The 144,179-nt window shown below is 37.7% G+C and overlaps 9 protein-coding genes, 3 long non-coding RNA genes and 2 other non-coding genes across 19 annotated transcripts; 6 read left to right on the forward strand and 8 right to left on the reverse strand.

Moving 5' to 3' along the window:
- The first annotated feature begins 17,150 nt into the window (after nt 1–17,150).
- On the forward strand, nt 17,151–21,524 carry LOC114821193 (uncharacterized). Its single transcript, XR_003768633.2, has 6 exons — nt 17,151–17,387; nt 18,723–19,011; nt 19,930–20,484; nt 20,605–20,703; nt 20,795–20,875; nt 20,958–21,524. It is a non-coding gene; the product is annotated as an uncharacterized lncRNA (long non-coding RNA).
- A 2,547-nt stretch (nt 21,525–24,071) lies between these two features.
- On the forward strand, nt 24,072–26,348 carry LOC103454745 (probable phospholipid hydroperoxide glutathione peroxidase). 3 transcript variants are annotated; one of them, XM_008394343.4, is made up of 6 exons: nt 24,072–24,224; nt 24,850–24,926; nt 25,017–25,078; nt 25,344–25,462; nt 25,863–26,030; nt 26,147–26,348. In XM_008394343.4, exons 1-6 carry the CDS (start codon nt 24,174–24,176, stop codon nt 26,177–26,179), a joined length of 510 nt encoding a protein of 169 aa, XP_008392565.1. In that variant the 5' UTR covers nt 24,072–24,173; the 3' UTR covers nt 26,180–26,348. The 3 variants fall into 3 exon arrangements, with proteins under 3 accessions (XP_008392565.1, XP_070668627.1, XP_008392566.1); XM_070812526.1 differs by lacking the exon at nt 24,072–24,224 and adding an exon at nt 24,344–24,421; XM_008394344.4 differs by lacking the exon at nt 24,072–24,224 and adding an exon at nt 24,417–24,536.
- Nucleotides 26,349–28,851: 2,503 nt separating this feature from the next.
- On the forward strand, nt 28,852–32,885 carry LOC103454746 (probable phospholipid hydroperoxide glutathione peroxidase). Its single transcript, XM_008394346.3, has 7 exons — nt 28,852–29,141; nt 29,551–29,654; nt 31,274–31,350; nt 31,589–31,650; nt 31,746–31,864; nt 32,152–32,319; nt 32,444–32,885. The coding sequence occupies exons 1-7, from the start codon at nt 29,132–29,134 to the stop codon at nt 32,474–32,476; spliced, it is 573 nt and encodes a 190-aa protein (XP_008392568.2). The 5' UTR covers nt 28,852–29,131; the 3' UTR covers nt 32,477–32,885.
- A 342-nt stretch (nt 32,886–33,227) lies between these two features.
- Nucleotides 33,228–38,189, reverse strand: LOC114821160 (AT-hook motif nuclear-localized protein 5-like). Of its 2 annotated transcripts, XM_070811994.1 has the most exons (6): nt 37,494–37,848; nt 36,756–37,302; nt 36,204–36,271; nt 35,318–35,449; nt 34,037–34,195; nt 33,228–33,824 (listed from the first exon to the last, which is right to left on the reverse strand). In XM_070811994.1, exons 2-6 carry the CDS (start codon nt 37,219–37,221, stop codon nt 33,597–33,599), a joined length of 1,053 nt encoding a protein of 350 aa, XP_070668095.1. In that variant the 5' UTR covers nt 37,222–37,302; nt 37,494–37,848; the 3' UTR covers nt 33,228–33,596. The 2 variants fall into 2 exon arrangements, with proteins under 2 accessions (XP_070668095.1, XP_070668094.1); XM_070811993.1 differs by having other exon boundaries at nt 36,756–38,189.
- Nucleotides 38,190–41,333: 3,144 nt separating this feature from the next.
- Nucleotides 41,334–42,074, forward strand: LOC139191499 (uncharacterized). Its single transcript, XR_011575576.1, has 2 exons — nt 41,334–41,469; nt 41,733–42,074. It is a non-coding gene; the product is annotated as an uncharacterized lncRNA (long non-coding RNA).
- A 5,587-nt stretch (nt 42,075–47,661) lies between these two features.
- GRF1 (uncharacterized LOC103454749) lies at nt 47,662–50,555 on the reverse strand. 2 transcript variants are annotated; one of them, NM_001293855.1, is given in 6 exon segments: nt 47,665–48,078; nt 48,539–48,628; nt 48,921–49,016; nt 49,096–49,164; nt 50,057–50,114; nt 50,198–50,499. In NM_001293855.1, coding segments are annotated over 6 exon segments (513 nt in total). In that variant the 5' UTR covers nt 50,347–50,499; the 3' UTR covers nt 47,665–48,027.
- A 1,806-nt stretch (nt 50,556–52,361) lies between these two features.
- On the reverse strand, nt 52,362–67,612 carry LOC103454748 (lysine-specific demethylase JMJ17). 2 transcript variants are annotated; one of them, XM_070811624.1, is made up of 34 exons: nt 67,543–67,612; nt 66,061–67,443; nt 64,852–64,909; nt 64,396–64,518; nt 63,913–63,970; nt 63,681–63,817; nt 62,665–62,823; nt 62,476–62,562; nt 61,448–61,630; nt 61,085–61,237; nt 60,804–60,995; nt 60,644–60,709; nt 60,298–60,393; nt 60,090–60,176; nt 59,846–59,962; nt 59,557–59,764; nt 59,404–59,468; nt 59,054–59,112; nt 58,826–58,957; nt 58,579–58,735; nt 58,167–58,502; nt 56,480–56,662; nt 56,327–56,388; nt 55,548–55,626; nt 55,087–55,236; nt 54,872–55,005; nt 54,542–54,659; nt 54,384–54,457; nt 54,150–54,294; nt 53,748–53,897; nt 53,232–53,327; nt 53,050–53,145; nt 52,751–52,950; nt 52,362–52,666 (listed from the first exon to the last, which is right to left on the reverse strand). In XM_070811624.1, the coding sequence occupies exons 2-34, from the start codon at nt 67,392–67,394 to the stop codon at nt 52,432–52,434; spliced, it is 5,529 nt and encodes a 1,842-aa protein (XP_070667725.1). In that variant the 5' UTR covers nt 67,395–67,443; nt 67,543–67,612; the 3' UTR covers nt 52,362–52,431. The 2 variants fall into 2 exon arrangements, with proteins under 2 accessions (XP_070667725.1, XP_070667724.1); XM_070811623.1 differs by having other exon boundaries at nt 62,665–62,826.
- A 23,992-nt stretch (nt 67,613–91,604) lies between these two features.
- TRNAC-GCA (transfer RNA cysteine (anticodon GCA)) lies at nt 91,605–91,676 on the reverse strand. The gene has a single exon. It is a non-coding gene; the product is annotated as a tRNA-Cys (tRNA).
- Nucleotides 91,677–93,474: 1,798 nt separating this feature from the next.
- Nucleotides 93,475–96,232, reverse strand: LOC103415092 (tubulin beta-4 chain). The gene is made up of 3 exons (XM_008353448.4): nt 95,435–96,232; nt 94,712–94,981; nt 93,475–94,379 (listed from the first exon to the last, which is right to left on the reverse strand). The coding sequence occupies exons 1-3, from the start codon at nt 95,826–95,828 to the stop codon at nt 93,712–93,714; spliced, it is 1,332 nt and encodes a 443-aa protein (XP_008351670.1). The 5' UTR covers nt 95,829–96,232; the 3' UTR covers nt 93,475–93,711.
- Nucleotides 96,233–97,958: 1,726 nt separating this feature from the next.
- Nucleotides 97,959–99,051, reverse strand: LOC139191466 (uncharacterized). The gene is made up of 2 exons (XR_011575533.1): nt 98,913–99,051; nt 97,959–98,609 (listed from the first exon to the last, which is right to left on the reverse strand). It is a non-coding gene; the product is annotated as an uncharacterized lncRNA (long non-coding RNA).
- Nucleotides 99,052–113,353: 14,302 nt separating this feature from the next.
- On the reverse strand, nt 113,354–115,915 carry LOC139191187 (uncharacterized). Its single transcript, XM_070811757.1, has one exon. The coding sequence runs from the start codon at nt 115,913–115,915 to the stop codon at nt 113,354–113,356; it is 2,562 nt and encodes an 853-aa protein (XP_070667858.1).
- Nucleotides 115,308–115,414, forward strand: LOC114826686 (small nucleolar RNA R71). The gene has a single exon (XR_003775743.2). It is a non-coding gene; the product is annotated as a small nucleolar RNA R71 (small nucleolar RNA).
- A 13,908-nt stretch (nt 115,916–129,823) lies between the features above and the next one.
- LOC103454812 (transcription factor MYC2-like) lies at nt 129,824–130,789 on the reverse strand. Its single transcript, XM_008394407.4, has one exon. The coding sequence runs from the start codon at nt 130,787–130,789 to the stop codon at nt 129,824–129,826; it is 966 nt and encodes a 321-aa protein (XP_008392629.3).
- Nucleotides 130,790–138,493: 7,704 nt separating this feature from the next.
- LOC139191188 (uncharacterized) lies at nt 138,494–139,192 on the forward strand. The gene has a single exon (XM_070811758.1). It carries the CDS (start codon nt 138,494–138,496, stop codon nt 139,190–139,192), a length of 699 nt encoding a protein of 232 aa, XP_070667859.1.
- The last annotated feature ends 4,987 nt before the right edge of the window (nt 139,193–144,179 follow it).

Consider the following 144,179-nt stretch of genomic DNA (forward strand, 5'->3'; position numbering starts at 1 on the left):
ATAAGCAATATTTGTTTGAGAATTATCTTGTGGATATCCTTAAATTAACATTTGGATATCACTTCTATAAACCAACTAACAAATGTTGTTTGTTGGGTAGTTCATTGTAATCCTACACTAGGATTTGCCCAAGATAGAGCAAATGAACGAGGGATAGAACTCAAAGAATGGTTCTTTAAGAAACATGATAGTGATCAACAAATATAACAACCTAGTTCCTATACCACAAGCTCCAAGGTAGTCGAGAAGGATTTATAAACCGTCTCAGTTGAATGGTTTGAACTTTATGACTATATCATAGAGTTACACCTCTTAATTCGAAAGAAATAAGAATGAAAATCCTTATGACTACATTGAGTGTATATACGATATATACTCAAGGAAATGGTAAAGTACCATTTGACCCGAAATAATGAAACCTTAAATAGCTAATTGGTAGCTTAAGGTGACTACAATCAAAGAGAATGGTTGACTTTGAAGAAACCATCTTTGACGTAGTCTTGTTTTCAATTAATTCGAAGATTGCTAGCTACAACTAAATGGTGATTCAATGTTTGGACATAATATAGGTTTCCGAAACCATTATTAAGATAGTCTTGATAATATATGTCTAAAACTATGAATCACAAGACATGTAAGTTGTAGAGATCCAACCATCATGAATCTTAGCAAGCTAGTGGGAGCTGTAAACGTCTTATGAGAGAAAGATCAAAACGTTTGATTTCTCATAAAGATGTAAATGAATCTTTTGTTTACTAGGTTTACAAAAGATTAGTGGGAGTTAATCATGTTCCTAAATTTGAATATATATATATATATATATATATATATATATACAAATATATGATATATTAATTTTGGAAATGAAAAGAATATTTCTTCGTTAAAGTTATGACTTTAAAACATTATATGAAGATAGAATGTATATGGGAGACATAGTCTATATACATGGGATGGAAATCTATATTGATAGATTTTAGGATATAATTGGATTATATCAAGCCCTAAATATAGACAAAAGAAGATAGGAAGTTTCTCATATGATGATGAACTTCAATCAAAAAGGACAACTCTAGTGAGACTAAGAAATTGCTCTTTTCAAAGAGAACGTACTATTTGACTCCCAAAGAAATAATGCATATATAGAATCCTTTATGCATACGCAGAAAGGTGACTTATGTATTTCATATTGTATGAAAAACATTGATATGAGTTGTACCTAGAACGGTACAAGACAATATCAATGCAAGCCCAGGATCAGAACCATGGCAACTGTCAAGTGAGTTCTTAAGTATTTAAGAAATACTAAAGGATAAATTCCTCAAAGATCGAGGAAAAATTAGAGTAACGTAATGGAAGCGTAAATGTATTAGATTATGAATCTAATCCATCATTGGATGTTTCTTCATTATGAATGAAGAGATAAACAGATATCTCTTTATTATGACTAAAGAGATATTTGGATGGAAACATTAAAGTAATGACTTTAGTGTGTTCCATTATGAATGCAAAATATATTGCCATATATAAGTTTACAACAATGTTGTTTGGATGGGAAAGTTCATTTATGAACTCTCTATTCGGTTCCAACCAGAAAGTGTCTCTAGTGTACTGACACTACGACACTAATGAGGCGATAGCTCAAGCCAGGGAATCAAGGTCTCATCAAGATCCGAACTCAAATGAGAGACTGAACCACATGATTGAGAATCATGTATAATGGTGACGTCGTTATTCTCAAGGTTGCTTCTATGGATAACATATAGATATCCATTGTCTAGGCCTACTACTCAGCCATTTATGAAATGACTACAGAAGAGGTATCATCACTAATGACCAAGCTGATTGGCTCTAGTGCAAGTGGGAGATTGTTGGAAATGTGCCCTAAAACCAATCATATGATGATACTTTATGGACATTTCACATGTTAAACTAATCTAGTTTAATATCAAGGGCAAAGATTATTGTTTGAGCCGTCTCATATAAATGTTATACGCTTAAACGATAAGTCCAAGGAATATGTGATTGGGAGAATGCGATCTAAAGAAGTTAGATTCATGAGACCATTCTTTAGTAGACACATCCTAAACGTTCCTGATCATAGGATTGCCAATTGGGCATTGACAGTCCGTTAAGATCAATACATGCTATGTCTTCTCTTAGTGAGAGTGACTAGTCTCGAGTCATTGGTGTGTGACATCAAGACAAGCATGTAGGTGCTCAATAATGAATGAGTCCACTGAACACGATCAACGAGGAGTTCTCATACTCATGTCACATGAGAACTCATGGTTGGGATAATGCAAAGTAGTCCTTTGACCTGAGGCATCATAGTTGTCTTGTGGTTAAGTCCTTGATCTTTGATTATGTCACAGTCACTCCATCAGGAGGGTGTCCACGGCATCGTCGGGGTTAAGCCACTTAGCCATGGAGGCAAGTGAATGCGCAACAAGGGATCTCTAACCTTCAAACCGTTTGGGGGAGAATACTCTATGATATGATTAAGAATCTTTGGCCAGAGTATGAATGAGATTTAAGAAGTCGTTCCAAATCACATTCAAGGCAATCATATAAGCACACGAATCACATTGGATAGTAGACATGAATAAACTATCAAACCAAACAATGTGCTCAAGAGTATTGTATTAGAGAAAGACCGTATTGCATTTGTAATCCTAAACTGAATAGGTTATCCACCTCTTCTGATTAGCTTGGGTAACCATGATATGCTGCTAGGTGTCACTTATGGTTTGTGGAAGCCCTAAACGTGTATAATCACTAAAGGGAGAATTGAAAGTAAACTTCAATTCACAATCGATTTGAAATGGTTTTAATCGCCCACTGCCTCGCTAAAAGGAACCTAATGGATCATACACCGTGTAAGGTGGAGATTGAAGAAACAATGGAGATGAGTAAGAATAATTAAATGGTTTAATTATTTATGGCAAGGATTAATTAATATGTTAATTAATCAAACGAATAAGTTCGTTAAAGACCTCAGGATAGTTTTGGACCTTAAGGCCCAATGGGCTTCGAACGTCAAGCCCATTGACTTAAGTTGTATGACAACTTAATGACAAATAATTCACAAAGGCCTTAAAAGCCTAATGAAACCCTATGGCCGGCCATTTTGTTAAAGGAGTGGGTTTTGGACTTAATTACAAGTTTGCCACTCCAATGAATAAAGGTATAAATATGACTTTATAGCCAAAATTCATTTAGGGTTTCTTTTAGAGAATTGGAGAGAACATATCTCTCTCTTTTCTCTCTAAGAGGCCGGCCCCCTTGGAGGGATTAGCTAGTAATCTTTCTCCTCCAAGGTCACTCATCTCTTCTTCACATCTTACCTTGGTGTGGAGACTTAGAGGTTCTCTATTTTGAGAACTTGGAGAAACATATTCTTCCATCCAAATCCATGGATCTAAGAAGCAAGGAATGAAGGCCCTCTCCTTGGGTGATTAGCCTTTGCTTATGCAAAGAGGAATCTACAAAGGTATAAATTTCTCAACTCACTTTGATTTGAGTTGAGTCTTGGTTCACCCAACTACTAGGCTTTGAATTTCATGGTTAATGTTTTGTTTTTAAGTGCATACAAGCATGATTCCGCCTTTAATTTATTAATTGCATGTTATACATGTTGCTTAAATGAACATGTTTTTCACAAAATTTCCTTCAGCACAGGCATCAATGATCTCAAAGCCATGGTATCCACACATATGTTGTTGATGAAATTTCCAACCCCCTATGGTAATGGTTACATCAGAGGAGATCAACTTAGTGCACGGTCATGTTACAACACTTCGGTCAAGCAACAGCACCTGTCTATGCCCAAGGAAACCTTTTTTATACATGACCAAGTCATAAAGACCAGCCTGAACGAAGCCAACTTGGATCTTCACAATGGCAACAGTCAACCCGACGATCCTCGAGACGACTCTTTCACCCAACAAGCACAACCTGCTAAAGAGTTGGAGAAGGTTTCTATCTCAAAAGATTATCCAGATCGCATGGTGAAGATTGGCACCACCTTGTTCCCGCCCATTCGGTTGGCATTGATCTCTTTTTTGCAAGAGAACACTAAGGTCTTCGCTTGGTCATACGAGGACATGCCAGGCATTTCTCCCGATATCATATGTCATCGCTTAAGTATTGACCCTAAGACCAAGCCAGTGAAACAGAAGCGAAGATTTTATAACGCTGAACGGTACGAGGCAATGAAGGCAGAAGTTGAAAAACTCAAAGGCATAAGCTTTGTCCGCGAAGTCAATTATCCAACGTGGGTAGCAAATGTTGTCCTTGTTAAGAAAAATCCGACTAAAGAAAGTCTCCTACTCCAAAAGGTCTTGTGAATAATATGTGTTGATTACATCGACCTAAACAAAGGATGCCCGAATGATAGCTTTCCTCTTCCTCTTATAGACAGACTTATAGACTCTACGGCAGGGTGTGAACTCTTGAGCTTCATGGATGCTTACTCAGGATACAATCAAATCCTCATGAACCCTCCGGACCAAGAACACACAGCCTTCACTACTGACAGGGGACTATGTTGTCATAAAGTCATGCCCTTCGGCCTAAAGAATAGAGGAGCGACTTATCAGAGACTGGTCAATTCAATGTTCGCCGAACAGATTGGGAAGAGCATGGAAGTTTACGTTGATGATATGCTAGTCAAGAGTAAACATGTTGACCAACACATCACCAACCTATCCGAAACTTTCACCATTCTGAAGAGGTATCGAATGAGGCATTGAGGCTTCGGCGTAGGCTCTGGAAAATTCTTAGGCTTCATGATAAGCCAACTAGGCATTGAGGCTAATCCTGAGAAGATCAAAGTAATCCTCGACATGAAGGAACCGGTAACTTTAAAAGACATTCAAAGCCTTACTGGCAAGGTGGCAGCCTTAACTAGGTTCATCTCTAAGGCCACAGACAGATGTGCTCCTTTCTTCAAAGCACTTAAAGGAAGTAAGAAGTACATTACATGAACCAATAAATGTGTCGAGGCATTCAAGAACCTCAAAGACTACATGAGTAAAGCCCATCTGCTCTCCAAACCTGAGGTTGGTGACACTCTCATTATTTATCTGTCAGTATCGGCTTCAACAGTAAGTTCCGTTCTCATTCGAAATGATGGTAATGTCGAACGACCTGTCTACTACGCTAGCAATGCCTTACAAGATACGAAGACATGATACTTCAACATTGAGAAATTAGCTCTAGCATTGGTCATGTCTACTAAAAAACTGCGCCCTTACTTCCAAGCACACTTCATCATCGTGCTTACCAATCATCATCTTCGACAGATACTCCAAAGTCCTGACACTTCGGGGCGAATGATCAAATGGGCGATAGCATTGGTTAAGTTTCACATCTCCTACCAACCAAAGACAGCTAAGAAGGGCCAAGCAGTGGCAGACTTCATCGCCGACTTCACATATCATGTTGACATTGTTTCTACGCCTAAAAAAGTGGTTTCATTACCCTTAGAAGCTTAGAAAATAGAACCAACAGCCTCAGCATGGTGTCTATATGTTGATGGCTCGTCCAACCAATAGGGTTATGGAGCAGAATTAGTCCTTACGACCCCTGACAAAGTGGTGATGGAGTATGCTCTTCGTTTCAAATTCAAAGCGTTGAACAATAAGGCCGAATATGAAGCCCTCATAGCAGGCTTATGTTTGGCCAAACATCTTGGGGTTAAACGAATTGATATCTTCAGTGACTCTCAATTGGTGGTTAACCAGGTCACCAATAACTTTGACGCTAAGGATAGCTCCATGGCAGCATATCTGGCACAAACACAATTGTTGCTCAAGCACTTCCACTACCAGATCACCCAAATTCCTCAAGCGGCAAACAGTCATGTAGATGCTTTGAAAACCAGCTTGGACAAGGCTAAAGGTTGTTGGCCAGAATTTGTACCCCAAGTTTTTTGGTTATACCGCACTTCATATCAGACATCAACAAGAGAAACCCCATTCTCACTTGCCTTTGGTACAGAGGCAGTTGTCCCAATTGAGCTTGAGCAAGCAACGTTCTGAGTCCAGAACTACGTGCAAAGTGAAAATGACAAACAACTTACCCTCAACTTAGATCGAGTCGAGGAACACAGAAATCAGGCTCACTTGAGGAATGTAGCCTACAAGCAGCGCATCTCCAATTACTATGATTCAAGGGTCAAACCTCGTTCATTTAAAGTAGGGGACTGGGTATTGAAGAAAAGATTACTCTGTGACAGAGTCCCGAATGAAGGAACACTTAATCCAAACTGGGATGGACCATTTGAAGTTGTTAGCATCAGTCGCCCTGGTTCCTACAAGCTTAGAAGCTCTGATGGCAAGACCCTAGGCCATCCATGGAATGTTGATCACTTGAAGTACTATTACAAGTAAACTCACATTGTACAAGTGTTAAATTTCAACCGTTCGACATCCTATGTAACGAAGACTATTTTGCATGAATTCAATAAAGAAGTGATGTAGACAACTCAGTCCTAATCCTCTTACATTTCTAGCAATGAAACACTCGGGGTTCAAAGCTTCAACATGAATGCTTCCAACATGAAATAAAGTCTAAGTATATGTCAACAAGACTATACAAATAAACGAACAGCTTCACAGTATATTTGTTCAATCATACATTCCAACACATTCATACATAAGCCAACTGTGCTTCGAAAGGGTTCAACATACTTTATGTCATTCGATACTTACTATAATGTGCCTCGACACCTTGCCCTTATTCTCACCAACCAGGTGATGAAATGTGAAGAATGAACTCATCTTCATGCCACCAACCAGGTGATGAAATGTACAACCCGTACTCTCCTTTATGCCACCAATCAGGTGATGAAATGTACAACCCGTACTCTAATATCATTTGGCAACTTGCCACTCATGCCACCAACCAGGTGAAAAAAGAACTCATCTTCATGCCACCAACCAGGTGATGAAATGTACAACCCATACTCTCCTTCATGCCACCAACTAGGTGATGAAATGTACAACCCGTACTCTAATATCATTTGGCAACTTGCTATTCATGCCACCAACCAGGTGATGAAATGTACAACCCGTACTCTTCTTCATGCCACCAACCAGGTGATAAAATGTACAACCCGTACTCCAATATCATTTGGCAACTTGCCACTCATGCCACCAACCAGGTGAAGAATGAACTCATCTTCATGCCACCAACCAGGTGATGAAATTTACAACCCGTACTCTCATTCATGCCACCAACCAGGTGATGAAATGTACAACCCGTACTCTAATATCATTTGGCAACTTGCCATTCATGCAACCAACCAGGTGAAGAAGGAACTCATCCTTGTGCCACCAACCAGGTGATGAAATGTGATGAAATGTGATGAAGGAACCCACCTTCATACCACCAACCAAGTGATGAAAGCAACTCCATTCATTCCACCTACCAGAAAACAAGTAGTACAACTTGTACATGTGAACTCCTAGCATTCACAAATAATCAAAAACCCTCAAGCTTGACAACTCAACTAGGGGAGCACTTATGCCCAACAAGAGTTATAGTCACCAACAATGTCTTATTGCAAGCCAACAACAACTTCAGTGCATGGCATACGAAGATCAAGGTATTCAGCCTTCTTGCATTTGCTCCAGACATTTCTCCTCTGTAACTATGCAAACACTACAACTTGTAGAAAGCTTCACACACTCTTGATCAAGACAGTGTGAAGCAAAACCAATTTATGGTGCCAACAACAGCTTCATCAATGGAGGGCAACCACAATTCTCAAAAGCTTCACACACTCTTAATCAAGAAAATGTGAAACAAAACCAATTTATGGTGCCAACAAGAGCTTCATCAAAGGAGTTAAACCACAATTCTCAAAAGCTTCACACACTCTTGATCAAGACAGTATGAAGCGAAACCAATTTATGGTGCCAACAAGAGCTTCATCAATTGAGGGTCACCATAATTCTCAAAAGCTTCACACACTCTTGATCAAGACAGTGTGAAGCAAAATAAATTTATGGTGCCAACAAGAGCTTCATGAATGGAGGGCAACCACAATTCTTAAAAGCTTCACACACTCTTGATCAAGACAGTGTGAAGCAAAACCAATTTATGGTGCCAACAAGAGCTTCATCAATGGAGGGCAACCACAATTCTCAAAAGCTTCACACACTCTTGATCAAGAGAGTGTGAAGCAAAACCAATTTATGTTGCCAACAAAAGCTTCATCAAAGGAGTTCAACCACAATTCTCAAAAGCTTCACATACTCTTGATCAAGACAGTGTGAAGCAAAACCAATTTATGGTGCCAACAAGAGCTTCATCAAAGGAGTTCAACCACAATTCTCAAAAGCTTTACACACTCTTGATCAAGACAGTGTGAAGCAAAACCAATTTATGGTGCCAACAAAAGCTTTATCAAAGGAGTTCAACCACAATTCTCAAAAGTTTCACACACTCTTGATCAAGACAGTGTGAAGCAAAACCAATTTAAGGTGCCAACAAAAGCTTCATCAATGGAGGGCAACCACAATTCTCAAAAGCTTCACACACTCTTGATCAAGAGAGTGTGAAGCAAAACCAATTTATGGTGCCAACAAAAGCTTCATCAATGGAGGGCAACTACAATTCTCAAATCTTCGAAGCAAATTCAAGACTGTTCGAAGCAAATTCAATTTATATGGTTCATCCAAACCTTCGACTACCACAAGGTGTGGCTTGCATCACAATCTCTTGCTCAACGGTGTGGAAGCAAAATTTGTATATGTTGTCTCTCCCACATTTTCAAATTTCTAGTTTTCCAAAAATAAAAAAATTGGGAAATTCAACAAATTTCTAGTTTTCCAAAAAAAAAAAAAATTGGGAAATTCAACAAAGCTTCATCAATTGAGGACAACTACAAATTCTCAAAAACTTCACACTATCTTGATCAAGATAGTGTGAAGCAAAATACTTCACCCACAATAGCTTCACCTACAAAAGCTTCACCCATAAAAGCTTCACCAACAAAAACTTCACCCACAATAGTTTCACCTACAAAAGCTTCACACATAAAAGCTTCACCAACAAAAGCTTCACCCACAAAAGCTTCACCCACCATAAAAGCTTCACCCACAAAACAAAAGATTCACCTACAAAACAAAAGCTTCACCCACCACTTCACCAAAAGCTTCACCCACAAAAGCTTCATCCATAAAAGCTTCACCAACAAAAGCTTCAACCACCACAAAAGCTTCACCCACAAAAAATTCACCCACTAGAAAAGCTTCACCAACAAAAGCTTCACCCATAAAAGGCTTCACTCACAAAAGCTTCACCCACCATAAAAGCTTCACCCATAAAAGCTTCACCCACCACAAAAGCTTCACCTACAAAAGCTTCACCCACAAAAGCTTCACCCATAAAAGCTTCACCAACAAAAGCTTCACCCACCACAAAAGCTTCACCCACAAAAACTTCACCTACAAAGCTTCAACACAAAAGTTTCACCTACAAAAGCTTCACACTATCTTGATCAAGATAGTGTGAAGCAAAATCAATTCATGGTACCCAACAAAGCTTCAACCTCAAAGCTTCACCTACAAAGCTTCAACACCAGAGCTTCACCCATAAAGCTTTAAAAAAAAATTCAAAAATTCAAAAAAAACAATAATTGCCTAGGCCTCATCTTCTTTGGGCCTAACAACTTTCATAACAAATATATATATGAAGGAGGAGTTTTGGGCTACGACTTAGAAAGGAAATGCTTCATTCGTCAACTCCCTTAACCGGAGACTTGGGGGACTCCTACCATATGCTACTGCACCTTGATACTCGGAAGTCTCACGACCACTCAGTGACTTGGATTTTTCAAGTCTCCAACCGAGAAGTTTTCCTCACTCAGGAAATTAAGGGAGCACTACCTCGACATACATGCTTCACTCACAAAGCTTCAACATACAAGCTTCAACAAAAGAAAAAATTCAAAGAACTTAGTGAAGAGGGCCTTGGTGTATTTAACACAATACGTTGAAATGAAGCAAAGCTTGTTTATTGATATCTCCGATAAGTTACAAATATGTACATATACATGAATCAAAATAAACAAACAAGAGGGAGCCTTCACAAAGGTTGCTCAGGAGAAGTCTCAGCAGTCTGCAGAGCCCCAGAAAGAGGAAGCATCGAAGGGTGATTATTCAGAGCCTCAGTACTAGGTAGAGCCCTAGAAGGAAGAGGCACCGAAGGTTGATCATTTGGAGCTTCATTACACGGTACAGCCCCATAAGACAAAGGCAATAAATGCCTTTGGAACAAACCCACAAACCTCTAATGATCAAGTAAAATCTAACCATCAGATTCCTGCAGCTGGTCGAGCTTCATGTTCATGTTTATAGCATAGTCATGTGCGAGCCTGTGCAATTGTTTATTCTCATGCTTGAGCCCTTTGATCTCCTGTTTGAGACTTATCACTTCAGCTGCCAATGATTCAACTTGGCGGGTTCGAGCAAATAAGCATTAGGCCATATTAGACACAAAACTTGCACACTGAACACTGAGAGCCAGAGAATCCTTAATAGCCAACTCATCAGACCGTTTGGAAAGTAGTCTGTTATCTTTGGGAGTGAAAAGGTTCCTGGCCACCACCGCAACTATCATATCATTCTAGAGTCCCCAATGGTAAGATGACCAGTAAGGGATAAGAAGGATAGGTGCCATATGTTGTCTTGAGAAGGCATGGATGCCTCTTCACCAAAGTTCAAGTCAAAACAACAGTTAGATGGGCCAGACATTTTCAGAAATGATGAAGGAGAAATGAGGTCCAATAAATCTCTGAAGTACAAAAATAAGGGGAAAATTCCTACAAACAATAGCTCTCTTAATGTACTTCTTGCACACAATTGGTGCCCTTATAAAAGAAAGGGCAACATGGTCATTCGTTCAAAAATCGAAAAGGCACCACTCTTCGGATTTCGAAGATGCACCACTTTCCACATACAACATCAGCTCCTTGGGTACCACAGATAACTTTGCCAAAGATCTCTGACAAAGTTTAGACACATAAATTTTGAAGGTCCAGCTACCCTACTATTACCCACAAAGGTAAAAGAACAGCACCACTGCTTGATAACTGGAAAGTCCCTATATGTGTCAACCTCCGTGCTCCGTGGCAAGGCAGACTAGTAAAAATGCCCAACCTTTACTCACATTCGAGAAAACACTCCCAACAAGATTATTTGCTCAAAAATCAAAGAGGCACCGCTCTCCGAATCTCGAGAGCCAGACTCCCAACATGATTACTTTCTCAAAAATCGAAGAGACACCACTCTCCAAATCTCAAGAGCCATACTCCCAACAGGATTACTTTCTCAAAAATCAAAGAGACACCACTCTCCGAATCTCAAGAGCCTGACTCCCAACAGGATTGCTTTCTCAAAAATCGAAAAGGCACCGTTCTCTGAATCTCAATAGCCATATCCCCGACAGGATTGCTTGTTCGAAAACCAAAGAGGCACCGCTCTCCGAACTTTGAGAGCCAGATTTCCTTGGATAAAGTTTGTCTGCAATCTTCACACGCAACATCAGCTTTCCAGATACCACAGACAACTTTTTCAAAGTGCTCTAACAAAGTTAAAACACGTGAAGCTTGCAGTTCCCACTACGTTACTATGACCAAGAAGGGTAAAGGAATAGCATTACTACTTGTTGTTAGGGAGAGACTCCTATATATGTCAACCTCCATCCTCCACGGACAGGCATACCTGCAAAAATGCTCAACCCTTCCTCATATCTGAGAGGGCATTCCCAACGAAGCCTCTCGAAATACTCAGCTTTCTTCCCCCCCCCCCCAATAATACCTATGCAAACTAGCCACACCAGAGCAAGAGTATCTCATATCATCAGGGTCAAAAGCAAGAGTATCCCATATCATGTTTTTTCCCTGTCTTTTCCTTTGCCCTTGTTCTTATCTACAAGACAAGGAAAAAGAGAGTAATCAGTCAGCACTTGGAATCAAGCTTCCAGTCAGGAACTGACTGCCTGGAACCCCTTGCCTGATTACTTACCTAGCATTGCTCTCGAGTACTCATCTTCAACATCTTATGCTTCCAGAGAAGATACCACATCTGCCTGAGGAACAGATAGGGCAAGTGAGAAGGATACAAGGAAGCATGTGGAGACAAGCGTAACAGAACACGTGCCGATACATCCACTACTTTGTCAACAACAAAAGTATCACATATCATCAGGGTCGAACATATTCTAGATTTGATGGACTTGTTTTGACCCTCAAATTCTTGAGTCGACCTTATATTCTGGAGGAAACCAGAAAACCCTCCAGCCCAGTTCAAGAATAAGCCTGTGGAAAGTTACTTCTTCAAAAGCAAAAGTATCTCATATCATCTCTTCTCCATTTGCTTCTCCTTATCCTTGTTGCTGTTTAAGACACAAGGAAATGGAGAACAATCAACCAAAAGCCGAAGTCGAACCTCCGATCCAGGTTGCTTGCTTAGAAGTCTGATTTATTACCTTGTCTGTTACCTCCTTCGGCAAATCTCCTAGCTCGACGACTTAGGGGACTCCTACTATGGGGTTTGTATCGCACTTGACCAACCCCAAAACTACAAGTAAGCTTCAAGTAAAATTGATACATTACCTTGTGCATCTTCATCGGTTAAAGATATCACCCCTGGATGGAAGAAAAGTACTTCCAGAGAAGATGCCACATTTACATATGAGACAGATAAGGCAAGTGAAAATGATACCACACTTCGGTACTTAGAAGTTTCGTGATTACTCAATGGCTTGTATCTTGCAAGTCTCCAATCGAGGAGCTTCCCTTACTCGAGAACTTAGGGGAGCATTGTTTGTACCATACTTGACCAATCCTGAAACTACTGAGCACCGGTCAACGTTATACCATCAAGGACACAAAAGAGTTTCCCTCAAACCAAGAGGCCAATCACAGCGCGACACATGTCGACATCAGAAGCCAATCATAGCGCGACACGTGTCAACATCAGAAGCCAATCACAGTACGACACAATATTTCCGAATGTCATTTATACTAAATCATTCACTAGTACTCACTAAAGGAAAGCTTGAACCTATATACTTGTGTAAACCCTTCACAATTAATGAGAACTCCTCTACTCCGTGGACGTAGCCAATCTGGGTGAACCACGTACATCTTGTGTTTGCTTCCCTGTCCCTATCCATTTACATACTTATCCATACTAGTGACCGGAGCAATCTAGTGAAGGTCACAAACTTCACACTTTCTGTTGTACCAAAGTCTTTACTAATTTTGTGCATCAACATAATGCGTTCACAATGCACATGCAATTCACATAAGTGCCTTATGATGCATAAAACGGATGAAATATTTCCATATCACTGCAATCATATTTCACATCATCAAACACGAGAATATATATAAATATATATATTCCCTCTCTTACCAGTGCGAGATTCATAACACATATATATCTCACTTAATGCCACATTAATCATAGAAATTATGAATAATGCAAAATCAATGCAAATCATAATTCACAAAGCATATTGTTCACAAAATTTATGAAATAATAATGCATTCACATTGCATATCATATTTCACAGCAATAAGAATTCAAGAATATAACAAATTAGGAAGTAGGATCATTCGCTCTGATACCAATTTTGTAACGACCCGAAATTTCTAATTCGGAAGCTAATTACTAAGATAGGCCCCAAATTCATTTTCTTAGCAAATTTCACTAAAAGATTAATCTCAAGTATTTTATTATGGCTGCATCTAACTTTCTCGTTAGACTACCTACATACCCTGCTAAGGGATCAAGCCATTCGTAGTTCACATTACGCTTCTAGAACAACACACTAAAATTTCATTTTGATCCAACGGTTGGATCTGTCGACGTTTTAATTTACTAACTTGCAAATCTAATTCGAAAAGATCCGTACTTCCGATTCCCGATCCGTAAGTTCCTAAGGTCCTCAAATATTATGTACTATAATGTATCAAAATTTGGTGGCAATCCAACGGTTGAATGGTCATCAATTACGAAAAATTGTACAGTGGTACAATTATCCGAAATTTTTGAATATTCGAATCATCGCATCAAATTTCAACGAATGGACTTTGGATATGGGCTCAGGACATCAAGAATGTCCTGCTGTCCAAAATCCATGTAAATAGATTCTCCCCCATGCGCCGCCACATGAGCTACCGCGCATGGTGGTTTCCGGTGACCGGAAACCCACTTTTTCTTCTAACTCCAAATTCTACCAAAATTTACAAGAAGATATAGCTCAACAAGAGGAACAAGTTTTATACCTGCAACAAAGTCCAAAAGTGGACGGTAGAGGGTCAATTCCGCTAATAAAACTGGCAGGTGACTAAAGCTTCCCGGTGTCAATTTATCGCCCACGGTGGTCCAACAGGATCAAACCTGGTCGGGATATACTCCTAGGATGATGGGCTAAAAAACCCAAGTGGTGGCATCGGCCATCGCTTTGCCGATTCACCGAAAAAATGAAAAGGATGGCCGGAGCACCATTGGTTTTCATCGATTTTTATGGCTTCACACCGCCACATAGGGTGGCTAATCAAGGTGGTTCTTTGGTTGGATTTTGTAGAGGGGAGTGAGAACTTCAACATGGTGGTGGTGGCGTCGAAAAATTCCACTTGAGTTAGCTGGAATCGACCTCGGAAAATGGGAGGTCAAATGGGGGTTTTTCTGGGTTATTTGGGCCTCATCACTAGGTTTCTTGAAGTGGAAACCTACTAATTTAGGCTAACTAATTATAGACTCCCTACTAACAGTAAGTCCACATGTCTAAAAAGTCTCACTACTTCTGAGGCTCGTAACTTCTCCGTTCTAACTCGGAATTAGGATCCGTTTGCACCTACGCGCTCGTAGGGTTGTCCTCTATTCAAATATATTTATAAATACAATAAATTATATGAGGATAAAATATGTGCTCATCAAAATTACGTTTAGTCAACGAGAGACATTTTCGTCTTTTCACTTTCCGATAAAAAAAATCCATATAATCATATATTTTAAATTTTTCAGGGTATTACATTATCTGCCCCTGAAACCTAGGTTGCAGCGATTGTATATGTCAACGCATACTGCCACGGACATGAGATGGCATAAGAAAAAGTGGGTTGATGACGATGTCCTAAGGCATCCTACAGATGGAGAGGCATGGAAAGAGTTAGATTGAATGTTCCCTGATTTTGTTATTGATTCTCATAACGTTAGATTGGGACTTGCCACTAACAAATTTAATTATTGTCGTATAATTTTCCGTCATGGAAATGTATGAAAAAATAATACATGATGATGACTCTATTGATAACTAAGGATCCTGGTAAGTTAGATTGAATGTTCCCTGATTTTGTTATTGATTCTCATAACGTTAGATTGGGACTTGCCACTAACAAATTTAATTATTGTCGTATAATTTTCCGTCATGGAAATGTATGAAAAAATAATACATGATGATGACTCTATTGATAACTAAGGATCCTGGTAAGTTAATCGATGTATAATTACTGTTGTTGGTGGATGAGCTAAAAGATTTATGGACACATTATCATATCGTTTTCTTTTGGCAGGCTTCTCAGAAACTTGAAGAAAAGTGTACGAAACCCCGAAGGATCCATTATACAAGCTTGGGTGGCATATGAGGCGCTTACATTTTGTGGAATGTATTTAAACGATGTTGAGACAACTTTCAATCATCCTCCTTTCAATTTTTGCCTAAATCGCTCGACCATTCGGAGATCCGATTTGTGGCGAGTCATTTTCCAAGAATGACATGGAGGTAGCACATTGGTTCGTACTCAACAATTGTGACGAGACACTGTCATACCTAGACGAGCATGAAAATATGATGAAGCAGGCACATTCTTCACATATGTATACCAAGAAACACTGTGAATTGTTTCCGCAGTGGTTTGTCGAATATGTAAGGTTGAAGTGTTTTGTATTGGACATATATATTGTACCAATTAAATTTGCTCGAACTAACAAATTTAAATGTTTGTCCAATATTAGGTGAATCAACTGAAAGCATCGAATTCCCCCGTGTACAGTGAAGAGTTATATAACTTGGCATTCGGACTGATTTACGTTGAATTGTACTCAGGTGCACGGGATGACAAGTTGTGTACGCAAAACAACAGTCTTCATGTCCCCAGGGGAGGTGAAAGTACATACATTGAATTCTATGTCAAACTAATAAGTGTCGTGTACCAAGTGATCCTATTTAAGTGTCGATGGTTTGATACAAACCCAAATAGGCATGGATGTGTGAAAATAGATCATAGATTACTATTAGTGAACACTATCAAAACTTGGTATGATGACGACCCTTACATCTTAGCAACCATGGCAAAACAAATTGTGTATCTAGATGACCCTAAAGCCGGGAGGGGTTAGAAAGTTATTCAGAAGATAGATCATAGGAACGTGTATGCTATACCAGAACAAGACCGTACCAACGACAACATCGACAATGTTACTGACCAATGTCTTGAATCTTCAATGGAAAGTGGTGCGGAAACACTCCAAGATACTAATCTTATCCAAGAACCATTTTAGATAGAAGGAGTATCTTCAATCGAAATACCGATTCAGTCGATCACAATTGACCTCGGTAATATTCCACGATACGATGGTCCAGTGTGCACAAACGACGATGGTGATGTACCTATCGATGATGAGGAATGGGACACTGAAAATGATGATAGTGACGAAAGTGAAAGTTATTATAGTTCGGATGAAGATTAAGGCAATTTATTTGTAACTTTTTTTGTAAAACACATAAAATGGTTAATGCATTATATAGAGTGAGGAAAAAAAATGGTATGAATGATTCCCATTTTATATCTGAATTACTTTGTAAAAAAATTTGTTTTATTTGTATTTCATAATAAATTGTAAACAAAACAAAACAAAAAAAAAAACCAATTTAAAACATAATTGGGCGATGCATAAAAAATTTCGGTCAGGCAAGCATTTTAATTTTACACGGGATTATTGAATTTTCAGACACTTGAGTGACGAATACATATGTTTCATCACGCAAAGTATATTTGCGCAATGAAATATATGTATTCGTCGCGCAAGTGTCTGAAAATTCAATTAAGGCGCTTTTTTTTCATGGAAATTTTAAAAAAAAACTTGCACGACGATTGTTTAGCCTTGTGAGACAAAGCCTCCGTCATGCAAGATTCTACATTATTAACCCCATTTGTCTTGTCCCTCCCTCACTTCCCTCTTCTTCCTTTTTTCCCCGCGCAATACGCTATCTTTCCTTCCTCTCTATCTCTACCCGTCTCTCCTTCACTCACCTCGTCTCTCCGTCCCTCTCTTAGGCCGTCGCCGCTTCTTCTCCAAGAGGTAATTTCCTCTTCAGTTTTTAGTTTCAATTTTGTTTATTGAATGGGGGTTAGAATTAGGGTTTTTATTTTTTCAAATTGGGGGCGGTGGGGTTAGATTTAGGGTTCGTAAATTGGAGGTTACATTTAGGTTCTTAAATTAGAGTTTTTAGGGTTCTTAATTGGGGTTAGATTTAGGTCTTAAATTAGGGGAACGATTTTGGGTAGTGAGGTTAGATTAGGTTTTCTTAAATTAGGGGTTAGATTTAGGGTGCTTCATTGGGGGTTAGATTAGAGTTCTTAGATTAGGGGTTTTTTAATTTCAAGTACAGGGTTCGAATTAGGGGTTTTTTTTAGTTTAAGTACAGGGTTCTTAAATTAGGGATTTGTTAATGTTTTCCTGTGTTCTATGCATCCACAACATTGCACTTACACTTTTCGCTGTCCAACAACCCTTTTATTTATTTATCTTTATATTGTATAATTGACCTTTTTATTTCTCTTTTATTACGATTAGAGGAAATATATTTATGTTTGTGGTTTTTATGTTGGAATTTAAGATATTGTAGGATGTGTTCTCTATTGTAGGTTTGAAAGAAAAAAATTGAATTACACTGTACATTTGTGGAATAAGTTTTTAGATATTTGCATTGTTGACTGCCATGATTTCTTGATATATAATGGGGTATTAGCCTTTGTTGTTGCCTTATTAATATGATAGACTCGGTTGTGTTGCTTGTTGAATTCGGCCTCCCAATAGTCATGAATGGATTCTCTCCTGGGTCTGGCTATACTTAATTCACCAAGAAGGACAAAAAATGGGAAATTTATATGTAAAATGTCTTTTCAGCCAAATAGGGCAATGTCATGGTGATTAGGTATAACAAACCAATAGGATCACATTAAATCAAATGAAATCTGTTTGTGAACTCCATTATTATTATTATTATTATTCAAAGATATGGGAACCCACATGATATAAGCAAATCTGTATTTAACTAGTACATAATGATATGCTATCTCTCACATTGTTAGTTTGTTGTGAGGTCTTTATTTAAACATAAGGTAGTAAGGATATCCAAGGCACCTCACATTTGTTTGGTTTTAGGTAGTAAACTTGTAAGGTTGTCCTTTATGCTAGTTTCTTCTTATAAGTTATAATTGTTAGGTCTATATCCTATCTGAATTGATTAGTTTGTGTATAGTATATTAGTTTTAAGTTTTGTTTCTGCCAAACTTGAATTGGGTTTAAAATTTGGGTTTTTAAATTTCGTTTTAAATTTAAGTTGAAATTATTAGCATGTGTATGGTAAGTTAAATCTTTGTGTACGAAACAAATTGATTTTCAATTTTGTAGATGTCACACCTCATTAGAACCCAAAGGGCGATGACTTCTACACCTAGTCTGACAGCTACACCTAGTCCGACGACTACACCTACTATTGCCACCACTGCTCCGGCAGAGATGGACCATAGGCCGGCCAATCCGGTTGACCCAGTTGGTCCTCCAGTCCCACAGGCGCAGGCATCGTCGACTTCTTCAGTGGTGTTGCCTGTTAGCGCTCGATTTACTCACCGGTACCCCCGCACTACGAACCAGACGTCACCATTGGGATCCATAATCGATGCCTCGGGTACACGGCCAAGTATACAATCCTAATTCACTCCCTCATTCCCATGTTAATTGAGTTTTGTTATTTTAGGTTCAATTTGTTAAGTTATGTCATGTATGAATTAAAAAGTTTGCATTGTTTTCTCTTTTTTTGTTCGCAATTTCTTCGCTTTCATAAATGGGTTTTGTCATGAAATAGAAATTGTGTGTATTCCGTAATTCATGTTTGTTAATTTTTATGTTTTTGCAATTTTTTTGTTAATTTATGTGTCATTTCTTAGTTACTGAAATGGGTTTCTCACATAATTGAAAAGGTGGTGCTGTGGAAGAGATTTGATGCTGAGGAAATGGCCAAAATGTTTAACTGGGAAATGAAAACCTTGGTAATTATCATGAAGCTAAGTTTTTACAGTCGTAGAAGTTTCGGTTGTGACTGTTAAAGTCTTAAAAATGTCAACGTGGATGAAGTTATATGGAATTGTTAGAGTCTTAAAAATGTCAATGTCGAGAGCCTGTGTATACAAGCTCAAAAATTGGCCGTCTTAGGTGGCAGTTATCGCCATTTTTAGAAGTTTGTTGTGGTATTTGAAAACGCTCAAATTGGAAATATGTTCTAATTAGGAGAAAGAAAATAGTGGCCTCAAACAAAGAAGTAGCTGTGATGCTCAATAAGTAACTTTCAGGAGAAATAAAGGAAGAAAATGTATACGAATGTTAACTGAGTTTTGTTATTTTAGGTTCAATTTGTTAGTTATGTCATGTAAGGATTAAAAACTTGTCATTGTTCGAACCTTTTATTAAACTGTTGTGATCACTGTGTTGGATATGTATATTGTTTATGTTATTTTCAGGGTTTTGGGAAATGTTTTAATTATAGGTGAGGTTATGCTGAAATTTCAGTAGGATTTGTTATTAGTTTGGGTTAATGATTTTTTTTTTCATCTCTTTGCAGCGAAGAAAAACACCTGGGGACCTTGTCGGCAATTGAAGACGGCAAAGGTCACCTGGGTGACCAACGGTCGTATCCCAATCGAATACGATGAGCGACATCGAGCAACACCAATAGCAGAGCAACATAGTGCATTGGCCCACAACATTGTGCATGTCGTGCGGACCTTTTGCCCTATGCGGTGGAAGTCTTGGAAGGCGATGCCGGAGGAGACGAAGAACACGGTGCGCAACCAATTGTCCATAAGTAGCATCGCCTTTTTAATACTTTTCATGTAAAAGTTATATATTTATATTTATTACTGTCTTTTATTACTAATACTTTCAAAATATTTGTTATATTGCAAACAAACTACAATTTGGAGGACATGGACGAGGACATGTTCGTGTACCTCAATCGACTCTTCTCTGAACGCTACAAGCAATGGAAAAGTGACATGCACCAATGTTTCCATCAGTTTTGATGATCCATAGGTTGCTCTCGATGAGGGTTATCCGAAGGAGTTAGAGGATCGACAACATAGTTAGGTTTGGTTTTGCGGTCATTTTCAAGAGCCGGGTGTGTTTTTAATTACAACTTCTTTCATTTTACTTTTTTGAATTTTTACTAATGTTTATTATTATTATTTTTATTTTCTTTAAGTATTACAACTCATATGTTTAGTTTTTTGTATAACAGAAGAAGACGAAGGCGAACAATATCAATCAGGAGAAGAAGACTTTTCTCCACCATTTGGGTTCAAGGCCTTTCTCCTATAGGATGGAGGCGTGATGGAAGGTATATATTACAACTTTCATTTCTAATTTTAAAATGTCGCTAATAATTTTTTTTTTCTTACTAACATTTTCCTTATCTTTTTCAATTTCAGGAGGGTTCAAAATTTTCAGAGATCGACGTCTTTGCTGACGTTTATGTTCGGCCTGGGGATGAGTTGATCGAGTCCTTTCATGTAATTAATTCCTTATGCATTCAACATTTATACTAATTATTTCAAATTGTTTTCTATTAATAATCCATGTTTTTTTTCACAGGTAACTATGGTGGAGAAAAGTCAGTCGGTGCTTCAGGAGTCCGTCTCCTAGCTTCCCTCAGATCGCCGATCGAGTCTGTGGATCCCCTTGAGGATGCAGGGTTTCACATCGTGACAGAGACCTTGGACCAAACTTTTGGTCAGAGGCCAGAGACTTATTGTCATGGGATGGGAAATACCAGGCAACGAGAGATTAAAGCATCATCATCCTCGCAGTCAAAGGCCCAAGTTACGGCTTTGACGCAGAAAGTCGCTGGCTTGAAGAGTGAGCTGGCATCGTACAAGTCTCAAATGTCGATGCTTGTACAAGCCCTCAGTTCCTCTAGAATACATCTCCCCGGTTTTTCTGCACCATCATAGCCCTTCCACACCAAGCAAGCTCAGCAATCAGGCCCATTGACCTCCAACCCCATCCCCAACCCGCAGCAAGATTACCAAGCACCTTCGAACAACATGCCTATAGATTTTTCCGCTTTTTTTCATAGTTTTGTTCCTGCTTTCTTTTAAAACTTTATATTTGTACGTACATTTTTATTTATATTATAAATAAATAAATAAATTTTATTCATTAATTTGCTTTTTTTTTTTTCATTAGTATAAAATCTTTTTTTTTTTTGTTAATTTTCCTTTTATTCTTTTTTTTTAATAAAAATTACACTTGCGTGACGACGACCAGTCGTCGCACATTACCACTCGCCTCTTACATTTTTCGTCGCACAGACTTTTCGAGACAAACTAGTCACAAAGCGCACTTGTACCCTTTTATAACGTACTACGAAAACCTTCATCCGTATAACTTTAGCGCGACGAGTAGTAAAGCGTCGCGCAATTTTTTTTATGCGCGACAAATTTGAAATTGTTCATCACGCAATGTCATTTTTCACAACCTTTGCGGGACAAAATATGTGCGATGATTTTTTGGTCGCTATAGGTTTTGTGCGACCTAATAATGATTTGCTCAACAAAATCTTCCTCGTCGCGCAAACTGTTTAATTTAGTAGTGGAAGTTAAGAAACATCACAAGGTTGAGAGAAAAAAAAAGTGAGTCAAACCTGTATGCTGATATGCAAATTAATTTAGTGATAGCCAAGAAAGCAAGCACAGTCTGAAAACAAAGTAGCATGAGCTACCAACGGAAGGGAATTATGACATACCAAAGTTGGTGAAGACAAGCCCATCTTAGCAAAATTGTCCGCAACAACATTTCCTTCGCGATATATGTGAGAGACGTAGAAAGTCATATTCCGAATGCGGTCCAAATAAATAGACCATTGCGTACAAAGAGGCCAAGGAGGATCAAAATTAGTCGATTGGAAAGCAGAAATAACAATAGAATAATCACTTTCCAACCAAAGACAATGCCAACCCCGCTAATATACAAACTCTACACCAATCATAATTGCTGATAATTCTGCAAAGAAAGAGTTGCGATGGCCAATCCCTTGGCATAAACCACCAAGAAATTGACCATAGCAATCCCTGAAAACTCCTCCACAAGTAGCAGGACCGGGATTTCCTTTGGACAAAAAATATGTATTAAGTCTAGTCCAAGGAACCAAGAAGAAGACCAAAGCACATGAAGAATTATTGGCGCCTTACGAGGGATAGGCTAGATCCCCAAAGAAGAAATGATACAAGTGTCAAGACTATAGGAATAACCAGGAATAAACTTCCCACCAAGAATGACCCCAAAATTGATAGACATGCAAAGACGACGAAAATAGATTGGGTGACCCTTAAAAATAAACTTCTTTCGAGCTTTCCAAATAGCCTAAATAGTAGAAAAACCCGCAAAAATCCAAAGATTGTCCAACTGTTGGGAAAAGGGCTTACGTACGTAGGCATGCCAAAAACAACCAAAGAAATTGAAAAAGATAAAGAGGTACCGAATTGACATGCCAACCACCTCCAAAGCTGCCTAGATATCCAACAATCGAAGACAAGATGAACAATAGATTCCTCGGATTAAGACATGAACAACAAATGGACGCTAAAGAAATACCACGTCATTGAAGTGCACCTTCGGTAAGAAGTTTATCATGAAGAAGCTGCCAAGCCAAAATAGACGATCGAGGTGGGATAAAATGTCGCCAAATAACCTTAGCCCAAGCACAATCACTATGTTTTCGTAGAATAACATGATAGGCAAAAGAAAAGGAAAATTTCCCAGTAGATGTAGGCTCCCAAATCAATTTGTCATCCTTTAGATTTAAAGGCAAAGGTAGACATAGAATATGCCGCGCTACAGAAGGGAATAAATTTACAAAATAATCTAGTAAAGGCCAACTTTGTGCTTCAATAACTTTTGAAGCCCTAGGAAGAATTGTAGGTGAAATGAACGAAGATAATGAAGGGCCAATAATCAGGTTATCCAACCATTTGTCGAACCAAAAGGAAACTGACTTCCCATCACTAATAACCCAACGACTATTATTATTCAAAATAGGAAAAACAAGCTTCAACCCGTGCCACATAGAAGAATGTAAGTAGATATCTTGTTTTTTAACTCAACGTCCGTTGAAGTGCACTAAACCCTAATGTACATGAACAACCTAGCATTGTTTAGGGGGCTTAGAGTTTTATTGAAAATTTGCAACGTGTTTGTACAAAACGCTTATGAGGAGATGTGTTTTCTATAGAAGTTTTCCCAAACCATTCCGTAATATCGAGTTTTGTGTATGAGAATTAGAACGTTTGGTCCAATAGACCCTCAACACTGTTGTTGAGAAAGTCAACATGCTTAGATTAGAATCCAATCAACGTTGATTTCAGCAAATATGTTGGAATGATTACCTTCTCACTTAGTGTTAATTGTATCATTAGCCAGATATTAATTTCATGCTTTGTATCAATTGTATTATAGTAGGAATCAATTATACATACGGTTTCTTTCTTACCAAAAAAAAAATTATACGGTTTCTTCCTGTAAATATTTGTGCATGGTAACTTTATAAAATATCAATCAAAGAAATTAAACCATAATAAATTTAATTAGTATCTTACAGGATGCAGAATTTGCTATAAGACAACAACCATGACGAATCAATCAATATTGGAGCTACCCAAGTCAAACAAGGCAGACTACTAAATGGTTCACTATATGAGTTTCCTATCTATAGTATACACAGCTCATAGTTGGCCTGGTAGCTGAGAGCTTTAGCTTGACAAATAATTGAGACAGAGAGAAAAAAAAAAAAAAAAAAAAAAAGAGAAAAGAATGGCTAGTCTTAGCCCACCCCCTGGACCATTTTATGACTTCACTGTCAAGGTAAATCCTTTCTATCCTCAATTACTTTATGATTAATTTTCTTAATTTGTTGCAGATTGTTGGTTTATTTCTTTTTGCATAATATGAGCGATATAACTACTCTAGTCTAAATACATTACGGGGGGAGGGGGAGGGTTTGAACGTCGAGACGTAGTTGATTAAAGATGAATGGCCTAATCACCCGGTCAATTCACCCGGTAATGAACCACTTGCAAAGATCAGTAGTTTCTTGAGTAAAGTAATTATGTGGTTTGAACTTCGAGATGCAGTTTATTAAAGATGAACGGCCTAATCACCAGGTCAATCCACCCGGTAATCTACCACTTGCGGAAGATCAGTAGTTTCTTGAATAAAGCGATTATGTTGAATGTGTTGCAATCAAAACAATAAGCATATGGGAATTTGGTATTCATTTTTGGCATGTCTTGAGAATTTTCCTTCGCCTGTTCGGATGACAAGAAAAAAAATCATACCTGAAAGGTTAAAAGTTTAAACAAATATATATTGGGAACAGAAGAAATGTTAATTTGTGTTGAACCTTTGTTGGAGATTCAGCTGAGAAATGTGATTTGTTTGTCTTGATCTTGTACTTCTTTTAATGGGGTTTTAATTTGTGTAAGTGCAGGATGTTAAGGGAAATGATGTCGATCTTAGCCTTTACAAGGGAAAAATTCTGCTGGTCATCAATGTTGCTTCCAAATGGTATATGCACTACCTTGTTTTCGTCCCTAATCATGTTTTTTCATTTTATTCTTTGATTCATTGCTCTTTTTTCAATGATTTTTCCGGCAGTGGACTGACCAACTCAAATTACGATGAGCTGAATGAACTGTATCAAAAGTATAAAGATCAAGGTTTGCATTTTGAACTTGTATGGTTTTCTTACATGTTCTTGAGCTGATATCTATGTAGTTACTTCTCCTACAAGTTGAGTTCTGACTGCCCCTCTGTGATACATGCTAATCTGCTGCTTGCTCGAAAACTTTCGAATTAATATATTGCATATGCAATGATCTAATTTTTGTTAGAAAAACATGAATTCCCTCAAAAATTTTGTTGAAATTCTACCTTTTTCCATTACTTTTCCCCTTTGTATGATAAATTACGAGGTTGATACAGGCTTTGAGATTCTGGCATTTCCGTGCAACCAGTTTGGTGATCAGGAACCTGGAAGTAACAAAGAGATTGAAGATTTTGTCTGCACTCGGTTCAAATCGGAGTTTCCCATTTTTGACAAGGTAGATCCAGAAAAGTAGATTATGTTGTATGATTGTTTCTAATTTTCCATTAGTTCGTAAAACAATGAAGAGCGGATGGTGGTTGAAGATCTTTGTGTTTACAAGTTTAAGTTCCAACTTTCAAGGATTTCAAAATCGATACATTTAGGCTATTGAAACTTTAATAGCTGAAGTTTAAAAATAAAAAAATAAAAATAAAAATAAATAAAAATAAAAAATAAAAAAAACCTATCTAATGAGTAATGAGTGCTCATTTTAATTCTATTTGAACTCTTGCAAATTAGAACTTTCACATGCGTTTTTCCCTACGGATATTTCAACTGCATCTGAGAGCTAGGATAGCAGGTATTGCAATAATGTTAGATCTTTCTTTCTGAATCCGCCCTTGTTCTTGTGTTAGATTGAAGTAAACGGAGATAATACTGCTCCAGTGTACAAGTTCTTGAAGGAAGGCATGTGGGGATTCTTTGGAGACGATATTCAGTGGAACTTTACCAAGTTTCTAGTTGACAAAGAAGGAGAAGCGTCTCACCGCTATTATCCAACCACACCCCCCCTTAGCATCGAGGTCTGTTTCACAAATTTAATCATGTTATGCTGCCTCTGTTGTTTACTGTGATTGATCATCTCGATTCATCTGTAGATTTGTCAATTTTTCTAGCCTTTGACATACATTTTCCACAGCGTGACATCAAGACGCTGTTGGGAATCGCGTAAGTAGCTCAGATGTGAAGATTTCAACATATGCTTGCCTTTTGCGTACACTGGAATAAAAGTTAAAGCTTGCTTTGTGTATGTATATTATATCAGAAGGCTTGTTAAAGATGGAGGCATGGTGCTAATTAATAAAACATTAAGCAGTTGCAATCCCTGCTTGTTTCTTAAACTTGATTAAACCATTTCTGTTCCTGATGGGATGATGGAAAATGTTTTAATTGGCAGTCAGGATTCAATCATCTTTCCTAATCTGGATATGTTTGTTATTTTGATCACAGATTGATATATAGGAGAAAGACTTAGCTGGCTCTTTTTCCACGAGATATATCTTTCATGTTAGCACTCATTGCATGACCTCGCATCATGGTGAGTACTATAAAAACTTTGAGGATATATTTCTCATTGGAGTGAGATTTTAGTTAAGGGATCAGCTAAGTAACCTTATTTGAGGGACAACCTTGTAGAGCCAACTTCCCATTGTACTTAAGGATTCCACTGCATATCTTGTCTCTCTCAAAAACCATCTCTACAAAAATCATCATAACTGGAAACAATATATCTGTTACCCTTGTAGAGCCAAGTTCACATTGTTTTTCAACAATCCAACCATGTATCTTGTCTTCCTCAAAGACCATCTCTACAAAAATATCATCATATTTGGAAACCATATGACTGTTAGATTAAATTATAATCCTTTTAGTGTTTTTTCGAAGCACCACATTCATTTATATTCGTCATTAAAATGGATGATGAGATGTGAAAGCTGAATAATTTCAAGCTTTGTATGATCAGGAGGGGAAATAAGTTCAAGCTTTGCTTTTGTGTACGTTTTACTATATCATTGTGTTGCTTCAGGACTCGTTACTATTGTAATGTGTGGTGCTAATTGCTAAAACATTATGCAATTCCAGTACCAAGCCTGCTGTTTCACAGACTAAATAAAACCATTTCTATAATTACATTTCTACTTGTGTGATGATTTACAATGACCTTATTGGCAGTGAGGATTTATGATCTCCTCTGATCTAGATGTTGGTTATTTTTAGTATGTATTTTGTTCTTATTGTGAGGACTGAAGAATTGTTTGATGTTGAAAAGTCAAGAAATCTTGCAGAGGCTTATAAGGAGTTGGACCATTGTCCAGTTAGATTTGGAGTGACACCTTAAACACCTGTTATTAACAAGATAATACTAATATTAGCATCTTCACACATGTTAACTTCCATGTCAATAAAGCTTTTCTTAAAAATAATTATATCATACTTTTAATAATCTCAATTACTCACATATTCTTTTAATTATCCATGTAGCATCACTTAACTTGTTTTGTGGAACCTACATGGGTATCACGTCAATCCACTAATAAATTTTAAGAAATTTTATTTGAACTCATCTAACATCTTTCTACACTCAACTTACTCTCTACACCCATATTATTTTTAATTAAAGAATTAATATATTTTTAAACCCAATTTTATTACCTAAAGTACCCTACCAAACCCAATTAAAAAGTATATTTATCTTTACACCCATTATAAAATAAAATCTTAAAGAAACTCGAAAGTCAAAAATCTTCTGAGTCCTTTGTCTCCCCTCCCACCTTGAGCTCTTTAGAAACAGAGCTTTTTGTTTTTCAAAATTCTCTCTGCAATTTTTTGCTGCATATTATTTGATTTTTTAATAAAGTTTCAAATTTTTACTGGAGCTGCCTACAACATTATAGCATTTTCCATGGTTGTTTTTTATTTATTTGTGTTTCGGTGTTTGTGTGTGTGTTTTTTGCTGCAATTATTTAATTTTATTTGATGAAAGAAATTCATCTAATCTGCACTCACTAACATGCACTAACCCAAGCAATTTCTCAGAAGGAAAAAAAATGTCAATCTGAACTGCAACAAATTTATAATATGAAGTTGAAGTGAAGGGTTTCGTATAGGAGGATAGGTTAGCACGAAAACAACTTTTGCTTTCTGATATGCCAAAGCCAAACAAATTACTAATACTTCTACTTTCCATAGAAAGGGTCTTATATATCAATACTTTCATTACGACTGTTGTAGAACGTTGACGAAAAAAAAATTGAAACCCAAATACTCATTTTTCTATAGTCTAAGAAAAATTGAAATCAAACGAACACAAATTTTCATAAATCGAGTTATACTTTAGTTGGAGAATTCAAAACTTTAAAATCACCATCCATCGATTTAAAAAAAAATTATTTTTCTCCATAAAAGCTATTAGGGTTTTAGTAAGAATGAACACAGGATAAACAATGAGTGATGATAAGATTTAATTATAGTGTGTGGGTTTATTGATAAATTTTATTTTTATTTTTAATTTCATTTTGTAGTTGATGGTAATTATGCAATAAGGCAAAAAGGATAATTTACATTTAAAATTTAAATTGGGTGTAGAAAGCGGTTGCATGGGTTTAAATAAAATTTCTCATAATTTTTTTATTGACAACGATGGAAAGAAAACATTGACGACCCAAAATAATAGAAGAGGACTAAATTGATGAGTTTGAAACGTAAATGAACAAACTGATGAGATGGCAAAACATGAATGACTATTTGTGATAAAACCTTTTTAAATACTATGAACAAATTTAATATATCGAATATGAAGAGAGGAAAAAACCCTAAAGCAGCATGCAACACTAAACCACGTCCACCGTTGTAAAGAAAAAGAAAGGCGGAACAGCCATCGTTATTTCACCTCCACTGTCAGGAAAAGGGAACCACCACCCCACTCTGAATTTATTTCACCTGCATCATAATTTCAAGCACTAAAGAGCTGATTTCCTAGAAAGCATCAGTTAAATTGGAGTTGTACGCTGGATTGTAGCTGATTCTGTGGCGGAGTTGATTTCCAACAGCCTCTTCTGTTGAGCGTTATTTCTCATTGGCTACATCCTCTAATGGAAACAAGGTTTCTGGCTGCTTTACAACAATGCCTCAAGGCAAGATAAATTAAGCTTATTCTGTTCTTTTCTTCTTTAACCCTAATTTAGTTTTGTACAAAATAAACCCAAAATTGCTTGCTGGATTTTGCAATTTTCGTTCACATTTTTATATTGGCTGAAAAAGTTACATAATAATTTAATCCGGTTTTTTCACTTTTCATCTACCTAATCTGCCAATTTTGCGTTTTCGCTAGGCTTTACGTTTTGTTATTTAAAAAAAAATAAATACATATTCTAAACGAAGGGAAATTTCAAACACACTGCCATCAACCCAAAATAAGAATGCGATTTTCTAAACTACTCTTTAGTTTTTTTCTGAAAAGGTAAAGTGTGTTGCACAATCAACCCAAAATGAGAATGTGAAAAGGCAATGTTCATGTGTTCCTTAATTTTGCTGCTTTTGTAGCTAGCACAGGTACCTGTGGTACTTCAGAGTTGGGACCGGATTGTAAAATGCCAAGCCAACCCGATGAGTACCCAGACGGAACAATTTACGAATACACTGTCAAGGTAAGCAAGTCCTGTCTTCAATTAGTTTTTGCATTTCTCCTCTCTCTATTTAGCTGGTCAATATCACTTTGTTTGGACCCAATATCGCACCATTGACCCCATTCAATCGAGGTTGTTGAATGAATTCACGAGTTAATAGTATTTTAATATTTTTCCTAGATATTACTATTGGATTATCGTAGTAATTATCTTGTAGAAATATTTTATGAGCTTGGAGATAGGATGAAAACGAAAACTGTTGTTCAACAAGAAGATGGACTCAATGATATTCTTGTTAATTTTTTGGAGTCAATACAATGTAGAGATGACCTTCAACTCCACACACAAATCAATGCTCTACGCTAACCCTCACACTTTTGAGAAAGAAAAAAAAACACTAATTGCTTTACTGAAAGTCAGCACAAATACCGTTTGGTTAAACATATTTGGGTTCACAGATGACGGACAATGACAATCTAGTTAGACAGCGTTTCCAGAGGCAACCAGTGAAGGTGACAGTTTGGCTAAACAACACCAAGGTTGCAGAATCAGTTTTATTTTAGGAGTCTTGACGGTGTGGTTAAACAGGAGCTTTTCCTAAGTTAAACTAATTATCTATCCTAAGTCTTTGCTTGTTAAGAGTCTTTGATTCTTTCGCCTAACAAAGTGACTTCATTAGCTTTCTCGGCGAAGTAAAATGTTCCATGATTGGATATTTCCCAATGACATTCAAAGTTCATTCAAACAGTCGAACCACTTTCACCATAAAGACAATCATCTCTTTTGAGTATCTTTGTCCCTAGAGTTTGGTACCGATTCGACGCACTTATATTTTCACAAATATAGTTGAAGTTGCTAAACCTGGTGTAGAAGATTGAATTTCATAGCAAAAAGTATAATTGTGTCTTCAGATTCTAGAATCCAAGGCCGGGAGTGTTCCTTCCGACACCTGATTATGAAGTCAGGAGCATATTCCATCACACTCAAAAGTATTTGCCCGGCCGAGCTCTACAGCAAATTGGCATGCCTGCATCAGCAATCAATCACCAAAAGACGTAGTTAACTCTTAGTCACTCAGCCTGACGCCACATCTATTCTCAAGAGATGGAATGGAAAATTTTGACTCATGTTTTTTGAAATGATGTGTGACGAGTGGTAAATTTGTCACACGAAAAAACAATAATGCATGCTTTTCGAAATGATGGGAAAAGAATTCTCGAGGGAAGCCAAGGGTATGAATTTCAGAGTGTTTACCAAACATTGGTATGATATCTCATACTCATTCCAAGGCTCCAATCTGCAAACCAAACGCCAAATGTTAATCTCCAAATTGTAAAACAATAATTTTGAAGAGATGAGATTATATTGGATATATACTCCCCTTTTGGAATGTTTGATAATATTCCTCAAGTGTGGCTTGGGTGCCAAGACAAAAGCATAATTGAAAGGGAGAGAAAGAAACACTGACACAACATTGGAAAAACACAAAACATATGGCTCGTTTCTTTGTTGGGAATATGAACGAAAAATGTTGATTTGTATTTGATTAAATCCATGCTAGAAATTCAGTTTAGAAGTAGTATTTTTTGTTCTTTGGTTTATAGTTCATCAGATAGTTAATAATTTATATGTTTGTGCAGGACGTTAAGGGAAAGGATGTCGATCTCAGCATGTACAGGGGAAAGGTTGTGATGGTTGTTAATGTTGCTTCCCAATGGTATTCCTCATATTCGGCTCTTCTCGCATTTATTTGTTCTTAATTTAGGGAATTATTATTAGCACTTTAAAAATTTCATTCTACACTCCTCACAAGTGTATTTTTCTTTCTAATTATAGAAAGTTTGGAGTGTAAAATGAGATTTTTGGAGTGCCAATAACAATTCCCTTAATTTATTTCTTTTGTAAAAAGAAAATAAAAACTCTATGATCATTGTTGATTTTCACTGATTTTGCAGTGGATTGACGGAGGAAAATTACACGGAGTTGAATCAACTATATCAAAAGTATAAAGATCAAGGTTTGCATTCTGTACTGTTTTGCAGCTTCAGCATATATTTCTACTTTCCTCTTTTAGTTCTTTTTTTGTATGATGTACCGGGGGTTGCGACACAGGCTTGGAGATTCTGGCATTTCCGTGTAACCAGTTTAATGCTCAGGAACCAGGAAGTAATGATCAGATTCAAGAGTTTGCCTGCACTCGTTTCAAAACAGCATTCCCAATTTTTAACAAGGTAGATTCAGAACTGAAACACTAGATTATGTCACGTCTGCATGCTTTCCAACAGCGTAAACTTACTAGAACATTTAGGCAAGCCAGAAGATTATTCGACTGGATGCCTCATGCATGTATTGTCTTTGTAAAACGGCGAACTGCATTGTAACTATAATTGTTCTATATCAGCGGTTATTTGTAACTCCCTTAGAACTTTTGCAGGTTAAGAATTTTAAATGTGTTCTTGGTCGGTATTGTAATTATTTCAGACATCTGTAAATTTACCATTTGTGTTCTCTGTGTTAGATTAAAGTAAACGGCCTTAATACTGCTCCGTTGTACAAGTTCTTGAAGTTAGGCAAATGGGGATTCTTCGGAGACGATATCCAGTGGAACTTTGCTAAGTTTCTTGTCAACAAGCAAGGAAAACCTGTCGGTCGTTATTACCCAACAACTTCCCCCCTTAGCCTTCAGGTGAAAACTTAGACATCGAATTCACAAATATAATTATGTTATGCTGCTTCTGTTGTTTATTGCAGTGATCACCTGCAGGTTTTGTCAAGTACTCTAGTTGTGTGACATTGTATTATTTTTGCAGCATGACATAAACAGGCTTTTGGAAGCCTCGTGAATTATGAATACTGTGCGATGCAAAGGCGTTAACCCGAGGGTGCATGCTCCCCGCCGGTTTCACTAATTGAACAAAACGATATCTGTTCTTTGTGTGATGATTGACATTGGCCTAGTTGGGAGTCGGGATGTAATCATCTATTCCGAACCATTGTTGACAATGACCTGTGACTCAAAAACTCACTAGCTTTATCTAGTTTACTTTAAATCTTGTAAAACACTGGTATGTTAATTGGTTGTTAGGAGTGTAAAGATGCTAATCTCATGGACATAAACATTTGAAGAAAACTGCCCGTCTGGTGGCATTCACGAAATAAAGGTCCGATGGATATGGTCACGCCACCATCGCCTAACTCACACCTGTTTGAGCCGACGGGGGATGAGCATTCCATGTGGTGTTTTTGATTGCACTGTTGTGCTTTGGATTCGATGCGTTTTACGTTTTTCCAATCAATACAAGCAGTGTTGTCCCTAAAACACTCCCATAAGATCATAGTTTCTTAGGAGTGGTAAACATCGTAATGGTTCCAAATTGTTACACAAGGGACCGCACATCAAGATACCAGACAAATCAATGAGATTAGCGGGATGCTTGCAAGTGATTATCCAAGGGGCTATAATCACTTCTGAGGCCATAATCGCTTTTCCTCAGAACCGATGGCTCTTTTCATAATCACTTCCAAACGAGCCCCGAATGGCTTCAGACAATGCTTCATCACCTAAGTGGCGAAACACAAGTTGCTCCGAAGACAGAAAAAATGAAAGAGAGACTCATTCATCCATGCATATGCAGCATACAATTCTGCAAATTGTCATTTTTGAATCGGTTACAAACTTCAAAAGGACTTTTGATTCAAATGGGAAGTTTCCACCTAAAAGCCAAAAGAACTTCTTGCTACTGATGAGTATTTTAACCTCCACACTACTTGAAACTTCCTCAACGAGTGAATTATGTCACCCAAAACATCCCCCTGAGTTACGGATTTTGTTACAGATTATGTTAGCACAAACTTGTTTACCCACCAGTGGGTGAACAAGGGTCGGAGAGTTGCATCACAGATTCAGTTCATTTACAACAACACATATATACAAAACTGGCATGTGTCTGTTGCAGCTTATCTTCACCCTCGAGTCAAGTCAATACCGGTGTGGGCATTTCTCAAATCAACTTGCCGCGAGCCAGGCCAAATGCCTGCTCCGGAGGGATTATAATTTTGAGTTGGTGGGGCACTGCTTGGTAGACCCAATTTCTCGCTATGCTGTGCCTCGGAATTCTCATCGCTATTGGGATCAGCCAGTTGCTTGTTCTTGGTCTTGGAGCCACCATATACGAAACTGCAAAGCACAACCTGCAACAACACATGAATCAGATCTCTCAATAGGTCTCCACATTCCTTCACTACAATTAGAACTGATAAAAAGTGCTTTTAAGATCGTCCATCGTCCGATGCTAGACAAATATCACGTCACAACATGTGCATGTGCAGACAACCAGCAGGAAATAGGCATTAGCATTGAGCCTAGAAACGTTGAACAAATTATTGAGCAGTAAACAAAATACCTGCACTGGAGTTGCTGCAATCAGCACTGCCACAGCACCACCAATGACATGACCATTAGGATTAGAAAGGGAAACGCTTATTCCCCCTGTTCGATTGCGAGGTCCACCATCCTCTGCAACTAAGTAAGAACCTGACAAGCATAATATCTGGAACCGACCCTGCAGAGCCACATAAACAACCGAGTTATAAAGGGAGGAATAAGCTAATTATTGCAAAAGTAAGTGCATTTTTATGAGCAATGATTCACTGTTTCTGCATTACTATGACAGACAATCTACTTGATAAAATCAAGACACATTTCCGGGAAGAATATATAAACCTTTTGAGCTGCTCCAGAATGGAACAAAAGAAAGAGAAATGTTGCTTCTTGGAGACAGAAGTAGGCATTCAAGCCTACTTAAACCTGGATAGTATCTGAGATTCTGAACTAATTACTATCGAACAGAGTCCGCTAACAGTTAACCCCACTCCTAATGGCACCTGTTCTCCTCTTAGTAATGCATTAACCAGTCCACTTTAATTATGTTAGGTTCGGCCATTGAGAAGGGTTGGCAACTGCCTAACCGATAATCACCATAAGCATCTCTGATTCTAACATTCCAATTATCTGGAGATCTCACTGAGACTTGCCGCTGTTATAGCCACCATCAACCCATAAATCATCAAACAGCCAGTGCGCTGTCACACGGCGACATAACCAATCACAAACTTACACAGAGCGGACAGCTCTTTGCAATTGTAAACATTACAATGCTCAACAACTAAATTACAGTTGCAACTTAAGGTATTTACAAGAAATGATTTAAACAAATAGAAGAAAATTTGCAGCTTCCTACCCTAGTTTTGGAATAGAAATTCTCAGTAAAACTGAGATCTGGTCCAACCCAGAAGGAAAAGGAACTAAAATGGAGTTATTTCTTCTGCTCCATATGTTTTTCCTACGGACATAATTTCTGCACTAATTTCTCATCAGGAACTAAAAATGCTCAAATTATTACAGAAAATGAGATGTGTTATACATATAACCAACCACAAACTTGCACAATGAGCCTGGACAGCTCTTCGCAATCATAAACGTTACAACACATCACTAACTGAACTAATTTGCAACTTTGGTATTGGCAAGAAATGTTTTTATACAATGAAAAAACATGAAGCATATCCCACTCTTGTAATTATCCGTAATTTAGATATAGTCCAACATAAAAGGAAAAGCATCTAAATTGGAATTCTTTCTTAGGCACAATAACGAGCAAAATTAGAGATAAAATTGAGTTAACCTCATATGTGACACTGACACCAGTAGATGCAGGCTCGCGTAGAGTTACTGAAGACACTGCACCATTTCCTGACAAGATGCATAGCGCCCTTGGTCTCTGTTGTGCAAACAACAATAATTTTGCAGCAATGTCCTATAGAAAAACAATAAGGAAAAAATTTTAACAGGGGCAGGAGCTCATGTGCATTTAAGCAATAAATCAACACATAATTATCATCCAAAAGCAAGTTCAACATTGACATTAAGACTTTCACCAAGAACCAGACACTAAAGAAACCAGTAAGGAAACAGTAGACAGACGAGTGTTGCATTCATATAGAGTAGCCTTACTTGCGTGTGTTTTTGCAATTGTATGTACTACATATCTCAACTTTCTGGAATCCTAGTGATACGGCCATTCCATTTAAGCAATAAATGAACACATAATTATCATCCAAAAGCAAGTTCAAGACACTGTACATGTTATAAACTTCTAATAATTCCTACCATGCTTTAACATAATAACAGGTAAAGCATTACGCAAAATTTTAATAGTGTAATTCTTATTCCCCTATAGATTCATGATCCAGAAACAATCACTGCAATATTCGAAAAACTATTTGGTTCTGAAGCTTCTTGTTAGCTATCTGAAGCAAGCATACTACGGGCTGGTAAGAATGATCAGTGCATCCTAGTATTCATCTGTTTTACTTTCCTTATGCATGAACTTAAGAGCTTATGCAGAATTGAAACCATAATTAAATAAAGACAATAAATAATGACAACCTCCTATGTCTTCACAAAGGGACTGTTGAACACAACATATTGGAGCAACTCCATTGTAGATCACAAAATGTTTGTGACATCAATTCTTAGTATCTTACTAATACGAGTGGTGTATGGCATACCTCTCCAGCTCCAATGGTGATAACATGGGGTGCAAAAGCTAATCCAGCTGAAGTGTTCATCCAATCCCCTGTGAAAACAGTTTAAAACGTCCATGACATAGTAAGAATAAGCCACCTTTATAATTCATGTGAGAAATAGAAAAACTTGAACTGGAAAATTACAAACATCTAAGCACTAACTATCATAAAAAATAAGTGTAGCGTACATAAAACAACTATAACATTAGAATCTACGACTGTTACTTCTGCGTGCATCTCTGTTTCTGAACTCCTATACATGTTTAAATGTTTGTGCTAAAAACTTGTTAGTGAGCACCTCAAGGACATTACTCGTAATTTACAAAATGCAGGAAGCTTAGTAACATTAGCAGAATTGGCATGAATTAACCACCATTTATAGAAATCAAATGAATGAAGTTGATAAGAAACTGCTAACAATAATGGGCACTACATGCTAGCCAACTAAATTTAGAAAAGCTGATAAAATTAGAACCATAAGCAAACAAAAGTAAGGCATAAAAAAAGGATATTAGAAATTGCACAGAGATTTACCAAGAGTAGCCAACTGTTGCTTCCTACCACTCCCAGGTGGCCTCCCTCTACTACGTTTCGGGGTCGGACTGGTTGAACCCGGTGTAGGAGTAGGTGTTGCAGACATGGGAGACAAGCCCAGAGAAACCGGCCCATCGGGGCCATACTTCCGGGGCCTCCCTCTTTTCTTCTTTACAGGCTGAGCTGAAGGCACTCCGGGAGCCACATTCATGGTACTGCCACGATGTTGAAAATTGGGTCTTGAAGGCTCTACTGAGAATGTTGATCCCACAGAGCTGACCCTCACATTGGACTGAGGTTGCATGAGTGTGCTTGAGATGGGCCTGAACCCAGGTGGAGCATGATGAAGTCCGCCGCCACCGCCAGTAGCCTGTGATCCAGGCATAGACCCACCAACCCCTCCTCCCCTATGGATGTAGTATGAAGCTGACCCACCAGACAATCCCATTGCTTCCCTCCCATCCATGCATTTACTAAGAGATTTGTCACCAAAAAACTCACTTTTTTGTCACCTAAAGATTGCTTCTACAAACCCTCTTGGTCAATTCTTCAGAAAAAGGAAAATTCGAACAAAATGGGGGAAAAAGTTAAAACATTATTTTCAAAAACCAAAAAAACGAGGGAAATAAATCCCCTTTAACCCTAAATCTTCAAAATACAGAAACAGAGTGAGCTTATAAAAAAAAGGGTTTTGCTTTAAGTTTCGGAAAATCTGAAAAAACCCTAAAAAGTTCTGACCTTTACCCACAGAAACAAGTAACCAAGTGACTGCAGAGCTTGAACAGTACGACCCCTACAGACCCATCACAGAAAATGCCCAGCAAATACCAAAATGTAGAAAATCAGGAGCTCAGGGAGCTACAGAGAAGCAAGAATAACAACCTGGCAGCTCTTGAGCCACTGCCTCAGACACGGCAACAGAACAAAACCCTAGATTTCAAATCTAGGGTTTTGACAGGAAAATGCAGGAGGTGGAAAAGGGGGAAAAAGGAGGGAGGAAAAGACAAAGGGAAGACGGGAAGGGGGGGTTGGGGTGGAAAAAATGAATTGAAAATTTGAGGTTTTGAATTAAAGTTGTGAGTGTGTGTGTGAGAGTGAGAGAGAGAGAAAGTGTGTGTGTGTGTGTGTGTGAACTGTGAACTACTAATTGAGAGAGAGACAGAGAGAGAGAGAGATAGAACTTTTTCCTTTTTCTTTAGTCTGATCTGAGGCCTGAGGGGAGTTGTGGTATGGTGTGGTGTGGTGTAAGCATCTCTGACTATTAGATAGGAAAGGCCTAATGCTATTGGACAGACATTGTGGAGTACCAACCAGGATGTCCTCATCAGATTGCCCTTGCTTGGGGCACAGAGCCCTCCAGGACCCCCAGTCCCCACATTCCTCTCCACTCTCCCTCTCTCACTTCTCTCTCTCGTTTCTCTCTTTAATGACCCCTTTGGTGTTGGCATCTTTTGCTGGGTTAGGTTCAACAGATTGTTTATCTCATGTAAACAGTGCTAGGAGACGAAAGAAAAGTAATACTTTAGTTATTGGAATGGGTTAGAAATTGGTCTTGGGCCGGTCTCAAATGGGAGACAGATTGTTATAGAATGTGAGTTTATTTCTTTTTCCGAGCCATTAATACACGATCATCATGATTTTTTCAAACTACTACTACGAGATCGTATGTTAAGAGTTTAAAATATAGCATTGTCGTAGAGATTTAATGGCATTGTTTAAGTGATTTAAGACGTCACAATGACAATAAATCTATTAAGTATAAATGTAGGAAAAGATGTTTTCCTTCAATGTTATTGGCGTAACAATATCGAGACAAATGGAGCAATAGCAAAGTCATATGGATTATAAACAAATTAATTAGTAATTAGCGTGGTCAATAAAGTGTTTATTGTTAAGTTACTGGTCTAAAACTAAAATATAAGAACATGTTTTCAAACTTGACCATACAAGTGGGAGTAAAAGTCATGACCCACATGACACCCACCTTTGTTTTGGTATTTTGTACCCGAATTTACACTCTCTTGTCTAATTGAATCTAGCAGTCCAAATAAAGGTGAAAATGATATTATGTTAAATTACACCCATGATTTAAGTGATTCGAAACTTTTTTTGGTCCAAATGAAGATGATGGAATGGACCCAATCAAGGCTAGCCAATGTAAACTATCACCAATTAGGAAGATTTCCGTTGATTGATGTGATCACGAGACAAGGTATATGGACTTAACTGAAACTTGTAAATACAAACTTCAAGGAAAAGAAAATGATCCCCAATCAAACACACAAACTTATCATTTTATTCTCCTCAATTCCTCTCTAGGAGCAGCGCAATGTAATCCATAGTCTATCGCTTTTCAATTTCCTTTCAATACAAGTTTTTAATGTACTTTATGTTATTAATTAGTTTATTTTGTGCAAGTTAAATGCAGTTTTCTTTTTAATTTTTAATTTTTTACACACTTTACTTTCCGTCTTGCTTTTGCAATTTTATTTAATTTCAAAGCACTTTTATTTTTACCCACTCACTCTTCATTTAATTTACTTTCTCACAAGTAGATTAATTTTAATTTCATTTATTCTAAATTCTTTTTACTTTTTCGCTCAATCCTTACCTTCACCATTTATCATTATTTTGGTTGTTGCTTCAAAGCCTTGTCTTTGAGGTAAAAAACCGTTCAATCGTTTGATTAGAAGTCAAATCTAAGGTGCAAACGCAATTCACGCTCACATTTTTTCTACATCGGTCAATTTAGTTCACATGGTGACACACACTCACGCATCAAAACAAAGAAAGACTAAATCCTAAAAATAAAAAGGGAAAAAGTTTTGGCATGCCCAGTGGCATACTGTCTATGAGCAACCAATATGGATTGTAATATTCATATCGGTGGATAAACTACGGTGAGTATGGGTTTAGTAGCCAATACATACGAAATGAACAATATGGCTTTAGTGGCCAAAATGACTAAGGCAACCAATATGCCTCTGTTTAGGCCGAAAAATATTGGTTTGGGCCGAGCACTAAGTTGTTCTCGACCCAGAGACCGTACTTAGGAGTCATTGGGGGTCATCCAGTTTATGGGCCACATAGCCAAGGCCGGCCGTGTCCTATTAGGAATCCATGGGTAGTTGAATCCTGATACGAGATGGAGTTTCGATTAGATAAGGATGTTGGAGTTTGGGATTGAATCCGGCTTGATAACAAGTTGAGTTCAAAGTCCTAGTAGGAGTAGGAGTAGAACTGGTTAAGATAAGGGGGGATCGAGGAAAGGAGTCCTACTCCGAGAATGGTTGTGATTCGATTGGAAGCAGGATAGCTACTATAAATAAGAGGAGGAGGACATCATTCAAGCCCCCTCCAATTCAACACACAAACTGCCATGCGCAAACCCTTGCTTTCGCGAAACCTCTCAACAACCTTGAGATTTTTATTTTCTCTTTTCGCCGACACATCTTCAGTTTGGATAAACAGCACTGTGAAGGCAACCGGTGAACATGTTCAGTTTGGATAAACAACACTATTACCGTAGAATCAGCCGACCGCGGAGCACCTTCAGTTTGGATAAACAGCACTAAGTCGAGGCTGACTGGTTATCTATCCAAGTCTCGGTCGAGAAGGATTTTCGAATCCTTATTGGCAGAGGTCATCTCATCAGCCTTCTTGGTGAAGTGAGGTGTTACTGGGGCTCGGCACATTGAACGCCGAGTTGTTTTATGATTGGATACTCACAAGTAGGCTTTAGAGTTTGGCATTCCGACGGTCGAACCACATTTTCCATCAAGACATATATCTGTTTTGAGTATTTGTGCCCCTATACTCTGGTGTTGATTCAGTGTGCTTATTATACTCGTACGAATATAATCACTGTGACCGAATCCGGCGCCAACGATTTGTGAACTTCACAGAACTAGTAGCTTTGTCTTCAGACTCTAGAACCTGAATGCCGAGACGTGTTCCTTCCTTGGCCGCAGTCGCAAGATCAAGAAGTCAGTCGCGTGCTCAATGCAACATCAACATATTTTACTCCTCGGCCGAGCTTGGCCGAAGAGTTGGTAAACCCGCACATAACCGAATGACGTAGTTAGCTCATTAGTTACTCGGTCTACGCGCCACGTAGGCTTGGTAGTTTTTAAGTTCAACAGCCTCTAATGACATTATTGTAACACGATGTTTGGATAAGGCAATTTAAGATTACTAAAGAATTTTACACTGGCATAAATTGAAATGAAGAAATTTTATTTTCTAGAATTTGTGAACTTTCTTATTTGGTTAACCTAAAATAACAACAGAATTTTTTATTTTTAGACTCTCACTCATGGAAATTCAGAAATAACACATATTTACATGAAACTTGAGCTTGTGAATTTTCTTGTTCAGTTGTAATAGTGGTCAATATGACCAAAATAATTCAACCAACATAACTAATGGTTCGGATTATGAATTTGGCCAAACAAATTACTCAAACTAGGGGTGATATTCTAAGGTCCTCTTTTTGAGGACCTGTGAAGGCCTCTTTTATATAGGCATAGGATTTAATTTAAACGGATGAGTTTATATAATCCTATTACACCTAAACAAAATCAAAACACGCTAAAAAAAAAAAAAATGGGTTCATGCTCAAATTTTTTACGGCTGCAGGTTGAAGGAGAGCAGCGCGAATTCCGATTTCACAGTGTCCTCGGAAAATTAAAATTCCCTTTGAAGCTACGAAAATGTATTTCCTTTGTAGTTGTATTGATTTCAATTTCTCCTAATTTTCCCGTCCCCATTTTTGAAAAAAGTAGAATCACGTTGATGTTTATCGTAGAATGGAATTAATTGAGTACCATTCTTCTTTTAATTAGGTCTCATAGTAACCCAGAAATGCTTTCCTAATTGAGCACCATTCTATTTTATATTTCTTTGTGGTGGTGGTTCAACCTCAACCCCATTCTTCTTTTTTTTTTTTTTTTGCTTCACTTTTAATTTTAATTGCAGATGGTTGTATGATGGAGGAACAATCTTACCAGGGACGATCTTGAACCGGTATCAACGATCTTCAAGGGTGGGAGCAGAGCGGTAGAGAGGGAGGGTCGGGACGACGTCCTTGACGAAATATTTCCTTTGAGATCGAACGGGTTACATTTTTGCTCATCTCTCTCGGGAAACAGGAATGAAGGATGAGTTTGAACCCTATTTCTATTTGTTAGCATGTTTTGATTTTATTTAGGTGTAACAGGATTATATAAACTCATCAGTTTTTCTACCATTAGATTAATTTTATGGCTCAGATAAAAGAGTTCCTCACAGGTCCTAGAAAAAGAGGACCTTAAGAGAGCATCTGACTAACAGCCTTGAACAACTCCATCTCCTTCACAAAGGGAAAAGGAAAGGGAGAGAGGTGGCCCGAGAGTAAATTGACATAAAGCATATGGAGGAGGAGTCGGCCTTTGAATTTGTTACTCAAGTCGACAACGTTAATGAAACCCCCACTTCCATTGATTGAGGAAAATGCAAATACCATACAAGATGAAAGTCAACAAATAGCCTAGTTCGACGACCAAAATACTGACGAAATGTCAATTTTTAAAACCACTACCATATATCAAAGTTGGTCGATCAACCAGACTTGGGGGGCATGAAAAAAGGGCCAAAATAATGACCAAAAGTTATATGGGTTTAGGGTTTGGCTGAGAGAAGAGTGAGGCTGAATTATTCGATAGGGAGATGCACCACAGGTGGCCAAAGGATTACAAGCTTTGGTCCGCTTATTGAAGTGGCATGATTCTTTTGCTAATTGATGGTTGATCGCTATCTAATCTGATAATTCAATGCTAAAAAAAAAAAAATTGAAATGTTATATGAATTTATACTCTTTTTTTTCAATTTGTCATATAAAGTAAATTTTAACTCATTCATTATATTAATTTTTTGAAATCATCAATTTGTCATCTCCTAAATCTCTGAAGTTTTTCATTTAAAATAAGTCATGTGCTTCTTGTTTTTATATTTTTATATTTATAGTTATACGAAGATATATTTACACTAGGGTAGGGTATATTGTTTTTGGACTTGTGGGATCCTTTTCATAAGTTCTCTAGTTCTATTCGGTAAGCACAAAAAAAATTTGGCTGGTAAAAAAAAATTAATGAAAATTGTTGGCTATAGTGATAGGAATTTTAGTACATGTGCAAAACAGATTAAAATCACACAAAATACTTGTAAGAGAACATGTAGTTGTAATATAAACGGCTATAATAAAGTCATTCTCCACAAGAATATTTAAAAAATTATATTTAATCTAAATCTTAATTCATTACTTAAAACAAAGTTTTAGAAAATATGTTGATTTTATGACCTAGATTAACAAAACTGATTTTAATTAAAAAGATTAGAAAAATCTGCAATATTAAAGAAAGGGAAAGAAAATAATTTTTGAAAATTAAGTTGTAAAAGCACTAGAGTTCCACCGTCACCTTAACAATCGTATGTAATTTATCAATTATTTATGAATTAGACATGCAACTTTGAAGGTTAGGTTTTCCTAATGTATATTCTACTTTGACCTCCAACCTAGAACGTATATCAAACATGCAATTCAGATCACATTTAAACAAAAAAGACTTATAAAGCTTTATTAAAACTCTTTGAAAAATCATGCAACCATTAAGACGTGGTGTTCGCTTTAAGTGAACTTACAATTATTAACCACAAGAAGTCATAACCAATTTCAAGAAACCTTCCGACAAAATTGCATTAAATTACTTTTCTAAAGATCCTAATGGTAGCTAAGCATTAAGATGATAGTTTAAATATAGTGATTAATAATTCAAAGTACACATGCATAATATCATAAGCAATTAAATAAAAACTACATATTCATGCTAATTTTCATGGCCTCGCTGTCACATCCCCGCCTGGGCACCATTGCATGTCAGGCTCGACTCCGTCATAGCACGATATTGTCCGCTTTGGGCCCCAACTATGCCTTCACGGTTTTGTTTCTGGGAACTCACGAGTAACTTCCTAGTGGGTCACCCATCATGGGAGTGCTCTCGCGCTACTCGCTTAAATTCGGAGTTCCGACGGAACCCGAAGCCAGTGAGCTCCCAAAAGGCCTCGTGCTAGGTAGAATATACATTTAAGGATCACTCTCCTGGGCGATGTGGGATGTTACACTCGCCCTAGCAAAAGAAAGTTAATTATACGTATTCATAATTAAAATCAAAATGAATTTTATTGAAATAGAAAAAGAGTTAAAACACCTTAAAAGTAAAAGTCTCAGAATCTTCAAAAGCTCTAGCCAAATTACTCTCTCCAAAGTTGTACAAAGAAGACGACTAGGGCTAGCCAAAAGGCCTTATTTATGCTACTACAGTTGAAATCATTCCTAGAAAATGTCTTAGAATAAAACTAGGAAATAAAATAAATAAAGAGAAACTAGGAAACAATCTCCTAGTCAAACATGGAGAATATGCCATCAAACTGATCAACCACGTTTTTAGCTACAAAAAGCTCCAAAACAGGTTCAAGATAGCTTATTTTAAAGACATTCTGAACATATCTCCATGAGGGTCCGAACCCAAAAGAGACAATCTTGGACGCCAAAAAACCCAAATAAGCCCAAAAACGTCACTTTGGCAGCATTGCACGCTGCTCATTCATTTCATCGCCATAAATAATCCGTTAGGTAGAAAAATCTGAAACGTTGAGAGACTCACAAACATCTTCCAATTGAAATCACTCCAAAATTCATCTATTTGATCACTTTTTCTCAAGAGGAAGTTGAAAGTCTTACATTGAAAATATAATTCAAAGTATCAAAATTTCACCAAGATAATTACCAAAACATACCAAGAATATGGGAAAATATATAATATGAAATCAAACCATCATAGAGATTATTTGAGCAACACATGTATATATTAACAATTAAAAAAAAAGTATGAACTCAAAACAAATCTAATTCCATAAAAATTTAAGGCCTAGTAGATGGTGAACCAAGACTCCTTCCATAAATGAAAGAAGAAAGTTTGAATCTTACCCTTGAAGCTCATCCTTGTTTTTACAAGGCAACCACCCAAGTGGAGGACCTTCAAATCCTCTACTTGCTCCTTGAATCTTTGTTTCTTCCTTACTCCTTTGCTCCTTGAGAATTTGATGAAAGGATTCTTCAAGCAGCAAAGAGATGACACCTCTAAGTCCACACACCATGGATGTGATGTGAAGACAAGATGGATAAACTAGGAGAAGTTTTGATGCTAATAAAACTTTTTCTAGTTGGCTGGCTAAAGAGAGTTTGTGTGCCTCCAAACTTTCTCTCTAAAGAACCCTAATGAGTTTTTGCCTATAAAGTCACTTTTACACACACTCACAAGTGAGTGGCATAAGTGAAATTGAGGCCAATCCTCATGTATAGCCAGCTACCCTAGTGTAGGTGGGCTTGTGTCTCATTTTGTTTAAGTTGTCATACAAAGTTTAATGGACCTTATGGATCAAAGCCTATTGGGCCTAGAAAACCCAAAACTAATTTGAAGCCTAATACAAACCTTTCTTATAATAAATAACTAATTAATTAATTTTGACCATACACAAACAAACTATTTAATTGCTTATATCCATCCCAGTTACATATCTTTCATCTCACCCTAATATGATGTATGATCCATTAGATTCCAATTAGCGAGGCAGTGAATGATTGTAACTCTTACTAAACAATTGTGAATTAAAACTTACTTTCAATCTCCTTATGACGAAGATTAATGATTACTAATCTTCAGGGCTTTCACAAACCATGAGTGACACCTAACAGCATGCCATGACTACCCAAGCCAAATAGAAGTGGTTGAAGAACTTATTCAGTTACAACTACAATGCAATACGTGCTTCTCTAATTCAATACTCTTGACCACATTGTTTAGTTGATAAACTGTTTGGTGGAGACTTTATTTCATGTCTACTATCCAATACGATACTTCTGTATATGATTCTAGTGAATATGATTTGAAACATTATTCCTAAGTCATATTCATATGCTTTGGCCAAACACTCTCGAATCATATCTTAGAGTATTCTTATTCTGCTATGGAAGGTTAGAGGTCCCTTGTTGTACACTTACATGTCTCTACGGATAAATTAATGACCCCAACAATGCTAGGAACATGGCCAAGATGAGGCATGTACTTTGTTACATGGTCAAATGATGAAAGACATACCCAAAAGGCATATGTGGTGTCTCAAGAAAAATGACTACTTGTATTTGTGTGTATGTATAAGTATATATAGATATATACATATATATATATATATATGTTAATGTATGTCTATGTCCATGTATATATATATATATATTATGCATATGTATATGTACTTTCGTCTTAGGACTGACATTATTTTGCTTCACCGGCTAATTATTCGAAATGCCGTCAAATTTGAGCATTGGGTGTTGACGCACTCCTTTAGTTAATTTATAGAGGTATTTATTAATTTCTCTCCTGAACTTGTGATTATTGGCCAATTTTTCCCCTCAACTTTAATTTTGGCCAATTTCCTCTCTCAACTCTCATAATTAGTCAATTCCCTCCCTCAACTTTAATTTGGCCAATTTCCCCCCTCAACTCTCATAATTAGTCAATTTGCACCCTACTGTTAATTTTTTTAATTTGATCATAATTAAACAAGTGTGTGTAAGAAACTAAATAAGATGTATGTTAATCATTTTCCTATGTCTTTATCCTATTACAAATAGATTAAAATTTAGAATTTTACAATTTATCATAGATAGTATTATTAGTCATAATAAATCAGTATGGAGTAATTTTATTTGATTTTTTACTATACAAAATTGATAACGAAAATGATTGATGTGTACATTTTTGTATGTGAATACAATTTTCTTTATGAAAGTGAAAGCAAAGTTCAAGTAAATTGCGGAGAATCGAGCTTTAGTGCAAAAATAGCTAGTCAATTCATAATTTTCGACTCCTTATTAAGAATAACCCATTTTATTGAAATAGGTCTGATCCATGAGTTTAGGATTATTATTTCTTCTTCTACATGCTTTAAACCCGATTCATAACTTTTTCTTATAATCAACCCATATCACATACTAATTGTATTATGTTTTTGTACATTTTACCCTATATTATGCATGTGAGTTTATGTTAATTTTAGTACTTTGTTGGAAGTTATTAGAAAGATTGAAAGAAAAAAGAAAGAATAGATGGAAAGTTAAAAAAAATTAACAGTAGGGTGCAAATTGACTAATTATGAGAGTTGAGGAGGGAAATTGGCCAAATTTAAGTTGATGAGAGAAATTGACTAATTATGAGAGTTGAGGGGGGGGAAATTGGCCAAAATTAAAGTTGAGGGGGGAAATTGGCCAATTGTCACAAGTTCAGAGGGGAATTGATGAATACCTCTAATTTATAAACTAACATGACAAGTTTTTCAATCCGCCACACCGCGTGGGCAAATTTTTTTGTGAAAATCGAACATGGTGGTACTTGAGAAACAGTTTCAAAACCGCAAATGTTTTGCACTCGAAAAGGCATCTACGCAACTTAAGACACAAGGATGAAGATAGTCCGAGATCAAGTTCCACAACTTTACACCGGTATCAGTGCAAATCCAAGCATCCACACCAGAAGCATCCTTGATTCCGCCCTGGTAAAGAGAACATTTTTCCATCTGCGTGACAAAACGTTGCAGCTCTCTTACAACAAACCTCAGCCCTCCATTTTTGTAGATTAAAAACCAGCGGATGTGATGAGTTGATATGCACAATACACAGCTCATGCCTGAAAAATATAATGTGGTACAGTGGTACCGGTCTGTTTGTCAATAGGACTGGAGTGCTTTGTGGGTTTGTTTGTTATGCAAGAAAAGAGTTGCCAAGAAAATCGACCGGGAACAAACTCTGGAAAAATTCTCCCCAAAACGACTTAAACGGAAAGCTTGAGAACTTAACTATGTTATGTCAGTACTAACTATAATCTTAGTTTTGAGCATTACAATACAAAGTCCAGAAGGACAAAATTGGAGTCATCGTCATCGTTGAGACTCAAGAGTGTATATATCTTCACCAAAAATTTCATTTGTGATACTTTTGATCACAGCTCCAATAGCTCAGGAAAGTACCAAGTTTGCTTACCAGTCAGGTCAACGATCTTAGAACCTTACCAATTCAATTCTTGTATGATAGGTGATCCGCAGAGTATATCTTGAGTGCAGTCGTAACGTAATCGCTCTGTAATGAGCAAGTAAGAAACAGCTATATCCATTCAGAGACACCTTACTGAGTGACGTCAGACTTCAGCTCTCTGTTCACATAATCCAAGTATCCCTGACAAATATGGAAATATAAATTCCTGTTAGCACCCAACACTCTGAAAACTGATTGAGATGAATGCTATTTGTATTGTCTACCTGAAACAACCAAAGAATTAGTTCTCGTTTGATAACCACCATTTCACATGATTGAGATATGCAGAAAGTACATATGGGAGAAAGGATAGATGAAGAAAGTTGGTGGGAGAGAAGAAATAAAGAATAATGAACGAAAATGAAATCTTGAGAGGGAAAACAACTCACAGTAGCTTTTGGTTTTTAGTTTTCATTTTGTGTACATTTCTTCTACATCTATCATAAATTTCCCCATATCTCAAGCATAAATAGTGCAAAAATAAAAAACTAAAAAAAATGGTCATCAAAAGGGTCCCTTACAATATTTATTCAGTTTTATCTAGCACAATCCGACACCTTTCATTGGATTCTATGTAACAGAAGAAAACATACAAAGCTACCTGGAGTATACCAACAGCAGCAAACTTGTCCATAATTGTCTTGGACTGAACTGGAGGCAGATTCAAAGGCTTCAACAGTAGTTCCACATTCTGTTTGCGGTAAAATAAAATCTGAGATTCTAGATCGCTTACAAAATAAGGATACTTGTTGTGTAATTTGTAATAATAGCCTAACTCTTAAGTGTAGGCTGCTCTCTTGCTGGCAAACAAAGTACAAGCAAGATCTTTAACATTTGAAACACAAAAACTGCAAAACCTAACGGATAGTAAATTAACACTAGACACATCCAAGTTAGCAGCAGTGCCCATATGATGAATGAATAGTGTGTCAGAAGCATCATGTCACAAGACTAAATAATTTTCCCACACTATATGCACTAACCTTTGATGTAAATCCCTCGTCCCAATATGTATACTTTAAGCCTTCCAGTTTTCTTGTCTTAGAGAGGTCGTCAATGAAAAGCTTCACTTGGACAGCCTAAACAAAGACGAGCAAATCATGATAAAAAAAAAATGAGAGAGTCCCCACATAGACAACTCAAGCTAAGAATACACACATCAGGAGTCCCTTTTTGTCTGTCGAATGGGTATCCAACAATGAAGCCCACCAGAGAAAGCTCAGAAATCTGCATACAGAAACAGAAGGAATTATGAATCTGACTTGGGAACTAACATGGACCAAGGTTTCAAACAGTCTTACATCACTGATGTACTATCATGTATGATTTGTACGCATGCTTGGTTACATGCCTGTTACGCCTAGAAATCTAATGATATTGAATACATGGGTATGACCAGGAGAAACCAAAGTTCCTAAACTCATGAGAAGTTCAGAACCAATCATGAAGAAAAACTAAATGCATATAGATATCTTTGAGGCAGCATCTAATGTTGCATTAGCATGATTTCTAGACTTCACTCTGAAAATTACTTGTGTTTAAAACATATAAGATTACGATAATGTCTTTGGCCACATATTGCTATAGAAATGTGTATAACACGGATACAGAAGAAAGCAATGAGAGGCATTTGGCCAATTATCTGACAAGAACAAAACTATTAACATGTTGCATGAGTCCTATCCCTATCGTATTGTAACCAATGTTTAAAATTTCTTCGATATGGTCGATATTTGCATGGAAATATCCAAAAAATTAAAGAAAGATATGGTAAAGGGGGGGAGGGGGTGATGTCTAAACTTCACCTCTTATCAGAGAAACGCTTAAGTTTAGGCTAAAATTGACATATATAGTCGATATTCTTAAGTTTAGGCTAAAATTGACATATAGTCGATATTGCTGACACATCTGTTAAAATAGCGGAGAAACTCATATTTCGTTCAAACCAAAGTTTGACAACATACCCAAAGTTTCATTTTAAATTTCCAGAATTTAACAGTGCCAGAACATCTGTAACTTCAATTTCCAGAATTTAACTTGTAAATGGCCCTTCAATTAACATAAACAAGTAAATAAAATCAGGAAATGAACAAAAAAAAAAAAAAAAAAAAAAACTCACCAAACTCTGAAAATCGGCGGCCATCAAACCAATATTTGATTTCTTCCTCAACAGAACACTGCGGAGCATCAAATATTAAGAGACCCAAACTCATATGTGAACCATAATTTGAAGATTTACAGGAGGAAATTATTCCAGTACCTCAAGGGCGACGCAATCTTGTTATGAAGATCCGAAACGGCTACGCCGACGTACTTGTCACCGACGTCCAAACCCAGCAACCGCCCGCGTTCCAGAGTATTGGCCTTGAGCAGATCCTGGAACAAGTTCAGCGGCTTCACGTACCTCATCTAATTCGATGCGAATTTGTCCCAAATATATTTGATGAACTCACTTATGGATTTTGTCCTACACTTACGGCGTCGACTGATTAGCGAGGGTTTTCTTGTTTTTTTGGTTTTTAAACAAACCATGTTATGAGGAGAGGTTTAGTTAGGGTTTAAAGTTCATTAGGTTCTTACCTGTATAATGATTAATGAATAGTTCTAATTCGTTTTCCACAATAATCTAACTTTAAACTTCTTACGGGAAATTTTAGTTGAACTCATCTAATCTATTTCTACATCCAACCTACTCTTTGTACCCATTTGATTTTTAACTAAACTATTAATATCTCTTTAAACCCAAATTTGATACCTAATACACCCACATAAACCCAATTCAATATGTGGATTTATTTTTACACCCATTTGATATTTAGAAGCTAAATTTGATGTGTTCAGACCTAAGTTCTTTGCATGGTTTTCCACAAAAGCTGATAATTCAAGTGTCACCTGCATGCTAAAAATCACTTCGAAAAGCGATCTGTATAGTTATGGGGTTGTCCTTATGGAGATCATAACTGAGAAAATGCCGGTGGACCCATCATTCACAGATGGGCAAGTTTGCAAATTTGCAAGATAAAAATCAATGGCTCTCAAGGCCGTTCATGTCTTTGATGTTCCAAACCTCGATCAAGTCACAGAAAATGCTGCTGCATTGGCCATACATTCTCCGTGGTTGGCTCAAGATCTCGGCATTTTCCATCGAATTAATTTCTTGTGATGTTTGTACTCGTGAGGAGCTATATTTAAGTATCGTACTGTTTTGTGTTATTTTCTATGATTATAAATGTTATATTTCCACAGGCTGAATACTGGATGATGAGAGGGCAAAATTATATGCAATGGTGGTCAACAAAGGTTTTTCTGTGAGATTTGCTTTTGCTGCTGCAATTTTTGGCAAATCCTCAGAAGCTCTTTTCTGGCTACAGCTGCCTTGTACTCTTAACCATTTGTTGAATAAGATGGTAAATAAGTCTCCGCAAAAAACCCCTGCTTCAGCATTCGTTCCAGAGATTGATGATGCATCTAAGCTTAATAGGATAACATCAAGGGACCTGGATTGTCTGCCCTCTCCCATCCCATACCCTTCCCATCCCTTCCTATTTCTGTGGTTACGGTTAAGCCACGTTCAACATTTTATATTGATTTTTTTTTAGAGAAATAATAAGATAAAAAGCAATGAGAATATAAAATGTTGACGTGGCTTAACCGTGACCACAGAAATAGGAGGGGATGGAAAGGGTATGGAATGGGGAGGGCAGACAATTCAGGTCCAACATCAAAAGGAAAGTCAGTTTCTGGAACAGAAAATAAAGTTGCAATGGTAAGTTGCATTTCAAGATAATATTTTTCCCAAATTTTGTGTACAAGATTTAAGCTAGGTTGCTGCGTTACTCACATTTCTCCTTATCTTGTGCTCTTCAATTCTAAACTATTGTGTGATATTTCCTTTATATAAGCTTTTGTAACATCTTTATGAGAGCTATTAGGATTTTAGCCGGAATGAACGTAGGATAAACAAAGAATGATGGTAAGATTTAATTATAATGTTTGGGTTTATTGATAAATTTGAGTTTTATTACTAATTTCATTTTGTACTTAATAGTAATTATGCAATACGATAAAGTAGATAATTAACATTTAAAATTTTAAGTTGGGTGTAAAAAGAGGTTGAATGAGTTTAAATAAAATTTTCCTAAAATAAATGAATAGGAATACAACCAGCCTCATACAGATTACTGTTTAATCCTAATTGTTGAATTTGTTTAATTTATTCAACCCAATAGCCATAGACAAACAGGAAAACATGAGATGCTAAAAAACGTGTGAAAATCACTTCCCTTCGAGTAACAGAGGGGCTGCTTTACTCCATACGACTGAAAGTTGCATTTATAACTTCAGAAACATTTCCAGGGCGGAAAAAACACAAAGGGGAAAACTCATCATATAGCTCAAGAAATTAAAATTTAGGACCATCTACGTGAGCTGAAATCATGGTAATCAATTGAATAAATTAAATGATGGCCTACAAACAATTTTCTTTTTAACGTTTCACCCTTGCAAATGAGAAAACAGAGAGAGACTATCAAGCTTGGCACGTCGTTTAGCCGCCCTTCTGAAAGGTTTCCGATTTCGCCACCATAAACGTTCTATCCCGCTAGAACACCTATAAACATTGTTGGGGTTCTTTTGTGCTAGACCGGACTCCGCCTTCTTTGGGTTCGTCCTGCACTTTGCATGCGTAGGAGAGGGCGTTTTGGGCTCTACAGATTTCGCATCAGTACATCTGTCGAAGCATGCATTTTGGGAGAACCAGTTATTGGACACGCATGGTATAGGATACAATAAATTTGGAGGAGACCAGACTGACCTCTCTTGATCCACCGCGGGTTCACAAGACAACTCTTCTCCTAGAGGCTGACATGCAGGGCATATGTAAACCTTTGGTGTGGAACGTAATTTAATGCAATCAAAGTGATACCACTCATTACATTGGTCACACGCAATCATTGCTCGTTGATCATACGGCTTTCGGCAAATGCAATAAAGCATACTCCGAGCTTTCAACAACTGAAACAAGTAAGCATTTTTTCATAGGGGGTCAGAGATCAGCACAGTTTATTAACAAAAGGCCACAGCACATAATTAAGATGAAAGCCTCCTCTGTACCTTAAGTTCCTTCTCTAGACGAACAGGCAAATTTTCACCCTCCGAAACAAGTTCAAAAACTTTATCCAAGGGGAGAGCCCCAGAATCGGCAGCAACCTGTGCACAAAAGGCAAATAAGAGAGGAGAGGAGAGAGAAAAAGAGAAGATAGGAGAAAGAGAGAGGACAGAAAAGTGCTCCTAACCTTCTTAGCAGTATCTGCCCACTGCAAACCAATAATCCTCACTTCTGTAAGTTTCTGCCAATAATAATCCGAAGGCGGAATGTTCAAGGCAGCTCCCTAAGCATTGAAGAAAAGACAAATAAATGCATGAATATTAACTACAGAAAAAATATACGATATTCTTTCCTGCTAAATTGCTATTCTTGATAAAGGTTTGCTATTTTGGACAATCAAGAGTAACCTCACACCAGAACATTTGTTTTTGCCTTAAAAGTTGAAGTTCAATGTATTAAATGCTTTTTCTTTCATTTCTTTAGTTTCTAAAAGCAAAAAAACTGTAGCCCCCATTTCTCGGTATCCAGTACTCGTGCACAAGCAAAGAAATTTCTCGATCTAATAAACAACTGTTGGAAAATGTTTTCCATGCCACCGTTTGGTCAAAAAAAAACCACAGAGGACTGAGAAATTGTTGCACGAGAAATCCATCTTAAGAACATAGAACGCGCTTCAAATTCATTTAATATCAGCAGGACATACCTCTTTTAACTGCTGCTGAACCTGTTGGATTGTGGGCTTTTGTGAACCCTCCAATAACCTATTGACTCTGACTTTCCATGAGTATCTTGATAAAGCCAACATAAGGTTGATATCACCTTCATGATCATGCACACCCTGCATTTCTCTGGCCTGTATAACAAAAACAATTTCAATCACGAAGATGTACCAAGCCTATATCAAGGTCGTTCCCATCAACAGAATATACCAAGATTGGTTATTCTCCATTTTTCTTTTCAATTTCTGGAAGACTAGTTTTCTAACAACATAACTAGCAAATTCCAACCCAAAGGCATTTATACTAGATGACAAAGCCAATGGGTCCATCATATTTAAAATAAAATAAAATAGTTCAACACTACAGCAAAACACTCCTTAAGATACCTTTAAAGCTGTTGTTAGTTTTTCAACGAGCACACTGAGATCCTTATCAGAATAAGCTAATGCAAAATCCACTAATTCTGTCAAGCGAGATTTGCATGCTAGAGCTTGCTTCAAAACTTCTTTCAGTACATCTCTTTCTTTAATACTGTAAATCCAAAACAATGTTAATAATTTCAATAACTTTAAGAACAAAGCATGAATAAACAAGTAACTTAAAAGAGTGCACTTCATTACCAAACACAGAAGTCTTCTTCACCAGATAAATGTTCAATAATTTTTTGAAGTTCTGGACGCATCCCACCAAGTTTCTATACCATATAAATAGGATATTAAAATAGATATCAAACATACAGCCTTCCTTACAGAATATACTAGACAAATTAAATACATACCAGAGTACTGAGCCCACTTCGAGAAGAAGTTCCAGATACCAGATATCGGCAACATGGGCATTCATATTCTGCATGTTTTCCACCTACCATGGAAGACCCTAGACACCGCAAATGGTAGCTGTTCAAGAAGATATCAAGTTATAACCTATAACAGAGGGGAAGATTTACAGGAATTGTGTTTCTTGCTTGAAATTCTTCATAGTAAAAACAAGTGATTGAAGTGCAAAAATAAGATTGAAATAGCAACCTAATGTGAAACAATTAAGTACTAATAATAACATGTAAGGGTGAAGAACCTGCAAAACTTTACAATAGCAATAAATAACTTACCAGTCCTTGCATGAAGAACAAGTGAGAAATTCCTGATCCAGAGAACCACTGGAGCAGCAAGCAAAAGAACTACTCTCTTTCAAGCCATGTGGTTTCTCATATATGTGTATACATCTCTTTAGAGTCTGTCCTATCTGTGAATCAATAACAACGATTTAAGTCCCCCCGGAAAACATTACAATTAGATGTAATAAATTACAGTTTTAGCTGAAAACCTTTTCTAAACCGCCAAGCAATGAATTATCATCTCCAACTACTATCCTGAAAATATCCATGCACTGTTGTTTCCAACTCTCAACCCTTTCAACTTCAGATACAATCAAATCTAGTTCTGTGCAACTGAAAGCAGCAGAAACTCCAAGTTCCTGAGTGCAATTGAATCATATTAGGCATGTTTTCAGGAATTTAAGTACATAATCGAATGTAATTTAACAATCAATATAATTGACAAGAGAAAGCAGGCAAAAATTATACAACATTGACCAAGCCAAAGTGTTGTACTCTTCAACAATCATAGAAGTCATCAGTTATAATCAAACATCACCTATGCTGATCCATTAACATTATAAATACAAGTGAAGACATTTATTTAAAGGTGAACTGCTAGAGAACGAAGATGAACTTTGTCATTTCGAAAGCACTAAAGCATGTATAAGTGCACAAACTGACTTCATACCTTTAGCTGTAATGTTAGAGACCAAGATCGTTCTCCTGGCCTTAGGCTGAAAAGTTGATGCACTTGCTCAAGCCAGGACCTACAATACATTTACAATTACTTATTATAAATCATACTGGTAATGCAAGAGAGGTCAATACAAATTGAAAATTGTGTAATTTTTAATCCCTGCATTGAAAACCCAGAAACCAAAAGTTTTTTGTTTGTTTGTTGTTATCCAGTTTGTTGCATGCTTAGGCCCAAATGGTTTTCCTTTGCCTCAAGATCAAAAGGGAAAAGGTACAATAAATCAGACCACCCAAAGAGATCATAAAATGATATTAGCAGAAAACAAGCCACTGGATCATGCAGCATCCCCGAAGTTCTAGTATACAAGGTTTAAGGACCAATTCATTCCAAAAGTTCTTTCCTTCAACTTGATAACTAAACATCAAAACATTGCTTAATACAATAAAATCATGACAGAACTTTTATTTCTACCTAGTAGAAGCAGAACCAACATAATATTACCAAATAATATGTAAACAAATTTGGAAATAAGTACTTTTTTTTTTCTAAAGAAATAATTTTGCAGTGACAATAGTATTTGAAAAACACTTTTCTCAAACACTCAGATTATTAGCCTCATTTTCATATTCTGCAACAGCCTGGACTTGTAGCATCCATACCAAGTCCTTGAAGCTTTTTCAATTTCCTCCCACAAATATATCAAGTGATGCACTTCAGTTTAAAATGTGAAAGTAAAACAATGGACAGGTCAAAAGACACTGCAAGCTCACATGTGTTTCTGAATAGCACATTCAAGTTGACCAACCATCAATGGGAAGGAGACACTGATACTCTGCAAAAGAAGATGATACAGTTTAGTATGGCAAGTATAAAAATATCCATGTATAGAATTGATTTGAAATATTACCAGAAAATAAAAACACCTGAGATTTAGAAAGAACTTCTTCAGCTTCACTTAAAGTGCATCTTTTAGAATTGCATGATGCAGAAATAACCTTTGTAGCATGCTCAAGCCATTTCAGCCCTTCAACCAACGAGCCCCACAATGCACTAGGGGCAAATGTACCACATAAATTTTCTGCAGCACTCGCCAAATTTTCAACATCCTACAACAGAAATGATAAGTCTCCGTAAGATTGCCAATCAGAAAGGCATTGTATAGAAAGTAAAAAGAATCATAGTGTTAAAACAAGGCACATGAAAACCAAGCAAGACCAAGATAGCATCCTCGTCATTCCACCACTAGCACCAAGGTAGCTTAACAATCACAGGGAAACTTTTTTAAGTTGGTCTATGTAATACTGATTTACACTTGCTTAGCAACTTGAGCCTTGCGTTCATTTTGATTGTGGTGGGTTGAGACTTGGGATTGTCATTTCATTTAGGGCCAATATTTACTCTTCCTAATTCCTTTTCTCTTTCTCAGCTCTCTAGTCTATGTCCTCGCCATCTCTCCCTTCTCTTTGATTGAAAAAAATGAACAATAAAAGACAAAAAACAAAAAAACAAAACTTCTGTAAAAAACATGCTTCTAGTTGTACGGAAAACTAGGAGTCCTGGATGCGATGGACAAACAGTGATACACTTTTTATGATGTGTCGGACAAACATTGATACATTCCTTGTGCTGTGCCTTGGTCCATCATATTTCTCTATCATGTATATATTGCATTAATTGGTACAAGAGCTGGTCGCTACTCCACCACTAAATGCATTTTATCATCCTAATGAAATAAGTAGAGGAGATGCTCTACACCTGCAAACATTTTCAGATTAAGAACTATAAATTTCAAGCACTTCAAAGATTTAGCAATTGTCCTTTCAACTTGAAGGCGAAATGTTAGTACTAGGAAGCATGGAGGATCAAGTCATGGGAATATTAACGATTCTAGTGATATCTCTGTTGAGAATATCGCGTTTAAGAATGGGAAAAACAGAACAAACTCCGGAAATCGAAAAACAAATAACCAAGATTAATAACACCAAGAATTTACGTGGTTCAGCAATATGTGCCTACGTCCACGGGATAGCAACAACAATCAATGAGTACAACCAATAATCTTGCCAAATCTCTAGAACTAGGACTTGACGAAAAACCTGAAAAAACAAGAACAAGAACAAGAAATACACTATCTCTTTTCTTTTCTCATGCACACACTTTACAATATTCTCTCACTCTAATCCCTTGAGTGGTATACAATTTATTGTTTTGCTCCCTTCCTTCAAAACTAGTACCATAGCCCCTTTATATAGACATAATAAAGGTCTTCTTCAATAAGGATTATTAATCCTAATTGGAATCTAGTTATGAATCCTACTCCAATTGAGAAACTAACTCCAATTGGGAAAACAACTCCAATTGGGAAAACAATTTAATCCTCTAAGACTATAATTCCTTATAGACTTAGAACAACTTATCATGGGCTGGAAAAACCTAACAAACTCTACCAGTAGTCATAACTGGATTTAGTTGGAAATGCAAGGGGAAAACGGATATACTACCACAACTAAAACTTAAGCATCATGTTGTACGATCACTATTGCAAACTCATACGAAGTTGAGCACAACCGCAACACAAAATTTGATTACTATAGGAGTATGAAGTATCACCTCAAGGGGAGGAACTCCAATGCTGAAAGAAAGAGCCTTCTTACACCATTGCAGCACAGAACAAGCCTCCTTAAGTTTCACAAGCTCGCCAAAGTCAAAGGAAAGAGATAAACCAGTGCTTCCCATGGATTTGATTCTTGCAATTAGATGTTCAATCTTAGAAAGAAGACCATCTCTTGTTCCATCATCAACGATCCTCATATCAAATAGGCACCTTGTATCTTGCAGTAGACAGCAAGCGCCATTCTCCCATTCCTTACAGTTCATCAAAACAGTCTCAAGCATCCTTATTTCTTTCAAAGAAACCTTCAGAGGCTTTGACTCAGAAACTAATTCCTGCAACATTAAACCATATTGTCATCCAGGTCTTTCAATCTTTAGCAAAGAAAACAAACAGGAGACATTTGAGAACCTTCAAGGTGTCGACATTCAGCAAAGAACTTGAAACAGATACCACAGGAGAAGTCATTAAAAATGGCTTTGACTTCCTCAACCAGATCTTAGCCTTTGATAGTGCATCCTTGACATCATGGAGAGAAGATAAATGCACATGTATGTCTTCCGAACTCCTAAAACATTCAAATCAATTATTAGAACCAGCAAAGGAACTTATCCACGAACACCCATATGGTTAAAAAAATGTAAAGCATGTTGAAGACCTGATAACATCCTCAAAGTCAGATATCTGAGCCTTGTGTGCAAGGATATATTTCGCTCTTTCCTCCCACAGCATGGCAACAGCTAACACTTCAGACATATCAACAAATAACTTCTCCCCCTCAACATGTAACCTGAAAGAGAAACACCAATTGACCAAGGGTGAATGCAAATATAATCCAGAGTCTTCAGTTCACACTTGTAACAGGCATCAAGGTTAAGGAACATACATTCTTGCCTCCATCATCACTTCTTGAATGAAGTCCAGAGACAATTTAGTATCTCGCATCTGCATATATTCCAAGTAAATTATATGCATTTGGGTGTCCAATTAGGATTCAAACACAAAAAACAAGTGAAACAACATAGGAGCAGGCCAGAAGAAGGGGGAGGGATGGATACCCAGTGGGTCAGCTTAGGCCCACTTAACTTCTTGTGTACACACTGCAATTTTGCAACATGGCATGCACAAACTCACATAGACACAAATCCAATGGGCCAGCTAATCCCATTGGGTACCCACAACCATCTATAGAGGGAGGAAGGGAAGGAGAAGAATTACATACTAATAGTAACTTACCCTCAGCGCCTTTTCCCTGCACTGAGCCTTCTTCAACTCAAACTCTACGATAGACAACTGATCAACTGATAAAAAACACCAGACCCAATGTTAGCAACAGGAGAGACCTATTTCCATTATATGAGTACTGAAAAAGTCAACATATTCCAGAACCTTTAATTTTCAAAGATGCTCCATCTGTTAATATGAGCATTAACTCATTAACTACATTAGTTTGATCCTCCCTTTTGTGAATGTTCACAAGAACAGCATTAAGACGAGAAATCCAAGAAACTGTATCAATGTGGTACTGCTTCAGAAGCTTCAGCTCTGGTGTGTTTACAGTAAAACCATCCAATTGTTTCAGAAGCGCCTCAACATCCTACAGAAGCCATGTATTCATAAGTACAAGTACTTTAAATCATGCAAATCATTTGGGTAGCCTATTAACCATATGACTAACCTCAAGGCTAATAGGACCTTTCAAAATTTCACCACATCGAGCACGCCATGATTCAGCCGTCCTTAATAGATCTGAAAGCCTATCCATGTCTGGGAGTTCAACTTGGAGCTCTGAAATCTGTTTATTAGATTCAAGTTTAAGATCCCAACCACCAAAAACAAATTGTTAAGTCACAACTCACAACCTAAAAGATTTAAACAAAACACAAAGTTTGGCAACAGAACAGCATGCCAGCCATTATTACCTCTGATTTCAAATTGTAAACAACATCAATCCCAATTGCTGCAGTACGTGTCTCTGAGATACATTTTCTTATGCCTTCCATCAAGACCTGCCCCGATAATGAAGCCAGATTATAAACATTAACTTGCCATATACCAAGAATACGTTATAGCTAGAATTATTGTTAACTCAGGTTTTAGTAGAATTTGAATCCAAATAAAGTAAACTACCTCTGCAGATGAAATTTTTTGTAGTAAATTTTCACTTTCTTTCACATAGACTGGAAGCTCACAGGCTCTAGAATACAACAATTTCAACTCCGATATCTGGAGGGACAATTGTAAACAAATGTTAATCATTATGAATGAAGTCAAATGAGATCACACTAATTGATAGTGCTATTTGTAGACATCGAAAAGAGACAATGCCTATTTTCTTCATGTACATGCGTGACCAGAGAAAAGGTGAATTTCTTGAGCTTTGCTCTGGCCCTGGCCTTTTTCTTCACATTAGTATCTTAAGAACACTGTTAGATAAACTCATGAGAAAATAGACTTAAGAGAAATAGAGAAAAACCTTTAGGCATGATGACATAGCAGATTCAATTTCCTGTATCAACATTTTTGCCTTTTCTGCATAGCCCTGTATCACATAATCACACACCTGGTAAGATTCTTAGTTGGCAAGCCAAGGATAAGCACAAACTAACAATTACAACCACTCAGAAAACTGTAACCTTCAAATTATGATGCCCAGTCTCGTAACAGGGCACCGCATCAAAACTCAGCAACTCATTGATATAATCCAAGTGAACTTTCTCGATATTGTTTCCATGATGAGATGACCAAGTTTCAAGTTTAGATAGACAATCTCTTACACCTTCAGCCCATTTCTGAAATCTGATCAAATTCTTGGTTGTTTCCCGCACCTATATTTCAATGTGAAAGTAGATGAGCATAATGTCTGTTAGGTAAAATTTCAGAACGTAGCAGAAGATAAAAAGCAGTTAAAACTCACAGGATTCATCTCTGAGCCAGCCCAAAGAAACTGTTCAGCTTCTTTTAATAAAGACACATACTCATCTCTTGAAAATGGATTCTGAGAAATCTTGCATGAGCGCAAAAGCCATTGTTCTGCAAGTTGAGCAAAAGTGGCATGGCCCCCTTTGACCTACACGCATTGCATGGCCTCAGAAGCACTCTAAAAAAATCCACATGCTAATACATCACATAGTAGGCACCACATTTGTTGAGTAAGTCGGTTAATGTTAAAAATCACGCAGGACATTCTTAGAAAGAAATATAGATTAACATTAAAAACCCAATCCAAAGCATGATGATAGTCAGCCTAACATTATCAGTCAAGATAAAAAAATCCAACCTTTTTTGTCAAAGCCGTTGGTTCATCAGTGCATGAGATATGCCTTCTTATAGTCCTACTTTGTGTTGTCTCCTCAAAACCATGTTTATCCATTTCGAGGACCAATTCATGCAACTCTGCCAGAGAATGACGATATAAAAGACGGAGTCTTCTGGATTTGCATTCGCAAAGGTGTTCCCAATGCTGCACAAAAGGCAAAGTATTTTTGTGAGAATAAAGCAAATGGGTTGAACAGTCAGACTTCCAAGTTCCTAGTCCAACCATGTTCATAATTTTATTTTACAGAGTAAATAGTTATCATTATAATTTAGTTAGTACAAGAGAATTCTTAGCAAGGTAAGGATATGAAACAAAGTTATCAACTCTGGGTTATAGAGATCAGGTAATTAATATCACCTATCAAACCCCTAATGAGAACAGAAAAAAAAACAGTCGGGTTTTATCATCTAAACTAAAAATTTCCAACCAAGTAATCTGCATTCTGACTCAATACCCCCAAACATTGAAAAAAATCTACTTACAAATATTATCCATATCTTTGTTAGGATGCTAAAAGATTTGGAATCATGTACAATAGTATGTATAATATACTTGAAAATTTTATTTTACTCTTTTGTCCTCAATCAATCTATATAAAAATGGAATGTATCTAAAATTATATAATTCTTTTTCAGTTTTTCCTTCCTCTCATCTTTCCTTCTGATAGGATAAGGGAAACTTTGTATCTTTGCTTTTATTTCCTCTATTCCACCTCATGATGTTCACTCCACCGTTAAAGGTTGAATAGATAATATCTAGGTGATTGGTCATTGCATCACCTCCATCAACTTAAAATAATTGGGAAAAAAAATCTCCAAAAAAGAACAATTGTGCAAACATGTGCTTTTATTTTTCTCCATTCAAACTATAACAATCCCATGCAAGGTTTATATGTGCATGGGTTGGGATCATATGTTACATCTGAACTGAATTTACACACAAATTCAAAACAGAGGGAGGATTCGAAACAGATTCTGAGAATCACATACCTCCAGACATACAAATGCAGATGGCCTACAACGACAAACAACAGCAGAAAGAAAAAGATACTGTTGGCATATAATGCATGTAGGATCCTACAAAAACAAAACAGCAGTAAATATCATTATCATCTGAAAATAATTAAAGTTGCACAGCATATGCCCAAACACAAGGACGTAATGCAGTATGGCAAGTACCTCTTCGGTACCAACATACTCAGGGCATGTCCGAGAGGACATAAGGGACGATCTGATGATCCCTTTCCTCCAAAGGCGCTCCCTCCAGGTTTTTTCCTTATTGTAGATTCTAGTCAATTCTTTCTTCAAATAAGTTGATACTCTGCTGTCACAGTCACTCTTCTAAACCAAAACAAAATTAAGCGCATGAGACCTATAATTCAGTTAAGTGACTGGAGACAGAATTTAAGGGGAGAAAGGAAGCCAATAAACAATGTTGGCAAAAGAAAACTACTTTTGCAGCATTATTGACTATAATTTGATAATCAGACGTGAAAACCTTTTTTTAACAATATACATTGATGAGTGTAAGCTATGCAGCCAAGGGCTATCCAACAAACATTATTATGCTTTCAAAAAGTACGTAATATACTAATATATAAAGTTAAAAGTAAAATGTCTTATGAGTTTTTTTAGGTCTATAAAATATATCAAAACATATAAAAATTATAAAAACAGTTTCTTTCTGCTTATCTTTTATTTTTTTAATATCCATAAAATAATATAAAAAAACAAAATCTTAAAAAAAATGCTAAAAGAACCTGTAACAGCTGTTAGTAAAGCGAAAAAAAAAGAAAGAAAAACCAGCCAAAAGTTCGCGTCTTCTTCATCTTTGCAACTGAAAACAAAACGCAGATTTCAACCAAATTTTTTTCAGATTTCAGCAACTTTTATACAAAACTGACGCCTAATCAAACGCCCTGAAGTGAGCCTCATCCACCCAGGCGCGCCCCGACAAAGCTACACGAGTTTTTCGCCGACTCCCACAAAACAGAAAAGGCAAGCCACCCACCCAGCCTCTGAGGCCGCCTAGGCATGCCCTGAGGCGAGTATTTTAAAACACTGGGTAAAACAATCACAAATTTTATTACCAAGCAAACAGGACTTGCATTTGTGTATCATTATACAATACAAGCCTAGGTATTTGTTGTACACATGCATATAGTAGAATAAGATGTTCTATCACTAAAATTAACCTTGGCTAGCACACAAACAAGCTCCTCGTGAGACAGAACGGCAGTTTTGTGATAAAGCTGATACAGCCCTGCTCCAAACCCACCATGAGGTAGCCAGTCCGCAGGAGCAAAATTGACAGCTTCTGCACAGTTCAAACCTGAAAATGCCAGAGCAAAGTGTTATCCCTGCGCAGCAATTAACTGAACACTACATCTACTAACCACTATCAACTTGTAAATCAAAATGCCACACCAAGATTAAAGCCTCCATGGTAAGATCTGGGGAAGGTGATGACAAAATTCCCAGGCTCCTAGCAGAGAGCAAGTGTGAAAAGAACATCAACAATTACTAAAGATACCAGATAGATGAATAATTTAAAATTGGTATGTGTATAATTAAAGTTGAAAAGGAAACCATAAATCCAGTTTTGAATGTACTTATAGAAAGCCATGCCAGAGCATTGCATACAATTGAGAACCTACAGATTCTTAATTCAAAATTCTATATATTACCAAACTCCTTCAAAAGAAAGGGGAGTGCAAAAACAAAGGAAACCTCTAGCAACATTTCATTAAAAAGTGAAATCTCTAGCAACATAAAAACTACAGTTGTCACTGTGTCTCCCCATTCATATTTTTCTGTGTGAAAAATTAATATTAGCATTTTTCAGCATTGCTTTGTCAATTATAGAAGAAAGGCTTTCATAACACGATATCGAATTCAAAATGCTCAAACCTGTAGCACACTATATACAGGAACTCCATTCTCTTGCAAGACAGATGGATTTAACATGGTGACAAGCTGAAAGAGTAAATCGGGTTGTGCATCAAAAAGATCAGGAAGACTGTTGCGCATCACCTACAAGAACATAAGTAAAAAAATGTGTCTATAATAATCCAGCATCAGAAAAACACTATTTGGTTGGCATATGAACCACCAATGAAAGCAATGGTAAATATGAAGCTTTACAGAATCAGAAGAGAATTATAGCAACCAATGAGAGGTATGATTAAATACAAATTAAATTCATTCCCTTGCCATAATAATGTACTATAGAAATTCCGAATTAGAAAAAAAAAAAAAGAACAAAAAAATTTGACTTACAAGAAGGATACCATAAATGAGAATGTGCTGATATTCTAAGAACAAATACCAAACCCCCAAAATAGATTAAAAGAATGAAAGGGCTACCTTCTCAAATGCACTGGCTTCACTACCAGGGACGCTGTACCAACATTTTGGCTCTCCCCTGAGAAAACAATATTAAGCTAACATTCAAATCATCCGCCTTAAGTTACAGAAAGGAAAAAATATTTGACTTCTGAAAAAGAGCAAATATTTTATCACTGAATATGAATTGTCACTTTGAAAGCTCACATCCCACAAGTTTCCTTAAAAAAAAACCCGAATATAATTTAATGAAGAAAAGGGAAATACTCATCCACTACAGAGAGACAACAAAAGAATAAAACTTTGAAAGTTGTTTTTTTCTCAAATATATGCAAAAGTCTGAAGGTAATCCAACAGCATAGCCTCATAAGTCTACCTACATATCGGCCTTCAACTATGAAACACTTAATTTTCCAAACTAGTTGGGCAAGAGATGCAAAGTTGGTTTTTAATTGATAAGTGAAACTAAAAATAGAAATGACTCGTCACTATAAGCCAACCACAATGAGATGATACTAGGACATGGCTGAGGTTAGATAATTGTTTCAGTACTCAAATAATCATTAAAAGAACCCAAGGTGCATGATTGAAAGATGACAAATGGACAGGTTTAATTTAAGTAAACCATAATCAAAGTTAAAATCAAAACTGGTATCATCAACCAGGTATACTTCAATGCGATAACAATTTCACCAATGAATGTACTTTTATGTTGACTGAATTCGGCACTGGGAATAATCATCGCAAAAGAAACATTACTTCCAAAAGTGTATTTTGTATGTGATGCACGTATGTTTCCTGAAAATGCTGTCCTCTGGTTATAACCTAAAATCTTGTTCAAAAGTCATCCCGCACATAGCTTCTTTTGAGTTCTTTTAATGCACAATATTAACAGGGTACACAGAAATTTTATTATTAATTTCATAGGATTCCATGGGAAAAAAACGAGTGAAATCATGTCTTTCTTTTCTTTTCTTTTTTAGGGCAATAAGGGTGTCTCCTTGTCTTCTCTTTCATGTTTCTTAACTCTTGTATTTATTTGCTGGCCCCAAATATTTCTCTCTCAGTCACACAAACCAATAGGAGTTGGCATCTGATCCTGCTCCATGGAATGTGCACAAGTTTACAACTCAATGCCACTAATAATCATCTTACGTGGATAGTTTATTTTGCATTTGTAGCCAAAATTATCTTGTTTATAATATTAAAAAATGCACAAGATATACATACCAGTGGTGATAATTCATTGAGTAAAAACAATGATCTTCAAAATGCCAGCAAAAAGATGAGAACAACATCCCAACATACAGCCAAGGAACCATAACACCAGCAATGTTATGATGAACAGCTTGAAGTACTGATCCTTTCAATTTGGGCAAGTTATTGAGATTCCATGGGCTACTGCAGTACTCATCCCATATCTTGGCCTCAGCTGATTCTGGTTTCTGGTCATTTACACGTGGAAACCCACTCCCATATATGGAAGTATCCAAGTCACTGCCATACTTAACTTCCACCTCACCGACTGAACCCTCCACAATCTCCCAAAACTTTTTCTCTATTTGCACCCTTGATGCAGATCCTGCCCCAAACCATTTCCTCTTGGAGCGATTAGCCATACGCCTAAAAACTTCCAGCGAGAACTGCTTACCAGGAACAAAGCCAAAACTATCCTTGTCAGAATTCAAGCAATCCAAACAATACCAATTCCCTGGCGGAACCTGTTTCAATGGAGGAGACAGGCAATAAATGTGCCACCCCTTATTACACCTATCACACAAAAGCATCACTTCCCCGTGCAGACCACTTCTGCATTGTTCACATATCTGATCATGCTCCTCATCCTCCTTCTCTACCTTACCGACCTTAACTTTCTCACCACCATTATTGACTCGCCTCCTTTTGGAGCTGGAACATTCAAAACTCTGTCCACTCTTTTCCACAGGCATAACCCTCTTACATCTCCTAGCCCCCTCTTTGTTCAGCTTGTTATAATACTTTTCATAATCAAACAAATGGTCTCGATACAGTTGACACAATACGTGCTTCGAGCACTCCGAAATCTTTATCAGCGGCGTCACAAAACGAGCAACCTCCGCCCACTTCTTCCCCTTGACAACCTTATCATATCCTCCATACCGCTTCACAGCATTAAATAATTTACACAAATCCAACTCCTCCCCTTCAAAAACCACCCTCTTCCGCAACTTCTTCCCACAGTGGTCCTCCCAAAACCTACTGTATTCCAACTCAAAAGTCTTGGAATCGCAAGACGCAGGCCGCACCTGAAGCTGGTGAATGGCCTGCGTCTTTGTAGGAAACGTAAACAAATCCAAATCCAACGCAAATGGGGGTTTCCAGCACTTCGGCGGAACTATCCTACAAATCCCATACGCCTCGGCCTCTGGCCTGATCTTATAAATATACTCCAAAGGGTCTCTAAATTCATCCTCACTAGGGTAATACACAGGTGCAGATGGAATATTCAATGATCCAGATGCTGTAACACTCAAATTTTGACCTACCACTCCCTTCTCCACAGCCCTGGGTTTTCCCTTTCCCATCAACACCACCACACATATACGCAGAACCTATATGCATATAACTAACTACCTACATAAACATAATTAAATTCCAATTAATTTAATTAAATTGACATTGCAGTACTGAAATTCGAACTCGAGTGGTTTTTAGGGTTTTTGCAGAGCGTACCTTTTGTAGATAACCTCAGACTGGCGAGTGTGAATTCCGAGTTTCGTACGAAACCAAAGTGCAAGGCAATTTAAAGGAATGAAGGATAATTACGCATTAGGGCCTGAAAATGGTTAAAACTACGAGAATGGCAACTCTATCTTTTACTGGCCGTATGTTTCGTCGTTATTGTGTTTGTCTCGTTTGGTCTTTTTACGCCGTTTGCATCGAGGCGCGGATTGTTTGGGGGACCCTTCACGCGCTGCGATATCGGGCAGCTGACCGTGTGGTGTGGGATGGAATCGACGGTCAGGATTCAGGCGATTTGTTTTGCTCTTGGCTTGAGAGCGTGTTTGGTCGCACGTGTGTGATATATATTGATCAACCGTACTGTTGTCTACCTCCTCGTTTGGAAACACGTGTCAGTCTTGAATGGATTAGGCGTTTTCAATTTTTGTGTCGTCAAAAGAGTTTCTTATTTAAAGGGGCACTTCCAAACTTACTGGCTAAGTGCTCGTTTACGTAATCGTAATTGAAACATGAAGAATTAGATTGAGAATGAATCAGAATTGAATTCTAATTGAAACTGTTTCTTTAAATGTTTTAGAATCGAAATAAAAATGACATTGATTCCATAAAGTTGATTATTAATTCAGCAGAATCATAATATAAGCTTGTATGATTACTAAAATGTCCATGTCCCAAATCAAATATTTTATAGGGAAATACTCAGAAATAAGACAATTTATTAATCTTCAGACAGAAATAGGACATTTCAAATATGCACACGACATGCATAACAATCAGACAGAAATATGATTTTCATGCACCTTGAAATGACCAAATTGTCCTTGTAACATCCCACATCGCCCAGGGGAGTGGATCTTGTAAGCCTTATGTGTATATTCTCATCTCTACCTAGTACGAGGCTTTTGGTCACATCCCGAACCAGGCATCCACCACATCATGGTGCTCAACTCGGCCGTAGCACGATATTGTCTGCTTAGGCCCCGACGACGCCCTCACGATTTTGTTTCTGGGAACTCACACGAGAACTTCCTAGTGGGTCACCCATTATAAGATTGCTCTCACGCGAACTCGCTTAACTTCAGGGTTTCGATGGAACTCGAAGCCACTAAGCTCCCAAAAGGCCTTGTACTAGGTAGAGATGAGAATATACATATAAAGCTTACAAGATCCACTTCCCTGGACGATGTGGGATGTTATAGTCCTCCCATATAAAAGGGGTATCCAAAATTCCAGCCCTCATTTCTCATTTTGTAGAGAGAGAAACAGAGAACAGAGAGAGAAAGAGTCTATCTTACCGAATTCCAATTAGAAGAACCCTACCTATCTTCGTCATCCAAGAGCTCTCTCTCTCCTCTCTCTATATTTTGAATATGCATAAGAGCTCTCTCTCTAACCCACCAATCTTCTTCGATTTTTACCTTTTCATTTGTAGGTTTTGTGAACTGGGTTTGCTTAATTTTTCTTTTTGATTGATGGATTTTTAGAGTTGAAGTGATTGGTTTGGTGTTTCTTTGAGGAGACCCAAATCCTTCAATTTTTATTTTTTTATTATTTCTCTGATTTATATATGGGTTTTCATTTCTTTCTTCTTCTTCCTCTCTCGATCCAAATTTACAAGCACTAAAATATGGTTTGGCTTTTGCTGCACTTAAATGAAAAAATGTATTACAGGTCAATTGCCTTTTGAAGAAAATATAAATTTTGAGAGAAAAGAGAGAAATCAGAGTGGAAAGAAAGAAGAGATAAGGATATGGATGAAATTGTTTCATATCAAGCTCGCTCATATACGACATGCACATGTTATGCTCACAGATCTGAGCTTAACAAAAAAACCCATAACTCATAGCTCTCTCCTCGAAATCGGAAAAATGACACAATCAGATAAATGACTCTAAACTTTATGTGAAGAATCAAAGATTCATTAATTTGAATTTGGTATCAAATTTGATTGGGTTCAAATATTTCAAGGATTTGAAAATTGCAGTTTGAATAGGCATGAAAGAACTCGATCAAATCAAAGGAAATTGTTTCACGAACTCATTTACTTTTTTCGTATTTGGAGGGCTTGCATCTGAATCAAAGGAAAAAGTAGTAAACTACGTTAATGCGAAGAGTATCAAAGATATAAATACACACCGTATACACTATATGCACATCACATGCACATAATATGTACAGTACATGCAGATGATATGCACAGAACGTGATAAACTGCAACGACAACATATTGGTATAGTGGATACAATGAAAACATAATTGTTACATATATAAGGTTACAATGACAGTTTGAAAAGTCTTGTTACGTATATTAACCACCGCTTAACTGTGCACGTGGAAAACATGATACTCGTTGTCGTTATTTCATGGACTTGCATGACCCTTAACGTCATCTAAGCTTTTTCTTAATTTTGTTTTTAGTTGAGGCCAACTAGGTTATGGTCATACTCACTAAATTTCGGGGCACAACATACATGCATCATAACTATTGAACATTCTCGCTTCTCATATTAAGATGTAGCCATGCACATCACATGCACATTAAAGAAAAAAATTTCACAAATTTCTACAATTGAACACTTAAACAAAAAATGATTTCATCCCAGTTTTGTAGCATGTCAAAATTTGAAATTTATTCCACAACCCATATGTCACAACATGAACACACAAACCTTAATTTAACTTCTAAGTATTAATTCATCTTACAAACAACCCATTTATTCCATAAATCATTGATGAAGAAACTTGGAACTAAACACCCTACCTTACTATGCCTGCCGAAGCTTTAGTCGTCGGAAAAAATGGAACTTTCCGGCCAAAACAGAAAATATGGTACAAAATCCAGCTCACATTTTCTCACCTCTCTCGCATCCATTTGTTCGAAATCAGAGGTATGAGGGTCAACCCAAAACTCAGCACAATCTTCTCGCCTCTCTTTGGACTTCCACCTATTCGAAATCGGAGTTCAGAATTCTGAGCTTAACCCAGAAACCCAAAGCTCACAGAGCTTTCTCGACATCCTTCTCTTCCAAATAAGAGTAGTGATGCAATGGACTGATGATTTTTGGTATTTATATGTGGGTATTTTAGTAATTTTGGTTTTGTGCATGGTGTGCGTGGCCGGGTTGTCCCATTTTTGTCCCAAGATTAAGAAATTATTCCATTTTAAGGTATTTCCCTATTTTATATGCTTGTTTTTTCAATAAAATTTGATATAATATATAATAATAAAAAAACTCAAATTGCTGTTTTATTTCATAGACACACTTAAACTGGTTTTATTTATTTCTAAATTTAAGTATTTACTTTAATATTTAAATTTTCTTGCTCAAGTTATAGTTTCTTCTCTTCAGAATATGCAAGTGGAGTTGTGCATAATGGGAATGAGCCAGAAGGAAGTAGAAACAAATTGTTAGGAGCATTTTCAATCTATGAAACTAGAATTAACATGATTAAAGTCAATATTTTACATCAAAGTACATCTTCCTAACCATAATAACCAACCTAAACAAAATAATCATGCTCTGCCAAAACATCGTATTATCAACAAAATATCCATAACATGCCTATACATCATATTATCTACAAAATATTTCTAACCTACCCAAACATCATAATAACAACAAAAAGTGCTCATTCCTAATCATCATGGTGTCAACTAGTTAGTCATTAGATTTACAAAACATTCACAATCTTCTCAAATATGTCATTTGGCAGCAAGCAGCTCATACCAAAAAACTAGCATTCACAATCTTCGGATAGTCACTTAGATGCCATTATGCATTCAAGTCTGCAACACTAAAGTTCTCATGCTCCACGAACAATTCCAAATACCCACATATCACTATATTAATAATTCCGAAAGCATTTCCACAATAACTCATGGTTTTTATTTATCAGAAAATAAGAATATTTGGAAACACATTACATAAACCACTCACCTCAATATTATGAGCTTTGACAAGGCAATCGCATACCTCAAACCCTAGCTTTCTCTCTTTTTATTCTTTTCTAAACTCTTTCTAAACATACATATACATACATACACGCACTAACACGTTGCATGAAAGAATGCAATGACACCGCCTATTTCTACCTGCCATTATATGTCTCCTAATATGCGATGAATGAAAGAGTGCAATGCAACCCTCTATTTATAGTAGAAATAGGCGGTGTCAAACTTGCTTTCAACTAGATGGTTTTGCGGCTAAAGATGACTAAGGTATTGCATGTACAAGGTGTCAAATGCATAGCTAATATGCATGAAACGTCCAACTAATAACTTCAATTAGTATGCATAATTGAGTGCTATGTCAGCACTTCTCATACAAACTAGACATGTTGCAACCTAGTCATCAATTCTAGAGCCAAGAAGAAGTTAACTGAGAATGGTAGAAAGGTATTTATTTGAATGAGATGAGAATAATGGGTATATCGGACATGTACATAAAATTGGGCTTCTAATAAACTCTTTAAAATAAAATAGAAATATATGTATAAAATAAATAAATAATTATAAATATCTAATTTAAAATACGGGTTCTCACAGTTCTAGCCATAGCGGAAAATTGCTGAGCTATTTCATCCTCAACTCTTGCCCTCTTATGACTACTGTTTGATGTATTACTTTCTGCATTTTGTTGTTGTAAGGTATTTGGTACTAAGAAATACATGTCAACATCATAACCACTTTCATCATCACATTCATTCTCATTGACATTGACATATTCAAGTCTAACTTCTTCCTTGTCATCAACTTTACCAGCATTTGCACCCACAACACGATCTTTCACATAAATCTCTCCCAAAGTGTGGTAGTGCGGAAAAGCCTTATCATACAATCCATTTGCATCCTTTTTACCCTACAAACGCAAAACCCAAAGCATGAAAGAAAACTCTAAAATAAAATAGAATCATATAAATGCAATCTCAAATACCACATTGATTTCTAAGTAGGACTTAACATAAATCTAGTATGTTTCTTATTAAAAATCGTGATGTGCATGCCAAACATTTAAAACGACTGATACATTGTTGTTGCATGATGATAATATTATATGTTCGAGATGATTTGTTTCATGCACATAGAAAATAAGGGGATGTTTGGTAATTTAACCTCTCTCAAATATAAGTAAACATGCACAAAAAGTCTTGCAAATTAATAGTTTAAAAGATTTTGAGATCGTCAATATATAACTATATCAATTAGCTTCAAGTGATGATTACTCACAATATTTTTAAAAATTTATATATATCCAGTCAAATTACTATATCAATTGGTTTCAAGCGATGATTTATGTATATGCATACCCTTGTAGTTTCATCATACACACTTTTCTCACAAACAAACATCATTTTCTCTTTATTCCCCTCAAATCCACTAAGTGCTAGCAATTCAGTTACGACAAAATATTTTGCCTTCAACGTCTTGATTTGTGATTGAATGTAGGGAAACGCCTTTAATCCACACCCTGGAAGTTTGGCTTCCATCATAGCTTCTATCTTCTCCAAATAACCATTCTTGAAACTGGTGTTAGCTCGCCAAGTCGGGTCACTATGCAATTCAAGCAATGACTCAACCAATATTGTCTCCTCAATAGTTGTCCAATAGTGTTTTTGTTGTCCCTTTCTCGTTTTGCAGATGAAACAGGTGCCATTCTACATAACAATATTAGAAATCATAAGCATTCCAAATAAGTTTGATTACAAACAATGATGTCTTTATTAACTTAGAAACAAATAAATAATTCCAAATGTTATTACACAAATAGTATTAGAAATCATAATCATTCCAAATGATTTTGATTACAAATAGTGATATTTTTCTTAACTTAGAAACAAATAAATCATTCCAAATGTTATTACACAAATAGTATTGGAAATCATAAGCATTCCAAATGATTTTGATTACAAACAATGATGTCTTTCTTAACATAGAAATAAATAAAGCATTCCAAATGTTATTACCTAAACAATGATGTCCGTCTTAACTTAGAAACAAAATAAGCATTCCAAATGTTATTACAAATGCTATTACAAAACATTATAATAGAAAAAGACATACTAATGCCTTCATTAACTTAAAACAAAAGGACACATGAAACACTAGTTTAATGAACCGCCTTAGTGTTCCACATTTCTTATGCAAGGTTATCCCTTCATGCAGTCCATTCATCTTAGGACTCAACAATGGTAATGTAGTTATTCGCATCTGAATTGCCATCTTGGAATTTCCCGTTTGCATCAGCTTCTATTAGATCTACAACCATCTCTCTTCTTATAAAAATTATGGATCATACAACATACTAAAATTATGGATCATACAACACACTAAAATTATAGGATGATGCGTTTAATGTCATAAAAGGATGGACTCCTAAGAATTCCCCAACACATTTTAAATAGCCCAAAACACCTTTCAATGACATTCTAGAACTTGTTTCATATTAAAAAACTTAGGGGGTGTTGTAGGACGATAACCATCTTTCCACTCATTTAGATGATAACATGTTTATCTATAAGATGCAAAAAAAAAAAAAAAAAAAACTTTTCCGTTTATGTAGCCCCCATCAACTAAATAATAACAACCTATTGTGACAAAGAATCTTTCCACTCATTTAGATGATAACATGTTTATCTATAAGATGCAAAAAAAAAAAAAAAAAAAAAAAAAAAAAAACCCATCAACTAAATAATAACAACCTATTGTGACAAAGAATTAAATTGTCAACCTTGCAACTCTATATCACGTGGAATTCAAAAGCTAAGAAGTTTAATTACTCAAAGTTGTGAATGTTATCATTAGGGACTTATAATCCATTTCTCCTAGTCACAACATCTCTAAGGACTCGACCATCATGTGTGGACCCTTCCCATCCAGGTAAAACATAAATAAACTGTATGTCTGGAATGTAGACTCCCAAAACATTAGTTACTATTTCATTTTTCCTTATTTTGTACTTTGGTTTATCAGATTTTGTATATGCACCTTAATTAGTGTTCCATCTAGCACACCTAAGCAATTATATAGTATAATAGGCAACTAAATTAACAAATTAAACTATAAAATATAAACTAGTAATTACAAAATAGTGTAGGCATGTAAATACTACATACCTTAAACCATTTCCACTTTGGGTCGGTTGAGTTCTCAGGAATAAGCTCAGGTGTTTGCCAGAAATCCTTTTGGCATTGAATCATTGCTTTAATACACTCATGGAAATACTTACTAATTGTTCGACCAGACTTTCTAAAGTGGTGCTTAACCGTGCAATTCTTAAGATGATGTGCAAGGTTGTATAGAAACAATGCAACCATCTCCTCTATAGACACATTTCAAATAGCTCGTAGTTGTTCTCTAGTCACAAGAACTTGACATAATCTATGAAAGGATCGTCTATCAATTCGTAGTTCAGCAGTACATGTCACATCACTTTCATAAATTAAACTATGCAAGTATTCTAATTACTTGTAAACTCTTATAACTGTTTGAGAATGTGAAGGACTTCTAAGGCGTTTTTGGAAACGATATCGAGAATAGAAACAAGTAGTACTGGCAACAACTATAGTTCGAAGATAGACAATCAACACATCCAACACATCATGTAAATTCTTCTTTGTGACCAAACTTAAATGAGACATTTGTCTACATGATATAACAAAGAAAATAAATGTCATGAAGGACTTTAATTTACAAGATAATTAACATATCACCAAATTGAATTAAATTAATAGTACATGACACATTCAGTTACAATAATTTATTTATATTCCTCCATACCTAGTCTCAAAATATACTTGCAAGCAGTGAAGAGAGCTCAGAGTGCCCACAATCTTGTCCTCACTCTTCCTAATTTCATGAAGATGGCGAAATTTTGATTAATAAGCATTTGAGCATAAAGAATTGGGGATAAATTATCACTCTTCCTAATCACTACGTGCAGGACATGAACCAATCCTAATCGAATTCAATATGGTCCTACCTTTTCTTTTACTCCCTAAGTTCAGTAAATGATGGTATATTTCGTAATCGGAATCAAATGTCATACACACCCTAAATTTTTACTGAAAATGTGATTTGTGAAGACTTTGTTATACTAACTGTAAACACGAAATTTCTGTAAAGAATGAAACTTGAACATGTGTACAAAGTAAATTTGTATTGATTTGAATTTGTAGGTTACAATCTCTATTTACAATTTTTCCTCTGATTTAGTCTTCAAATTTGATATAGATACGTGATTGTTGATCTAAGGGTCGCGATGACTTAATCTCGGACGAACGGTTGAACAATTGCTTCAAGTTTTGAGCTTGAAAATAATGCGTGGATGATCTTCACCTCAAGGGTGCGGCAAAGGATAATGCTTGATGCGGGATTTCGTTTCTTCAAGGGTCTTGGCGACTTGATCTTGAAACGAACGTTGCTACAAGTTTATAAGCTTGTAACAAAGTCTTGAAAGAATCGTCACGATCGCTTGTTGATTCTTCAAGGTAATGCTTCAACTTTGGTCAAGAGAAAGTTTCGGCTTTGGTTAAATGTTCTTTGAAGAGAGCTTTGGTAGCGTATTAGTCTTCAAATGTTTGGCAGACATTCTTCTGTGTAGAGATTTTCCGACCCTTATGCTTGTGGGAGGACTTGTATTTATAGGCTTCACAAAACTTGCCTTTAGGTGGATTTGGCTTTTGATTTATGTCCTAATTTATCCATGGGAGAATTTAGGCATGTTTTGTGTCTTAATTCCCTTGCTTGGCCAAATTTAAGAGCCATTGTTGCCTATTTTGCGAGCAATATTCAATTCTTACTTGTTTTATGAAGATCATTTAACTTTCTTTTCGGTTTTAGGATCAATTTGGACCATTTTGCCAAATTTAAAGGGAGATTTCTCCCCTTTGCTGAATTTTGGGAATGTTTTGTACTTCATTTTCTTTGATTTGTGCCACATGTCATTGATGATTTGTCTATTTGTGATGAGTCATATGCCACGTGGAGTTTTCTGATGCATCATTTGTATGCAAAGAAATTTACATGTCTACACTAACACCTGAAATTTATCATGTTTTTACTAAAGTCTCTTTATTTGAGAAATTATACTAATACCTATTACGATTTTAATTCACATTAGTATTCACATCAAAGAAAGAATTACTCTTCTAATTAATTACTTAAAACTTAAAAAAAACATTTATAAATTAAAAATTTTAAAAATGATATTTTTTGGTTGAGTAAAAGTTACATTAAATAATAATAAAAAAAACCTTATGAAAAAACTAGAAAGCCCTAATTCATTGTTGGAACCAAAGCTGCGCACATCCACGGACGAAGGCGAAGTCTGATGTGATTTATTCTAACACATAAATTAAACCCTATTAAGATAGTTGTAGTATATGAAAGTAGGGATCATTCTAGGCCGGAGATTAACTAGGGCTGCTAATCTATACAAATATGACTCAAAAACACAAAACTAGACTTAAAAACTCAAAACAAACTAAAAAGACTCAAAACATCACAAAACAATCAAATAGACTCAAACTAGACGCTAGAGTGTTAATTGGACGAAAATTGATTTTAACTTGACTCAAAACACTAAAAACACAAATTGGATAGATTCTAACTAACTTGACTCAACAAAGTAAAGGGGATTGAGTTTTTGACGAATTTAAAGTAAAACTAAACAAAATTAAAGACTCGAAATACTTTGGACGAAATTGGTGAATTAAATGGGTGAATGGCTAGTTAGAGGGTCCTTCTCCACACATGACATATATAGAATGACGTGTATAAGAGAATATGTGTATGGTAGAGAATATCAACCCTCGTATAGAGAATGGTCGGAGACAAGTCCAAATCCCCTGATAAATACTAAGCTAGAGTATTTAAAGAGGTCTTGAGAGTCCTTGTATGGAGAATAATCTTCATTTAAGACCAAGTCTTTCAAATTCACGTTAGTTTCTTCTCTCAACTATTTGATTACAGAAATTAACTGGTCATTGAATCCAGATTTCACATAACCATCATCATCATATGATTTGCATTGGTTGTGTTTGTTTTCGGTGCCACAAGGTGAAGAGCTCAGGAGGAGCTGCCATCCTGTTAAAACTAACGATAAGTCCATCTCGTGTAAGACAAGGTTTCACAAAGGTATAAGCTGCTCTATACATTAGGGTCTAGGAATTGAACTTGTGTGGGTACTTTGTATGAATCTTGTTTACACTAGTGGATTTGACTTGGTGGAGAGTCCCTAGTTTTTTAACCCAGATGTTGGTTTTTCCGGCCAAAAATTTCTTGTGTTGAAAGTCATTTATTACTTATCACATTTCTCACTTTTATGTAAATGCTACATGTTTTCTTAACTTGCAAATATACATGTGCTTTCAACTAAGTTTATCAGAGTTTAAATGTGTACTAAACTGAACCTTAGTTAACTAGGATCATGTTAGTAAAATAGGTTTAATTGTTTATTCCTGCTTTTGGTAAACTAACAAATCTATTCTTACTTAATTGGTGATGTTGACTAGTTAGTCAAGCATATATTGAATTTCAAATTACAGGATATTCTTTCTAGTACCAATTTCAAGACTAAACAGATCATGAAGAATAGTTAAGGATATGCAAAAGAGATAGAGATAGAGATAAAAACCCTAATTAATGTGATAGAACAAAAAAGATAGGGAAATCAAAACCTTGAGTTGATATTGATTTTTTTGTTTGTTCTTCCTCCGTGCCAAGAATGATCGATTGTGGAGAGGTTTGTGTGAAGAGAAAGTTTGATCAGAAAATGGGAATGGAAGAAAAAAGTGGGTGGGGATGATTTCTGCTCATAGTTTCTAATAAAACGTGTAGTTTCATTTCAGTTTCTTTTATTTGGAACTTAGGGAAAAAAAAACTTCTTTTTCTAAATGGCCTTGAAAGAATGGGAGGGCAAAAAAAAATTGGGCGTGGAAGAAGAAGGGACGGGGTTGAGGTTGAGTGGGAGACGTGCGTTATTTTTATTTTTCTTTTAATGTTTTTTTCTTTTGATTTTTTTATATTTCTTTTGAAATATTTATTCATACATAATTAATTAATTTATTTTTAATTTCGTAATGGGTAGAGAGATGACGGAAATTAATGAAGGGGAAAGGAAGATAAGGTGGAAGAGATGGGCACAAAGAGGAGATAGAGAGCAAAGTGGATTTATCAAATCTCAAAGATAGTTTGAAATTTAGCAAAATTGTGGTGTCATGCCTCCTTTAATCTTTTTTTTTAAATTAAGCATGAATGATTATACCACACCTTATGTCCGTGATAGATAACAAAAAGGCATTATGGATACTAACAATATTAACCATGATCATTGCCCGTGGTGGCTTAGTATATTTACAACTTGCAACTTTGTGTGTCATTTTTCACAACTATTCTAAATGGGTTAAAATTTGTCTATGGTAAAAAAATTTGTTCACCACATAGTTATTGTGCCCGTGGTAAATTTGTACTTTTTATAACAGACTCCTAAGGCCTGTGATAAAATTATCGTGGTAGATGATCTACTATTTTGTAGTGTTAGCACTTACTCTATCAAACTTGTAGTTGTTGTAATAGGTTTGAGCTTTATATAGAGAGGAAATTAATCATTATATTTCCTTCTTTATTTATTTCTTTGGTGTGTGAGAGCTATTGGGTATATTGGGGTTTTGGTTGTGAGATTGTCAAACACTTTGTATACACTCCCATTTGGTTTATAGTAAGGGTGGGTTAAAAAAATTGAAAATTGAAAAAAAGGGACCGGAACCGAAACAAGGCCGAAAAAAATCGAACCGAACCGATGCTAAAGGTCGAAGATGAATCTATTTCCCTTGTATTGGACTGCTCTTTCCCAGAAAAAAAACGAGCATTGTACAGGGATCTCAATTTCTTTAGGCAAAATTAAAAAGAGACTAATTAGTCATCGAGTAGACACAAAGTCGGAACATAAGTAAAACCTTCATCTTCTATTGCATGACTGGTTTGTGTGCTATAAGTCTTGAAGCATTCTTTTGCAAAATTATTGGATGGGTGCTTTGGTCTCTTTTGTTTATGATGAATTTGCCCTTCATTGTTGTTCAAATGACTTGTTTCCAATACAAGAATCTTGAGAAATTATTATATGATTCATTTGAAAAATTATGTATATATTTGTAAAGGATCAAATTTGTTGTTTTGACCTTACTTTGAAAAGGTGAAGAGAAAAATGCTGCTAGTAATGGCATGCTTGTAATTGTATAATTTTTTTGCTTATTTACTTATAAAAATAATGGAATTTCCCCTCTTAGGTTTGTGACTTATTGCAATCTTATACAACATTTTCAAAACAATTCACTCCATACATCATTTGCTATTTTATTTCAATATAATACCTTCGTTGGATTTTCCATCCATTTGTTCATTAAAAGCTGATGTGACTCACCACGGGGCTCAATTTTCCCTCCAAAACATAAACACATAGACATCATGCTGCCACATCAATCAACTCCCCAAAAAGTGCCACGTGGCCCAAAATTCAAAATTTCCACTCAAAATTTTGATCTAAAATTCCCATCCAAAATTATGTGTTTTTGAATTTCATATTTGTTTATGGTTTTTGCTGGCAAAAATATGCAGAAAGACATATGTCCTCAAAATGAGACCTGCTAATCAACGAATGGGCAGAAATGCATCTAATATCCAAATAGACAACTAAATTAGCATTTATATCACGAGAGTTCAACTGAAAATAACAAGCATGTTCCAAAAATTGGCAACCAAAGCTAACATGTGGTAGTTTGACTGGAAATAACAAGCATGTTCCCAAAAAATATATTCAGCGAGTACCTAAGCAAAATGATAGTTCCTAAAAAGTTGCAAACAATGTTGTGGATGCAAATTTTCTCCTCTTCGATCTTGGACAATTTTGCACCTACAAAACAACTAGCACCTTAGGTTAAGGCCAAAAGCCTCACGCGCCCACGATGAATGGGGGGGCTTTGGCCGAAGAACCTCCGATGCCAAAGTTAGAATTTTAGAGAGAAATAGTGTTTAGAATATTTGGGATTTTTTGTAAGAGAATTGGAACTAGTGTTTTGTGAAAATGGGACCCAATTTATAGGAGAGGAAATGGTGATTTATTTTGGGGGGTTATGGAGATAATGGGCTAGTTATTTTGGGGAGTTATGGAAATAATTGGCTAGTTAATTAGCAAATAGTAATAACCTAATTAACTAGCTATTTGAATGTCATAAAAAGGGGGAGAAAATGGCAGCAACAAACAGAAAATAAAGGGCATGGCCGGCCCTAGTGGGTTTTTGGTTATAATTTGGAGGTTTAGTTGATAATTAAGGGATTGATTAGGTAATTAGTCAATTTTAGGAAATATGAAAGGAATAAGTATATTATTTAGCTAATTGATTAGCTAAATAATGAAATGGGAAATATATGAATAAATTAGGTTTTAAGTTGATACCTATTTTGGGCACTTTTGACTTGGTTGAAGGATAATTGTCTGCTGATTGCACGTAGGAATCCCGGTATACCTCAAGGGTAGTTTTGTCTTTTTTTTGTCAAAAATCCACGTGTCGCCTTGTGATTATTTTTGGCTCCACAAATGCCCCCACACCTGTTGGGCTGCTTGTAGGAAAGGGCAACAGGTGTAGAGATTTTCTTGCTTTAGGAAACTTAAGACTGTTTCCTATTTTGATGTTGATTCTCTCTTTAAATGGAAATTAGATCCTTCTAGGAAAGGGAAATAAATTTCTCTCAAAGCCTATTTAATTCCACCTTAAGTGGGTTATTAAATCAACTTTGGAGAGCGATTTATTTTACCCAACAAGAGAGAGAAAGTTAGAGGATATTTGTTCCCCCTCCTCTAGCAATCTTCTACATCTTGCCCATGCAAAGGACCGTCTTTCGTTGATTTCTTCGTCTTCTCTGTGCCGCACCGATGTAAGAAAAATTTAATTTTTCTTGCCTTCTTCTTGGATAGTGCTATTGCAGGGCAGCCGTCGGGGTGGTGCGGCACGTCGGCTGGCAGGGGCCAAGAGTTGGCTTGGCATGGGTTGAGGAGATGTCATGGCAGGGACCACTGCTTGGGTAGATTGGCTTGGCTTGAGCCAAGGGCAGCTTGTGCAGCTGGGGTCGAGGATTGTGGCACTGGGGCGCAGTGCTAGGCGAGCCGCATGGTTCATGTCCTTTGGGCTATTGGACCTGACTCAGGCCAGGCTGGCGATTGAGAGAAATAAGGAGATTGCGGGTCTCATGGGCTGCTGGAATGTTGGGCATGTAGGCCTCCTGCCTGCTGGAATGCTGGGTTGAGCTCCCCTGCTGAGTACCATGAATGTCGTTGGTTGCTTAGTCCTCTTTGCTGAAAGAAATGTGGGCTGCTCCAGAAAGAGGAGGTAAAGAGGATCAAGGCGGATGCATTGGCTCGTCTGATCGCTGTCGTGGAGCTTACTATGAATGAAGATGGAAAGAAGAGATCTTCCCCGCCTGCTCATGAGATGCCAATTAAGAAAAAACTAAAGACTTCTTCTGCTGCTCATGAGGGTCCACTTGCTACCGAAAGGTATGTGATTGACATGACTTCTTCCAATGGGAAGAAAAATAAGGCTGCTAGATCTGAGCATGTGGCGTCTTCCATGTTGAGAAAGGCTAGTACAATTGTGGATAAGATTGCTCAGCGTAAAGGTTTTATCATGCCCCCACTGCCGAAGTCTGTACCAGGATGTTCTTTGGGAGCCAAGTCCAGTTCACCTTTGTAGAGACTTGCTATTATGAAGAGTGGTAAGGTGGACTCTGCTGCTAAAGTGGCGCCAAAGCCTGCTCCCTTTGCTGCTGAGATTGATTCACCTCAGATTCAAGATCGTAAGCTTGCAATTTCTGAGCTTCGTTTTGCTGCTTATGCTCAGAAGGGAGTGGATGAGCTTCTCTATTTCTCCAGAAGACTTGCTTGCTTTTATTTTAAGGCTTCCATTGGTGAAGTAGTTGGAGAAGTTAGTGCCCAGACTAGGGCAGCCGGGGGTGAAGCGCCGGATGAAGGTGTGGCGACTGAGTAGTCATGGGATGTCCAAGCTGATGTAGTGTAGTATTTTAGGTAGCCTTTAGGATTTTCTTTGTTTTTCCTTGTAGCTCTTGTTTTGCTTGAACTCCTTCGGCCTTTGCTAGTTGTTTATAAACATGTTTTCCTTCGTTTTTCTTCATCTTCACTTCTTTTGTTCATGCCCTAACCTTTAGACTTGATAGACCAGTGGCAGGCATGCTACTTTTTTATAAGCAGACAAGCTCGCGTAGCCTATGCAGCCGTAGGTATTGGTGTAGAACTTTGCAAAGTTGTTAGCCATAGGGTTGGCAGCCGGATGCCTTACTTACAGAAGCAGACAAGTCCGCGTAACCACTAGGTTGTTAACCTTGACTTTCTTCAATTCCGTAGGTTGCGTAACAAGTATCACAACACTTTAGGACTTGGTGTAGGTTGTTCCGCGCTTGGCAGAGGTGAAGCTTATCGACTACATAGCATGTCGGCAGTGGATAAAACTTCGTATATGCGCGCTAGCTTGTTTAACCTTTCACAAGAATGTGCAGTTGCCTAAGTCTAGCGCGGCTTTACTGCTCGAAGGGCAAGCCGTAGGCAGTCTTCCGGAATCCGTAGGCTACCTTAGTGCACTCGGTAGCAGCTTTAGGATTCCAGGGCAGCCGTCCATCGAATGTACTGCGTAATGTGCCCTCTCTGTCTCTTGGGCCCGGTTCCCCACGGATTAGGCCAAGAGACCCAAAATCCTTCAGTTAGCTAAGCCTTGAAAAAGACCATTGCGGCTACTTCTAGGAATCCCGGCGCAAGCCATCGTGCATCTAGTTATACTAGGGCAGCCAGGTTCATCCACGTCTGGATATTCGGAGTGTAAAGTTTATCCTCCCGTCTTGGAGAGCTGACCCATATGGGTGTCGGGGAATTGGTTTATCCTCTCGCACTGGAGAGCAATTAGTTTACCCTCTCGCACTGGAGAGCATGGTTGGTCCCTCGGGGGGGCGCAATTCCTGCGATGGGTCCCTAAGAAGGGCGCAATATTCTTTTGAAGTGCCGGAGTGATCAGTTGTTATAAGCATGCAGCCGAGCCAAGTTGTGATTACTTCTGAATTCCTCATTGAAAAACGAGTGAAACGAACGAGAACTTAGCTGTAAGGTAGGAACTGTATAACAACTGGATAGTCCTTGACTTGTGAGGTGGTGCCCGTCGAGCTTCTTGAGTCTTCGGGCTTTGATGTAGTAGGAGCTCACACATGGTACTTCTTCAGATTGTAGGCGCTCCACTACTTTTCGATCTTTTTATCGTTTCATGGTAGCGGGGGTATAATTACTCTTACCGCCTATTCTGCTGAGCTTGTACAGACCTTCCCAGATGAGATCCATCTTTTTGGATGTTTCGGCCTGCCTATTGCCGTGAGGATATCTCGGCATGGACATATGCTGCTTGATGCCATATTTTTGGAAGAACTTCGCCAAATCTTTGCCCACGAATTGCAGGCCGTTGTTGGTGACGATGGATTAAGGGATGCCAAATCGGTAAATGATGTTCCTCCATATGAAGCGCTCTATGTCCGTCTGAATTGTGGTCGTCATGGGCTCTGCTTCCACTTATTTGGTGAAGTAGTCGGTTGCCACGAACCACGGCTGCTCGCGAGCCTTTGTAGTTGGATGCGTCGTTGACATGTGAATGCTAGAAATCTCCATTGAGGGAATATGTGCGGCTAAAGTGTGATCGACTGCCTTCAGGGCATCGTTGGGCCGAGTTGTTACGTTCGTCAGAAAACTTTGCATCTGCCAGGGTCTACGCCTTTATCGTTGCCGGTTTAGATTCGGCGAAATAGTGCGTCATGATGATGACTGCAGGTAACTGTAGAATACAGGTAGGCAGGCCCCCAGCTCTTCTCGCATGATGGTAGAGCTTATTGCTACTTTAGATACCGTCAAACATGCGAATAAGTCATCCGCTGCTTCTAGGGAGGTGATGTCGGGTACTTCTTCAAGTCCTTGAATATGCATTGGCGAGCCTCATCCCAAAGTGCATGCTTCTCTGCTAAAGCAAAAGAGTCTGCCAGAGTTAGATCTTCTTTCATGATCAATTTTCCGAATAGCGGGTGGTCTGCTGGAAGTCCTTTTTGGAAGGCTGCTCTAGCTATCGAGTCGTTGCATCCGACTATTTTTGCTTTCTCTACTTTGAACCTCCTCACATAGTCGCGAAGCGACTCCTTTGGGTTCTTCTTGACGTCGAACAAATGGTCAGACTTCTTTTTGATCGAGCGATAGGATGAATATTCTTTGGTGAAAACCAAAGAACGTTCGTAGAAATTCCGGATGGATTGTGGCGGCAGGGTGTAGAACCAATCTTGCGCCTCGCCTTGTAGAGTGGTGGCGAATATCTTGCACATGAGATCATCGTTGTTTTGATAAATGATCATTGCACTTTGGTAACGTTTTAAGTGTCTCTCCGGGTCTTCATCCCCTTTGAAAGATGTGAAATGTGGCATGCTGAACTCGCGTGGAGGCTCTGCTTGCTCGATCTCCTCCGTGAAAGGTGACCTGCTTATGTTGGTTATGTTCCGTCGTAGTGCCTCGTCGGTGACCTCGTTGCGTTGGAAATCATGTAATCGCTTGGTCAATAGTCTCTCTACTTCTTCCTGAATTTGCCTTTGTTGGGGTAGCGGAGCTCTCGGCTGCCCCCAGTCATGACTTGCTGGTCTAGGCTGCTCTTCCATGTGTTTGGCTCGTCTATGCCGCGGATGCAGTGCATGTGGTGCGTTCCTAGTAGGCGAGCGAGTTTTTCGCAGGCTGCTGGTTGAACTTGAGCTGGATTGAGTGACTGCTTTTCTCCGTCCGTCGTGCTGCCTACTCTGATGTGAGGTGGATGACGCTCCTTGTGGGCTTAGCTGCGAATAGACACTTTGCCCGGAAGGTTGTTCATGTTGACTATCGGAGTATGACCCCAACCGTGAATGTATGTTTCTCCGTGGGCCTAGTCGAGAGTGTATGCTCATTCGCGCTCTAAGACGGGAATGTACACTGCCCAAACGTTCGGCTAGTGGCTGGTCGAGTGGCTGCTTGCCGGGACGCTGCTAGAAATGTCCGTCTGCACGTTGGATCCCGATGCGTTGCAAAAGTTGATTCACCAAGGTTGTCTGTTGTGCAAGGGCGCTCGTCAACTCTATGACTTGTCGAGACAAGTGTTGTTCGCCATTTGGATTGGAAGAGCTTAGAAAGAATGCGCCTCCTTGGGCAGTGGAAGAGTGGTAGACTCCAGGCGCGAGATTTGAGTTGGGAAATGTCAAATCCGTGAAAAAACATGGTGAGAATGCTCCCGGCTCGATAGTAGGTCCAGATGGTTGAGATAGTCTTGGGCCGACTTGGGCTGCTTGGAAAGCCACAGGAGTAGTTTGGGCCTTGAGAGTGGGCTGCTCGTCGGGAGCCGGCTGGGTCACGAGAGCAGACTGCTTGGCAGGAGCAGGTTGGGCCGTGAGAGTGGGCTGTTCGACGGAAGTAGGCTGAACCACGGGAGTAGGCTGCTCGTCGGGAGCAGGCTGGGCCACGAGAGCAAGCTGCTTGGTAGGAGCAGGCTGGGCCACGGGAGTGGGCTGCTCGACGGAAACAAGCTGGGCCACGGGAGTGGGCTGCTCGATGGAAGCAAGCTGGGTCACGAGAGCAGGCTGCTTGGCAGGAGCAGGTTGGGCCGTGAGAGTGGGCTGCTCGACGGAAGCAGGCTGGACCACGGGAGTGGGCTGCTCGTCGGGAGCAAGCTGGGTCACGAGAGCAAGCTGCTTAGCATGAGCAGGCTGGGCCGCGATAGCAGGTTGCTTGGCAGGAGCAGGCTGGGCCATGGAAGTGGGCTGCTCGACGGAAGCAGGCTGGACCACGGGAGTGGGCTGCTTATCGGGAGCAGGCTGGACCACGGGAGTGGGCTGCTCGTCGGGAGCAGGCTGGGTCACGAGAGCAGGTTGGGCCACGGGAGTGGGCTGTTCGACGGAAGCAGGCTGCTCAATGCGCGGTGCATATGAATGCGAGGCTTGGGCTTGGGTCCACGTAAACTTGGATGGCACGGCTTGGGTCGTGGTCTTGGTACCGTGAGCCTTGGATGGCACGGCTCGGGCCGTGGTGAAAGCTCCATGGACCTCGCCACGAATGGCTACCGAAGTAGCCACCGCGGTGGTTCCCATGGTGGCCGTGGTGAAGGCACCATGGACCTCGCCGTGGGTGGCTACCGAGGTAGCCACCGCGGTGGTTCCCATGGTGGAAACTCGTGGTGGTGATGCCGCTCCCCTTATTGTCGCATTTTGCCTCACGGATCTCCGCAATCCCATTTCTTGTATATTAGAATTTTCACTTATGGAATTTTCTAAATTTCTAGCCATTATATTTTGCTTATACGTTTTATCAAAGAACCTTTGCAAGTAAAAAATTCTAATAATAAGAACGTATGAAAAATATTCAAATGGACTAGAAAATAAAGAAAAAACCTTTTTGTGCGAAAGTCTTCTACGAGTATGGATTTCAACTCTCAATGAAAGCACCAATTTGTGGATGCAAATTTTCTCCTCTTCGATCTTGGACGATTTTGCACCTACAAAACAACTAGCACTTTAGGTTAAGGCCAAGAGCCTCACGCGCCCACGATGAATGGGGGGGGCTTTGGCCGAAGAACCTCCGATGCCAAAGTTAGAATTTTAGAGAGATAGTGTTTAGAATATTTGGGATTTTTTGTAAGAGAATTGGAACTAGTGTTTTGTGAAAATGGGACCCAATTTATAGGAGAGGAAATGGTGATTTATTTTGGGGGGTTATGGAGATAATGGGCTAGTTATTTTGGGGAGTTATGGAAATAATTGGCTAGTTAATTAGCAAATAGTAATAACCTAATTAACTAGCTATTTGAATGTCATAAAAAGGGGGAGAAAATGGCAGCAACAAACAGAAAATAAAGGGCATGGCCGGCCCTAGTGGGTTTTTGGTTATAATTTGGAGGTTTAGTTGATAATTAAGGGATTGATTAGGTAATTAGTCAATTTTAGGAAATATGAAAGGAATAAGTATATTATTTAGCTAATTGATTAGCTAAATAATGAAATGGGAAATATATGAATAAATTAGGTTTTAAGTTGATACCTATTTTGGGCACTTTTGACTTGGTTGAAGGATAATTGTCTGCTGATTGCACGTAGGAATCCCGGTATACCTCAAGGGTAGTTTTGTCTTTTTTTTTGTCAAAAATCCACGTGTCGCCTTGTGATTATTTTTGGCTCCACAAATGTCCTATCTGCTGCCAACGTTTCATAAAAATTCCATCCAATGTTGAGTACAACAACATCCACATCAACAAAAACATTCAAGGTTCTGTATACAAAAAAATCCCTAAATCATCATCATATAAGCCACAAGTTGATTTATAAACCCTAACACAATAAAACAAATGGAGCAGTTCTTAACTTGGGTACACCACCTCGATTACTGGATGTAGCTTCATGTGCAGAACTTGATGCCTAAAACAAATAAAAGGATTTCAGGATTTACGAAGTGTTAAATCAATTTAGAAATCATATAACTATGTAAATGGTTATATTCCACCTCATGTCTTGTAGGAAGATGCATGTGACGAGTCCTGGTACTGTGACCCTCTTCTTTACATATCCTACATTTGAGGGTCCTTTGGCCATTTCTTGAGAGCTATTGTGGCTGTGGAATCTCCACTTCTGTTAGTGGCTTCATTTTGTGTAGAATCAACTTCTTTTGCCCATTTTGCAACCTTTTTGTTTCTCTTCTTCTTGCGTTTTCTAGGTTGTCTAGTATATAGAGGAGGCTAGATAGGTGGATTTTCAGTGACTTCCCACATAGACATCCCATTCATTGGCTGGATGAAGTGAGAATATATTTCCAAGTACATGGACTTGGAATAACATCTAATCCACACAGTTCTCTGGCTTCTTTCTCTTATAATTAATGGCAGCAATAACATGGTTGCATGGTATGCATGTGAGGTCATATTTTCAACATAAACATGTATGTTTAGTCAAATCACCAACATATTGGTCACATTCTCCAGCATCCACTTAGAATTTTGTCTTATAAGACCATTGAGCAATACATTGAACACACTCCATCTTTCATCCTCCAACTTCTTCTTAATCTTGGGGCACAAAACTTTATGTTGTCTTCCCATAACATCTTGTTTTATTTGAATTATTTTCATCAAACATGGATATGAATGATTTGAAGCATGGTTACAATTGGATTGGACCTTGCCTTCACTATCACAACATTGAAACTTTCACACAAGTTGTTAACCAACATTTCACACTTGGTAAAAGTTAAAAAATGAGACATACTCCAATGAATGACATGCATCTTTATGAGCCAGTCAAATGCATTTTTGTTAAACAATCTAAGTGTCTTCATGACTCTTTTGAAGTGCGGAATTATGTTGGTCTTGGCAGCAGCCCATCAAGCATCTTTCAATGCCTTGCCTTTAAATTGATCTTTATAGCTTGTATACAGATGCCGCACACAAAACTTATAGTGACCATTAAGAAGAACCTTCAAGAATGTAGGAATTAAACCCTTATCCATGAATGTTGATTTACAATAAAGGTCCAACCATGTTGATTTACAATTTTAATGTTCTCTGCTAAAATGTTTGAAAACCAAATCCATGAATCCTTGCTCTCCATCTCAACAACTGCATAAGGTATCACCCAAGTCTCATCATGGAACATTGGGATCTATCCCCACAACAATATGCTAAGACTTTAAATGACAACCATCTAAACCAACCAAAGGTCTACAATCAGCTCTAAATTCTTCCTTGCATGCATCCAAATGCACATACATCTTTTAAAACCTTCCTTCATTCAGTATAATTTTCACGGTGCTCCCTAGGGTTGTCTTCTTGCTTTCGTTAACAAAATCCTATAATTTAGTGCATTGCTTAGCATGTTTACCCATAATAATCTTCAACGCAGTAGTCATTGCCCTATAGGCTTTCATCTTTTAGCAACCATGTTTTAATTCAGCTCCAATTCCACAAAAGAATCAACAGGCCTTATTGGATTAAGCTGGATCCTTTCGAAGTATATTTCACTAAGCCAAGCTTGTTTCATATTCTTACTGACCCACAATCTACTATATGTTTGAAAATCCAACAATTTCTTCATTTGCATGTTGTTTGAATTATACATATTTCCACATTTAACAAACCAAAGACATCATTCTTTGCAAACTACATCAACCTTAAACCTCTCATTTTGTGGAAAATAGACATCCCCATACGTGCATTACTATTGCCTACGAAACTGTGCAACATCCCTAAATATCAACCCTATTGACAGATGTGGGTTCTTCATGTCAGTCTTCTCGTTAAACTCATGATATAGCTCATTATTGTTTTGATAACCATCTCTATCTTCATGGACACTCCGAATGCTATCTAAATTGTAGTCTGGCTTACTAACATCTACATCAATCTCTTGTTCAAAAATCATTTGCTGCTCAAATCCCTCCCCTTGTTGATTATCTTGTGCCCTAATGCTAGCCAACACTTCATCTCCATGGAATTCATCTTCCAAAAAGCCACCATCAATTCATCTTCAGCTATTCAACACAGGACAATGCATCTCTAGCTTCATCAACATTAAGATCACCGAACCCTAATGAATCAAGGCCTTTTTATAGCTTATCAAAAGCCATTCCTTCATTTGTTCCACTTTCAAATAGCAAAGGTTCGGATTTGGCTCACTTTGAAAATATACCATCTAATTCACAGATTGGTAAGGCACATTATAATCATCACCAAGCCCACTTATTGGATATTCAATGGCTAGCTTGCCCTTTCCTATATTAACTTACACTAGCCTCTTTTGGTCATCCTCATCACCATTAATTTCTTGAATAACGACACTGGTTTGAGTAACCGGTTCAATTGACTTAATAAAATTTATCTCTTGAGAGGCACATTCTTCAGGTATTATTTTCTTAATGTAGACATCAATCATCATGTGTTTTGGCACAAATTTGCACGTATTGATCACATAAGAATCAATCTTCAATGGCTTCAACCCATTTTGAATCTCCATCCCTGAGAACCTATAGTGGTAGCTCATGAACAAATTTCCATATCCTAGTTCCTCAACTATATTATGAACCTCTAACAATGACATCAAGTCTTTGTCACAAAAGAAAAAAAAATCAACCTTGCCTTTGACATAGAAGTCATCACTAAGCTCCCCGCCATGATACATTTTAATTGTGAAAATTTCGTCATCTCCTGAAATTCTAGCATAAAAAAAAACCCTAATTAAATTGATGAAAACCCATACTTCAGAACCACAAAGCATAAATTTCAAGACCACAAAGCTCAAAAAAAGATAGAGATTACCATAAACAAACATTAGCCACAAGCATTTTTCTGGCAGGATCAAACAAAAACTCATATGTACTTATATGAGCGTGCAACACATGTCATATTTTTCATTGATCTAAACCTAATTAATGGAAATATTGTATTGATTAAGTTTAGAATAAAAATTGGCCATTAATAAATGGCTAATTAGTAAAATTTTCATTGATTTATGGCTAAAAAACCTAAATTGTTTCTAGTTTATGGAGCTAGGATATATGATTTCGAAGAACCCCTTTGGTGGCACAAGCAAAGTTACCTTCTTTTCTCAAATAATTCCGATGAAAATTGATTGGGTTGCGATTTTCGCATCCTAACATCGTTTTTGAGCGGGATGACGAAAGCCTTCTAAAAGAAGGATGTCTTTGACACTGTTCTCATAGCAAAAATAACTCTGTCTTTAGCCATCTACATTCAAAATTGAATATGTTGAAATATTTTCTGCAATCATACGAAAGTGTGTATGACAATTGAAGAATTCTAATCACTACCAATCTAATAAACCCGGTGGACATCGACATTGCTTATTTTTGAACTGAAAAATCTTGTTGAATGATTGACCAGCAAAAGAAACGTCATTAAATGAACGAATGTAGTAAGAAACCAAAAAAATAAAACAGAAAACACCCAAAAAAAGGGCCCAACCGGGTTCGAACCGGTGACCTCTTGATCTGCAGTCAAATGCTCTACCACTGAGCTATGGACCCAATCGTTAACAACAGTTCTTTTTGTAGATTATATATAGGGTTCATCATTAGGTTCTGGGTTCTAAGGGCTTCGACAGATCAAATTGTTTTTTATTTTTTTATTTTTTTATTTTTTTTATTTTTTTAATATAATGAATTACATCTATTCAATTGGTATTGTAGCAACCAACTTATAATGTTCCTATGTTATAAGTTATATGACTCCTATCCAAGGAAGAAAATATCGGTAATATCGGAAATATCGGAAATATCGGTAGTCCGAAAACATGGAAATATCGATGGAAATATCGGGATAATATCGATATCGATAAAAATTACATGGAAACCACGGAAATTGTAAGAAAAACTTGGAAATTTTTAATGAAACTTTGTAGGATGTTTATTTAGTCAATTATCTATTAGTTTATCACAAAAAATTGGAAGGAAATGCATTGCATGATGGATTTAACTGATTTAAGTTGATTATATAGCGAGCTGGCAAACATTGTGAGTGTAGAAAATATGTAGTAATTAATGAAAGAAGTTTAAACACACCATAATCATTTATATATAATTAATTAGTACAATATTTGGAGGTTTTATTTAGGATATTAAAAAAAAAAAGGGAAGTGAATAAAATGATGAAGAATAATATGCCGAATTTGACACTTTAAATTTCTTACACATAAGAATAAGACTAAACTTTAATTTGGATGCCGATTATGTTTTTTCAAGTTTATATAAAGTAAAAGAATTGAATTTTGGAAGCCAGGAGTGTGTCAATTGAATTTTGGCCGGCATGCAAGGTATCAATCTCTTCGTCTCATCGAGTAGTACAACTTTCCTTTTTGTTTCACTCAATTTCGTTGAGTATTGAAAAAGTTATACTCATTTGAATCTTACCCAGTTTCCGGCGACCTCAGTGGCTTTCGAGGCAATTTCCGGCCAAACCACAACTAGTCAGACATCGTGTAAGGTACCATTCTCTTCGTCTCGATTCAAGGGATACAACTTTCCTTTTTGTTTCACTCAATTTCGTTGCGTATTGAAAAAGTTATACTCATTTGAATCTTACCCAATTTCCGGCGACCTCAGTGGCTTTCGAGGCAATGTCCGGCCAAACCACGACGATTCAGACGTCGTGTAAGGTACCATTCTCTTCGTCTATTCGAGGGCTACAACTTTCGTTTTTGTCTTGCTTGATTTCGTTGAGTTTTGACAAAGTTATGGCCGTTTAAAGTGGGTGTAAATTTTCGGCCGAAATTCTGATTTTCTCCTATTGGGAGAGTCCCACATCGCCCATGCTTGCTCACTGCTCTCGCAATTTGTCCTATAAAACCCACATTCCCCTGCTCAATAAGCCATATCTTGTTCGCCCTTTGGGCTATGATCAAATGAAGTATGTGTTGAGTTTTCTCAACATATTTAAGTATTTTTTAGTATTATGTGGTGATATTATCGATAATTTCAAAAATATTGCGATATTATCGATATTATCGATAATATCGATAATATCCCGATATTTTGATGAAAATCATTTGGATAGTTAAAAAAATATTGGATCTCCAAAAAAACGATAATATCGGCGATATTTTGCCGATATTATCGATTTTTTCTTCCATGCTCCTATCCAATAAAAAAAACAAAAAAAAAACTTATATATGAGTTTAAAATTCAGATGCAATGAAGAGGTGAAATGTAATGTTTGAACTCAAAATTAAATTTGAAATTAACTTTTCAATGTGTCGGAAGTGGTCTCAACATTATAAGCCAAAGCAACAAGTCACTCAATTTAGTGTCATAAAAATATAATTCGTAATTATGAGACAGAAATTTATTGTTTTTCTCTCTTATAAAAACTCATAAAAATCACAGCAATCACATATTCACAACATAATTGAACCCAAATCCCACGAATGGAAAGGCTTTCGTTATTGATAAAAAAAAAAAAGAAGGAAAAATTAAGATAGAACAAGCACAAGTTATTGAGCCCAATACGTAATTCAGTTTATTTTCTTCCTTCCCAAGCAACCTAAAATTGGAAAAATCCCAATTCTCAATCCTCCAGCTCTTCCTCCTCATACTCTCCCTCATCTTGTGCCACAGCATCTTGGTACTGCTGATACTCAGAAACCAAGTCATTCATGTTGCTCTCAGCCTCAGTGAACTCCATCTCATCCATGCCCTCACCTGTGTACCAGTGCAAGAAGGCCTTCCTCCTAAACATAACCGTGAACTGCTCCGAAACCCGCCTAAACATCTCTTGAATTGACGTTGAATTCCCCATGAATGTGGAGGACATGGCGAGCCCGGTTGGTGGAATGTCACAAACACTTGATTTCACATTGTTTGGAATCCACTCCACAAAGAATGAGGAGTTCTTGTTTTGTATGTTGATCATTTGCTCGTCCACTTCTTTTGTGCTCATTTTTCCACGGAACACGGCCGATGCTGTCAGGTATCGACCGTGGCGTGGATCTGCGGCGCACATCATATTCTTAGCGTCCCACATTTGTTGAGTGAGCTCAGGGATTGTGAGGGCTCTGTAGAATTGGGAGCCGCGAGAGGTCAAGGGTGCGAAACCAACCATGAAAAAGTGGAGGCGGGGGAAAGGGATGAGATTCACAGCTAGTTTTCGAAGGTCGGAGTTGAGCTGGCCCGGGAAGCGAAGGCAGCATGTGACTCCACTCATGGTTGTGGAAATCAAATGATTCAAATCACCGACTGTAGCATGTATAATGCAAATGGACTTTTTAGTATTTAGAAGTGCAATAACGAAATGATAATGTTTTTTGTTTCTTAGATGACAAGTTATGTTATCAAACTTCCAATATGGACCTTAATATTGACAACTCAATAACATAGCATGTCAGACTATCTGAAAAGAGAACATGTGAATGCATGTTAAGTTGTCACACTCTTAACTTAGGTCAAATGTTTAAATAAACTCATGTAATCAAATGGTTCAAACAACTCTAATTCGACAACGCAACATATTAGATTGTTGGAAAACTTGCATTTATATGACTAAAAAGCTATTACTGATTAATACATACAGCTTGGATTTGTGAGCTTCAGAGTTCTGAAACAGATATCATAGAGGGCTTCATTGTCAAGGACCATGACCTCATCAGCATTTTCAACTAACTGGTGAACAGAGAGAGTGGCATTGTAGGGTTCAACCACAGTGTCTGAGACTTTTGGTGAGGGGAAGACTGAGAAAGTCATCATCATTCTATCTGGATACTCTTCCCTGATCTTTGATATCAGTAGGGTTCCCATTCCTGACCCTGTCCCACCTCCCAGTGAATGGCAAATCTGGAACCCTACAACACATTATTAAACACTTAATTAATTTTTATTGATCATGATGAACATAACCAAGATCTTGTGCCTTGCTTGTGATTGGCTTTTTAACCAAAATAGTTATTGAGATTTGCATAACACATCACTTTGGTCCTTGAGATTTGAAATCAATAGAAGTGGTCTCTAAGATTGTCTACCATCAATCATTTTGATCATTTCGTGCAAAACTATGTTAAGTAAGGATCAAAATTACAAATATACCCTCAATTTAATAAACAATGACCAAAATGATTTGTCTAAACTAATTTTGATCTATCTTTAGAATCTAGCAAAACCACATTTTCTAGTAAATCTTTTATTTTGGATCCAACTTTTCTAGAAATATATGATCACATCAATTAGGACTTTAGAAGAAAAAAAGAAGAATTAGAAAGAAGAAAATGGCCAACAATCTCAAATTACAAATTAAATACCTTGTAAACAATCACAATTCTCGGCCTCTTTTCTAACCACATCAAGAACAGCATCGATCAACTCAGCTCCTTCTGTGTAATGCCCTTTAGCCCAATTGTTTCCAGCTCCATTCTGACCAAACACAAAGTTGTCCGGCCTGAAAATCTGCCCATAAGGACCTGTTCTTAAACTGTCCATCGTCCCCGGCTCGAGGTCCATCAGCACTGCCCTAGGCACATATCTCCCTCCATTTGCTTCATTATAGTAAACATTCACCCTCTCAAGCTGAAGGTGAGAGTTCCCGTTGTATTTTCCCGTGGGATCGATCCCATGCTCGTCACACATCACCTCCCAAAATTTGCCTCCAATTTGGTTCCCACATTGTCCAGCTTGAACGTGCAAGATTTCTCTCATTTTCTAAAATGTACTAAAATAAATAAATAAATAAGGGTTTATGGGGCTAAAGAGAAAACAAGGGAAGAGAAGAACAATGGAAAATTATGAAATGGTAATGACCCTTTTTGTAGTTGTTCAAGTCTCTCTAATTTTTTTCTTCTGTTGAAATAATTGACAATATATTTAGATAATAATAATTTTCATTTAATAATTTCATGTGGTTTGTTCAGAGAGGCATGTCAAAGCTCCAACCAGGGGGTCGTGAGCTGGATAAGGGAAAGCGACAACAAGATTCATGCTTGCTATCTTCTGGCGACATTCAATCTCACCTATCAACCCCTTCCCATTTCATTTCACTTCTGTCATTAATTAGGATATTCCTAAAATACCCATTTTTTGATCGGGGGTTTTGTTTCTCTCTCTAACCTAATTTGAGTTAATAATTTAACACATTATGAGGATCATTGCCATTAATATGCTATACTTATCCTCTATTTTAATATAATCAAGGATATGGTATCCAAAGAGAAATGCTATATTAATTCAAAGATGAAAAATATTATGTCATGACAAGAACAAAACATACACCATATCATACATGCACATGTACGTAGATGTTATATTTACTTGGTCATGCGGTTGTTACAAGTTTTTGACAAATGAGCCGAAGATAGTTGTTTACTTGCATGTGAATAATTTGTTGAAGAATAGAATCTCACATCAGAAATGGAAGATTCCATGCTACTAACAACATTGCTGCATTTTTTGATAAAATCCAATACTTGTCGAGTTGTGTAGGTGGTTAAGTTGTGGCAATATTAGTGTGATTAGTAGTGGGCCACTAAAGACGTGGTCCCACGTCAGTGGGAATGTTGAAGAATGCAATCCCACATCAGAAACATAATAATACTTTACTACTTGAAAATGAATGGTTTCACTATTGATAACACGGAGACCTTTTGTGATTAAAGTCAACACCTGTTGGGTTGTGCATGTGGTTAAGTTGAGACAACATCGGTATTATTAGTAGAGTGCCGCTAGCCCGTCTTTAAAATCTTGACATAAGTGTTAATCATTGATGAGTGTCAAATGGTAAATTCTATGGTCATCAACAATTGACAATCAGAGGCCTGTTGATGCCAAAGATTAGTAATAGCATCAGTAAAAAAGTTAATCCCTCTAAAATTACGATGAAATGAAATAGAAGAGAAATCACTAGTTAAGTTTAGAAAGTCCATATATGTGCAAACTGTTCTAATTCGTCAATGCATCAAACATTGACGAAGAAGATAATTAACAAGAATTTTGGAATCACCCTCCAGAAAAAGTATTTAAATCACTAGTTGCTCATGTACGTTGAAATCAAAGCTCTTATTTATTTTTAATTTAAAAATAATGCGTACTATATTCGAAAATGTTGTTTCTTATCGATCGAATGATGCCATGCATAGTATTCATAAACAGATTTCTACGAAAAAAAAGAAATTTTCATATTAAATAAGTTTTCTATCTAAATTGAAGTGTTTTTTTTTTTTTTTTTTGATATTGTGTTATGGCTGATTTGATCTGCTAACCAGAAATCGAAAACATGTCCTGAAAACAAAGTAACTTAGATTTACGTTACTTTGATCCTATACCAATTACAACAAGATATATTACCTTTCGCAATACTGTATAATTATGATTGGTAACAATAAAACTTCGCAATAATGGATTTTTTTAGTCAATGATCGATAAGTTATGACTTGCACCAGAAGAATGTGATTTCCATATCAAGTTTTGGTGCCTTGTGGGAATATATATACGTATAGTATAATGTGTGTGTGTATATATATGTACGAGATATATATATATATATATATATATATATATATATATATATAGGGGGGCAATTATTGGATGCATGGGAGATTCGATGTCAGTCTGTTTCCAACACCCCACTAGTTGCCTTGGCTGCTTGGAATCCAATGTTGACTCCTGAGCGTTCTTACACTAATTAACCAAATATAATTTCGTAATGGAAAATTTTATTTAAACCCATGCAACCTCTTTTTACACCAAATTTAAAATTTTGAATGTTAATTGTCTATTTTACCCTATTACATAATTACTATTAAGTACAAAATTAAATTAATAATAAAACTCAAATTTATCAATAAACCCAAACACTATAATTACCATATTTCAGCAGTCTTATTAAACCTTGCAATTCTTTTCCTGTTCTGGTTTCTATTTAGTGGAAATCTCAATAGGGTTTCTATTTCAGCAGTCTTGTAAAATTCGGGTTTCTTTTCCTCCTCCTTGCAGATAAATTTGAGAGCTGAGAGAGAAGCTTTTATTTTACAGTTGGTTTGTCCGGATGGCGCTGGTTGCATCTGGGTCAATAGAACCAGCAGGATGCAATGAAACTACAGCTCTGAAGGTAGAAGGAAACAGCAACCCAATGACAGCAACCTTATCTGGTGCAACATCAGGCGGACTTGATCGTAACTTACTTGAACTATGATAACTATGATCCTTTAATGTTTCACTGGAACTCTCATTTTCTGGCAGTGAAGATGCTCGTTTCAACCAATCCAATCGTTCGTATATGGAAACTTTCAATTAGGAACCTTTTCCATACGCACTAAAACCTCTAATAGCGTTTTGGAATCTAAACCATCTTCTTGATTATGTGCTGCGGGTGCTTGGGAAATACGTTGCTTCTTTGAAGTTGATTCATTACACTGATCATTTGATGCATCATCAAGGTGAGGAAAAAATCGCCTTTTATGATCAGTGAATGCCTTGAGAGCTAGCCTAAAACATTGAATAACAGAATTCAAGAAATGGCTTCAAGGGTCAACACAACAAAATACACAACCACTAAATATAATCCTCAATAAACCAGATTCGAAACCTGCTTTGAAATTACGAAACTTGTATTGGTTCCATATTTTTTACAGTGAAAATTATTCAAAATCTATACTTTTTGGGAAGAGAAACTTCCATATGCTTTTGAATTTCAAAATTTTTTCGTTTAATCATGAATTTTCGAGGAAAAGAAATAGAGAGGCAATGCTAACAAGCAGGAAGACCAATTCCATGAAACTCGAAACCAACCTGGTCCTATCAACTGCAGAAGCACCAACTTGGCCGGTGAGCTGCCGCTTCCAAGCATACGCAACCACAGCGCCATCCGGACAAACAAACGGCATGTGTAATCCCCAAGAATTGAATTGGGTTTATGGGGGTATATTAGGTATTAAATTTAGATTTAAAGAGATATTAATAGTTTAATTAAAAATCAAATGGGTGAAAAGAGTAAGTTTGGTGCAGAAATAGGTTAGATGAGTTTAAATAAAATTTCCCTTTCGTAATTAGGTTAGTGTTGATTTTTCCCACTAATTATCTTCACATCCATTGCGACTTGTGTTCTGTTTTTTCTTTTTTAAACTATAGGGGGAAAAAAAAACATCCTATCAGCTTAAAAATTTGGGAACTAGTGGGTTGTAAAATATGATATCAAAATTTTGGTTCTTGGAGGTCTTGAACTTAAAATCCCCATTTCTCTATTTAATTTTTCTTTTTTCATTTTTTTTTTTGCTTTTTTTTTTATCTAATGTGCAGTAATTGTCATGATTTTGATATGCAACGGTGCTGAATATTTAATCAAAATTGGAACCACATATATAAATGCAACTTGTTGCAAACTCCATGGTACTAAATTCGGTTTGATAACCCATTTTATTTTGTGTAAGATGGATGTAGACGGATAATGAGAATATGGGGGAGGGGGAAGGGGGAAAAGAGAGAGAGAGAGTAATATTGGGGGGGGGGGGGGGAAGAGAGAGAGAGAGAGTAAGCGACAAGAGAATTAAATAAGCGAAAAGAAAATTTTGAAAATATAAATAACGTCAAAATAGTTTTTAATTTTTAGTTTTATTGTTATATTTTTCATCTCTCCTACCATCCTTCATTCGCTCGTTTTTATCTCTCGTTTTCCCATGTACTCTCTCTATTATTAACACAAAAGTAAAAATAATAAATGAATTAATTATCTGTTGACCCTAGAAACTACCAAGCCTACGTGGCGCGCAGACCGAGTAATCTATAAGCTAACTACGTCCTTCGGTGAATGCGGGGCGTGCCAACTCGTCTGCCGAGCTCGGCCGAGGAGTAAATTTTGTCGATGTTGCGTTGGGTGCGCGGCTGACTTCTGCGTCTTGCGATTGCGGCCGAGAAAGGAACACATCTCGGCCTCTTGGGCTCTTGAACCTGAAGACAAGGTTACTATTCTTACGAAGTTCAATATCAAATTCGGCTTTCAATGTGCCGAACGTAATAACTGTAACACCTCACTTCGCCGAGAAGGCTGATGAGATGACCTCGACCAATAAGGATTCAGGAATCCTTCTCGACCGAGACTTGGATAGATAATCGATCGTCCTCGCCGTAGCATCCTGCCAAGATGTTTGATGACTATGATTCTTCCATATCTGCCAAGATATTTGAACTCCTCCGTCCATATCCCTTTGTGTTCTTTCTTGACCAATTTGCTTTGACCATACATGATAACCAAATAATATTCAACGGCCTCGATTACTCGGACCGATTGTGTAAATTTGGGCCCAAACATTATCAAATAGACCCTAAAATAAAAGTAATCCAATAACGTAGAGTAAGAGGGGGGGGGGGGTGAAGATATCAGAAATATAATTTTTTATTTATTTAACGAAAATATGATTAAACATATGGGCTGTTGGAGCGTATCTTTTAAAAGTGATTAAGAAAATAAATAGACTTTGATTTGGTAAGTACAGTTATATAAGTCGGATGAACCATCCACATCTTAAGTTATCACAAAATTATGTTGGGATGTTCTCTCTCGACAGCAACCAATCACCCATCATTCCAGGTGGGCAGATGCATTTGGCATAACCCCCCACACTTCTTCATTTTTTGTCTATTCTTCTCTTCTTGTATGTATCCATTTCAACCCCAAGACTTACTAATTACCCATCCAAATTTACAGATTACAATTCAGCTTAGATTTACAAGTACGCTCACATATGACATGTTTACTTAGTTCGAATAAGATGGATTACAAAAGTAAAAAATAGGAGAGAGAAGGAATGTGGATGATCAGATTAATTATCCTACCCTTATCAATCTAGTTCCTTACTTTTTAGGGTTTGGATTATGAATTGTAATGTGGAATTCCCATACTTTTTTTATTCCATATATGATAATTACCACATGATCATCGTGAATCAGAATAATTTTAATACACATACAAATGTAAACACAAAGAAAAATCAATGGACTAGAGTATACAGACATTGGTAAATAGGTGCAGAAGCACAAAAAAAGTATGACGGTAATGTAGGTAGTTGGACAGGAAGCAGGAGCACATGGCACATATTTGTAGCCATATGACCTTGGCATGGAGTGCCACAACAAACCATTATCTAGGTAAGACAAACAAATGAATTCATATCAAGAAATTTCCCATACTTTTTCACCAACCATTTCATAACATGAAAAAAGTTGAGGTTCCACTATAAAATTAATTGACAATTTATGAAGTAGTCCAATTATTAATTGGGAGCTTTTGATATTGGTGCCTCATTCGCCAACTTGTTTGTTTAAACATCTATAGGTTTTAGGTTTTAGATTGTACCACCTCCTCTAAATGAGGAGCCAATTAGATTAAAAAAAATGATTTCATTTTTCTAAAATTTACGAACACTGTCATTCTTTCAAGCGTTGGGAATTTATTTATTTTTACCAGTAGATTTTTTCCTTTTGAATTTAATATTTCAATTCCATTAAAAATTGTCATTATCCTTTTTATTTTGTTGTTATCCTTGCAATCTGGAAGTATTATCTCAATGGCTTTTGAATTTGAATTGTTAATGGTTGCTTACTCAATATATAACAACAATTGTACCCAGGTTAAATATGATATACAAACCCACTTGTTACACTAAAAATGTATACCACTGTTAACGTACCTATTTGGAAAACTATCAATAAAATTTTTAGAACGTATCTAATAACTTTAAACAGATGTACCCAATTATTGACAAACGTACCAAATACCTTCCAACAAAAGTACTAAATTATAACTTCTAACGCACCTTTTTCTTATTAATTTGATTCTTGGGTGCATTTTATCCCAAATGCTTTGGTATATTTGAAGGCATAACATGATCAATTATTAGGTACATTTATTATGCAATGTTATTTTGGTGCATATCAATGATTTGAGATGTATAAAATACGTTTATTAATTTATTCGTACCAGTTATTTGGTACATAAAATAATAATATTGAAAGACAAACCACTCATATGGTATGTTCTATACTGTCCAAATGCGTTCTCCGTCCTTCGTAGAAGCATGCCTGTTGGGCGAGGTGGTTCCTATTTGGTATGTTTGAAGATATTGCCTCCTACAAACTTCTGTTTGACTGGCTAATGCGGCCGGGGGCACTCTCATTTGTAGTGATATCATTTTTGCCATACCAAACTAAGGGTTGCTCACCAAGCATCATGCCCCCAGATCAAAAGCGGTGCGTTTGGTACTTGGGACGGGACGGGACGGAACGGGACGAGGCGTTCCGTCTCGCGTTTGGTGCGCCAAAAATGGGTGGAACGGGCTGTTCCACGGAACAGATTTTGGGTGTTTTTGCGTTCCACCTCCCCCCCTGGAACGGGTTTGTTCCACGTCTGTGGAACACAATGTTTTACCATTTTAAGACAAATATACCCCATGTCTTTTTCAAAAATTACACCTTCGTTCCGTCTCGTCCCGTCCCGTCCCGTCCCGTCTGCGTACCAAACGCACCCAGAGAACAAGGAAAGAAATCTGTTGAAGAAGAGTAGGAAAAAAAAAATAATTAAACAACAACTTACCAGCCGCACCCACAAGTAGCAGAAAACATCGAAAACATCAAGCAGCAAGAAACCTAAAATACCTCAAAAGTGGATTACTATTCAAATGTGAATTAATAAATTTATGAAAGCAACCACTAATTCAAATGGAGGAGCCATCCAAATTTTAGACGTGAGAATGAATCTGGATAAACACAACTAATAATTAAAAAAAATATCCCCGAATAAAAGGCCATGCCAGGAAAAATGAAAATGAAAAACCTCCGAAGAGGAGGATAAATTCGGAATTCAATATGTAGCATTTTAATTTGGAGAAATATAGTAATGATATAAAAATTGATTAAATAAAAAAAAAAACTGATGTGGCACCTAGTCAAAGCACCTTAATCATAATTTGAAAAGGCATAGATGTTTGATCAAAACAATGTAAAATTTAAGCACCTTAATTTAATTATCCCTTATTAATTATAAGCACATGCAATATTTTACTCCCCAATGTGGGACTCATACGTACTCTCAACAGGCTCCCTCATGTGTGGTGAATTTTCAAGCCTAATACATGAACAACATAAATGGGGTAATGTGAAGTGCATGTGGCCGTTGGTTTTCACATGCAGGACAACTTGCTCTAATACCATGAAGAAAGTTGAGGTTCTACCATAAAATCAATTGGCAATATAGAGAGTAGACCAATTACTTATAATAAGCACATATAAGTCTCTTTTATCCTCGATGTCAGATTCATACTCTCAATATGGAACAATAATTCACTCATATAAAGAAATTTCCCTTATTTTACACATCAAATGATTTCTCTCAAGTGTGAGGTAATGATATTGTGAACACGAAAATTTCCTGAAACGAAAGAGACAAGAACAACGCGCACAAACAAATATTTGTATTTGATGATTTTGGGTTACAATCTCTTTCGAATTTGATCCTCTGATTCGATCTCCGTAAGGTGTTGATTTGTGGATGTTTCGTTGATCCAAGGGCCGTCGATGCTTGATTTTGGATGAACTGTTGGAAGTTTCTTCAAGGGCCGTGGGCTTGATCTTTGAAGGTGGATTTGAGCGAATCTTCAAGGAGCCGTTGGGGCTTAATCTTGAGGATGAGTGTTTCTTCAAGGGCCGTTGAGGCTTAATCTTGAATAACGGTGATGAGCGGATCTTCAAGGGCTTTTGGGCTTGATCTTGAAGAACAGTGATGAACGGATCTTCAAGGGCTTTTGGGCTTGATCTTGAAGAACGGTTGGATGTATGGATTTGTCGACGTTTGTTGATCCAAAGGGCCGTTGGGGCTTGATCTTGGATAAACGGATGATGAACGATGGTGCTTTCTTCAAGGGCCGTCGGGGCTTGATCTTGAATTTGTGGAAGTTCTTCAAGGGCCGTTGGGGCTTGATCTTGGAAGAACGATGAACGAAGAACGAAGAACACTTTCTTCAAGGGCCGTCGGGGCTTGATCTTGAATTGGTGGAAGTTCTTCAAGGGCCGTTGGGGCTTGATCTTGGAAGAACGATGAACGAAGAACGAAGAACACTTTCTTCAAGGGCCGTCGGGGCTTGATCTTGAATTGGTGGATGATTGTTGATCCAAAGGGCCGTTGGGGCTTGATCTTGGAAGAACGATGGACGAAGAACGAAGAACACTTTCTTCAAGGGCTGTCGGGGCTTGATCTTGAATTGGTGGATGATTGTTGATCCAAAGGGCCGTTGGGGCTTGATCTTGGAAGAACGATGAACGAAGAACACTTTCTTCAAGGGCCGTCGGGGCTTGATCTTGAAGGTGGATTTGATGATCCAAAGGGCCGTTGGGGCTTGATTTTAGGATGAACGATGAACGAAGAACGCTTTCTTGATTCTTCGGGAACCTGGATGCTTGAGAGCTTCGGAGTTTCAGAGCTTCAGAGCTTCAAGAGTTTTGCCTAATGATTTTAGTTCCCCCTCAAATGAATGAAATGGGCTTGTATTTATAGAATTTTCCAAGGCCTAATTTTGAATATAATATCCCAGATGAAATAAGTCGTTTCTGCCAGGTGTTGACACGTGTCCTATTTGATGACTTTTCCAACTCATTTCAATTTTCGTTGAGTCACATGCTACGTGTAAAATTTATGTAATACATGAGCATTGACACTTTGATTTATCGGTCAACATTTATTTACCGAAATTTCGATGTCTACAAATGCCCCCACTTCAAGGCACGTCGTATACATGTGCTTGTCACGTGTAGGAGATGCGTTTTGAAGTCCCTTACTGTAAATGTTGATCCAAGGGCCGTCGAGGCTTGATCTTGAATTGGGCTGGAGATTTCTTCACGGGCCGTTGAGGCTTGATCTTGAATTGGGCTTGAGATTTCTTCAAGGGCAGTTGAGGCTTGTTCTTGAACTTTTGTTTGAAATTTCTTCAAGGGCCGTCGAGGCTTGATCTTGAAGGTTGAAATTGGGCCACAAGGAGCTTCATGTGGTATATGATCTTTGACTTTGGTAGTGGATGAATCGGCACGTATTTTGTTGCGCTTGTTGACTTTCCACAGCTTTGATCTTGAACTGGGTTGGAGGATTTTCTGGTTTCCTCCAATTGTTGATTTTCCACAGCTTATTCTTGAACTAGGTTTTGATTCAAGGGTGGTAGACACTTAATCTTGAATTGGACTTGTGATTTCCTCAAGGGCCGTCGAGGCTTGATCTTGAATTTGGTTGGAAGCTTCTTTAAGGGCCGTTAAGGCTTGATTCTTGAAGGTTGACTCGAACACATGACAAGCAGGCACGAGGTGAAGGTGACGACTTGTTGCTCTGTTCAATCTTTCTAATTCACACCTGAGTAGTTTGGTCAACGGTATGATCTTCAAGATTGATGGGTTCTTCTTCCAGTTGGTGACTTGATCTTTAAGGATTTGATCCAAGGGTGGTGAAACGGCACATGCAGCCCACAACGCCTAGCAGGTCGACCCAAGAATTTGAGGGTCAAAACGAATTCACCGTCCAGAATGATTGCAACCCTGATGATATGAGATACTTTTGATTTTGAAGAAGTAGCGGATGAATAAGCACGTGCTTGGTTGCACTTGTCTCCACATGCTTCAAGGTATCATTTTCATTTCCTTTATCTGTTCCTCAGGCAGATGCGGCATCTTCTCTAGTTCTTCATCTCAGACTCTTTCTGCTGAGTTGACTGTGCATGCTGCATTCTTCTCTGCTTGTTTCTTCAGGCAGATGTGGCAGCTTCTCGAGTTCCTCAGTTCGGACTCCTTCTGCTAAGTTGACTGTGCAGACCGTATTCTTCTCTGCTTGTTCCTTCTACACGTTGTCTCCACATGCTGCAAGGTATCATTTTCACTTGCCTTATCTATTCTTTAGTCATATGTGGTAGCTTCTTTGGAAGTACAGCAGCAGTGGGAGACGAGTACTCGAGAGCAGTGCTAGGTAGGCAATCAGGGAAGGGTTCCAAGCAGTCGGTTCCTTACCCGAGTTTGAGTGGAAGTTCCGGCATATTGTTTTCTTTATCCTTGTCTTTGTAGGTAAGAACAAGGACAAAGGAAAGGACAGGGAGAACGCATGATATGAGATACTCTTGCTTTCTACCCTGGTGATATGAGATTCTTTTGCTTTGGAGTCATTGGCTTGCAGAGGTACCCCAAGGAATAAGGAACATTGAATGACTCGAGAGGCTTCGTTGGGAAAGCATTTTTGGAGATGAAGAAAGGCTCTGTATGTCTGCCTTGCTATGGAAGGTGAAGGTAGACAAATATAGGAAGTTCTTTGATACCTGTAGAGGTACTATTCTTTCACTCGTGTCGGCAACCAATGCGTGATGGATCAGTATGGCTTCACGTGCTTTCTTCTTTATCAGAAATCTTCGACAGATTGTCCGTAATTTTCGTCATGCTGAGTGTGTATGTGATAGGTGTTGACAAGGCTGAAAAAGATTGGCGCCTCTTCGATATCTGGGATCGGCGCTTCGACAAATTACCCGTGATTTCCGCAAAGCTGAGTTTGCGCGTGACGGGTGCTGACGAGGCTAAAAAAGACTGGCGCCTCTTCGATATCTGGGATTGGCGCTTTAACAAATTGCCCGTTGTTGTTGATAATTGCAAGTGTACAATATCGTCCAAGTAATATAATGATAAGTAGAGTGTCGTTCAAACGAGGATCGGATTAACCTAAATTTACTATTGAGATTGACTTCAAACTAAACTTAAATAAAAGATGGATAACGATGACAAATTCAAATATGCAAAAACCCAAACGAAATTGAAAGTATCAATTGAACAAACACGAAGTAAAAGTGAATGAATTATGAAAAATTTATATTGAAGCACTAGGACATCAGGTTCCTCATTCTCAATCCCATCTAATCCCGTTATTCATATTAAACTCAAATTATTCCCATGTTGCTAGCAATTATCCCTTGATTCGTCAATATTTCCTTTCAGAATATACTAACTGTGTTTCTAACTATCTACCCATGCTATGTCTAGCCACAAAAGTAGATAATCGAAACCCTTTACGCTAAATGGATAATTTCACAATACTACACAAATCATAACCAGTATGTCTACTCAATTATGTAATTCATGGTAATCGTTATGAGAAGCAATCTACTAAACTCAACCTGTCAGTCCCAATTTAGTTCTTCACACAAATAATGGCCAGTTATTTGATAACGATAAAGCACAATAACAATTACTCAACATGGAAAACAACCGAGATCAATATGAAATAATAAGAATTAGATGTTCATGATAAGAGTACACCCTAATCCTAGCAAAAGGACTTAGTTCATGATCGAATTAAAATACACCACGCTAGAATTCGAAAACAAAGAAGGAAACAACTGAAATTCCATTCTCCACTCCACAGCAAAGCTAGAATTCTCCAATTGCTTCTTCTTTCTCTCGGCTTATGTATGTGTCTGCACTGTGTTCTTTTTTGTTTTTTTTTCTCCCACTCCCTTGCGGCTGCTGGATTCCTCCTCTTTTAATCTGCCCTCCTTTTCCTTTAAAATCCCCCTCCTCCTTTTCTTTTCCGCAACCTTCTTGATAAGGGGATTAAAAACCTTCTCCTCCTTGGAATAGTCCAACGCCAGTTTTTATGAAGCCCAAATTGGACTTAATTTGATAAAGCCCAAATTCCAGCACCACTCTCACATAGCATCAGTCCACTTCGTTATTCTTTCGTGCTTTCCTTGTAATTCTTCTAAAAATCCAGTTTTCTCCGAAAAACTAACTTCTATAAAATTCACACAAAATACATCAAATCCAACTGTTTTATATCAAACCATGACTAAATTAATAGGTAAAAGAGATACAAAATATACCTATCATATCAACCTAACAAATACCCCCAAACCTATCTTTTGCTAGTCCTCGAGCAAAACATAAAATGAAAAACAAATAAAATTAACTAAAAACAAAAACCTAATTAAGCCCACTTTCGCTGGCGAAACGATTGCACTGAGTATGTGCAACAAGCCTTTAAACCCCTAGGTGTCCCTAGTCGGAGGAGTTGTGTCTCCTGAGGGTTTACCAGTTACGCTACCCACAAACGCTTTACTAAAAAAAAAACAAAGGTGTTACAGTTATCACTTCCATCAATTAATGAAAACCAATGCATGCCAATCACACTTCCAAAACTAAAGTTATGCCCTTATAAATCAATGTATCACAATGGAAAGTATGAAGCCAACATCCCAAGCACTCAGGCTTAAAAACATCCACACTTGGCGTGTGTACAAATTCGCCTCGACTCTAAGCCTCACAAGATATCACTCAATTTTCTCATAGAACCTAGGATTTCTCTCTTAACAAGCATATGTGATGAGTTTATGCAAAAGAAATCAATATATTATCACATATGATCAACATTGAAAAACAGCAATTTCTGAAAATAGATCTCATGAAAGGAATCGAATACTAAGAACATAGGTATCAACCTTCACCAAATAAGCTAGACTTCCCTATAAATCCGTTAGGTCTTTGAAACGGTTGTAATGTAAGGCTAGGTATTTGGGCTAAGAAAGAAACGATAAGGAAAAAAAAACAAAAACTTGAGAAACACCAAGACATTTCGTATGTAGTTAGGTTGGCACCCCTTTGAAACTTGATATATGATTTGTGGCGTCCAGGCCTCATGTTATAATGAATGGTACAATTTCTCTTCTTTTTTTTCTTTTTCTTTTTCTTGACTCTTTTTGTTTTTTTTGTTTTTTTTACTCTTGAAATAACTACAAGAAATAATAATAAGAACCATGGTACCTCGGTACACGCCACTACTTTGATGTAGAACTCAACCTTGATTTCTTTTGATATCACCTTGGTATCTCTCAAGCTATATGGTATGGCTAATATAGGGTAGAGTGGATAAGAATTTATGTGGGTAATGAAAGAAAAGGCTAAGTGTTTGGCTTCAATGGGGTTAATGGAGCACACAAAAGGGTAGGGAATAGGCCTTTTAGCAGTGGACAACATGCATAGCCTAACATCGTTTCTATAGTTCCGTCTAACCCAATGGCAAGAATACCCAACATAAATTAAAGTTCTTTTGTACCCAATGCAAATTAATTTTAATGAGATCATGAAAATTAAAGAAAGAAATTGGAAAGTGTTTAAGAGTAGAAACAAATTAACCCTCTCAAGAAAAGCTTAGGCACAACAACTCACATGGGTAGTCTCCACTATTTCTCCACATCATCCAAACATGGACAGTTTGTCCACCAAAGTACTTGAGACATGGCAAAATGAATGGTAAAAAGAATGTGATGCAAAAACCTTCTAGGCAACCCTTTAGCAAAGGAAGAATTCTTAGCAAGACATATACATCGCCATTAATAGAATAAAGTGATAACCTTAACAACTTATGCTTCCAAGTTCTTATCGTTTCCAACAAATTCTAACACTTAATCCCAAAATTTTAATTCCTACCTCATCCTTTAAATGTTAGCAACACAATTCATCACATAAAGATGTATAAATAAAAGCATGAAAGAAAATGAGATAAAGGAAAAGAATACACTTATTTTTGGGCACCATGGACGAGGGAATAGCTCTAAAAGTAATGAATTCCGAGCCAAAATTATTGCCTTCAACATAGGATAAAAATCTGCAAAAATAAGCAAAGTTGACTTTTAGTGACAAAAATAATTCCCAGAAACCGTCGCTAAAAGTATGAACATGCCTTTTGTGACAGAGAAAATCTTTGAAGATCGTCACTAAAGCTGATTTATGACAGAAAATCTGCAGAAATTATGCAGCAAATTTACAAGCTTATTTTCACTTTTTGAGCTTCTAAACGTCCCAATTCACAATGTAGGTCGAATTTCTGTCCCAACCCTATTCCAACACATCATATTAAACATTCTAAACATGTTGGCATCATCAAATTAACTTGAAAAACATCCAAAATTAATTTAGGTAGCTAAGTTGATTATGACCAAAAGATGAACTCAAAGTGCAATTTTGCAATTTCTTTGGCACATAACAACAAAACCACTCCAAACACATTTGAAATGACAAACTAAACATGTTCAAATCATCATGTGGGTGAAGAAATCAATATTATTAAACTTGGAACATAAAAACCTTAACTTTTGACCTTAAAAACAAAAATGCAAATGAATCAACCAAACTAACAAAAAAAACTAGGCTCTCCCCCCAAACCTAAACTAAACATTGTCCTCAATGCAAAATCACAACAAAAAGATGCACAATGAGTAGTATGGAACAAAAAGGAAGAAAATGCAAAACTAATAAACAAGGAAAGGAACGAATGAACCTGGTTGGGTTGCCTCCCAACAAGCGCTTAGTTTAAAGTCCTCAGCCCGACTTGGCATTGCAATCAATCGGGAGAAGCAAGGGTCACAACATTCGTGTTTCGCTCAAAACTGGCAGCAAGATATGGCTTCAATCGCTGTCCATTAACTTTGAATGTAGCATCCGTTGTATGATCACGAATTTCAATCGTTCCATATGGAAACACTTGAACAACTGTAAAAGGACCATACCATCGTGTTCGCAACTTCCCAGGGAAAAGTTTCAGCCGAGAATTAAACAAAAGAACTTGCTGGCCAATATAAAACTCACGACGAAGAATATGTTGATCATGCTACTTTTTGGTACGTTCCTTGTAGATTTTAGCATTTTCATATGCATCATTTTGAAATTCTTCCATCTCGTTCAATTGAAGAGCTCTCTTTTCTCCCGCTGCATCCATCTCAAAATTAAGCTTCTTCACTGCCCAAAATGCTTTATGTTCCAGTTCCACAGGTAGATGACATGCTTTTCCAAACACCAATCGATATGGAGACATGCCAATTGGAGTCTTGAATGCAGTTCGATACGCCCATAGCGCATCATCCAACTTTGTAGCCCAATCTTTGCGTGAAAATCCCACAGTCTTCTCTAAAATATTCTTGATCTCTCGATTGGAAATCTCAACCTGCCCACTAGTTTGTGGATGATAAGGTGTAGCAACCTTATGTGTGATTCCATATTTCGCCAAAAGAGCATTGAAGTGACGATTACAAAAGTGCTTGCCTCCATCACTAATAATGGCGCGCGGGGTGCCAAAGTGAGTGAAAATATGCTTCCGGAGAAAATGAACAACAACCTTAGCAGCATTAGTAGGTAAAGCAATTGCTTCAACCCATTTTGAAACATAATCCACCACTACCAAGATGTATTGCTTGCCATAAGATGATGGAAATGGTCCCATGAAGTCAATACCCCAAACATAAAAAAGTTCGACTTCTAGAATATTATTCAACGGCATTTGATGTCTACTTGAGATATTTCCAATACGTTGGCAGCGATCACATGTAGAAACAAAAGTATGAGCATCCTTGAACAATGTAGGCCACCAAAAACCAGATTGTAGTACCTTGGCAGCAGTCTTTGTGGCACCAAAATGACCACCACATGCTAGAGAATGGCAATGTCGCAATATTTCCTCCATCTCGTCATTAGGAACACACCGTCTTATGCATTGATCCGGACAATGCTTCCACAAGTACGGCTCATCCCAATAGTAATGTCTGACTAACGAAATGAATCTTTTCTTCTGTTGCCAAGTCAAATCAAGAGGCATGATATCACTAACTAAATAATTGACATAATCTGCATACCAAGGAGTGACTGAAGATTTGATGGTAAAGAGCTGCTCGTCAGGGAATGTTTCGGAGATAGGAACTAAGTCATTATCACCTTCATGATGCATAATTCGAGAAAGATGATCCGCCACCACATTTTCAGACCCCTTCTTATCCCGTATCTCTAAATCAAGCTCTTGTAGTAACAACACCCATCGAATCAACCGAGGCTTTGCATCTTTCTTGGATAATAAATACTTCAAAGCTGAGTGATCGGTGTAGACAATTACCTTTGAACCAATGAGATAAGAACGGAATTTGTCTAAAGCAAAGACAACGGCTAGAAGCTCTTTCTCGGTAGTGGCATAATTCAATTGTGCGTCATTGAGAGTTCGACTAGCATAATAAATCACATGCAGTAGCTTATCTCTCCGCTGACCCAAAACTGCTCCAATAGCATAGTCACTTGCATCACACATAATCTCAAAAGGTAATTCCCAATCCGGTGCAACTATCACAGGAGCTGTCGTGAGCTTCATTTTCAACACATTGAACGCCTCAAAACATGATGAATCGAATACAAACTCCGCTTCTTTCAGGAGCAAGTTACACAACGGTTTTGTAATCTGAGAGAAATCCTTAATAAAACGTCGATAAAAACCAGCATGACCTAGGAAACTTCGAACTCCTTTGATGGAAGTGGGTGGCGGTAACTTTGAAATTGTCTCAATTTTCGCCTTGTCTACCTCAATGCCGTTGATCGAAACTTTATGACCCAAAACAATCCCTTCTTGCACCATAAAGTGACATTTTTCCCAATTTAGAACTAAATTGGTTTCTTCACATCTTTGCAACACCGAGGACAAATTATCCAGACAAGAATCAATGATGAGCCAAAAACTGAGAAGTCATCCATGAATACCTCAATACAACGCTCTACCAAGTCAGAAAAAATACTCATCATGCACCTTTGAAAAGTAGCAGGCGCGTTACATAACCCAAAAGGCATACGCCTATATGCAAAAGTACCGAAAGGGCATGTGAATGTCGTCTTTTCTTGGTCTTCTGGTGCAATCGGAATCTGATTATAACCAGAGTACCCATCTAAAAAACAATAGTAAGCATATCCAGCAAGTCTATCCAACATCAAATCAATGAATGGAAAAGGAAAATGATCTTTTCGAGTCTCATTGTTCAATTTCCTATAGTTAGTGCATACTCTCCATCCTGTTGTAGTCCTCGTTGGAATTAACTCATTCTTGTCATTCTTAACCACTGTAACTCCACCCTTTTTCGGTACCAAATGCAAAGCACTCACCCATTTAGTGTCCGAAATTGGATATATTATTCCAGCGTCTAATAACTTCAAAATCTCAGCACGTACCACCTCCTTCATATTTGGATTTAATCTGCGTTGATGCTCAACTGAGGGCTTGTAATTGTCTTCCAACAAGATCCGATGCATACAAATGGACGGACTAATTCCTTTGATGTCAGCAATACTCCACCCAATTGCCATTCTATGCCTTCTTAACACTCTCAATAGTTTTTCTTCTTCAACTTCATTCAAATATGCAGAAATTATAACAGGTAAAGTCTCAGCAGCTCCCAAGAAGCATACTTTAAATGTGATGGCAATGGCTTCAAATTTAAGATAGGTGCGGCTATGATACTTGGCAGCGATTTTGAAGGTACAGATCCAAGGTCTTCGAACTCCAATCGTCCACTCTTTGTAATTGATTTGAAAGCATCCAAATAAAGAGCACATTCCGCTAACAGTTGATTTTCATCTTCTGAAGTAGCAGCATGAACTAATGCAGCTTCCATAGGATCACTGGGCTTCTCAACTCTGAATTTTTCAGAAATCGCGGTCTCGACTAAATCAATGCGAAAACAATCTTCCGTTTCTCTTGGAAATTTTCCAGCCTCGAACACTTTGAATGTTGCTTTCTCTTCCCCAATTCTCAATGTCAAAACCCCTTGTTCCACATCAATTAAAGTCCTAGCTGTGATAAGAAATGGCCGACCCAAAATCAATTGAGTCTCATAATCTTCTTCCATATCCAACACCAAGAAATCTGCTGGAAAAATCAGCTTGTCAACCTTCACTAACACATCTTCGATAATTCCCTCTGGATATGCAATTGATCTATCCGCCATCTGCAAAGAAACAGTAGTGGGTTTAATTTCACCTATTCCAATGTTCTTAGCAACAGATAAGGGTAATAAATTAATACTAGACCCCAAATCACACAATGCTTTTTCAAATAAATTAGTGCCAATAATGCATGGAATTTTGAAACTCCCTCTATCTTTTTGCTTGAGCGGAAGCTTTCTTTGAAGGATTGCACTGCATTTTTCTGTCAACTGAATCTTCTCATGATCGCCAAATTTTCTTTTCTTTGAGATGATATCCTTCATGAATTTAGCATAATTCGGCATCTGCTCCAAAGCATCGGCAAATGGAATATTAATCTCCAATTTCTTAAACATCTCTAAGAATTTGAAATACTTCTCATCTAACATATTCTTCTTGAGCCGTTGAGGAAAAGGAATAGGGGGCACATATGGCTTCACGGGTTGGACAACAGGCTTAGGGAGTGGTGTGGCTGCAATGACTGATTGTGGTGAAGCTTTTGAAGTGGTTCCCAGTATAGCTAGTGGCTGCACAACATCGGACAGTGGCTGCTCCTCTTGTGAAATGGTTTCTACCTTTTCTTCCTCATTGTTTTTCTCAAAATCAGCTGCTGTTTTCACTTGTTTCCCTCTTCGAAGAGTTATTGCTTTAGCTTGCTCATGGTTTCTCAGATTAACTTCAGTTTGGCTTGGAAAAGAACCTTTTTCTCTAACTGCCAAAGAATGAGCTAACTGCCCCATTTGAATCTCCAAACTTTTTATTGAGGCAGCCTGGTTCTGAAGAGTTGTCTCAGTTTTGCTCATGAATTGATTTGTATTGACAGAAAGAGTATTCACGTTACGAGCAAGCTGTGCAATGACATCTTCCAAATTATTCTTCTTCTCTTGAGGTTGGAAACCAGATGGTGGCTTTTGTACATTCTGATTATTGACCCATGAGAGATTTGGATGGTTTCTCCATCCTTGATTATAAGTATTGGAGTATGGATCGTTACCAGGACGTCTGTAAGCATTCACCATGTTTGCTTGCTCTTGAACAAATTCTGGAAAATCAACACTATACGGACAACCAACTGTGGCATGACCAGGAACTGCACATATGGAACAAACCTCTTGAACTGATGCTCTCCCATTCATAGAAAGCAAAGTGTCAAGCTTACTAGCAATCGCATCGACTTGTGCCTTTGAAGCAAATTCGGTAGAATTATTAATCTCAAAAACTCCTGCCCGTCTTCCTTTTGCTTCAGAATGTTGTGTTTCGAGTGCTAGAGTATCAAAAAGTGCTTGACATTCGGCTGGTGTCTTGTTCTTAATTGATCCCCCTGCATAGTTGTTCACTGCAGCTTTGCTTGAAACTGTTAATCCTTTATAAAATATCCGCATGAGAACTAGAATAGGCAAACCATGGTGCAGACATTGAATCAACAAATTATTAAATCTCTCCCATGCCTCAGAAAACGTCTCATCTGCCTGTTGAGTGAACTGCATGATATTATCTCTAAGGGTATCGGTCTTCTGGGTCGAAAAGAATTTCTCCAAAAATTTATTCTGAATATCGTTCCAACTCGTCAAGGTTCTAGGCCTCAAAGAATTCAACCAAGTCTTCGCTTTGTCTTTCATAGTGTATGGAAAGACCTTCATCCTGAGATGTTCCTCGGTGACTCCTTCTACCAATGCCATGTTGGACACCATATTGAAGATATCTCTAATATGTGCCAATGGATCTTCAGTGCTCATGCCATGAAAAGAAGGCATCATATTAAAGTGGATAGTCTTCAATTCATAATTCCTTGCAGCTGCAGGAAGAGCTATGCTCGACGGTGATTCCGGAATGGTTGGCATATCAAGATCTCCCATCGTTTCATTTTGAACTAACGCCATCTTGCTCTCTTGCTGCTTTTCTTTCTCACTGACTTCTCTTTGTTCTCTTCGGATTTCACGGAGTATTTTCTCAATTTCTGGTTCAAACTCAAGTAGTACACAATCCGACGAACGAGTACCAAGCATTCACCTTCAAGAAACAATGAGACAAGGTGAGAATACTCCAAGAAAAAAAAATAATCAAAATAAAAAAAACGAAAATAAAATTTAAATAAACTAAGCAAAATCACAAAAGTAAAATAGAATTAAATTCGATCCGAGGCAGCGGCGCCAAAAACTTGTTGTTGATAATTGCAAGTGTACAATATTGTCCAAGTAATATAATGATAAGTAGAGTGTCATTCAAACAAGGATCGGATTAACCTAAATTTACTATTGAGATTGACTTCAAACTAAACTTAAATAAAAGATGGATAACGATGACAAATTCAAATATGCAAAAACCCAAACGAAATTGAAAGTATCAATTGAACAAACACGAAGTAAAAGTGAATGAATTATGAAAAATTAATATATTGAAGCACTAGGACATCAGGTTCCTCATTCTCAATCCCATCTAATCCCGTTATTCATATTAAACTCAAATTATTCCCATGTTGCTAGCAATTTGAAGGAAAAATTTTGTCCTAACTAAGAACAAGTATGAACATTTGAATACACATGCAAGCTATTAACACTTTAAAGTAGGCATGCATCCAAAAACAATTCATAAAACCCATGACTTTCAAAGCCTAGTATATGGTGAACCAAAATAAACTCTTTAACAAAATTAAAGAGAAGTAAAGATTTAGTGATTCTTTACCCTTGAAGCTCATCCTTGTTTACACAAGGGATTCACCCAAGTGGAGGGCCTTCAAGTCACCTCCAAGCTCCTTGAATCCTTCTTGTGTTTTCCTCCCTTTAGTGCTCCTTTGATGATTAGAGGAAAAAGGATTTGTTCTCCAAAAACATCAAAAGCTTGATGTCTCTAAGTCTCTTCACCAAGGTTGTATATTGTGAAGATGATATGGATGACTTAGAGAGATTTTAGATGCTAGTAAAAATCCTCTAAGTGGCCGGCCTCTATGTAGAAAAAGAGAGAAAATGTTTCACCCAATTTCTATTAGAAAACCCTAAATGAGAAAATTGCTATAAAGTTCCTTTTATAACATTTTCTTTGGTGAGTGGCAAACTTGTAATTAAGCAAGCTTGCCCATTCACCCTAATGGCCGGCCTCTCCTTGTTATTGGGCTAATTTGCCCATTTTGTTTTAGTTGTCATACAACTTAAACATAATGGGCCTTGTGGACCAAAACACTTTTGGGCCCCGAAACCCAAAACCAACTTATAAGCCCAATACGAACTTTTCGTATAATTAATTAACTAATTAATTAATCTTGACCATTCTTCAATTAAACCATTTAATTGCTTATCCATTTCATATAATTTCTTCACTAACATCCTTATGTGGTGTGCGATCCATTAGGTTCCAATTAGCGAGGCAGTGGGCGATGTTACTCTTAGCGATCGATTGTGAATTGAAACCACATTTCAATTCTCCCTTAAGATTAGTGCTTGCTAATCTTCAGGGCTTCCACAAACCATGAGTGACACCTAGCAGCATATCATGGTTACCCAAGCTAAGTAGAATTGGTTGGAGAACCTATCCAGTTACAACTACAATGCAATACGGTCCTTCTCTAATACAATACTCTTAATCACATTGTTTAAGTGATAGTTTGTTTCATGTCTACTATCCAATGTGATACTTTCCTATATGACTCCTTTGAATATGATTTGGAACAAACTTCCTAAGTCATATTCATATGCTTTGGCCAAAGACTTTAGAATCATATCTTAGAGTATTCTCCTTCCACCATGGAAGGTTAGAGATCCCTTGTTGTGCATTCATATGCCTACATGACTAGATAGCTTGACCCCAACAATGCCGTGGACAATCCGAAGGAATGCCATTGACATGATCAAAGATCAAGGACCTAACCATTAGACATCTATGATGCCTCAGGTCAAAGGACTACTTTGCATATTGCAACTTTAGAGTTCATGCATGACATGTATGTTCGAACTCTCTTTTGATCGACGTTCAGTGTACTCGATTACTCTTTCGAGCACCTATGTGTTTGTCTCAGTGTCCAACACCAAATGACTTGAGACTAGTTCATACTCACGTTTGAGTCAACATAACACATACTAACCTTAGCGGATTGTCAATGCCCAATTGGCAATCCTATGGCTAGGAACGTTTTAGGAATGAACATAAGAGAGAGGTCTCGATAATCTAACTCATTAGATCACTTCTCTCTTAGAACAAATACATTCCTTGGATTCCCTTATTGCTTAAACACATGATACAATAAATAGTGATTAACAATAAGCCTTGCCCTTCATTAAACATATAAAAGTTTAATACAATAAGTATTCCAAAAAGCTATTACATCAAATGAGTGGCTTTGTGGGCATACTTCCAACAATCTCCCACTTGCACTCAAAGCCATCTTCCCATGTATCTAATACCCATCTTATCCATATGACGATCAAGCTGGATTTGAGACATTGGCTTTGTCAGTGGATCTGCTACGTTATCGGCTGAGGCAACTTTGAGGATGTTGACTTTCCCCTCGGCAGCATATCTTCTAATGATATTAAAGCGCCTATCAAAATGCTTGTTCTTTTGATGTGCCCTGGGTTCCTTGGCTTGAGCTATCGCCCCACTATTATCACAGTACAAAGTTACTGGTGATGTAATGGTTGGAACCACTCCAAGTTCAGTAATGAACTTCTTCATCCAGAACGCTTCTTTGCCGGCTTCAGCTGTAGCGACATATTCAGCCTCTGTCGTGGAATCAGCAATTACACTTTGCTTCTTGCTTTTCCAACTGACAGCCCCACCATTCAGAGTGAATACATATCCGGAGTTGGAACTTCTATCATCGACATCAGATTGGAAATCTGCGTCTGTATAGCCTTCCACTCGCAACTCTGATGCTCCTCCATATATGAGGAACATGTCCTTAGTTCTTCTTAAGTACTTAAGGACCGTCTTGACAGTTGCCCAGTGTTCTAATCCTGGGTTAGATTGATATCGACTAGTAATGCTCACAGCATATGCGATATCAGGCCTTGTGCATATCATGGCATACATGAGACTTCCTATGGCTGAAGCATAAGGAATTCTACTCATATGCCTTATCTCTTCAGGAGTCTTAGGTTCCATGGACTTAGAAAGGTGAATTCCATGTCTTACAGGAAGAAAGCCTTTCTTACATTGTTCCATCTCGAACCTACTTAGCACCTTATCAATGTACATAGATTGGGATAATCCAATTAATTTTCTGGATCTATCACGATAGAGCTTTATCCCAAGTACATAAGATGCATCTCCTAAATCTTTCATGTGGAAGGTTTTGGACAACCACACTTTTACAGAAGAAAGTATTGCAGTGTCATTCCCGAATAGTAATATGTCATCTACATATAACACTAGGAATACAACTGCATCCCCAACGACTTTTTGATAAACACAATTGTCGTCTTCGTTTTGAGTAAAACCAAACGTTTTGATTTCAGTGTCGAAACGAATGTTCCAGCTCCTGGAGGCTTGCTGGAGTCCATAAATGGACCTTTGAAGCTTGCATACCTTAGTCTTTTCAGACTTGGACACGAAACCTTCGGGTTGAGTCATATAGAGCTCTTCCTCTAGGTAGCCGTTCAGAAAGGCCGTCTTCACGTCCATTTGCCAGATCTCATAATCATGGTACGCAGCTATAGCAAGCAAAATCCGAATGGACTTAATCATGGCTACAGGAGAGAAAGTTTCTTCATAGTCAATCCCTTCTCTTTGCCTGTAACCCTTGGCTACCAATCTAGCCTTATAAGTCTCCACGTTCCCATCAACGCCTATCTTCCTCTTGAAGACCCATTTGTTTCCAACTGGTACAATACCTTCTGGAGGGTCTACAAGAGTCCAGACCTGATTTTGATACATGGAATCCATCTCGGATTTCATGGCCTCTTGCCATCTCTTTGAATCAATGTCGGACATTGCTTCAGTGTAGTCTCTAGGGTCCTCCTTTGTTTCATTGTCACCTAGAAGGTACAATTCATCAAAGTCATTGTCTAAGCCATACCTCTTAGGTGGCTTACTAACCCGTTCAGATCTACGTGGAGCCAGGGGTTCAGGAACAGGGTTGTCAATATGTCTAGTGCTTGTTTGTGGTTCATTATTAATCTCATTAATTTCCATCTGTTTGCTTATAGTCCCTTTGAGAACGAATTCGTCCTATAGAAACTTAGCAGTTCTGGCGACAAAGACTTTCTGGTCGTCAGGATGGTAGAACTCATATCCCATAGTTTCTTTAGGATATCCCACAAAATAGCATCTTACTGATCTCGCTTCAAGCTTAGTAGCTTCAAGCTTCTTGACATATGCTTCACAACCCCAAATCTTAATGTGTTTAAGACTTGGCTTTCTTCCATGCCATATCTCATAGGGCGTTTGTGAAACTGATTTGGAAGGTACTCTATTAAGCAAGTAAGCTGCTGTATATAGAGCGTATCCCCAGAATGTTACTGGTAGATCAGCAGAACTCATCATAGAACGAACCATGTTCATCAAGGTTCGATTTCTCCTTTCAGAAACTCCATTGAGTTGTGGAGTTCCCGGTGGAGTCCACTGTGATATTATTCCACACTCTTTGAGGTAATCTAGGAACTCGTTACTCAGATATTCACCCCCTCGATCCGATCTTAGGATCTTTATCTGTTTCCCAGTTTGCTTCTCAACTTCATTCTTGAATTCTTTGAACCTTTCAAAGGATTCTGACTTGTACTTCATAAGATACACATAGCCAAACCGAGAGTGATCGTCGGTGAATGTGATATAGTAGGAGAAGCCTCCTCTCGACGTAGTAGACATAGGTCCACATACGTCAGTGTGGATTAACCCTAGAATTTCAGTGGCACGCTCTCCTTTTCCAGTAAATGGAGATTTGGTCATTTTCCCTTTCAAGCAACATTCATAAGTACCCATCCGGTCATTATCTAATGGGTGGATGTATCCGTCTTTCGACATCTTGTGAATCTTTTCAAGGTTCACATGTCCAAGTTTAAGATGCCACATCTTTTCTTGGTTAACTTCTTCTCTAGCCCTTTTGGGTTTTGAGGTATTCCTGCTCGTAATACAGTGCATCCCACTATTCGTCTCTAGGTGAAAAAGTCCCTCTATCATATTACCATGAGAGATAATACGACCGTTCAAGTATAAAGTGCAACTCATTTTGTCAAACAATACTGAGTGCCCATCTCGTAAAAGCTTAGAGATGGAAATCAAATTCTTTATACATGAAGGAAAATACAAACAATTTTTAAGTTCCAGGACTTCCCCAGAGGGTAGGTTAAGCATGTAGGTGCCTATTGCTTTTGCAGAGATTTTAGTGCCGTTCCCAACTCGCACAACCATCTCATTATTGCGCAGTGATTTGCTCCCCACTAGTCCCTGCATCGTATTACAGATATGTTGACTAGCGCCTGAATCAAATATCCAGGAACTGGAGCTCACTGTAAAAGCACTCTCTATAACAGAAATAGTCTCTTCAAAAGTTCGTGTCATAAGGCTCGCAATGCGCACCCTGTATTTCTTCTTCCAACGTTCATCCTTTCCACAATGAAAGCATGTTCCTTTGGATTTCTTTGCCTTCTTCTTATGCAACCTTTTCCTTATGTTTGCATTCTCACTCCCACTGTCTATTTTGAAACCTTTTTCAAATTTACAGCACATGTCAATCATCTCTTTCAAAGAATGATCGAATTTATTCACTTTATAGTTTACAATAAACTTAGTGAAATCATCAGAGAGAGATGCAAGGAAAAAATCTTGGGCCATTTTCCCATCGATGGAAGTTCCTAAACTTTTAAGATCTTTAAATATCTTTTCCATCTTTTGTCCATGTTTATGGACCGATGTCCCCATTGCCATTTTGGCATTCATTAGACTACAAACATTTGAGAATCGTACATTACTAGTCTCAATGTCATGCATCTTATGCAAACTTTCAACCATGGCACATGAAGTGTCCATGTGCTTATGTAGCTTCATAAGCTCCTTACTAAGTGAAGTGAGGATTAAGCATTTGGCTTGTAAGTCATCCTCATAGTGTCTAACATAGTTTTGACACTCCTCCTTTGAAGCTAATTTCGTAGGAGGTACATGAGGAGGGGATTGCTTAAGCACATACAATATGTCTTTCACCTTTGAGACATTCTCAATATGGCGATACCAAGCAAGGAAACGTTGGCCCTTAAGGCCCCTTTTGTCAAGTATAATGGTGGGTATAATTTCAGGCATGTCGTTCACTACATAACATAACAGAAATCGTATTAGATTGTTTGTTTAAAACTATTTGATTGGGTCTTTGAATCAAATAGTACCACCCACTATTTTTGGAAAATTCCACATCCCTCAATAGAATTCGAGAGTTATATTGAACTCTTAGCGGGTTATGGGAGACTCACCATTACCAAGCCCACCTCACGATGATACGATGTTGGCTAGCAAAAATAATGATGAGAGAATAACGCATTATTCATTTACAACTTTTGTAATTACCCATCCGTTTGGCCTCTAGAGAATGTTGCCTCACGATGATACGATGTCGGCTTCATTGCACTTAGTCAAGTTATTCCCACCATGCTTAGTTTGTATAGGGGTTCAAGAATAGCCTCACGATGATACGATGTCGGCTATCCTCGTTGCCTACATTCACCTCATCATATGTATATGAATTCCTCCTGGATGTAAGCACATGCTTTGTACTTCCCCATGATAGGGTGAAGCCGGTGCATGAGTCACAAACGCTTGGAACCCACCACGGTGGAAGGCCTACGAAGAGATGTTCAAAACATCTCTCGCTTATCAACTTAATATTTGATTTGAGGGAGTAGTTTTGGGCTACATCAAAACATTTTAATCATATTAAAAGAACTTGGGCCTATCACAACTATTGGTCCAAGTCAATATGATTTAGTAGCATATAATACTCCCACTGTTTCGTTGAAACAAGCGAGACTATATGGAACTACTAACGAATGCATTGCATCCTCATATGGACTATATAGTCATATTAGGTTTTAGGATGATTATGAACCGTTTGATTTGATCCAACACGAGCCTTGTGTTGGACCTTGGGTTTAAGGTAGATGGTTGTTGATTTTAGTTACGCGTTTAATCCAATTAAACCGTTATTTCCTATTGGGCGTTGGACCCAACTATTCCATTTTGCATACATATAAACAAAAAGGAATACATGAAATAATAATAAGGGCTTATGCCCTTTTACAACATAAATCAAATGATGGACTTATGTCCATTTACAACAATTGAATTAATCAAATTACATTCAAACCTATACTACTAAAACCCAAACATTCATAATGTATATCGGCCAATCACATAGCTCAATTATCGTGGCCTTTGGTTCATAATCACCCTTTTCTCAATTAATCACATTAACTAAGAAAGCAACTTAAACAATTGGTTTTTGGATCCATAGAATTGATTTAAATGGAACTAAATGAAATGAAAATCCAATTCTCATTAAAGAGACAAAACAATTTTGTTCTCATTTTATTTGGGCCAAAAGGAAACTATGACCACAACAATTGGGCCATAATGCAAATACAAAAACTTTTGGGGTCACTTTGTATAAACACAATAGTCCACAACTTCATGTAAATACAACTAGATCCCAAAATTTTAATAATGTAAAAACATCATTTAAAGGATCAAAACAATTTGTCCTTTAGAGTTTTAGGGCCTAAACGTAAAAACGTAAACTTTTGGGCCAAAATGCAAAAAACACAAAAGTATCAAAACTTTATGTTAATTGCACAAAAGGCCCCAAAAGGACCCCCACTAGGGGTGGCCGGCCATTTAATGAAAAAATTGAAAAAATTTCTAAAAAGTTTTTGCAAGTTGATTTTATTAGGTGAGGTTAATGGTGAAGGTGATGGTTTGTAAGAAAGAATTAAAGTTTATGACAAAACATTAAACCATTTCATCACATCTCACCAATAACATCACCCATCAAATAATAAATCAATTATATACCAAAACTTTATGATAAACATAAAACTTTTGAATCAAAACTTCAAAACTTTATGTTCTTGGCAAGAACACCAAGAACAATGAAGAACACCATGAAAACTCATAATAGTTCCATGGATGTTTTCATTCACCAAAACTCAATTTTTCACCTCTCAAAAGAGGGCAAATATCCTAGGGTACTTAGGGGTTCCAAAAGTCACCTTAAAACCATTTTAACAAGACAAACATGAACCCAAAAAGTCACCCTAAGGATTTGGCCGAATTTCCCAAAACTCATGGCACCAAATTTTAGTTTCAATATTCATGCTTAAATGAAATACATCTACAACATTTGAGATGCTAAATTTTCTAGCAAAATTTATATATTCAAAAGCAAGAACAAAGCTTGTAACATTTACAACATTTAAATCACAAAATATGAACATCACAAAACCCAAAAGGATTCACCATACACTAGGCCTAGGCTCTGATACCACTTGAAGGAAAAATTTTGTCCTAACTAAGAACAAGTATGAACATTTGAATACACATGCAAGCTATTAACACTTTAAAGTAGGCATGCATCCAAAAACAATTCATAAAACCCATGACTTTCAAAGCCTAGTATATGGTGAACCAAAATAAACTCTTTAACAAAATTAAAGAGAAGTAAAGATTTAGTGATTCTTTACCCTTGAAGCTCATCCTTGTTTACACAAGGGATTCACCCAAGTGGAGGGCCTTCAAGTCACCTCCAAGCTCCTTGAATCCTTCTTGTGTTTTCCTCCCTTTAGTGCTCCTTTGATGATTAGAGGAAAAAGGATTTGTTCTCCAAAAACATCAAAAGCTTGATGTCTCTAAGTCTCTTCACCAAGGTTGTATATTGTGAAGATGATATGGATGACTTAGAGAGATTTTAGATGCTAGTAAAAATCCTCTAAGTGGCCGGCCTCTATGTAGAAAAAGAGAGAAAATGTTTCACCCAATTTCTATTAGAAAACCCTAAATGAGAAAATTGCTATAAAGTTCCTTTTATAACATTTTCTTTGGTGAGTGGCAAACTTGTAATTAAGCAAGCTTGCCCATTCACCCTAATGGCCGGCCTCTCCTTGTTATTGGGCTAATTTGCCCATTTTGTTTTAGTTGTCATACAACTTAAACATAATGGGCCTTGTGGACCAAAACACTTTTGGGCCCCGAAACCCAAAACCAACTTATAAGCCCAATACGAACTTTTCGTATAATTAATTAACTAATTAATTAATCTTGACCATTCTTCAATTAAACCATTTAATTGCTTATCCATTTCATATAATTTCTTCACTAACATCCTTATGTGGTGTGCGATCCATTAGGTTCCAATTAGCGAGGCAGTGGGCGATGTTACTCTTAACGATCGATTGTGAATTGAAACCACATTTCAATTCTCCCTTAAGATTAGTGCTTGCTAATCTTCAGGGCTTCCACAAACCATGAGTGACACCTAGCAGCATATCATGGTTACCCAAGCTAAGTAGAATTGGTTGGAGAACCTATCCAGTTACAACTACAATGCAATACGGTCTTTCTCTAATACAATACTCTTAATCACATTGTTTAAGTGATAGTTTGTTTCATGTCTACTATCCAATGTGATACTTTCCTATATGACTCCTTTGAATATGATTTGGAACAAACTTCCTAAGTCATATTCATATGCTTTGGCCAAAGACTTTAGAATCATATCTTAGAGTATTCTCCTTCCACCATGGAAGGTTAGAGATCCCTTGTTGTGCATTCATATGCCTACATGACTAGATAGCTTGACCCCAACAATGCCGTGGACAATCCGAAGGAATGCCATTGACATGATCAAAGATCAAGGACCTAACCATTAGACATCTATGATGCCTCAGGTCAAAGGACTACTTTGCATATTGCAACTTTAGAGTTCATGCATGACATGTATGTTCGAACTCTCTTTTGATCGACGTTCAGTGTACTCGATTACTCTTTCGAGCACCTATGTGTTTGTCTCAGTGTCCAACACCAAATGACTTGAGACTAGTTCATACTCACGTTTGAGTCAACATAACACATACTAACCTTAGCGGATTGTCAATGCCCAACTGGCAATCCTATGGCTAGGAACGTTTTAGGAATGAACATAAGAGAGAGGTCTCGATAATCTAACTCATTAGATCACTTCTCTCTTAGAACAAATAAATTCCTTGGATTCCCTTATTGCTTAAACACATGATACAATAAATAGTGATTAACAATAAGCCTTGCCCTTCATTAAACATATAAAAGTTTAATACAATAAGTATTCCAAAAAGCTATTACATCAAATGAGTGGCTTTGTGGGCATACTTCCAACACAATTATCCCTTGATTCGTCAATATTTCCTTTCAGAATATACTAACTGTGTTTCTAACTATCTACCCATGCTATGTCTAGCCACAAAAGTAGATAATCGAAGCCCTTTACGCTAAATGGATAATTTCACAATACTACACAAATCATAACCAGTATGTCTACTCAATTATGTAATTCATGGTAATCGTTATGAGAAGCAATCTACTAAACTCAACCTGTCAGTCCCAATTTAGTTCTTCACACAAATAATGGCCAGTTATTTGATAACGATAAAGCACAATAACAATTACTCAACATGGAAAACAACCGAGATCAATATGAAATAATAAGAATTAGATGTTCATGATAAGAGTACACCCTAATCCTAGCAAAAGGACTTAGTTCATGATCGAATTAAAATACACCACGCTAGAATTCGAAAACAAAGAAGGAAACAACTGAAATTCCATTCTCCACTCCTTAGCAAAGCTAGAATTCTCCAATTGCTTCTTCTTTCTCTCGGCTTATGTATGTGTCTGCACTGTGTTCTTTTTTGTTTTTTTTTTCTCCCACTCCCTTGCGGCTGCTGGATTCCTCCTCTTTTAATCTGCCCTCCTTTTCTTTTAAAATCCCCCTCCTCTTTTTCTTTTCCGCAACCTTCTTGATAAGGGGATTAAAAACCTTCTCCTCCTTGGAATAGTCCAACGCCAGTTTTTATGAAGCCCAAATTAGACTTAATTTGATAAAGCCCAAATTCCAGCACCACTCTCACATAGCATCAGTCCACTTCGTTATTCTTTCGTGCTTTCCTTGTAATTCTTCTAAAAATCCAGTTTTCTCCGAAAAACTAACTTCTATAAAATTCACACAAAATACATCAAATCCAACTGTTTTATATCAAACCATGACTAAATTAATAGGTAGAAGAGATACAAAATATACCTATCATATCAACCTAACACCCGTGATTTCCGCAAAGCTGAGTTTGCGTGTGACGAGTGCTAACGCGTCTGGAAAAGCAAGATGCTTCTCCGATTTCTGAGCTTGCCTCTTCGATTTTTGAATCGGCATTTTCGAACTCTGAGCTCACCTCTTTGATCTCTGAAATCCCGTCGAGTGCCGATTTTTTTTTTTATAGAGGCACGCAGTTCGTTTCAAAGCACACTTGAATTTTCGCTTGTAGAAACTCCCTTCTTGCACTTCTAAGGTCTTGATTTGTCCGACCTCTTCTTTCTTCAACACCTTTGAAAATGTCTAGACCCTCCGATCGTCGTTTTGATTTGAACCTTGATGAAGAGGTAGTCCCGTCTTCTCCAGATAACATATGGCGCCCATCCTTCATATCCCCTACTGGTCCTCTCACCGTTGGGGATTCGGTGATGAAGAATGATATGACCGCTGCGGTGGTGGCCCGGAACCTTGTCACCCCCAAAGATAACAGACTACTTTCCAGGCGGTCTGATGAGTTGGCTGTTAAGGAGTCTCTGGCTCTTAGTGTGCAGTGTGCGGGTTTTGTGTCCAACATGGCCCAACGCCTATTTGCTCGAACCCGTCAAGTTGAATCGTTGGCGGCTGAAGTGATGAGTCTCAAACAGGAGATTAGGGGGCTCAAGCATGAGAATAAACAGTTGCACAAGCTCGCACACAACTATGCCATAAACATGAAGAGGAAAATTGACCAGATGCAGGAATCTGATGGTTAGATTTTACTTGATCATCGGAGGTTTGTGGGTTTGTTCCAACAACATTTGCCTTCGTCTTCTGGGGCTGTACCGCGTAGTGAAGCTCCGAATGATCAACCTTTGGCTCCTCTTCTTCCTGGAGTTCCGCCGAGTGGTGAGGCTTCAAACAGTCAACCTCCAACGCCTCTCATTTCTGGAGCTCTGCCGAGTGGTGAGGTGGCACCTGATTGTCCTTGAAGATCCCCTCTTGTAAATTTGATTTTTTTTTTTTTTGTATGTACAATGCAAATTTATGTAAAAATTTCCAGAAAGAAATAAAGAAAAACGGACTTTATTTCTCTCGATGCATTTGGTTTTTTTTTTTTTTTTTTTTTGCTGTAAACATACATATATTATGCACATATACATACATATTAATTTTTCACGTGGACTGATCCACCATTTTTTTTTTTTTTTAATTTTTTTTCACATGGTGCCAGAGGCACCAAGACTCCACCAAATTTTTTTTTATATTATTTCTCCTTCTTTCCAGTCTTGGCTTTAAAACAATCAAAACACAGTAAGTGGAGCACCCAAAACCTTTACAATATATATATATATTTTTTATTTTTTTTATTTTTTTCTTTGCACATGGTGCCTGGTGCACCCCCCCTTTTTTTTCACGTGGTGACAACACCACTTTGCTTTGCTCCACCCTCTTTTTTTTTTTTTTTTTTTTTTTTTTTTTTTTTTTTTCACGTGGTGACAGCACCACTTTGCTTTGCTCCACCACTTTTTTTTTTTTTTTTTTGTAAATTAGGATGCTTGGCTGAGGGATTTTGTAGGGAAGGACGAAGACGGACGGAGAGCTGGAGTTTAAGGAAGAGCTTCTCGGCCGGCTAGTCGTTTGACAGCGGTCTTTGAAGTTGGTGGCAGCTGTGAGGCAAGAGACGGAGGAGGGTGCAAGAGAAGAGCGGTGCAGCCTTGATGTCGGAGACTTTGCCGTCGCCGTTGCTGCTTGGAACTGATGGCAGAAGGAGAGAGTTGCAGAGATGGTGATGAAGAGTCCTGCTCGCGACTACCGCAGCTGTTGTGACGATGGTTGCCGGTCGTGGCAGAGCTGGAGTTGTAGGCAGCGGCGCAGTGGTGAGGAGAACAGAGGAGGACGTCGCCGCCGCCAACGAAAACCACCAAGTGTTCATAGCCTTAACACTTGTTCCTTCGCTGCAACTTTAGGCTTCGCCAGAGCTGCTGCTTTCTTCTTCTCATCTCCTTTGAGAGTCTGACCAAAGCTAGAAGCAGCCGCGGAAGGTTTTGACGAAATGGAGCTCCTTTTGCGGCAGACAATGATGGGTGCAGTACACTTTTGCTTAGCAAGCAAGGACTCTGATCTTTGAAGCTGCTCAAGGCGTTTGGGTTGCTGACTTGTGGCGGGTGCAGGAACTACGGAGTCTGATGGCTCAGATGAAGAGTCGTGGTTGGGCCGAGTGATGAGATTCTTTTACTTCATTTCCATCGAAAAATTCTTTTTCAAATAAAGGAGATCTAGCTGCCAGTACTAACTTGTGGGCATGAAACCTTTCCCCACATACATTGAAAGTAACATCTGAACTTCCTCATTCTCCAAAAGCATACCAAAATGATCTCCAATATCAGAATCGGGGACATGTATGGAGTGCAATCTCAAACTATCTATTGCAGAAACCACAACACCGACAGTGCAATTAATTTTCAAGCAATCATCCTTGAGGAAACTAGATGATTCGAGCAGTGTCCGTCTGAAAAATCGTTTGTAGCCCCACATGCTGCCCCTATACTTGAGGGTGTAAGGTGGACAGGGAGCTAGAGCGGATCATCCTTGCTGGACAGAATCAGATCCGACCTCCTCAAGTCAAAATCTCTGTGACACAGATGCAATCATTTACAACAACAGAAATGAATCAGTTATCCTGAGTCTAGATCTTCACCGTCATTGCTTGCACAAATCCTGGAAGCGTCATCTCCAAGCTTACTGTATTCAAAATCACCATTGTACTCTCTCTCTGGACTTTCATCAAACACCTGCTTCCGTCGTATCCGTTGTAATCGGAGAAATTGAGCTCCCCGGTGAAGAAGCTCTGCGTCTGCTGTTGTTGTTGTACTTGCTGCTGCAATTGTGGTATTTGAATCGAGCTCGGGTTCTCGGATAAGCTACTGGAGCTCGGGTGGTTGTCGAACTGCACCGGCTTTGAAATTAGCTGGTTGCTGGTGTTGGTGGTTGCCGAAGTATTCACCGGGTCCTTCATTTCCATGGTGGTGGTCGACGGATCGTTGAGCCAGAGCGACGAAGGGTCGTTCTCGCCCTGATCGGCGGTGGCGCCGCCGCTCATAGGCCAAGAACCGACCTCCAAATTGTTGAAATCAAACACAACCCTGACCTTATTCATCAGATCGGAGCTCTGGTAGATGAGCTCGGTCGATCCTAACTCCACAACCCCATTCGCCGTCGGAACGCAAACCATAGTCTGCAGCCCAAACACTTGGCCCTGTCGCGCCCGCTCGCATGGAGAAGCCGCCAGTCGGTCTAGTCCAGCAACCCAGACCGGGGTGGAGTGAAAGAAGGCCTGACCCGGAAGCCCGCCGCCGTTGACAAACGACTGAGTCATTGAAACGAGAAAGAACCACTCAGTATCAGTCACTTCTTGATCCACGGCGTCGTCGTCCGCTGACGTGTCGGTACCGGAAATCAAGGAGTTAAGGTCTCGGAGGACTTTCTTGCAGTACTCTTGTTCGGCGGTATCCGGTAGTCCGTCATGTGATATGCAGCATTTTGGGGATGGGATTGGTTGGGAGGCGGTTGAGAGCCACATTGAAGCAGAGCTCGAGAGCTCAACATTGGAGAGGATGAGAGGTTTGGTGCGGCTAAGATTTGAGACAGGCATTAGACTTGACCGCGGATTGGGCTTGGAGGCTGCCACTTGGGCCTGGATGGCCTCCTTCTAAGAGGCTGGCTGCTGATGGATATACATACATACATAAATATATATATGTATGTATATGTATGTAAAAGAACTCCTTTTTTTTTTCTTTTATTTTTTTTGTAAACAAGTAATAACGTATGTATTCCTTTTTCTTATTTTTTTCTCTTTTTTTTTTAAATATATAAAACATATGTATATATTTTTCTAATAAAACATTATTATTATTTTTTTATTTGTTGTGACTGAACTTGAAATTGAATATTCAAGCTGCCTACGTACCCTTCCAAAGAGATCAAGTCGAAACGTAGTTCAAATACAGATTTATTTTTTTTGGAATTTTCTTTTTGTGCCGTTTGCAGTTTTAACTCATGCAGGCAAGAAGTGTTGGTGTCGTTTGCAGTTTCAACTCGTGCAGACAAGGAGCATTTGGTGTTGCCTTTTATGCTCGTGCAGACCAGGAACGTTGGTGTCGCCTTTTATGCTCGTGCGGATCAGGAGCGTTGTGCCATGTAGTTTAGGCTCGTGCAGGTGAGGAGCCTCGTGTCCTACAGTTTAGGCTCGTGCGGACAAGAAGCTTTGGTTCGTGCAGTTTAGGCTCGTGCGAACAAGGAGCATTGTGCCATGCAGTTTAGGTTCGTGCAGGCGAGGAGCTTCGTGTCCTACAGTTTAGGCTCGTGCGGACAAGGAGCTTTGGTTCGTGCAGTTTAGGCTCGTGCGAACAAGGAGCATTGTGCCATGCAGTTTAGGCTCGTGCAGGCGAGGAGCTTCGTGTCCTACAGTTTAGGCTCGTGCGGACAAGGAGCTTTGGTTCGTGCAGTTTAGGCTCGTGCGAACAAGGAGCATTGTGCCATGCAGTTTAGGCTCGTGCAGGCGAGGAGCTTTGGTTCGTTAAGCGATCTGGGAGAGTCGTTCCTCGCAATCTTCATAGCAAGGAGCCTTGACTGAGTAGTTGAAGAAGTCTTCAAGAAAGAAATCACGCATCATGATGGGGATGGATGATCTATGTGTCGAAATTTCCTCATCTTCAACACGTTCACATTGCTTTGAAGGTTGACAAGAGCTGCTTTGCCCCATTTCCGATTGGCGGACTTGTGGAGGAGACGTATGCTTCCTGTGCAATTTCTTAGGAGTGACTTGAGTCCATCCTTCAACTTTGCTTGTCTTGGAGGATGCCCCCAGCGGTTGAGGTGAAAACTTTGAGTCGGAAGAGCCAGAAGTGAAGGTGGTATAGTTTGACTCCACCACATCGTCAAGATCTAGCTCGATGATTCCTTTCTGAGCCAGCTTCATGATGAGATCTTTCAGTACGAAACACTTTTCTGTCGGATGACTGATGAAGCGGTGGAATTTACAGTATCTTCGATTGTCAGTACGATTCATCTCTTCCGGCCGTCTGCACTCAGGCAAACTGATCACCTTCTTGTCCAACAGGTCATCTAGCATGGCAACCACATCAGAGTCGGGGAATGGATAAGTCTTCTCCTCAAGCTCCTTCAAAGTGCGTCTACGCGTCTCTTGATCACGAAAGCCTTCGGCTTGAATCGCCTTGCCTCGTGTAGGGATTTTGACGGGAGCTGTGTTGACTGTCATTGCTTCCTTGGTGGATTTCCACGCAGCCTTCTCCACCTTTGTCTCAAGAACTTTGTCATTCTTGTAGTCGGCGATCGATTCTTTTTTCCCATGATGGGCGATGCTCAACTCCATGTCATGGGCGCGAGTGGCCAATTCCTCGAAAGTCCGTGGTTTAATGCCTTGGAGGATGTATTGCAAACCCCATTGCATGCCTTGGATGCACATCTCGATTGAAGAGGTTTCCGAGAGCCTGTCTTTACAGTCGAGGCTTAGAGTGCGCCATCTGTTGATGTAGTCAATGACTGGCTCGTCCTTCCACTGCTTTGTGCTCGTTAGCTCTAGCATGCTCACAGTGCGGCGGGTACTATAGAAGCGGTTGAGGAATTCCCGCTCTAATTGCTCCCAGCTGTTGATGGACTCAGGCTCTAGGTCCGTGTACCACTCAAAGGCGTTTCCTTTCAGCGAGCGCACAAACTGCTTGGCGAGGTAATCCCCTTCGGTCCCTGCGTTGTTGCAAGTTTCAACAAAGTGGGCAACGTGCTATTTCGGGTTTCCCTTTCCATCGAATTGCATGAACTTTGGCGGTTGATAACCCATCGGCATCTTTAGGGCATCAATCTTCTTTGAATAAGGCTTTGAGTACAACCCGGAGGTATTTGAGCTTCCTTCGTACTGTGCCTTGACGGTGATGGCGATCATCTCCTGCAGTTGCTGGATAGAAAGAGATTCCATGAATGCCGCTGCTTGGTCTGGCTCCGGCTTCATATCGATATTCTCCACTGGAGGCTCCTCTTATGGGTTAGGGTTATCGCCGTCCTGTGGCTCCTGTCGGCTGACGAGTGCAGCGATTTGCAAGTCTTTTTCTTCCACAGTTTGGGTTAGCCTTGCGATTGCTTCATTCATTTGAGCCAGCTATTCATCGATTGAAGTTGCTCCAATGGTCATGACTTGCATGGCTGAACTGCCGCTCGAATCGGCATCGGAGAGCATGGATTCGGAGTATTTCCTTGGACTTTCGCCCCTTGGTGCCTTTGGTGAGGCTAAGGTGATCAAAGGCTTGTGCCTTGGGTGCTCTTGTTCCCTTGGCACAGTTGATGCAGAGGTAAAAGAGGCGGCAAAAGTAGCTCTTGCCTTGCTTCGAGTCGTGATGCCTAAAGTGACACCACTTGCGACGAGGACGCTCTTGTTCTTTGCGCCAGTTGCGGGAACAGTTTGAGCCTTCCTTGATGCCATTAATTTTGGAAGTGTGCTCGAATTTCTTGAACGGAGAAAGAGATGAGAGGTAGAGATTATCCCACCGGGCGTGCCAATTTGTGATCACGAAAATTTCCTGAAACGAAAGAGACAAGAACAACGCGCACAAACAAATATTTGTATTTGATGATTTTGGGTTACAATCTCTCTCTAATTTGATCCTCTGATTCGATCTCCGTAAGGTGTTGATTTGTGGATGTTTCGTTGATCCAAGGGCCGTCGAGGCTTGATTTTGGATGAACTGTTGGAAGTTTCTTCAAGGGCCGTGGGCTTGATCTTTGAAGGTGGATTTGAGCGAATCTTCAAGGAGCCGTTGGGGCTTGATCTTGAGGATGAGTGTTTCTGCCAGGTGTTGACACGTGTCCTATTTGATGACTTTTCCACCTCATTTCAATTTTCGTTGAGTCACACGCTACGTGTAAAATTTATGTAATACATGAGCGTTGACACTTTGATTTATCGGTCAACATTTATTTACCGAAATTTCGATGTCTACAGATATATAGCAGTCTTACTCAAACTTCTCTTCCACATTGAAATTAGAGAAGATAATATGATTTTTTTTTTCCTCTTCATAAAAGCTAAAACTGCAATTTTTTATTTAGGGTCGGTTTGATAATTATTTTGTTTTACGTTTTTATATATTAGTTTTTAGTTTTCAAACTACTTTCAATTTTCTGAAAACCAAAAAGTGAAAACTTAAAGCCGAATTTTGAAAACTCAATAAAGTAGTTTCTGTTGCAGTCCTGATTAGGTTAGGAATATGATTGTTTAAATCCTAAGAAATCCTTATAGGATTCTATCATATCTTTTAGATGGTATCCTTGTTTAAGTGGTAATACGTAAAGGGTAAGAAATTTACTTCCCTACTACTATAAATAAAGGCATAATGAGGGTGAGAAAGCACACCACATAAGTCTTTCTATGCTTGCCACACCCTCTCTCTATGCTTGCTGCACCATTTCTCTCCATCTCTCAATAATACATCAGTTAGATAGGCCATATAATACATTATCATCACACTTTGGACGCTACGCTAAAGAGAGTTTGTTCATATTTCAGGGGATTATTATGTTCTAATCATTATTATTATGACTAACTTTTTATATATTGAATTAATGTACTTCTATTGATTCAATTTACTTTTTCTGTGTTGAACGTGATAGAACACATCAGAGTTGAAATTCTAGATTCCTAGAAGGATTTTCTACAAATTCAAAGGCTCAATTTCGTTTTCTGCAAATCAGATTCTCCTAAAGTACAAGTTTGATATTTTCTTCGATCTGAAGCATAAACACATTCCCCATGATGCATGAACCCTCGATATATATTTTTGCTATATATATAGGGAATTGTTATTAGCACTCCAAAAATCTCATTCTACACTCCAAACATTTTATATTAGGAAAGAAAAATACACTTGTGAGGAGTGTAGAATGAGAATTTTGGAGTGTCAATAATACTTCCATATATATATATATATATATATATATTGTATATTGCATATATATGTCAGCATATATATGTTCATGCATATACAATTTATAATTGCTATGTGGTATTATTGTGAGTCAATGAAACGAAAGAAAATAGAAACATGAATTTTTGGGTTTGAAAACTCTAGAATTAGAAAGAAAAAAAAAATAAATATGGGACATAGCGTTGGGTCGTAACTTTAAGCCGCGCCGAGCCAGACAGGCTGGCTTGAAGCCAAGTTGTGTCGAGCCGAGCAAGACAATTTCGTTCTGACGCCAGGACCACTACAGCAGCCCCTGAGCTTCGCTACGTGCGTCACCACGCTTGTGTGCCCGAGCCTTCCGCTCTGGGCTTACAACCTCATCCGGTGGCACGGCCTGCATTCCAGAAACCAGCGTTATGTTAGGCTTCTTGCTCCAGCTTACTCTTGAAGCCAGCAACCTGCTTGGCTTTCCGCTAGGGGTAGGTTCGGTTTCATTTGGTTCAGTTTTTTGTCAAAATTGAAACCAAACTAAAATTTTGGTTCGATTTTTCCCGGTCCGATTTTAGTTCGGTTTCGGCTTTTTTCTTTAACAATAAAGTACACAGCAATCCTTTAAACCTTATGTCTATACGTTCATGTAGAAAACTTGCATAAAGACAAGCTACAAGCCAGACCTGCAATACAAAGTAAATATAATCAAAACAAGTTGAAAGAAATTTCAACCCGAATCAAATTAATGTGATATTTGATCATTTGTTTAACATATAATTAGATATAAAAATGAATTAGCAAATGAGAAAAAAATAGCAAAAAACGCAACAACAAAAAAAAAAATGAGAAATTAGATATGGCATTCAGAACCACAATTCATACCCCAAAAATATGAACAATATGCAAAACCCCATCAAAATAATTTAAAAAAAAACAACCCACTTTAATTCAGCAAACCCACATTATAAATCATATCCATTTCAATTCGAAAATTACCTGAGAGATTGGAAAGTCCGAATTAGAATCTTCCAATTTGGAAGGGGTAACGATTCGAAAGGGCTAGGGAAAATCACAGTTTGGAAGAAGGAATCTGCTAGGAGAATTGGAGAAGATTGCGAGAGAGAGAGAGAGAGATTTGGAGGAAGAAAGGAAGAAAATAGAGAGAGAAAAAAGAGAGAAAGAGACTAAGAAAGTAGAGAGGAGGGTGGGAGAAAGAGTGACTGAGAAAACGAAGAGGTGAAATAGGAGTGGACAGCTAGGATTTGTAAACTAAAGAAATCTATAAAGAATTAAAGATTCAAAATATTATAAATGATTTACTCATACAATTATAGCAACACAAAGCCTATAGTCAAGTTGGCTTGAAACAACTACTTTGAACCTAAAGTGAAGGGGTTCGAACCCTCACACCTCCATATTTTGATTATTTGTATAATTAATAATATATCAGTTTTGTTCTGCTAGTTTGGTTTCTAGACCACCAAGACCAACACCGAACCAACCAATTTCGATTCGGTTCAATTTTTTTAGTTCAAATTTTGTTTTGCCTTGGTTCAGTTTTTTGTTTGATTTTTTTCCCATTTTTGATTTTTTGAACCCACCTTTACTTTTCGCACCTCAGATCGCCTCTCTGGCAAGCCTGATACTTGCTGGGCTGTTTTCCTTTCGACTCATAAGCCTAAAGCTTGAACCCCTGTATTGGGCAGCCTGAAGCAACCTACCCCGAGCCCAATTAAGGCATGTGTGAAGTCTAGTTTTTAGTATTTGACTTTCCTTGTCAATGTTCTAAATTGTTCCATACATGTTGTAGTTAGATTTAGGTTTAGTTGCTTTTCTAGGATCATGCTGCTGGAAATATCATTTCAAGAGTTTAATTTCTCTCATTAAAGGTTTGTTCATACATATGCATTTCACGTCATTATTTCCAGTTCGTTCTGTCTAGTGGTTATGTCTAGTCAAATCTTATCGCTGCTGTTAGGCGAGCTGGGCACACACTTTAATGCAACTCACATGGGCTTTCTGACAACCTTTTCCCCGAGAATCTTTTTCAACCCTAGATTTTTTCTGATTTCTTTTGCACATGAAACATGGCATTTCCATCCACTCTCTTTGTCTAAAACAAAGCCCTCTATAAATGTTTCATCTAGGGTTTCAGCTTGGAGCAGTCATTTGGTTATCACTTGAAAACCCTAGCCACAAAAATCACATTCATTCACTAAATTCTCATATCACTGCATATTAGGGCTGCATTGTTTTTGTGACTTTGATATTTGTTTTAGGTCAAGCTTCTTTAGTTTCAAAATTTTGAGCTGACTTTTTTTTTGGATTTGTCTCAGTTTCATCTTTCAAGTGTTTGATTGGTGAAACTTACTAGGCGATTGAATCTAGATTTGCTCAACTTCATCTTAACATCATTTGCATAAGTTGATTGGATTTTAGTGCCATAAGGTGAAGAGCTTAGGAGGAGTTGCCACTTTGTGAAGACTGAAGGAGTCCACGTCGTGAAAAGCAAGGTTGTACAAAAGTATAAGCTGCTCTGTAGATTAGGATCTAGGAATTGAGCTTGTGTGGTTACTTTGTAAGAATCTTGATTTCACTAGTGGATTGGACTCAGTGGATAGTCTTTGGTTTTTTAACCTAGAGGTGGGTTTTTCCGGCCAAAAATATCTCGTGCAATTTATCATTTTCTAGTTTACTTATCTTACCTTTTGCTTGTATTATATGTCATTATTATTTGCAAAGTATAAGTCCATGCAACTAAGATTGTCAGAGTTAAAATGTGCACTAAAATGGATCTTAGTTAACGTGGAACATTTTAGTAATTGAGCTTAAACTTGACTACTTCCGTTGTGAGTAAACTAACATATCTGATCTTAGTTGATGAGTGTTGCTGACTAGTCAGATAAGCACATATATAGATTTTAAATTATAGGTTATTCCACCTAGTACCAATTTCAATTGGTATCAGAGCCGTGCTCTAGATATACATAAAGTGGTCTCTAGGAGCTGCTGGTATTGAGTGGATTCTTACCATGGATCATGATCATGTTGCAGGATCTTGCAACTCTCATTCGTTCTTTGATGGAACAAACTATGCTGCATGGAGTGAGTAGTTTCAAATCCTTCTGTAGGCATAATATCTAATTGATATGGATTATCTTACTTTTGAATGGAAGGCTCTTTCGAGGACAGTTGATGGAGAATATGTTGTAAATGCCAAAAGTGAGTGGAGTTAAGGGGAGATTAATTCCGCTATGGCTAATAGAAAAGCACGGAGTGCCATTGTTTCTGCCATCTTACCAACTCAATTTGCACATATTCATTATTGCACTACCGCAAAACAAGTATGGGACAAACTCTAAATTCTACATGAAGGTGACAAACAAGTGATGGATCTTAAACTCCAATTGACTCTTTCAAAGTTTGAAGATTTAAGAATGTTGGAGTCTGAGACTTTCTCGGTCTTTTATGAGAAAGTTGAAATGTTGACTAATGAGGCATTGGGATTAGGAAAACCTATTAATGAGACAACAATTGTCCAAAAAATCTTGAGGACCTTACCTAAGAGATTTGAAGCAAAGAATGTTGTTATACAAGAATTTAAAGACTTAAATAAAATTAAACTTGGAAAGGTTGTTGGAAAACTCATCACCTATGAGATGAAGCTGGACTTGGATAAAGGTGAGTCAAAGAAAAGAAAAGAGGTTGCTCTTCAAAGTGTTGACAAATCTAAAACAATCGATGAATCATGTGATCAATCCCCTGATGAAGATCTAGCCTTATTTGTTAAACAATTTCGAAGGATTCTTAAGAACAAAGGAAAAGATGATAAAAGGGTTAGGGAGTCATCAAACAATTCATTCGGTCAACATCATGATAAGCTTACTTCTGGATTAAATCAAGGGAGGTTTATTTATAAAAGGTACAAGTCTTCTCCAAGTGTACTTGGGCCATGTTTTGAATGTGGTAAAAGAGGACATCATGTTGCTGAGTGTGTAAATAACAAAATGTCCAGTCAGAAGCATGATAAAGCTATAATGTCCACATGGAGTGATAGTGAAGATGAAGATTCTGTCTGTTTTGACTAGTGACAATGATGATGTTTTGAATGTTTCTAAAGATGTAATGCATCATGATGTGTTTGACATGTATGACTCTTTGTTCGAGGAGACTTGTGTTTTAAAATTGGAAAATATGGAGCTAATCAAGAAGGTGTCCAAGTTGTAAGAAGAAATTGAGTCTCTTCATCTAGTCAGAACAAAGTTGAATGAGAAAGTCACTTTTCTTGAAGCTAAACTTCATAGACTAAATGAAATGGCTCCTATTTGCATTGGTGAAGATGAAAGAGATGATCTTATTGCATCCCTTGAAGCTTAGGTTCGGGAATTGATGATATCTTAAGAAAGACTACTACAACAAATTCAAGAGTTGAAGGTGAACAACGAAATGCTTCATGAGGTCAACTTAAAGCTATCATTTAAGTTGAATGAGGCTGTGTACAAAATGGATTATTTGACTCTTGATGCTGAAAAATTCAACAAAGTTTCATGTGTTAGAAGTCCATATGATGCCAAGAATGCTCTTGTTTTTGTGGATAGTGGTTCATGCTTAAAGAGCATAAACTCTCCAGTTGTGAAGGAATCTTTGTTTGTGACTCCTATGGTCAGTACCTCTTCAAAGACAAGATTTATTTCCATGTGTCATCATTGTGGTGAATTTGGTCATATTTGACCTAGGTGTAGAAAACTATTCTCATAAAGGAAAAATGACTTGAAAAGTAAAGTTGATCAACTAGCTGTGGAAGTCAACATAATGGCTCAATTGGTTGATTCTTCTAGCTCTGGCAAGGTTAACTCATGTTTGAGTCATCCTTAAAGGGTTTCTAATAAATGTCTAGTAACTCGCTGTGCTCCTTATGCTCGTAAACTAGATGTTTGGTACTTTAATAGTGGATGCTCCTGTCATTTGATGAATGACAAAGTGGCCTTCCAGTCACTTGTACCTGCCAACGGCAATATCATTGAGTTTGGTGGAGATTGCATGGCCCACATTACTGGAAATGATACTGTCAAGATTCCTAAACTTCCCCAGCTTGAAAATGTCTGTTATGTGGCTGGGTTGATGACAAACCTTCTGAGAATTAGCCAACTATGTGATGATGTTGCTGATGAAGTTCGTTTCTCAAAAAGATGTTGCAAAATTATTGACAAAGATAAAAAGAATATGCCGGTTGTTCACTCTCTTGTCATTCCTGAAGGTGGTGAGCATACAAATTGGAATAAAGAAACCTATATATCATGTGTTCTAAGGGGCAGCCACATCTCTTATTCTCTCAAAGTTATTTGTGTGAATCATCCAACTTGGAAAAACACTCTATGATGTCTCACATGAAAACAATCTCTATTGTTAGTTGCATTGAAAAAAAAAGGTATGTCTCTCTCTGTCATGCAATTGTAAACTGTGACCTTGTTTTGTCTATTCGTGATATTCGGTTGTGGTTGTTGTATCTGTTGCATAACTTTGGTGTAAAACTATTGGTTGTTTGATTTCATTGTAATAGTACGTGTGAAATTGATTTTTGGAATAGCCCCATCTTGCATTTAACCATAAATCATTTTAAAACTCAATTTCATTTCATTGGTGAGTTTATGGAGAGAAAGGCATGTGCTTCAATCTTAGTTTCATTTGAGAAACAGCTAACTGCCTATCTCACAAGCACTTTGGACAATTAATGGCATGAAAATCTTCGATGGTCCGTTGCTCTTTGTGCCATCAACTAAATAGGTCGAACAACTATGCTTCCAATTTTCTTTACTGTATGTATAGTTAATCAGTTGTATGTGACTAGACAATCTTCTCATCAGTAAATTCTGTTGTTCTTGTTTTGCATCTCTTAACTATCATGCATGGGTGATATTTGGGGATTAACCTTGAATAATATTTCCACTATGATGTCAAAGGTTCTCCCTAGTTTGGTTGATAGTCTCTAAAAAATCATTCTTTCATTTAGCAAAAAACTTATGTTAATTGTGGGGTTAGGCTTACTTTGGTTGATTGGATTATAGTGACTCTACTTAATCCATAAATTGAGTTTAAGTATCAATTCCAGTGCCAAACACCATCTATTGTTGTCTTGCTTTCTTGCTCAATGCTTCACAAAAGAAAAATCATTAATTCGAGTATCATTACCATCACCTATGAGCAATCTTCTCAAAAGTTTATCCAAAAAGGGGAATCTAAATCATTTTTCCCTACAAATATGTTCTCACATGCAATGTCATGTTCAGTCGAATCATTCCCACTTGTCATAAAAAGCTCAAAAGTGTTTTGGGGTGGTTCAAATACATCTTGCACCAACCATATCAAATGACTTGGGTTTCTTACTACCATATGCCATTTCAACGTTCCATTTGGCTTTGGCTTCCCATTGTGTATAGTTTTGTGTTTTGCTCTTTACCCCAATTTATGTTCCAAGTGTTGTTTCTTGAACTTAATGGATTATTAAAAGTTTGGTTAGCCTTAAAATTAACTTTGAGCCTAGTGGAATGATGTTATGATTTAAAGATGGTTATCTCCAATCCCATTCCCATACCTTGACACATAATGGTTGCCTTATGAACATGTGTTAATCCTTGCTTTACTGTCCATGTATGACTTTGAAGACTTATAGATAGCATTGCATATCATATTTCATTTCAAGTCTTTATTTAAGTTTAGTTCTTTTGCTTGGAAGCATAGACATTGGACCTGTTTTTTTTTTTTTTTTTTTTTTTTTTTTTTATCTTGACTCTCCTTGAGAATTGTTTGGATAGTTGTAGCTTAATAGTACCAAGTTTGTGCTCGTCTTCTGTGTTATTTTCTGGTCCTGAGCATGGTATGCTCTGGGGGTTATTATTTTGATACTAAATTGTTCTTAAAATGGGGGTTTGCTTTTTCCGTCCATTCACTGGAACTCATCGAAAAATAGATGTTCATTTAGGGTATTTATATCTTTGTCCATTATGTTTTAACCTTTCTAATCTTAATTGTTGATTTCATCTCTACAGTTCAAATTATTTCACAGAGTCCAAGGTATTTACCTTTTCTAACTTTACTAGGTTTTTACTTTCCCATTTACTTGTGTCGTTGGTTTTTGTCTGTACACCCTTTTATTTCTCAAGCTCCGATCAACTATCGGGGGAAATCTTTGCCATCATGTCTTCGCGTTAGGCATCACTATGTCACTCCAGTTCTCAATCCTCTCTTCCTTGTTGTCAAACTCGATCTTAATCCGTAAAACTTGCAGCCACTTCTCTTGAGTCATCTATCATTCCAACATTTCCTACAACTCGAGCTACAAAATTCTATAAGGAGGTGATTGCTAGGGCTATTATTCTAGAGTGTCAAGTAGTTTGGGATGATCTTCCTGTAGAAGATGCCATAATTGCAGATGATCTCATTGACCGTTACAAGTTACATACGGTGAATTCCCCTCCTCCCACTTTTAATTTGTTAGTGGCTCAAAAGTTCTATGTCAATGTTCCCTCCAAATTTCCAGATTCTGGAGGTTAAGTGTATGTATGTGGTGTCAATATTCCTTTTGATTCCAATGTCATCTATGATATCTTAGGTTTAGAACCCTCCAATGCATTCAACATGCATTCCTTTGATTCAATCACCTGTCATTATGATATTTATGCCTACCATTGTCACACTCTCTTAGACTCTTCTATACCTCTAGTCAAGAATCAAGTGTCAAAGTCTCACCTTAAGCCTTTATATAGACTGTGCGCATATTTTATGCATAGGAATTTTATAGGATCCTCAAACAATGAAAATTCTACTTTCGACATTGCTAGGGTTCTTTATGCTATGATGAGTTTTTCTAATATGCCATTTGGTTTTCCTAATTTTCTGTTCAATCATGTCTAAGACCAAGTGTCCCGACAAACAACAATGTGGTTCCACTGTTTATCATTGTCTCATAACTTTTATCTGTTAGCGTGCTGGTGTCTCAATCTAAGAAGTTCTTTATTATGGATGAGTGAGCTTTGGGGGGGGGGGGGTATAGTTTATAAGTGTAAGACTTTTGGAGAGCATGTGTTTTGGGGGAGTTCAACTTAATTGTTGGTTGTTCGAACAATTTCCTTTTGCAATTGAACACCTTTTTGTGTTGTATCTTATTTGTGCTACTCTCGGCTTAACTGTTGTTGCTAATCCTAAACAAATGGGTGTTTTGAACAGATTTCATTAACATGCTTTTATGATTTCAATATTTTGGTACCAAGAATTGTACCTTATGCTTAAACTTATTTGATGTCTTTGTTGTTGGTTCTTATATACTTCATATGTGGTGGGATATTTATTTGATGAGCTTATTTAACATATCCGCTTATTTTGTTTAATGAATATGGCATCTCATTCATTTTACATCCTTTGTCTTTGCCATGACAAAATGGGGGAGAAAATTAAAATTTGAAAATTTTGTGTTGTGTTGCAATCATGTACAATGCTAAACAATTTACTTCCTTGCAATTGCTTTAACCATGATAACTTTTCACTTGTTCTTTGTCAAGAGTACTTTTTTGCAGGATTCGTCCTTTTGTGTTCTCTTGAATGAGGTTGGGTGAATTTATTTATAGGGTTTGGGTTATTTTGTCAAGGAAAGGCAAAGTGGGAGATTGTGAAGTCTAGTTTTTAGTATTTGGCTTCCCTTGTCAGATGTTGTAAATTGTACTACACATGCTCTATTAGATTTAGGGTTTAATTGCTTCTCTGTGATCATGCTATTGGAAATATCACTTCAAGAGTTCAAATACTTTCATCACAGGTTTGTTCATACATATGCATTTCACGTCATGATTTCCAGTTCATTATGTCTAGTGATTCTGTTTAGTCAAATCTTCTCCATGCTATTACGCGAGCTGGGCACACACTTTAAGGCAACCCACATGGGCATTCTAACAACCTTTTCCCCAAGAGTGTTTTTCAACCCTAGATCTTTTCATATTGCTTTTGCACATGACATGTGGCCTTTCCATCCCTTCTCTTTGTCTGAAACAAAGCCCTCTATAAATGTTTCATCTATGGTTTCAT

This window comes from Malus domestica, chromosome 14, assembly GCF_042453785.1.
Source record: "Malus domestica chromosome 14, GDT2T_hap1".
Classification (NCBI taxonomy): domain Eukaryota; kingdom Viridiplantae; phylum Streptophyta; class Magnoliopsida; order Rosales; family Rosaceae; genus Malus; species Malus domestica.

Coding starts and splice junctions, on each gene's coding strand:
- LOC103454748 (XM_070811623.1), bottom strand. CDS start 67,394: ATGGGAAAGGGAAAACCCAGGGCTGTGGAGAAGGGAGTGGTAGGTCAA. Junction 62,563..62,664: donor AGTATGTTGGTACCGAAGAG/GTACTTGCCATA, acceptor TTGTTTTTGTAG/GATCCTACATGCATTATATG. Junction 60,710..60,803: donor CTGGGCATCATAATTTGAAG/GTTACAGTTTTC, acceptor TATGTGATACAG/GGCTATGCAGAAAAGGCAAA.
- LOC139191187 (XM_070811757.1), bottom strand. CDS start 115,915: ATGCTTGGTACTCGTTCGTCGGATTGTGTACTACTTGAGTTTGAACCA.
- LOC103454746 (XM_008394346.3), top strand. Junction 29,655..31,273: donor TTTACGAATACACTGTCAAG/GTAAGCAAGTCC, acceptor ATGTTTGTGCAG/GACGTTAAGGGAAAGGATGT. Junction 31,651..31,745: donor TCAAAAGTATAAAGATCAAG/GTTTGCATTCTG, acceptor GTTGCGACACAG/GCTTGGAGATTCTGGCATTT.
- LOC114821160 (XM_070811993.1), bottom strand. CDS start 37,221: ATGGATGGGAGGGAAGCAATGGGATTGTCTGGTGGGTCAGCTTCATAC. Junction 36,272..36,755: donor GCAACAGTTGGCTACTCTTG/GTAAATCTCTGT, acceptor CTGTTTTCACAG/GGGATTGGATGAACACTTCA. Junction 33,825..34,036: donor TTGCAGCAACTCCAGTGCAG/GTATTTTGTTTA, acceptor GTGTTGTTGCAG/GTTGTGCTTTGCAGTTTCGT.
- LOC103415092 (XM_008353448.4), bottom strand. CDS start 95,828: ATGAGAGAAATCTTGCACGTTCAAGCTGGACAATGTGGGAACCAAATT. Junction 94,982..95,434: donor GAATTGTGATTGTTTACAAG/GTATTTAATTTG, acceptor AATGTGTTGTAG/GGTTCCAGATTTGCCATTCA. Junction 94,380..94,711: donor GAAGCTCACAAATCCAAGCT/GTATGTATTAAT, acceptor TACATGCTACAG/TCGGTGATTTGAATCATTTG.
- LOC103454812 (XM_008394407.4), bottom strand. CDS start 130,789: ATGCCTGTCTCAAATCTTAGCCGCACCAAACCTCTCATCCTCTCCAAT.
- GRF1 (XM_008394352.4), bottom strand. CDS start 50,346: ATGAGGTACGTGAAGCCGCTGAACTTGTTCCAGGATCTGCTCAAGGCC. Junction 50,115..50,197: donor AAGATTGCGTCGCCCTTGAG/GTACTGGAATAA, acceptor GATGCTCCGCAG/TGTTCTGTTGAGGAAGAAAT. Junction 49,165..50,056: donor CCGCCGATTTTCAGAGTTTG/GTGAGTTTTTTT, acceptor TTCTGTATGCAG/ATTTCTGAGCTTTCTCTGGT.
- LOC103454745 (XM_008394343.4), top strand. CDS start 24,174: ATGGCTAGTCTTAGCCCACCCCCTGGACCATTTTATGACTTCACTGTC. Junction 24,225..24,849: donor TTTATGACTTCACTGTCAAG/GTAAATCCTTTC, acceptor GTGTAAGTGCAG/GATGTTAAGGGAAATGATGT. Junction 26,031..26,146: donor CACCCCCCCTTAGCATCGAG/GTCTGTTTCACA, acceptor CATTTTCCACAG/CGTGACATCAAGACGCTGTT.
- LOC139191188 (XM_070811758.1), top strand. CDS start 138,494: ATGGATCTTAAACTCCAATTGACTCTTTCAAAGTTTGAAGATTTAAGA.